Here is a 144,179-nt window from a genome sequence, read left to right as displayed (position 1 = left end):
GTAAAGGATTATCTTTCTTCTAGAAAAGGGAGTAGGATATTTGGGTGCAGATGGGAAATTTTGAGAGTGGGTCTGAATGGGTGTAGCGTTATCTTACTGGCAGAACAGGACATCAGAACTTGACCCTAAATTCTGTGCATGTAGAATAACAGAATGGTTGGGGTTGGAAAGGACCTTAAGATCACCTAGTTCCAATTCCCGTGCCATGGGCAGGAACACCTCACACTAGACCATGCTGTCCAAGGCTCTGTCCAGCCTGGCCTTAAACACTGCCAGGGACAGAGCACTCACCACTTACCTCCCTGGGCAACCCGTTCCAGTGCCTCACCACCCTTTCAGTAAAGAACTTCTTCCTTATATCTAATCTAAACTTCCCCTGTTTAAGTTTAAACCCATTACCCCTTTTCCTCCTGCTACAGTCCCTGATGAAGAGTCCTTCCCAGCATTCTTATAGGCCCCCTTCAGATACTGGAAGGCTGCTACGAGGTCTCCATGCAGCCTTCTCTTCTCCAGGCTGAACAGCCCCAACTTTCTCAGCCTGCAAGTACAAGTTCATGATCATGTCGTTTTCTGAAAGAGTTTAGAAATGTCCTTATGCAATGTTTGGAAGATATCACATTGGAAAACCTTTTTCTTTTAATGTAGATACATTTTTGTGTGTGTGTGTGGACTAAGAAATATTTTGCCTCTGGCTCTAACATGATATTGCATATCTTAATATTTTAACTAGTGTTAAAAAGGTGGGCCAGGTTCTCAGTTAGATCAAAGGCAACCTTACCAAAATCACTGGAACCACCTGATCTCCCAGAGCTAATGGTTCTATTTGAAAATTTGTCTGAGTTTAACTTGGTGAGTTGTTTCTTTTTCTGCTTTTGGGATTTCCATTTTTACCAGGATACGGTTTCTGTCTATTTTGTCTTCTAACTGATACAGAACCTTTGAAAAAAAATCCAACACTGTTTACATGAAAATATTTTTATTTTTTTTTTTACAAAGTGCTTTTCCAGGGTTATTTACTGTCCTTTACTTACGATGATAACACATATGTGGGAGAGGGGAAAACTGATTTAATTTGGTTGAACGTATCTGTTTGACATAGTGCTATTTGAAAGGTGGACACAAGTGCTCAACCAGCTAAAAAAAAAAAATTGCAGTTAATGTGTGTTGGAGCATGACCTCAATAAAAGTCCTGAGCAGAAAAGGTCTTTTGCTTTTACTGATGCTGGGAACTTAGACAGGAGAGGGCTGAACTGCAACATGATTCAGCAGAAGAAATGAGCTTTACTAGAGTGAATCAATATCTGAAAGCGTGCAACTTGTGTTGCCAGTTTTTCTAGCATGTATTTAGCATGTGCTCTGCTGTTGTCAGAAAATTCTTACTAGTACTTCATGTTTTAGAGATTTGATGAACGATCAATTTGTAATCCATTGGAAATGTGAGATCACCCTTCGTGAGAAATTTAAAGGCTATTGTTTTACTTGATGAACGGTCAAACACAAGGTATTACAAGATGTTTTATTTATATAACTAATATTTACACCACATAGATATATAATTTTGTTGATACAAGAATCGCGATCAAGAAATACGTACCATTGCTTATTTTATATGACATACACTTCCTATTCTAGATTGTCTACCTTCTGCATACAAACATAGACATATCTGTGTATGCTAAATATCTAGCCTGGAACAATTTTCATATGGGGCTGTGTAATTTTATTGACACATCTTTACTCTAATGTCATGTTGGATTTACAAAAAAATATGTATTACAATTGACAATGAGCTAATATGACAAAGAAATTTAATTAGGTAATTAGCAATGTAAATAGCGAAATGTAAGTAGTCAAAAAATTCAAAATAATGTTTACTTGCAGGAGCACTGGAAAGGTCCCTTGTTAAACAGTACACTGAAAATTTGTTTTGGAATAACAAGCCAGATGATTAATCCAGAATCAAATCTTCATAACCAACCTTTGGGGGTTTTCCCCCACCAATATGAAGTAGAATATGTGTGCCTCTGGGACACTTTTTGCATGGTCCTCAAGGACTCTCTTAATGCAATGAATTAGGCAACCTTTCAAAAATAGCCTATCCCCATTTTAAGAGTTTGAGCATGCAGCTGTTTCGGAGAAGTATCTCTAAACAGTCTTCATATAGACCTTCTTTTGTTTCCTAGGAGACTATGATCCAGAAAGTTTCATGGAAGTTGTATAAGCCAACATTATACCTGATACAATAAAGAATAAAGTAAAATAGAAGTAATTATAAGTTTAAAAATAATAGTAAGTAATAATGTTTTGGCCTCTTATAACTGAAAGTTTATTATTTGTCAATTACATTTTGTTGTATGTGCTTATGAATATGTATATGCATGTGTCTACCTCTATTTGTTTTGCACTCAGCGTTTGAATCAAGAACTAGTTGCAGACAGGATTCTTATAAGCCTTGTTCTACTCCCCGCTACAGAACCCTAACCTGCTTATGGCAGGCCAATGGTGATAAACAAAGTCTGCAGTTCTGCTGCTGTTTGTTTGCAGCTGAACCGTATATCCTGGAAGTCCTTGTGGTGACATACTCCTGTATTCCCAACATGTTACTTAGGATTGTTCCAAAGGGACCAAACAGGAACAGGAGGGTTAATCCATTATGCTAATACTGGTAAAGCATTTACCAGCATTTTTATTTCTGAAGCCAGCTTTGAAAAGGATATGTGCCTCACTTGTTTCCCTCAAAATGAGTGGAGTGGTCTTTGAGACAAGACTGGGCTTGAATCTTGTGACTGTGTGTCCAGACCAATACATGAAGCACACCAGTATCAAGATTTCCTTTTTCACCAAAAATGAAAAGTTTTGACAAGCTTTTGGTGAGTAAACAAAATAAGGTAGCTCTTCTGTAAAGTTGAGCTCAGATGTAGTTGTGGCAAAGACTAAGATTCTATCTCAGAATTTCTCCTTGTGTTTTTAATAGCCCTTCTTAAAAACGAACTACAGATATTTGCTACCTGTGAGGTGTATGTGAATGAGGGAAGGGATTTACACTTGGACCTCAAAAAGTGGGCTATTCCCTGCCCAACTGCAGTTCCTAGGCTTGTATTATAGACTACACTGTTCTGCAAATAAGTAGCTAAACTCTGACTGACAAGTAACACCATGTAGTTCTTAATATGTGCAGCTGCAAAGCAAACTAGATATTGAGCTGGGCAGCAGGTATTCCTGTAACAGTCCCTCTGCCTACCTTGTTTTGTGTGACCCTAGGCTAACCATTTTCTCTGTCACTGCATCCATGCTTAGAATGACAGTAATACTTACATACTTGATTTCTTAATATTGTTGCTTGGAGAAACAATTATCCAGAGTGTACATAGACTTCTGAAAATGTAAAATTCTGTATGAATCTACAGATGGCATTTGATTCCTAATCTAGAGAGACAGCTGTGCTTCTTAGCATGCTCCTTTGCTAATTGTTCTCAACGTTTCAACAACATGAGTAATATATTAGAAAATGTTTAGGTAACATCAAAGGGACTATTATAAGGAAAAAGGCAAAAATGACTGCTAGATCACTAGTTGGAAAAGACTTGATAACTTACTGCAAATAATACAAAAGGTTAATCTACAAATTACAAAATATGTCGTACTGACTATTGCTCAGGTTCACAACGTTTTTTAATTTTTCCTAATTTAGTGTCAGATTTTTGAGCCTGAGGTTTTAGACAACTACATCTATTGTTTTCACTTTTAAGAAACAGAACTGCTTCTCATGCAGTCAAGCTATAAAATTGTCCTTTTTGTAGCATAGGGTAAGCTGTTTCATGGGTTTGAGGGTTCCATCAACCTTATAAGCCAAGGTACTGATGAGTTAGTGTCCTTAAACGATTGTTTTAAAGTGTTCGCCTGTTGCTAGCTGTAGCTCTTCCATTGCACTGGGAATTAAAGATTAAGGAAGCTTGTTTGAAGAATGCTTCCTGCTGTCTTTTAGCACGGAGAGTACTAATTTGCCATTGTAAAAAGATATAAAACACAGAGATTCTTCAGCATCTTGGGGTCTACAGTGAAATTAACTCTTGTGAGAAGAGAAAGTGATTTGGGGACACTTCTGGAAGTGTAAAAGCATCAGATGGGTCATAAAGCAATCAACAGTGGCAGCTATGTATGAGACTTAATTGCCACTGTAAAAGTATATGAGAATAATCTGTTATTTTCACATGTAGGGTCAGCAGTTAATAATGAAATGGTGTCTTAATTCCTCAAAGATTCATCAGAGAAAGAAAATAGCTGGAGAAGAGGCCTGAGACATCTTGCTAGCTGTAGACCTAAGAACAATCTTTTTCTAAGGAAATCTGGGAGGGGCTTTGCAAGATAAATAATTTCAGGCAAAGGAGCAATGTAAGCCCTTGCATTAGTTTCTCTGGCCAGCTACAGCTTTTTTGCTGAGAGGCTACAGGGGGGCTCTTGTCAGCTTTTTGTCTAGACTTCTTTCCCCAGCCCTGCTCCTTGTCAGAAGTTCTCTACTCTCAGATTCTGCAGTTCTCATATACGATTTCAAGTGGTAGTTTAATGTTTTACATTACTCTTCCAAATAAGAGTAACTACTTCATCTATGCTTGTGACAAGTATAGTTTTCCAAGTTTAATCAAAGGCAGCAAGCAAGAAGCTTTAAGACCTTTAAGACCTTTGAGCCCAACCATTAACCTAGCACTGCCAAGTCCACCCTAAGCACCACATCCACACGTCTTAAACACCTGCAGGATGGTGACTCCACCACTTCCCTGGGCAGTCTGTCCCAGTGCTTGACAACCCTCTCTGTGAAGAAATTTTTCCTAATATCCAATCTAAACACCCCCTGTTGCAACTTGAAGTCACCTCCTCTTGTCCTATTGCTTGTTACCAGGGGGAAGAGACCAACCCCTACCTCTCAAAAGCCTCCTTTCAGATAGCTTGAGAAAGAGATATGGTCTTCCCTCAGCCTCCTTTTCTCCAGGCTAAACTACCCCAATTCCATCAGCCATTCCTCATAAGACTTGTGCTCTAGACCCTTTAACAGCTTTGTTGCCTTTGTTTGGACATGCTTAAGCACCTGTTTGGCCTTAAGACTTTGACTTTTCTATAAATGCAGGTTTCTTATTAGTGCTTTGGTCCTTATTCCCTTTGATCCTCAATTTACCTACAGCAAGGTTTGTTCAGAGCATTTATTTTATCCTTTTTGGAATGCTCCTGATTGAACACTTACATCCTAATTCCCTCAAAATCATCAGTCTATCCCATTAGCATTTTTGATATGGGACTACACAGAGCATATAGACTGACAAGCTATCATAACACGGGAGCTATTGTCCTCTATTGTCCTCATATTCCACATTTTGTCCATATGAATACATTTCTATTTGTCAGTAATCACACAGAATCCCAGAATATTAGGAATTGGAAGGGACCTCAAAAGATCATCTAGTCCAATCCCCCTGCCAGAGCAGGAACACCTAGATGAGGTTACACAGGAATGCGTCCAGGCGGGTTTTGAATGTCTCCAGGGAAGGAGACTCCACAACCCCCCTGGGCAGCCTGTGCCAGTGTTCCGTCACCCTCACTGAGAAGAAGTTTCGTCTCAAGTTTAAGTGGAACCTCTTGTGTTCCAGTTTGAGCCCACTACCCCTTGTCTTACCATTGGTTGTCACTGAGAAGAGCCTGGCTCCATCCTCGTGACACTCACCCTTTATATATTTATGAAACAGGACAAGACCATATCCTTTGATTGATGTATTTATTACTCAACTGCAATGATAAAAGTGGAGACCGGGTGACTGCAGATGGAATGATTTCTGTTGAAGTGGGTTTGTGTCATCCCAGTATCTAGGTTTTCATCTTGGCAAGGACAATGCCACATTTCTATATGCAGCAAGTATGTGTCTGTCCATCAGTGGAGTCAGTGGGGGCCTAGCAGTTCACAAATTAAGTGACACCTAAAGGACATGGTCTCTATCATAATTTAGTTTAGCTCTTGATTGATGAGATTTGGCCAGTTTGCCTTCCATTCCAAGATGAAAAGCTTTTAATGGCACCCCAAATAGAAGAAAGCTACTCACTTTGTTTCTGAGAGAAAACCCAGCAAGGTAGAATAAATTTTGAAGTGATAAGAACAAAACAGTGCACCACCTTTACGCATCCTAGTAGGATTAATTTTTTGCAGATCTATGCACTACACATCCAGAGGTTGAGTATCAGTTCTGATGGAAACCAGAAGCAGTGAGTAAGTCAGCTTCACTTCTTTCCAGCGTTAGCATCATTTGGGTTTAGAGCCCCTTCTCTAACTAAACCAGGAATGCCACATAAATCTAGAATTATGACATCTCTTCTACTAAAGCCAGGAAAAAATTATTTGCTTTTACAATGAAATATCATTTGCCACATGGGCTATGCTTTCTAGATGTGGCCTGAAACAATTTTCACAATGGTTAGAATCACCCGTATTTATTAAGTGTAAGGGAATTAGAGGCCAAATGCACTACATCTTTGCAGATGAATTCAATTTGTGATTTTAGAATGAAGACTAGATATTTATTAATAAACCTTGTAATGAGGTGAAGAACAGAAAAGATAAGGCCTTTTTGCCACTTATTTTTGGGTTTGAAATGTGAAGTCTGAACTTTTGCAAAGGTGCAAAACAGCACTTCAGGATTTCTTGAATAGCTTCTTCTTCTTAATAGGCTTTTAAAAATCCTGTTCTGAATGTTTTCCAAATTGTAGTTTATTTAGCTTTAATCTAGAATTCTACCGTTACTCCACACTAACTCATTGTGATAGTCAGAGACTGTCTGCATTATATATCTGTGTTTCAGGGGAAGGCAGACAGAATTTTTGTTTACCTTCTTTTTTTTTTTTTCTTAAGGCTTCACATCTTTTAGTAGAACCCAAGGAATTTACTTGCTTATTGATGTTCACATTGCTTATTGCTAAAACTAGTGTTCGCGTTTAATCCTCACTGCAGCCCTAGGAGCAGATTCTCATATGGGTTTATTTCTGTAGTTGCCAGAAATTTTGATGAAGTGCTGACCACTTTATGTCAACAGAGCATTGTCTCTGCTCAGATTTAACATTCCATCCATCTTCCTGGGAATTTTCTCATCTCTTCTTGAAGGAAAAATGGAGATACAGGGAAGAGACAATATCCCCCATAACTGTAAATCATTCTGGGATTGATTTTGGAGGAAGGGGGAGATGGGAAGACAGAGGTATAAGGGTTTATAAGATCTGAGATATTTGGCCATAATAGGCAGGCGAAATAGGAATTCATTGCAGTGCAATACCGTATATTCCTTCTTTCGGAAAGGTCTTTCTCACACAAAGGTGGCATCTATATGAGTTTGTAATGTGTCCAGGCCTCATCTACTGCAGTGGGTGAGGGAACTGTGGGGAGGAATTGCACTTAGCCCTACCTGCTGCCAGTATTCTGCCCACAAATTCGGCCCTGGGAGGACGGTGGAAGCTCAATGCACTACAAAAAAACAGCGAGCTAAATTAAAGTCAGGAAGGGCAATTTTCTCATCAAAGTGTGCTAGCTGAACAGAAGAGCAGCAGTATTCGGTAATACTGATAACAGGTTTAAAAGCTGTAGTATAACCACCACTGCCAGGAGGCAGCACAGGTGAATCATCTCTTTGCTGCTGTAGAATAGAAATTACACTGTCCTAAAAGGCTGTATTGAAATAGAACTTTGTATCTGTGCTTAGAGCTTCATAAAAAGTTGTGATACTTGGAGATTGCTGCACCAAAAGTTCTTTCTGTTTGTTGATTATTTTTTTGGTTTTGTTGGTTTTTTGAATTTCATACCTATCTGAGGAAGTGGGTGAAGTTTTAGTGTAGTGATATCTGCTAACAGTCGTTGAAGGTGTAACAACTTTAACAGTGTCAGGGAAGACTTTTAAACAGGCTCCAGGATACTCAATGGGCTCTGTTTTGAGGGATGCCCTTGATTTTACTGAAGTCAAAGAATAAAAAGAATGAAAGGAAGTATTTTCCCAGGAAAGGTATTTCTGAGTTAACCTTATGAATGTCTTAATCTCCAGTCTCTGCTGAATGAAGAGTGAGGGGATCAATACTGTCAGTTGTGACACATGCAGAAAAAAAATAACAGAATGTGAAAGAGAAAAAATTTTCTGTAGTTCAGTCAAGAATCATGAAAGTTACAGAATTATGTGAGGCATATAAGAACCTGCGTGCTTCATTGGAAGGAGAAGCATAGTCCAGAGGCCTGTTTCATTAGGTCTGATTTAACCTCTGACTGGCTTTTAAGAGTACAGCAGTCTGGCATTTGAAATCCACAGTCACCTCATGCTGTGCTACAGTGGAACGTCACTTTTGCACAGGTGATGTAGACTGAGGTGAGCATTGCTCATAGGCAAAAGTCAGTCTCAGCTATGAAATTTGGATCCTGAGATGGTGATTCATAAAGATTTAAAATGCCTGGGGGTTTTCTAGTTTTGCAAATAAACATGAGGCTGTAATTTAGCTTCACTGTTATTACAAAAATAAATCAGAACTTACTTAAAAGTAATGGAAAATAGAATAATTTGTCATTCTTCCCAAGATGCTAAAAATGTATAGAAATTTTCACTTTTAACTTCTATTAGAATTGAGGAGGAGAGGAAATTTTTTAGTTTTAGAGACTTTTATCCTTTTATTGTGAAGGTTTCCACATGCTCTGATGATGTTCAGAATCAGAACTTTACAGAAATGTAATCTTTCTATATATATTGGGTAAAGACCAGGTTGACTCTGAGTGAGGATAAGGAAGGTTGATCTAGTGAGTCAGTTATGTTCACAGCAAATAAAAGACAACTTGTAAATGAAAACTCTCTGGAGAATGGCATCAGTTCTTACATGGACTGGGAAAGCAATACAAACAGTTCTTATTTACATCTGCCTTTTTAGCTGCCTGTGTTATGCAATACCACATCAATTCATCAGCACTGACATTCTGTACAAATGTCACTGCCTATCAGTTATGCACTAAAACCCCTATTGTTCAAGACCACAGTGGTAGATAAAATGGACATATTCTATTTTACTCCTATCTAAAAGCCTGAGTTTCTGATGATAACTGCTGCTTTCTTGAAAGGGATTATGTTTCAGATATTGGAAAGCACAGAGAATCATCCTAAGTACCTCAAAGAGGCTCCACTGAAGAATGATCAATTCTTGTAATCAACAGGAAACAAATGTCTAATTTCCCTACAAGCTGCACATCCAACATTGATTTATTTCTCATGAAGTCCGTCTTCTTTCTCACTGCTGCTATTAGAATACCAGGCACTCTCACAGAAGAGTAGACCATTTTATTCCCCATCATGGTGTGTAGTAAATTCAGATAGGATGACATTAAAAAGCTTGGGATGAACTAAACACCTGAAACATCAAAAATCCAACCCTTGACAGAGCTGACCTTGGTCTGGGTGCAGGTATGGCATGCTAATGTCTGATTCAGAGCTTAGGACTGAATTAGAAATAATCATTGCAGGCAAAATTGCAAGGCAGAAACAGAGCAAACTGCGACATTCAAATAAAGGAAAAAAAAATTGTGCTATATAAGGATAAATTGAATGAGCAGCTTTTTTTTATTATTATTTTGTAATGAAAATTTGGTTTTGTTACTGACCTATTGCTCAAACTAGTGGCATTAAAGTGGAACTAGAATGTTAATAACCTAAGTATTTATTCCTGATGATTCTGGCTTAATGCACCTTTAATTAAATTTATTGGAACAAGTGCTTTCTTTTCTTGGAAAGGTGAAAAAAAATTTGATAATGTTCCATTGCTAATTTAGGGATTGTATTTTTGCAACAATCAATTCAATTAGCAAAGTTTGCTTAGATTCTTTGAAGCACAATGCAATGTTAGAGCTTTGAAATGTTTTCTGTAATCTTCATGTTTAACTCTTAGCAGACTGCTATAATAGAATAATGATAACAGTGAGGTGATTATTCTTTTTTGTTAAATTTTTGGTGCTTTCCCTACAGCAAGTACTGCCAGGAGTACTATTAAAAACAAAACAAAAACGAACAAGCAAACAAAAAAAAGCTGGGAAAAGAGAAACCCAAAGTATCTTTATTCTTTCCACTTTATTCTTTCTGCTGGGCATGTGAATGATATGTCACTAAATCTTACCTTGTATATACCAATAAAGGCAGAAATCCAAACAGTGAATTAGCAATGCTGTTGAATTTGATGGGAAAACTACCTTGACAGAGTAGAGGCCAGTGTGAACTTTGAATGAACACTAAAAGAACACTAGTTCAGTACTGGCAGTAGATACATGAAGCGTGGCCAGCTGGCTGGCTGATATACCTCAGCATTCACTAATGCCTCTTCACTTGCCCGTAACTTCCGGTCACAGCTGTGGTGGAAGGGTAGTGAACTTGAGTAGCTCCAGAGGAGCCATATTCTCCTCATTTGCTTTTTGTGTGGGGACAGTGGGGAAGGGAAAGCAGAAGAAAAAAGGGGAGAAAATGAAACCTACTTCTGAGTATTCTTTTTCTAAAGGGGAAGAAAGTATAGTGTTTAATGGGTGATGATAAGCTCCTTCTGGAGTCTAACAGAAGAGCCTATTTGTTTCTATTCAAGAATGTAACTGGGGAAGGTTTTCTACTGCTCCGATATCCATGGGAAAAGATAAAAAATTGCTAGGAATATCGTTAACACAAAGGAGCTTCTGTTCTCATTAAAGTCCCCCCCATGCTGGCATATAGCACAATTTGCTGCTATTCAGCGTTATTTCGATGCCTGGCATGATGCATCGACATGGAAAGAATCCTCCTAAACTGTAATCACTGGGCTATGGCAGTGGGTGGTGGTAATGACTACCCTGGGGCTGTGTTTGCAGACAGCAATAAGGTCTGCTGTGGTGTATCCAGTATTGCTTTGCTTAAGACATAAGAGTTTATACCAGGAAGATACCTTTAAAACAGAACAGCTGGTATCCAGTAAGATACCATTTGTAAGATACTTGTGTATTTCTAGATCAGTGTGGTGGGTTGGCCCTGGCTGGACACCAGGTGCCCACCAAAGCTGCTCTGTCACTCCCCTCTTCAGCTGGACAGGGGAGAGAAAATATAATAAAAGGCTTATCGGTTGAGATAAGGACAGGGAGAGATCACTCACCAATTACCACCATGGGCAAAACAGACTCAGCTTGGAAAACAGCTTTAATTTATTACCAATCAAATCAGAGTAGAGTAATGATAAATAAAACCAAATCTTGAAACACCTTCCCCTCACCCCTTCCTTGTTCTTGGGCTTGACTTCTGATTTTCTCTACCTCCTCCTCCAGCAGTAGGGGGATGTGGAATGGTGGTTGTGGTCAGTTCATCACACTTTGTTTCTGCTGCTCCTTCCTGCTGAGGGGGGAGGACTTCTCACACTCTTACCTCCTCCAGGATGGGGTCCCCTCCCACAGGAGACAGTCCTCCTGATCAGATAAGTATTTAAGAAGGCATTATTTCCAAACCTAGAGAGAAAAAAAATGTCTATGGCAGCATATATAGACTGAAATTTTGAACCCCAAAGCCCTTCCCAAAGTCCTTTTGCATTCAGATTTAACACCCTGTCCTCAAAGGCATATAACCAAACTAATTGATCAAAGCATAATCAATGAAACCCTAAATGAACACCCTGACAGAATTTTGTTCAGAGATAAGATGATATTTGCATGTATATCAGTACAGCAGAGGGTATCTGTCCTGGGTTCAGCAGTAGCAGTCATTTTTTCTACTGGTGCAGTGCTGTGTTTTGACTTTCGACCTTGGGAATAATACTGATAAAGCTGATGTTCTCAGTTGCTGGTCAGAATGTTTAGACTGACCAAGGACTTTGAGAGTCTCATGCTCTGCCAGGGAGGAGGAGAAGCCGGGAGGAAGCAGGGACAGGACGCCTGACCCAAACTAGCCAAAGAGGTATTCCATACCACAGCACGTCATGCCCAGGAGGTAGAACTGAGAGTGGTCCGGAAGGGCTGGAACATGGCAGGGTGGGGGTGAGGTACCGGTTGGTGAGCGGTTGTATTCTCTTCCTTGTTATTTCCTTTATCATTATTACTATTGGTGGTAGCAGTAGTGATTTGTGTCATACCTTAGTTATTAAACTGTTCTTATCTCAACCTGTGGGAGCTGCATTCTTTTGATTCTCCTCCCCGTTCCTCCAGGAGCGGAGGGAAGAAAGGTGGGGGGGGAAGTGGACTTCGTGGTTCTGATTTACAGCCTGGGCTTAAACCACGACAGCTCTTTTTGGCGCCCAACGTGGGGCAGGAAGGGTTGAGGTAACAACAGATCTGACCAAGGCACAATGCTGATTTATGGGCTCTCAAAGTTGTTCTTTTTGATACCACAGTTTCTGTATGTCGTAGCTTGCTTGGAGCCGGTATTTGCTGTGTTAGTGTTTATCAAGTGTGGGCCTTGGGCTAAGGTTCTTGTCTCATTGTACTTTATGGTAATGGCTTGCGATACGGGGGGGCTCCGGCAGCAGGGCGGGATGGACGTGGCCGTGGACTTGTACCTGGCCGTCCCGCTGCTCTTCACCGTTCTGGCCCTCGTCCTCGCCTTCGTCTTTGTGAGGCTGCTGGGAGCCGAGGGGGAGCGGCCCCGGGAGCCGGCGGCGGCCGAAGCGGCCCGGGAGAGCGGCCCCGGGGACCAAGCGGCGGCGGGAGCGGGGCCGGAGGGCGGGAAGGAGGCGGCTGCCGAGCAGCGGGAGGAGGCGGCGGAGGAGCCGAGCCCCACAGCCGAGCCCAGCCCCGCGGCGGCCGAGAGCATCCCCCAGCAGCCGTCTGCCGAGCCCCGCGAGCCTGAGCCCCAGGAGGATGCAGGAGACCACGCAGCATTTCCCAGCAAGGCAGAGGAGGAAGATCTGGACTCAGAAAAAGAGGAGCTGGTGGTGAGAGAGCCTTCAAGCACAACAGCTACACCAGCCTCAGTGACAAGTACAGCAGCAGCATTTGAGAGTTCTGAAGGTTTTGAATGGCCTTTGGGTACCCTTGGGACCTGCCTGCTGATTGTGATGGGGATCACCATGTTGGCACACACACAGAGTGTGTTCTACCCACGACCATTTTGTCTGATCCCGAGAGTCAAGCAGAGTCAGGTTTGGGTCTTGTCTGGGTTTAGACAATACAGGGGGACCGAGAGGTTTTCCCCAGGGCTGGACAGCCATGAGTGTCACGGTGTGTGGGATAGTATGGACGAGTATCTAATCCACTGGGCCCCTCCAGTCCTTTGGAAGCATCGGAGATGGAAGGCAGCTGTATGGAGTCCTCAACGACAAGTTGCAGAGACTGCTGCAGGGGAGGGTGAATTATTTTGAGCCTGATGGGCCCATGGCACTTCAGGCCATCAGGGCAGAGATGCAACATAGAGATGGTCTCATGATCGAGGGGTGGACTTTGCAATGGGCCTCTCCTGCTCTGAAAGACTGTTACAAGTGATGGTATATTGAAAATGTGGGATCTGAGCATGACGTGAATGGTATGGAATAAGGGGTGGATACTGTCCTGGGTTCAGCAGTAGCAGTCATTTTTTCTACTGGTGCAGTGCTGTGTTTTGACTTTCGACCTTGGGAATAATACTGATAAAGCTGATGTTCTCAGTTGCTGGTCAGAATGTTTAGACTGACCAAGGACTTTGAGAGTCTCATGCTCTGCCAGGGAGGAGGAGAAGCCGGGAGGAAGCAGGGACAGGACACCTGACCCAAACTAGCCAAAGAGGTATTCCATACCACAGCACGTCATGCCCAGGAGGTAGAACTGAGAGTGGTCCGGAAGGGCTGGAACATGGCAGGGTGGGGGTGAGGTACCGGTTGGTGAGCGGTTGTATTCTCTTCCTTGTTATTTCCTTTATCATTATTACTATTGGTGGTAGCAGTAGTGATTTGTGTCATACCTTAGTTATTAAACTGTTCTTATCTCAACCTGTGGGAGCTGCATTCTTTTGATTCTCCTCCCCGTTCCTCCAGGAGCGGAGGGAAGAAAGGTGGGGGGGGAAGTGGACTTCGTGGTTCTGATTTACAGCCTGGGCTTAAACCACGACAGTATCAGACTGATAATTCTGCATATTGATTTCTGAAGTATGGTAACAGTAAACCCAGCAATTTGTTTTTCTGACTTGTAAAAACAATATAAAGATACCTCCACCTATCTAATGAGTTATAGTCAATATATATATAGTGTTTATACAACCTTTTAAGTGGGATAGAATAAGTGAGGTTTTCCAGAGGCGAGTTGTTAAATTGTTGTAAGCTGAATGTGGCTATAGTTTGTCCATTGATGATGCTGCAAAAATTGTGGAAATAGTATCACTTTGTCAGTATGTCAGAAAAGTAACTATTTGAAAGGATGGGAATGAGGTAAATGTTATCAGTTTTTAAAAAAACAGTTATATCATTTACTCCAGTATTATAAAAATGTGGAAAAATACCAGAAATAGTTGTTCATTTTGCTGGGTGGAGGAAACGCAAAGAAGCTGTGACAATTAAAACCAAAGCATTTGATTTCCTCCTAAAGCATGGAGGAAAGGTGATTGGCAATATCAGAACAAACTCCACATTGTGGTAGGTTGACCTTGGCCAGCCCCCCACCCAGCCAGTTAATGTCATGGGCAAAACAGACTTGACTTGAGGAAAATTAATTTAATTTACTGCCAGTTAAAAATAGAATAGGATGGTGAGAATCAAAGACAAAACTAAAACACCTTTCCCTTGGCCACCTTTTTCCCTGCCTCAACTTCTCCATTTCTGACTCCTCTACTTCCTTGCACCATGAGTGATGAGTTTCCTCTCACTCTGTACAGTTGGGCAGTGTTTTCCCCTTCCTTATGCATGCTTTAGCTGTGGGGCTCAGCTGTGCCCTGTGGTGGATGTGTTGGACCTGGCTGGACCCAGTGTCCAGCACAGGACAGCCCTGATCACTCTCACAGAGGCTGCTCTGCAGCCCTTCACCAGCACCTGGGCAGCTGAAAGGGATGTTGGAAAGAACAAAACAAGAACTTTTAGCGTATGCTGCAGAAGAGCAGAGGATAACGCAGGGAGAAGGAAACTGTAGTATTCATTTATATGAATATCATGGCTTTGTTCTTAGTGTGGTTTCCACGGCAGACTACCGGAGTGCCTTCCTTGCTGCTTTTAATTTTTAAAATGCAAGCTTTGAATGCAAAATGCTGAGTTCAGTTTTGGCAAAGGTTCAGAAAGGCATTGTATAAAAAACCTAAGGACTTCAGTGTTTTAAATAATGTGCTGGAAACAAAGCAGGATTGAACCCGCGTTGGAAGAAGCATATGGCGTCGTGGAGCCCCTTACAAACTGGGGGCTCATGCCGCCTGCAGCTGTGAGCACTCTTGCCTGACTCCTGGAGATAAAGCAGAAAAAGGATGAGTAGAAATGCTACTCAAATGAGTGTTTATCTAAGGACTAATGTAATTCTAGGTGGGCGATCAGTTATAAAGGTTATGTCAGAGAACTCTGGCCTGTAATGACTTAATCTCTATAGCTTTAAATTGCAGGTATTCAGGTATTCATATATTACAGGTGCTACAGGCAAATTGAGTTTGAGGGAAATGGAAGCAACACAAATGAGGATCAGCGTCATGTGCACAAGCAGTATGGAAAAAGAGGTAAAGTTGAAAAAGTAATCATAGTAAAAGCAGGAAGAGTGTTATCGGTGGTGCTGGGTTGTGAAAAAAACAGGTCCTTAGAGTTTCCTTTGAAATCTTACACATGTAGTGGTAGTAGCTGGTATAAATTTCTTTTACTGACTTCTTCAGTGCACAGGCAGGAAAGCTGAGATTACACCCACGAGTTAGGTATTACATGGTACAGATTTAGGAATTACAGAAGAGCCAGGTGTAAATTTCAGAGTTTTAGTAAATCTAAAATGGTTGAATTAGGTTCGGAGATCTCCCTATCTGAAATCCCAGAGACTGCATTGTCTACAGGGTTACATCAGAGATCAGCAGTGATTTTTACAGTAACAAAAGTAGATTAACCAACAGATTTATAGGTAGTTGGGTCCCAGTTCTCTTGGTATTGTGAGAAATGGCCTGTCTTATAATGTCATCACAATCATAAACTATAAATCCCTTTCTCCTATTGGCATTAGACTGAGATGCAGAAGAGAGAAAAATTCCCTATCCCCATTTTTATTAATCTTGGTGGTTTGAGGGCTTGATTATTTGTTTGTTTTATTTTACTTCTCCTCTCTCCAATTAGCTTTTGTTGCTTACTGGGAAATTTGAGAAACCAGGATAATTTGTTTTTAATTCCTCTGTAATTTCTCTTTTGCAAACATCTTATCTATAGCAGGTTCTAAGAGTGGTGTTTTGCTTTCAGTCTGACAGACAGCAAGAAAAATGTTCTCTATCAAACTGGGCATGGGCTTAATCCCTACTTTTTTGTGGGTAAAGGGGATTAATTTATCTTTTTTTTCCTAGTCTGAAATCCTTCTTTTGATGAATGGCCTATGCTGCTTAAGAGCTTTTGTACCTTTCATCTCTAGACCAGGTGGAGTCTTGCGCTGCTGCATCTCGGAACACATTTTGTTTCGGTGTTCCCTATTCACAAAGAAATAAATCGCTCTTGCAGAGTCACAGCAAAGCAGAGCAGGAGAAGGGGATAATCACAATTTGAAAATAGTCAGAAGCAGTCTCCTGAATGAACGCTTTCTACTATATGTGGCTAATTAAAATCCAATACTGCTTTCTGCTTTGCAAAAAGCAGTTGAATAGATTATTGGTGGCTTGCGGATAAAGCCTGAAAAAGAACATGTTGAAAAGCAGTGAACTATTTGGATGTTAATGTATCAGTGACATATATCCGAGACTAAATGATCAAAATATTTTAAAGAAACTGAGCAATTTCTTAGGATGCACATCCATAATTGGCAGTGGAACACTTACTTAAAACACCAGTTTTAAAGCCTTAGATCCTTCTAAAGATGTGAAAAATATATGGCAATTTGAATGTCTATGCAAAGAACTGGATGCCAAGTATTAAGTGACCCAAACTTTGAAACAAGTATGTTTCTTGAAGCTAGTTTCCAGGATTTGTTATCTGTTGTAGTGCTGTTGGACTACCTTTACCTAAACAAATGTGTAGACCTGGGGCTTCCACATGATATTTTTAATTGGTTTTTGATTCAAAAGCCTGCAACTATTTTAGCACTTCCATGTAATAAGAAGTGTTTAGAGCTTGCAGTTTCTCAGTGAGATTGGAACTGGTTAGGCTGCCATGGAGATGTGCAAATATGTGCTAACACAAAGCTGATCCCTCTTGCCTGGAAGTTGTATGGGCATATGTGCATTCATGTCTCTGAAAGACTTCCCAACCTGGACTGGGCTGTGCCTTGTCAGCTAACAGCCAACTTGTCTAATGTTACAAGGTAAGTACTTTCTTGTTCACTCTTGATGAGGTTGTCAGCACTTCACATAGGTCAGGAAGGTGGAAAAGCTTGATCCCAGCTAAGGCAAGCAGGGTTTTTAAAATAGCTGCCATGGGTTTATGGAAAACTCTTCACTGTAAGATGTTTCAAAAGAGCTGCCTGAGGCCAATCTACTGGCAGTTCCAATAAAATGGTTTTATCAAGAAATTGGCAGCATTACACAGACACCATTCTACAGTTGTGTGAGAGCTCTGTTGATTTCATATACTCATTGGGGCTGATTTTTGTTGCAAGTGGCTGATACTTTCATATCCATTGGAACTGCAATTTTAAATTCAGATGGTCTCTGTTGTGCTCTGATTATTTTATGAAGGGCCTTGCTTTCCAAATCCATGCTGGCATGCTAATTTGATAGTTATTTCTTTTCTAATTTCTTAGTCTCAGACCTAATGTTTACACTCTCTCTAATTGTTTTTTATTATTGCATTTACTGTTTTAAATTCTGATTTCTCTCTGTACCTTAAGTAGCTTGTTGCCACTGCAGCATCTTTGCTACACCACTGTGCACACAGTGTTCACTGTCTGAATTTGCATAATGAGCTAATCTTTGTTGGCTGATTACTTTGTGGAAAGAACCGAACATTTAACTGATAATAATTGCAATCCATCAAACTGCACAGTCACCTCACAAATGACCACAGTATGCTTGCTAAAACCTCTGGTGAATTTGATGAACTCTCACTCTCCATATTGATACCTGGCTAGAAACTTTACCTGACATTGAACTCTGTCAGAAGAAAGCCTGGGAATTTATCAGATCAGTTGCTCTGGAATTAATAAAAGCAAGAGATTTCTCCAAAAATCCCTGTTCTTTGTTAAAGGTAATGATGTGTCTTAATATAGAACAGCTACGGGGGACATTACTGTGGGGATCTGTTACAGGCCACCCAATCAAGAGGAATCTGTGGATGAAGTGCTCTATAGACAGATAGGAACAGCCTCACGCTCGCAGGCCCTTGTCCTCATCAGGGACTTCAACCACCCTGATATCTGCTGGAGGGACAGTACGGTCCAGCACAAGCAATCCAAGAGGTTCCTCAATTGTGTGGAAGACAATTTCCTTCTGCAAGTAATAGAGGAACTGACAAGGAGAGGTGCCGTGCTTGACCTTGTGCTCACCAACAGGGAAGGGCTCATTGGAAATGTGACGCTCCAGGGCAGCCTTGGTTGCAGTGATCATGAGATGGTCAAGTTTGAGATCCTCAGGACAGTGAGAAGAGCGTTTAGCAAGCTCACTGCCCTGGACTTCAAGAGAGCAGACTTTGGCCTCTTCAGGAACCTGCTTAGTAAGGTTCCATGGGACACAGCCCTAGAGGGCTTTACTGCTCTGTAAAGTCAAGTCAAACTGTCTGCTTACAATCCAGACTATGCTATATCATGAAGTGTGTTAATGTATTTCTTCGAATCTTTCACATTCCTCCTTCAATAGTTGAAATTTATAGTAGGAATACGTTCAGGGAGAGGGTGAGAGGGGTAACCAAACTACTCTTACATTGGAGTTCTGACAGTTTCATCTTCTCTACTGTAACAAATAACAGTTTAACTGTGCAGGACACATATGAAGGAGGGTTTTTACCATGTGTGCACTATTACTCATGTTACAGGTTCAGCTCAGAACCCTGATGAGGCTCCTACTCCCCAACCAAGCATCTAGAAAACAGCTCCCATAAAATAAGATGTCCTTCTACTGTTTTAATGATATAAACCAGCTAGTGGAAGGATCTGGTAAAAATCAGAGTGGTACAAGAGGCAGTAATATTTAACATAGGAGCAGGGATTACTGCCAGTAGGGGGTGCTATTTGTATGGGAGACATTTAAGAGGGTTTCCCTCTAAAAAGAAACGCATATTTGATGAAATCTGTTGTCGAAATTTTGTTGTAGCAAACAATTCCATTATTATTCTCAATAGAGAATGAGCTAGTAGCTTGTGCTTGGAAGATCATACTGTTTTCCTCAGCATAGCATGTTACGATTGCATGATGATGCCAGTAGCTGTTTGAAACTCCAGCCTCACAGACAAAAAGCAGCTGGCATTAAGAATTGCCACAGTGGTAGTGTGCAGCAGCATTGCAGAATAAATCCAGAACAGTGGTTGCTAAGAGTTAGACTGAGATTTTCCTACTCCTGCAGTTCAGGAAGTTTTGGAAAGTTCAAGTCTACTGCATGTTTAAAGATGAAGGCAGTCATTCAGGATACAAAATTAGTTTCTCTAAGGGAGAAAGCTGTTTGGCTCCATGTGATTTGGCCGAAAATTCATTAAATTTAATTTTCATGCAAGTCTGAAAGGGTTGAGGTATCTAGAGGCCATGGTTCCCCCTCTCCTCCATGATCTGTGCAAAATGAATTTCCTATGAGTATCTGAATGACTCCAAAGTGATTTAGACAGATGGTCTAACTGGCTTCATGGGTCTATAATTTCCCTCAGAAGGAATTCCTTGCCAAAAATGTATTTGTTCCAAACTTCAGTTTCCTATTTTCTAGCAGCAGGCTTTTCTTTCTTGATTTAGAGCTGGAGAAAAATAACATTGTAATGAAACACCATCCTGAATTGAAATGGGAAATAATTTCTGTTGGACCTGAAAGCTTTACCTAGAAGGTCCATGACACGAATTGTGACAGTATACAGCATTGTTCACAACAGTGCATAAGACAAAACAAGAAAAGACTGATCTTGTAATTTGCCTTCTAAGTGAAAATTGTGCTGCAGGAGGTAGTCTTGATAACTCCAGGAAATGTACCATATTTACACATTCATAAACTTGGAGGAGAGGGAAATTCAAATAGATGAATGCAAATATGACAGAATAGACATCACTTTTATGCTCTGTTTGAAATGTCATCTTCTACTCTAGGGAAAACCTGACAAATCCATTTTGTTACTAGGCTACTTCCCCTTTCAATGTATGTTCATTTTGTCAAAATGGTGAGACCCTCAGTTTCCTGGTTTTGTTAGAACTATTGCCTTCTTTCAGCAGTGACCTCATCTGCAGCCATGGTGCAAAATAATGCTGCAGTGTAAATGGATTGTTGTGTTGGCTCATGAGTGTCTGTATTAATTTAAAGAAACGTTTTAAAAGCTAAGTCCTTTTTAAAAACAATTTATTCCCATATCATGGGGGAATGTTGATACCATGGCAGGCTTTGAGTTAGAACAGAGGAAATGCCAAGAGCAGATGAAATCTTTTGAGAGAGCAAATATTGATTTCTTTCCCCTGGAGTTCCCTTGGTTAATTTCACCTGGAGTTTTAATTTTTGTTATGTTTGTTTCTTTAAAAATCTACCACAAAAATAAAAAAAAAAGTATACCAAAGAAAAAAAAGAAAAGAATAAGCCTGCTTTCCCAATTCATCATTCTAAGGGAATTTCATGTATTCCCCTTGTCTCATTCTGTTTCTGAGCAGGAAACTGACCTGATGAAATATTAGTCAAGTGTCAGTTCCTGATTTAACCCCATCTAAACTAATTTTTCAGACCATGTTGTTACCTCCCTATGCACCACTGCATTTGTATGTTGAGCTTTAAGACCATTTCTTTGCTTGTGATGAAACAGAATCAAATAGCATTATGCTCTGGAGCTGTGGGGCTTTTTTAATTTAGTGGTGGTTTGGTATCAGAGGAACAGGGAAAGCATTTTTTCCCTTATCCTCTGCTGAGTATACAAAATTTTTTGAACCAGTTCTTGTTAGATGAAGTAATAAAACTAATACCTCATTCATGATCTGAAATTCATAGAATTGTAGAATCATAGAATAGTTAGGGTTGGAAAGGACCTTAAGATCATCTAGTTCCAACCCCCCTGCCATGGGCAGGGACACCCCACACTAAACCATGCCACCGAAGGCCTCATCCAACCTGGCCTTGAACACCGTCAAGGATGGAGCATTCACAACCTCCCTGGGCAACCCATTCCAGTGCCTCACCACCCTCACAGTAAAGAATTTCTTCCTTAGATCCAATATAAACTTCCCCTGTTTAAGTTTGAACCCATTACCCCTTGTCCTGTCACTACAGTCCCTGATGAAGAGTCCCTCCCCAGCATCCTTGTAGGACCCCTTCAGATACTGGAAGGCTGCTATGAGGTCTCCACACAGCCTTCTCTTCTCCAGGCTGAACAGCCCCAACTTCCTCAGCCTCTCTTCATGCGGGAGGTGCTCCAGTCCCCTGATCATCCTCGTGACCCTCCTCTGGACTTGTCCCAACAGTTCCATGTCCTTTTTATGTTGAGGACACCAGAACTGCACACAATACTCCAAGTGAGGTCTCACGAGAGCAGAGTAGAGGGGCAGGATCACCTCCTTCAACCTGCTGGTCACGCTCCTTTTGATGCAGCCCAGGATACGGTTGGCTTTCTGGGCTGTGAGCGCACACTGCCGGCTCATGTTCATTTTTTCATTGACCAACACCCCCAAGTCCTTCTCTGCAGGGCTGCTCTGAATCTCTTCTCTGCCCAGCCTGTTGCTGTGCCTGGGATTGCTCTGACCCAGGTGGAGGACCTTGCACTTGGCATGGTTAAACTTCATCAGGTTGGCATCAGCCCACCTCACAAGCATGTCGAGGTCCCTCTGGATGGCATCCCTTCCCTCCAGCGTATCAACCGAACCACACAGCTTGGTGTCATTGGCAAACTTGCTGAGGGTGCACTCAATCCCACTGTCCATGTCACCGACAAAGATGTTGAACAAGACCGATCCCAACACCGATCCCTGAGGGACACCACTCGTTACTGGTCTCCAGCTGGACATTGAGCCATTGACCACAACTCTTTGCATGCAGCAGGCCAGCCAGTTCTTTATCCACCAAGTGGTCCACCCATCAAATTGATGTCTCTCCAATTTAGAGACAAGGATGTGGTGTGGGACAGTGTCGAACGCTTTGCACAAGTCCAGGTAGATGACATCAACTGCTCTGCCCCTGTCCATCAGTTTCATAGCCCCATCATAGAAGGCCACCAAATTGGTCAGGCAGGATGTCCCCTTAGTGAAGCCATGCTGGCTGTCACCAATCCGCTCCTTGTTTTTCATGTGCCTTAGCATTTCTTCCAGAAGAATCTGCTCCAAGAATTTGCCAGGCACAGAGGTGAGACTGACTGGTCTGTAATTCCCCGGGTCATCCATTTTCCCCTTCTTGAAAATGGGGGTTATATTTCCCTTCTTCCAGTTGTTGGGAACTTCACCTGACTGCCATGATTTTTCAAATATGATGGCCAGTGGCTTAGCAACTTCATTCGCCAGCTCCTTCAGGACCCGCGGATGGATTTCATCAGGTCCCATGAACTTGTGTACATTTAGGTTTTTAAGATGGTCTCGAACCAGGTCCTCTCCTACAGTGGGCCTAGGGTCTTCATTCTCACAGTCCCTGCACCTGCCTTCCAAGACTTGGGTGGTGCAGTCAGAGCCTTTGCCAGTGAAGACTGAGGCAAAGAAGTCATTAAGAACCTCAGCCTTCTCCAAATCCTGGGTAGCCAGTTCTCCCGATATCTTCCGGAGGGGGCCTACGTTGTCACTAGTCTGTCTTTTATTCGCTACGTACCTATAGAACCCCTTCCTGTTATCCTTAACATCCCCAGCCAAGTTCAATTCTAACTGGGCCTTAGCTTTCCTCACCTGGTCCCTAGCTTCCCGGACAACATCCCTGTGTTCTTCCCAGACCGCCTGTCCCTTCTTCCACCTTCTATAAGCCTCTTTTTTCCTTTGAATTTTCCTCAGCAGCTCCTTATCCATCCAAGGAGGTCTCCTGGCCCTCCTGCTGCACTTCCTTCTGGTTGGGATGCAACACTCCTGAGCTTGTAGCAGGTGATCCTTGAATAACAACCAACAGTCTTGGGCCCCCCTGCCCTCTAGGGCTGTATCCCATGGAACCTTACTAAGCAGGTTCCTGAAGAGGCCAAAGTCTGCTCTCTTGAAGTCCAGGGCAGTGAGCTTGCTAAACGCTCTTCTCACTGTCCTGAGGATCTCGATTTCGACCATCTCGTGATCACTGCAACCAAGGCTGTCCTGGAGCGTCACATTTCCAACCAGCTCTTCCCTGTTGGTGAGCACAAGGTCAAGCATGGCACCTCTCCTTGTCGGCTCCTCTATTACTTGCGGAAGGAAGTTGTCTTCCACACAATCGAGGAACCTCCTGGATTGCTTGTGCCGGGCCGTACCTTCACTCCAACAGGTGTCAGGGTGGTTGAAGTCTCCCATGAGAACAAGGGCCTGTGAGCATGAGGCTGTTCCTATCTGCCTATAGAGCACTTCATCCACAGATTCCTCTTGATCAGGCGGTCTGTAACAGACCCCCACAGTAATGTCCCCCATCACTGTTCTCCCTTTAACCCTGACCCACAAACTCTCTGTTGACTGCTCACCCATCCCCAGACAGAGTTCCATACTCTCCAGCCTATCCCTAACATAAATAGCAACTCCCCCTCCCCATCTTCCAGGCCTGTCCTTTCTAAAGAGCCTGTAACCTTCCATTCCAAGCCTCCAGTTGTAGGAGCCATCCCACCATGTTTCTGTGATGCCTACTATATCATACTCCCGTAGTCGTGCACACATCTCTAATTCCTTTCGTTTGTTTCCCATGCTACAGGTGTTTGTATAGAGGCATCTGAGCCAAGCTCCAAATGAAGCCGGCTCATTGGCTGGAGCGGCTGGAATATCTCTGCATCGCTCTGAGCATTTATTGTAGGTGCTGGCAACTGACTGGGTGTGTTGGGATGAAACAATGCCCCCCTCCCCCAACACATCTAGTTTAAAGAAACCTTGACCAGCCTGGCAAGCCTCCTACCAAAACCACTCTTCTTCTTCTTTGCCACATCAGCTCCACCAGCCCCCAGTAGACCTGGCTACTAACCTGGGTCCGGTGTTCAAGACACCCAAACCCCTGACTATGACACCACCCTTTTAACCATTTATTAACCTGGCCAATCCTCCTAGCTTTTTCAAGGTCCTCCCCTGTATCCTGGAGAATTGATGAAAAGACAATCTGAGCTCCAGAGCCCCTAACCACCTCTCCCAGGGCTCTGTAGCCCTTCTTTATGTTCTCCAGGCTACTGCTATCAACGTCAGTAGCACCCACATGGATCACCAGAAGTGGGTAATAGTCCGTGGGACTCACTAGAGCAGGCAGCCTCTCTGCAACATCCCTGATCCGTGCCCCAGGTAGGCAACACACCTCCCTCGAGACCGGGTCAGGTCGACAGACGAGTGCCTCTGTCCCTTTCAAAGTAGAGTCCCCTACCACTATGACCCACCTCTTTTTCCTGGCAGCACCAGTAGTGATCTTCTTTACTGGTGCACCAGCCGGTTGTTTCTGGTGCAAGTGCCCTTCCTTCTTCGCCCCCTGCAGGACAGCAAAGCGGTTCTGGGTGGGGACAGCAGATTTAGGAGGAAGCCCCTTGTTTTTAATTGTCCTCTTCCTCTTTTTTTTGTTGTTACTGTTTCCCAGCTTCCTGGGTTGACAGCCTCCTCCACTGCTCCATGAGCTGCAGGGGACGCTTGAGGCCCCTGCACAGTTTGAGCCTGGAGCAAGCAGTCCTGCTTCCTCTCAGCTTCCCTGACATCTTGCAGCCTATTAACAGCATCCCGCAGCTCAGCCCCTGCTGCAGGAGGACCTCCACCACCAGGGAGCACCGAGTGCAGCCCTGCCCATTGGACACCGTTCCCTCACCAGACCAGCGCAGACACTCTCTACACTCCGAGCTCTGCACTGCAGCCTCCCCTCTCATCGGCTCTGTCTGGGTGCCTACACTGGCCACCGCCGGGGCAGCCAGAGCAGAGCTCCCAGACCAAGCCCTGGTCATACTGCGAGTACTCACCATCCCGCTCACCTGCCCGCGCGAACTGCCTCGACCCGCCCTGTTCGCCGCGCTCCTGGTCACTCGCGCTCCCAGGGGCAGGTTTTTACCCAGTCAGGGCTGGTGCCGCTCCTCGTGGCTCCGCCCCCTGTGAGTCAGCTGCTCACGTCAGCTGAGCTGCCGGCTCTTGGGCAAGTCTTGTCCAGGACCTGAGGCTCCCACGGTGGCTCTGACCGCTCTGAGTAGAGGCTCCTGGACGCTGATCTCCTCCCCGCTCCGGTGTTGAAGGCGTCCTCTCTCGAGCTACTCACCTCAGCAATTCAGTATTAAAGTATTTGTTCTGCTTTAGCTTAGATTTTGAACAAAAAATGAAATCTGAAAGGGCATGGTCTGAAAATACCTGGAAATAGTATTTTAAATTATGGGAAACTAAGTTGAATAAGCTAGCTCTGAAGAGCCATACATCTGTCCACTTACGTGTGATCAGTAAACAAACAGTGCCAGAAGAGGTGTCATGAATATACTTCAGAGATTTGAGAAATGGTACAAACAACATTGCAGCTCTTCAAATGCCTTCCTTAGAGGAAATAAATGCTAGTTACTTCTTCTGACACAAATATAACGTTATGTTTCAAACAAGTTAGATTTTCTATCTGCTCAAATCTTCACTTCTAGTCCAATGTGATCTATAGACATATAATTTGAAAGGGAAAATGTGTGCTGTCACTACTATCTATTCTTAAATTCTATATATACATTTTTTGCTGTTTGACCTGAGGTTTGTCCATCTCTAATTCCTTGTATTGATTTTGTTTGGTTTTGTTATGATTTGCCTAAAATGCATCAAAAAAACCTGGAAGATATCACAAACTATTGATATGATTTTTATTATTTTCTTAAAATATATTTTAGGGACAGAAAGGCCACATATAAGTTACTTCACTATAACTTGGTCTATGGAACTTGAAATAAATAATGTATTTTAGAATTGCATGCATTCAGCACAACATCTCAACAAAACAGATCAGGACTGATGATTTATTATCTCAAAAGTAACTTTGTTCTACTGGATAGTTATCTTCATTGCAGAATGGCAACCTCTTCCAGTCTATTTCCACAGCTCCTCACTGCTAGATCTCACAGATTCTTGATGGCAATGTGTTTTTCTTGTCTGTGGGGCTGGGTAGAGGGGAAGACATTTGGCTAGGTTAAAAAGATGTTATCAGAAATCTCTTCCCCATGCAGGCAATCACAGACAGTGAGCAAATAAACTTCCAAAAATCTAACCTAAGAGTCTTCTAGTAATGAACTAAATAGACTATATCTCATAGGTCCCTAACTGTATGAGTTATTTAGTATGACACTTGCTGTGGCTTTTTTCACAGCATTCTGATTTTTACACATGCTTCTTGAAGTGTCGGAATAGAATAAGATATTATTTCTTTAAATAGTCCCTGATGTTACGAATAGAGGAAAATAGTCTCTGTTACAAATTAGGATTTCTTTCTTAGCCACAACTCATAAATTTCTCTATTGTGATAGTATAGGATTCTTTCAGACAGCAAACTGACTGGTCTTTGTCACTGGCCTTTCACAGCAAAGTAAGTCCTTCATGCTGTAAACATGATGTTTGGCCCCTATTACTCATAACACATTATACTGAGATTCAGCCTATTTACGGGGATCTTTTACTGTTACTCAAACTTATGTCCTTTTGTAATCTATGGAATATTGCTATGGATTAGCTAGAAATTACTTTAAGACAACACAAAATGGTTTAGAAAAGCTGAGAGACCTATTGATTGTCTGAGTTGGACATCCTAAAACAGTGGAAAAAGGGTTCTAGGATGTAACTATTTAACTTTGTTCTATTTTTTTTTTCTACCAGATCTAAATGAATTTTTTTTTTAACTTCCTAGTTGCTTCCATTGCCAGTATTTACCTTGCTGCATGAACATTGCATGAACACATGGGAAAGTGTTTCCACCTGCAGAACTGTCATTTCTACAAAAGCAAGTAAGCATTATTAATTTAATTAGATATGTACTCAAAGTTTTCAGGAGTAAAATAACTTGGCAAAAGGCAACATGGCAGACATGAACAGATGAAAAATATATTTGTAGATTACTGATTTTATCCCAAAGGGCTGAGTCATGCTACAGAGGCTGCTGGAATCTGCATATCTTTTAAGGATAATATCTATTCAGAGTGGCATCCCAGATGATGGTTAGGGGGATGCGACAGGCAGAGTCAGCAGTGCTTACCTCTGTCCAGTGGAAGACTGGGTCAGGGCTGTTGATGGCTTACTTGGGGGGGTGGGGGTCATGTCTGGTTTGTCACAAATTGAGGAATTTCGACTAGATGTCATAGTTAATACGTTACTTTAGAGTTACTCAATCTGGCCAAAGAAAAAAGAAAATCTTTATGTATTCTGTTTGCAAAGAAACACCTAATTTCTCAATTTTTCCAAGTTGGGATTTTTAGTGTTTGTGTTGCGGTTTTTTATTTGTTTGGGGTTTTGTTTGTTTTTTACTGCAATGTTTATTTTAAATCATATTTAGTTACAAATTTTAGAGACAAGCGAGGGAACACTTATTAACCATTAGGGCTGGGACCCTCACTGCAGATTGTAAATAATGAAACATCTGAAAATAAGAGACAGAAGAAGCCTGAGAGAGGTAAATAAAATCATGGAAAGCAGGGAAAAAGCAGCTGGAAGAGGCAACCAGAAAAACACAAAGATTTAGAGACAGAAAATAATCTACATCTCAGTAGACTTTAGTTCCCTGAAAGAAAAGAGGGAGTGGAGTGGAGAAATTATATATAAGCCAGAAAAGCTGGATGAGGAAGGCTTCAAACCAGAGGCAACAGACGACGTGAACATGTCTTCAGATGTCTGTTGCTAAAATGGTATTTTTTTTTTAGACTGTTATTGATCCAAAGAAGATGCCATTGCTTTCCCTGACCACCACCACTTCAAGCTGCTTCAGTGTACCTGTAACATGTGCCAATGTCCTGCTTCTGTTGTAGGGCACAATGGAATTTCATATTATCTGGTATTAAGATTTAGCATTTACATAGAATTTTCATTAATTAAATGTTTTACAAATACTCTCCAATTAATCATCTCAGCACCTACATGGATTGTATGAAAATATAGCCGTTTTGCAGATGGGGAAACTGCAGCTGATGGAATTGCTGGAGGCAAGGCAAAAAGTGCTTTTGTCAATAGCAGCATATGGTACTTAGGCTGTTTGCTTTATATTTGTATATGACTCATCTTCCTGATTATTGTGTGCTGTACCTCTTTGCACTGATTTGGTGCAGTACTGGTAAAAGTCACTGATATTACAGTCAGCTCTGCAGTGCCTCTCTCTCTTGGGGGATGAGGAATAGAAAGTGGCACCTATTTAGATGGCAAGGCCCAAATACCTAGCATAAGAGCTGATTTTCCTGACAAATATCTGCTGCTGATTGATACAAAGAAATTTATGAATTCCTAAATGGCACCTTAATGGACTACAGTATCTTTAAAAATGTACAGAATTTCCAGAAAGACATATATATTAGTTCTCTAATATTATTCACATCTGGATTATTACATCATATTGGTTATTTTGAGACAGATGCCAAAAAGTTGTTATTTTAAAAACAGAGAGTGCTATAAAGGTTAAAAAAACCCCCCAGATTTTATGGGAGTCTTAACATTCTTTGACCCTAGTGTCAGGCAAATACTTGGTTCCATCAGCTGTAATCTTTTCTCATACTTGCCAGCCTCTTTTATTAATGTAAGAGAGCCAACACAGTTCACAGAAGTCAAAAAATATTTAAGACTTTTATTTTTTTATAGACAGGAAAAAAAGCTGAACCTATGAACTTATGAAATGCACAGTCAGGAAAACATAAATTAGTGGCAAAGCCTTTGTCAGTGTTCACTCTTAGGTTCGTTATATATAATTACAGAAACTCACTGCAGGTTCTAATGTATTTTATAATTTGAATTTGTGTATGTGCTCACACATTCATTTTATCTAGTGAAGTTGTTTTTCAAGAACTTTGCAGTAATGTTTAGTTTGTCTCCCAGGGATGTGGCAATAATACTGGATAAGTCTAAATTTCACACATGTGGATTTTGTTGGACTCCTAAAACATCTATTGTATCACAAATTCTCATCAAAATACTTTGAGATTCCAGACATTCTGTAAAGCAAGTGCTACTGCAGCTGTTCATAAAGCATAATATTTTCTCTACTTCTTTAATCAAATAAAGAACTACTTAACTTTCACTATGTAATATCATGTGGTAATGTTGCCTAGATAACTTGGATGCATTTGGGGAATTTATACTGCTTAGGTACGAAATTAGCTACAGCAGGGATTTGACCAATTATGCCAGCTCCTTAACACCTCACAGTGTAAAGACTTCTTGTAAGAACACAGCAAGTTGTTGCTAGAGAAGCTGGATCTTGTTTCATTTGATAAAGCATCAATGTCACTGGAAACATCAAAGTACTAAGGGTCTGATATTGCAAGGTACAGGGCAATTTACCAAACTTCTATGCAAAATAACAGACCAAGACCAAAAATCTCTTTGAATGTAATTGCAGGGATAGGGCATATCACTTTAAACTGAAGTAGTGCAAAACTGAAATCCTAAGAAAGGATAGATCTTCTTATAAAAAGATACATTCAGCATTTGCCTGAAGCTCTGGGTGGTTAAAGGATGAAGCATGAGTTTAAAGAAACTTCAGAATTATTGATGCAAATTTACTTAGGGAAAAAGAATATTTCAGGATGAGAACAGGTCTATTGTCCAAAAATAATCTTGTTTTCAAGAAGCTGTTTAGGAACTTGATACTGATGACACTAGAGAATCTCTTATACTCTCAAAGTAAGTAATCAGGTATTTGCTGTTTTCTGCAAAGCCTAGATGCCATCATTGAATGTGCCATTAGTGAGTGATACTATGTTCCAACACAGGATCTTAAGACCTTAAATGAAAGTTTTGTGGAAAGAAGCAGTAAATACAGGTGCTGGGTAAGTCTTGTTGAAGGCTGGGCTAGGTGAGAGGGCAGTTGGGTTAAGTCTGAGGTTTTCATTTTTATTTTCAAAGAACACAGTTTGAAACAATGCACTAATAAAGTGCATGGTGGGGGAGGAGAGGAGGGTGTCTACAGATGAAGTCTTCTAAGCAAAATCTCCACTAAAGCCATTTCTTTTTTCCAGTAAGTCAACTTTCACCTAAGTCTGAGTTTTTGAAACATTTTTTGTTTTGTTTTGGGTTTTGTTTTGGTTTTTTTCAAAGAATACGTTGTCATCTGAGTATTATTGACTCAACGTCATGCCCAGTGCTTTGAAATCTGGATTCAAAAAAGAACTATTAATTGGTGCACAACTGTATACTGAATTCTTAATATTTAACAATGACTGATATAATATGGAAAATAAAGCTACTAGAATGTTTCCTCAGCTGTCCACTGATCACTACTGGAAATCTATCCTTACAGTGAATGGGATGCAGCAGTCCCCAAGAAAACCATGTTTCTTTTGAAATTGGGAATGTCAATCAATCAACTTCAGTAATGTCAAAATTTTACCTACACTGCACTGGTGTTAGAAAATACCTAACAAACAGCTTTAATTCTTGCTTTTCATTTATAATGAAAGGCAAGCACAAATGAAGCTTCTTATTAGTTTTCCTGTCTGAATGAAACCAGAATATTTAAAAGTTATCATTTTCCAGAGGTAGGAAAAGCGAGCTGCTCAGGACTTCTCATTTACTTATGTGCCAAAGTGTGTACGTTACAGATAAATGTTTTATGATGTAAAATGATTTATTTTTTAGAATCACAGATTCTATGACTTTTTTTTTTTAAAAAGGCAGGAATATCAGTCTTCTTTTATTGCATGCATTTGAGCACCCCATTTTCTCAACCTTACCCACTAAGTCAGAACAGCTGTGTACAGGGAATTTGTTTTTCATTTGTTGACTTTTCATGCACATGAATACACACTAGCATTGTTTCTCAGAAAAATCACTTTGTCAGACCTTAGCAAAACATGAAGGTTTTAGGACTGTGGTACAAGCAGGTGACAATGCAGAAAGTTGAGAACAGGCCCAGGACTTGTTAAGGAAGACACTTCAGCATCCTACAGGTGGGTTTTGAAGATGCCTTCTGCTAACTGAAAATGAGGCTGCGCATACACTCTTTCTGGGAAAATGTGTTACTTAAGGTCCTTAAATGTAGATTAAGTCCTTTAGCAAAATCTATATTCTGAAACCCCTCTTTATTTTAAAGTATGTATATTCACACAGCCTGACTTATTTTAGGTGAAACCGATATATCAATCAATCAGCATCCCTTTAAAGGATGTAACCAAAACGGGAAAATTAAGCGCCTGTTTGTTTCATCTATGTATTCACTCTTATGTTCCTCATGTCTTCCAGCAGCATAGGTCTGTAGATTGCCTCCAAGCTTTCCATGTATTCTAAATAATCACTCACTCGAAATCCATGGAGTGGTTCTTCCTGCACAAATACACACAGAAAACACTTATAAGCTAGGAAAAAAGATGCACAACTCAAATTTAATGAATTCGAAGCTTCTAAAGATAGCTCATTTTGTTCTGCTTGGGTGTTTAAAATACATTTTATGACATTTCATTTAGAAACAAACAACTGCTAATATCTGCTTCCAGACAGTTCTTTTTAATTAAAGTCTTAGTATCAAATAGTTTTTTTGGATGCTGTTCATCTCATTTTTGGAGAACGTTACATACTGAAGATTTTCAAGATTAACAAAGTAAGCTTTAAGAAGGCAAAACTATGTACACAAATATACTTTTAAAAGATTTCTATACCAGCACATGGCATGCTGGAAGTTTGTTAATGTGGTTTTTATATCCAACTAGATTCTCAATAAAACTAGGACAGTAACAGTAGATACTTACTTTTAAAATCAATGATAAAGATTGTTATAAAGTGCTTAAAAACATAATAAAGACTTCTGCATCACTACAAATGATTAAATTTTCACTAATTCCAAGGCATGGAATAAAAAAGGGGACCCTCAGGAAAAAGAAAGAAACAGCCCATGTTCTTTCTATGGCTACTAGATTAGAGGGTGGGGGAGGGTGCACAGTAGAAAGTAGGACCTGAAGAACAGTTTAGATAAAATGGGTGAATTAGTTGCTGCTTTGAACTGGAAAAATTAGTTTGCCCAGCATCTACTAAGCAGTATTACCACCGTTGGCACCATATGCTGCAAAAAGCTGTCTGGAGCCAGACAGTCACTGTGGACACATCTACTAGTGTAATGATTGACTCTACATCTCTGTTACATAGAACTCTCCTGAGAACATCTACTCAGGCTTGGAAGGCTGCACTCTGGCATCTGAACAGGAATACAGAGGAAAAGAAAACGGACTTCAACAGAGCATTGTAGTAGGTATTTAACTCTTTTTTCTTTTCCTTTTTTTTAAGCAAATATTATATTGATTAAATGTGCACACATATTAAAACATTGGTTAATGATTTAGCTGTCAATAATATGGCCCATACTCACAGCAAATAAAGTGAATAGTAGCTAAGTTACTTCCAGAAGACAGACATACTAGCTCTGTATGTGCTATTACAAGTCACAAACCCTGTAGCCCCAGTTTCTCTATTTTATCCAAAATAAACCAATGAAATTAAGATAGTCAAGATGGGCTCACTGAGGTGGCAGCTTACACTGTTCTTGATTCACATGTAGAAATTACAAATCTATGCACCTTCACCCTTCCATGAAAGGATTAATAAAAGGCCAAGCAATAAATTTAAAATTCAGTTAATGCTGAAACTCCAAGATATCTCAAAGGGATCATAACTGTTAGCAATCCATCTCAGCCAACAGAAAGAACCAGAAAAAGGGACAAAATGTTCATGGACAATTCATTACTTAACTTTCCTCTTGGCACAGAGGAAAGGCAAATAGAAGAGTAATAGATAATCATCTCTTTCACAGGTGGTCATATTACCTCTAGAAGGCCATACTGGAAGAATGAATGTTTTAATAATTAATAATGTTTCAACTTTAAGTGCTAGGCATAATGTCATGTGAATTGACAGCAAAGTTGTCTCCAACTTTTTTTTTTTGTGTACAAATAAAAGTATGTTAATATTGAAGAAGAACATATTTGGGTTTAATTTTAACAGCTAGCTGGAACTACTTTTTAGATAATACCAACAAATGTGTATTGCTAGCAAATCATCATATTTCCATTACAGACATAAAGTATGGTAGAAGCTTAAAAATAGAACATGCTATTGGTTCTTGGAACAAAAACAGGCAGCAGGACTTGTCTGAATAGCAAATGACCATTGCTAGTATGAAGTCCAAGATGTGACATTTCATTGAAAAAAATACAACATGAATATTCAGAGATTGTAGGTGTCTTGGGGTTTTTCTTCACTTGGACTATGTTCTCAGAATAGTTTATACTTCCACTTTTAAAAGAATTACTCCACTACAGCAATCCAAATTCATGAATGTTGTGCTGAGAAATAGGCTAAAACTTGAAAATTAATTTGGTTATTTCTAAAAAAAGGGCAGCTAACGCCTTTGCAAGTACTAAACCCAAGTAATCTCACATAAAATTGAATGGATATAATAGCAGAGTATTTTTTTTGTTTAGATGAATTAAGAGCTATCAAAACCAAGATTACTATTTCAGTATGCCATTAACTCCCCTTTTTCTACAGTAGTCACTCAAGGAATTTTAAATACTCCAGTAGTGCTCTAATATACCGCATTTCTCATTAACAGTACCATGTCAAATCTTTGGCTTGTTTATACTGTAGGTGATGACAAGATATAAAGTCTCTTAAAATTTTCTCAAAGTTACATACCCTATCCAACTAAACCCATCAAGATGAAGTAGGTTTTAAGCCACATTGACCAAAACCAGGTCAAACAAAACAATCCAATCATCAGACCTTATCAAACATTTCAAGGAAAATGATCAGATTATTCATATTTAAGTATATGTAAGTTGGATGCAAATTAGTCAGAAAACTGTTGTTTTTAGGACAGACTAAGATGTAGATATCTAGCTCTCAGAAGAATCTTGACTGAAGAAAAAGACCAGTGAAAATAAACAAAGGTGTCTCTGGGAAGAAGAGTTATTACTGTATCTATAGCTAAGCAGTACCTTACACAAAGAATCCAATAAAGAAATGTAATTTACAATATGGCAAAGAGTACGAAATTTTGAGGCTGGCTAGATAGTAATTGGCATCTGTTCAAAATGACAGCTGAGCTTTGTGCCACACCTCATCTCTTCAAGCTTCAGGAAGAGACCACTTTATAAACCCATCTGTCTGAAGACCATCTAGTTTAACGAGACTGGGGTTACGTACAGAGAACTGAATGCCCTTATGATTATTATTAAATGATTAATATTAAATGCCCTTATAACTTAGTGTGGCTATTTACTTTGCTGACAAAGTGAACTGATCAGGACAAATGCAGGAAAGCTATTCTCTGGAAAATACCATCATTTTCTGCAAAAAAGTAAATAAATTTAAAGTATCATTTCACTCAAAATCACTGAGTGAAATTCAGTAAGAGCTTTCAGTATTAAGAGTTTTGCTTCCCTTCAGCAGTTCAAAAACTTTAAAAAGAAACTCTTACTTTAAGGAAAACCTGGAGATCTTGGGCTTCAGTGTGCTTCAGGATGTCTTGCTGTAGGTGTTTGAACACGGAGATACACATATATATTTGATAATCGGGACCAAGCAAGATACATGTAGCAATATAGTGACAGATCTCCCTCCAGTCCATGTAATTCCAGAAACATTGAGTTATCCATTGCAGAGAAATCTAGATGAGAACAAAATGATACATAATTAAATTGCTGTCGACATTCAGTCTTAATTGATCGGCTTTATCTCTTTTCTATACTATGGACCCCTTTTTCTATACCATTACCCTACTTACGAAAATAAAAGTGATAAAGTACGAAAGAAGCCAAGAATCACCACTTTTTTAATTGCAGCCTCCAAGTAGATTTCCAGTGGGTTCTGCTAAACATAACACCCCACATGTGTGCATCTCACTTATCTGAGTATGTTCTGGCAACTGAGGTTGAGACATAAAGCTCAAAGTCCAATGAAAGCAAAGGGTATTTTTTCAAGATTTTTTAAAAATGTGGCCTAAAGTGTAATGGGGATTATAAACGTATGTTTAACATGAATTTTCCTCTAAATAAAAGCAGTTCTTTGCTTATAAATTAATGTTAACCCCTGCCCTAAGACATGTTTTCATTTAATGAGTATGTATGGAACACGTTTAGTGACTCCTTTTTCCAGTTCTAAATCACAACATACTGAGAAGCATACAGCACTTTTCACTTCATTTAGTTCCAGACCATAGATCTTCTCCTAATCAGTCCTTAAAGTGTTTAAAAATATGCAGAAGCAGAAGTACCAAAGTTCTAATTAGATGACAGCAGCCATACTCTGGCATTGAATCTGTTTTCAGTTATTTATTGATGTGCATGCACCTAACTACATCAGAGTTGTTTTCACAGTTCAGAGTTCATTTGTTTTTAATCCTGCAGTAGAACTGCAGTAGCATACAGTGGCACCCACCAGGGGCATTTCAGTAATACATCACATAACAATAAAATCCCCAAACAAAAAACTTTGTCAGCAGTTTAGAACAATAACTAGTCTATTACTAATTGAGTGTAAAAAAATATAAAAGCAGCATAACAGTATACAGTATAACTTACACAAGACTAATTGAGGAAGGAGTGATAGTCCCTATGTGTTTCCCCACCCCAAAACAAGCACCTTATTATGAGCACCTCATTCCTATGCTGAGATAAAAGTCCCTCATCTGCTGATCTTCTCTCCTCAAAGACCAAATCCCAAGCTGACTTTTTAAAGTAATATCTGTACCACACTGGCATCTGCTCCCATTAAGAAGTCTCTTAAGCTGCAAAGGGATTTTGAAGGAATAAGATGAAAAATATTTCCCTTGGAACAGCACTAAGCTTTCTTATTGTGGTGAGAGATCCTTTGCATTTGCAATCTAATTTATTATTGCATGACACTGTTTACATTTCATCATGACTAGTCTTTACAAGTAATTCTTCACATATATTACAACTCCGTATCACCAAAGAATCATAGTAAGTACGTAAAATCATAGAATAGGCAGGGTTGGAAAGGACCTTAAGATCATCTAGTTCCAACATCTCAAGGTTTATGACAGTTTTATCAACTCTGACAACATACAATTTCCAAATTCTGTTTCTCTGACTTTAAGCACTTGTGGCAAAAATATTAAGCAGTTTCCTAACACTTGAAGACTAAGCCACGACTGCAATCTTCAGCCTAGACTAAAGCAAAACTCCTCTTCACCAGTCATGGTGTGCCTCAGAACTTCCTGCACAACCAGTGGAGTCCTTGGGTCCCTAACTAGGGACCCTGTAACAAGTTGCCACCTGTGCACACCCCATCCTCTTCGCTTGGGCCTGGCCCTCAAACATACTTCAAGTGGACAAACCCAGAACTAGTTTTAGCTTAAGCACAGGGTACATCTCCACTTGCATTAAATACATTTATTGCAAACATCTTTACACAAAAATAGGTTCTCTCTAGGCTATTCACATGCAACTTAAAAGGTAAGAAGCAAATGAAAGCTAACATTATGGATAAATACACTTCTTTAGCAATATCTCTTTAATATAGAAGGTTAGTGTGTTGCTTGATTGTAATAGTATGGGTAGTTCATATAAAATTAATTTTGCTATCATATTACCTGAACTGGTTCCTATTATACACCTATCCCAAATTACTCATTTCCTTCCTATGGAAAATTTAAAAAGTTATTTCAGGGAATAAGATATTCTACTTATTTTTAATGATAAATCTGAGGTTTTAGTAAAAAGTATTTTTATCAGGTTTTCTGCATGAACATGTAATAGAAGGTAATTAGCTGCAGTTCACTGTCATTATTCTACCAAAGTCAGTTTCTTTCTATTTTCAGATGCTCTAAGTTACTCACATTCAATACTATCTCTCACCTACACTTTCATAACCGCACACACATGCTGTATGAACATCCTTGATTTAGTGGATTTAAGTCCAAAAATTTGATAATACTTTGGTATGCTTTCATCAGTTACCTGGGATGGAGTAAAACCAGATCTTTGGAAGGCTGCAAAGACAAGTGGCAACTTAGCTTTCAGCAACATTTCAATGTAGTGAGTGCTGCAGAAATAGACTGGATGGATGCCAGATTCCACTGTGGTAGCAGGTAGGTGCATCTGATTAACAACAACAACAGCAGCAGCAAGAACAAAATTGAGGAAAAGGATTACAGAAAATATGTTACTTTAAAATACCTTTGTGGGAACAACATAAAAAAGTACACATCTTTACTTGTAGGATAAGTAATCCCAGTTATTTTAGAGATAGGAAACAGAATTTAAAAAAAAAAAAGTACTACCATTAGGAAAAACATGTAGTTATACTAAAGAAAATTAACAGTTAGAAACTGATATTAAATATATCCTGACTATTCCTTTGCAATAGCAACCTAGTTCTTTATTTCTTTTCATGTAAGCTTAAATTGTGAAAGCAGGGGTGGAGAAACTATTGTCATATTTTAAACAAAAGAACAGAAGGGAAAAAAAGACTATGTTGCAATTTTTTTTTTTTCCCATTTACTGGTGAATAGAGTGGAACTTGTATGTGAAGTTGTTCTGTGTGTGCACATTTCTTTGCAGTACATTTGGCTGGTGAAATCCTGTTCTGTGTAGCAAAAGTAACAGAGATTTTATCAGTATGGAAAGCTCTGGAAAATCAGGGTCTGGTTTCCAGGTAATCCTGGACAGTCAAGGTACATCCTTTGGCATTTTGCTCCTTCCTGAAGTAGGCAGCAACATAATCCAACAGCTGGATAACTTGTCATTCATATTTTGACATTTTATTTTAATTGACATTGCAGCAGTTACGCAAATAGGTTAATTACTTAACTTTCTCTTTGTGTCTTGAGGATATATTATGAAAAAGAAATAATTTAGGCATTGAGAATGAACATTAGCACTGCAGTAATCTGCCTGCACTGCTGGCTAGTTCTTGTAAAGACAACTGAAGTTCTCAGCAATGATGGTGTTCAGTACAATTATATTCACACAATGGACCAAAACTTCATTCTGCTGGAAAAACCTCACGGCTAGACTCAGTGCTGTGAGTGGACCAATACAGTCACTTCTGGTGACAAGAGGGACCAATTCATATTAATATGGAAGACTGCGTGCAGAAGAGGTAAGGAATCTAATCTGTGCTTCTTGTACCCTGGAGTTCTCTAGTGAAGACTAGAGTTGTTCTACAATTTCCATTCAAAACATTTAAGACAACATAACGTTCAAAGTAAAACTGAAGGGGTTTTACCTTAAGTAGATGGAATCACACCTAATGAAATATGGAAATGTTGTTTCCTATACTACAAACTTGATCCAAGATGCTAATAATTTCAAACTGTCAAACAATCAGTATTTGGGCAGTAATAAGTTTTTTTATTTACCAAATATATCCTAGTTTATTTAGTAAATTCTAAAACTGATTGATAGTTTTATTAGAAAAAAAAATTGAAAGGATGAACTTTCACTCTATAATTAAAAAAGAAGGTCATTCCACAGTACCACAGCCTTCACACAGAATTTAATAGCACTAACAGTTTATTTTACTACCAGCTTTAAAATTCAATAATGTTCCCTTTATTATCAGTCCACCTGTATTTTCACTACTTTTAAACAACCATTTGAGCAAATGTCAAATCTATATTTTTCTGAGAGACTTTTTCAGGGTCACTTATTCAGTTAGAAGTCTCTAATGAAAACTTAATGCATTAAAAAAAATCAACAACAACAAATAAACACACCAAAAAAAAACCAAACCCAAAACTAAGGAAATTAATAGTCTCCCTTAGAAACTTTCAAAGTTGCTTTTCAGAAAGAGACAGCTTTTGAGTTCTTACAGATATATGCAGTCTTGGTAGCCACAGAAACGCTGAAACAAGAAGACGTGAAAATTGTTTAAGAAACATCAGTGTCTTCTCCCCGTCCCCTGACATTATGAGGAAGATAGAAGATGCAAACCAGTCATAGCCAGGACAGTGCTCCTGCAAGCAGCCTGTGTGAGAAGGTTAAGGAACTTGGGCAGAAAACTCCTCACTATCCTTCGGGAACTGCAGCTTTCCTTTTCCCCAGGCCCATGCACAATAAAGGCAAGAGCTGGTTTGTTAGAGATGGGAAAAAGGGGATACAGCTGCGCAGAAGCCAGCTTCCTGAGGCACAGATGCCTCTCAAACTGAATTAAGAGAAACTTAAGCTACTTTCCCAATACACTACTTTTTTTTCCAGTCTGAAATCAAAACATTCCCGTTGATCAGTTTACAGACACATGGACAATATCATTAATACTGTCGGTATTGTGGGAGTACCACAAATACTCATTAATGCTCAGAGATGCATTGCTTCAGACTCTTATCACATACAGAATGATGCGATCCTACTCCAAGACAGTTTGACAAAAATGAGCAAGACTTACAATTTTAACAGAGTATGGGAACAAAAGGATGAAGAGTTTATGGAGTGCATGGGGTGTGCATTTTAACTTGCTTAACAAAATTTCAAAGTAAAAGTGCTGCTTTGGGGTGTGGTTTTTTTTCTGCTTTTCCACCCCATTTTTCACATATGTGGATGTGCATATTATACACTGACACTACACCGGAATCCCAAACTGAGAGTTCCAGTTCCAGTACTTTTAGACAACAGCGTTTCTGCCATCAAGAAAGGATACAAAGTGAGGATACCACAGTTCTTTGCTCTTGTTTCAGGAATTTTTTGCAGTTCATTAACACGAAGCACAACCCATTTTCAGCATGTTCTTTTAGCAAGTTTAGATATTTTCCATATCTAGCACAGAAAGATAAAAACCAAAACTGTTTAAATGTTGGAGGGGTTTTTTTATTCCTAAAAACCAAGAACTCATATTTAATAGACCTGTGAAAATTAAGCTGTCATAGTGTTGGTCATCACAAACACTATGCTGTAGATAAACACATAGTTTAATAAAACCTACTATGCTTTATCTAGGAAGCACACACCAAACATCTGTTACTCAGTGTTATAATTCCTCACCTAAATTCCTTTTAGTTGAGTTTTAAAGTCTACGGTGGGGAGGAGCATACATTTCTTCACATACATTATTTAGAATTCCATCTAAGTATACTTCATGTGTAATTATTAGCATTAATATTTGAATTATGATGCTAAAGATTACAATCTGTAGAAGTACAGACACATTAGCTTTTCCTTCATCAAGGCTCTGCAAATTACCAGTCAAGTAAAATGTTCAAATGGCATATAACTAAGCTTCACTAAACAGAACCATTTAGAGAAGTAATATAAGGAAAAAAAAAAAGGCATATAACTAAGGGTAATGTAATTTTATGGTAAATCTTACTAACAAGTTACAATTACCCTTTACAACACTAAAGGATAATAACCTATAATCTGTAAATATAATTTAATTATGTATTAATACCCTTTTCACTTTGAAAGTTAATTTTCTTTAAGATGATATTTAGATTTAAAATGATAGAAAGCATCAAGTTGATGGATTAAGTATCATTAAAGTCATTCCATGAAAATCAAACAAATCTTAGAAATACACTAGGGAAATATTTTAATACCATGTACCTGACTGTCATTTCAACACCAAGCTGCTGCACAGATGAAAGGCTTTCATTCTTCACATCTGAATCCATGGCTAAAACAAAAGAAAAGATATAATAAAGTATTACAATAAATATGATTTTAACTGAATACTAAAGTAAAGCTTCTATTATATATGAATACCAATTCTGGAGAACTGCTTCTTAATCAAAATGAGTTTAATAGTGTTTGCAAAGGATGCATCAGGAATCTGAATTCTTCATATATGTTGTTTTTTTATAATTATTATTTACTAAAATCATTTCAAATTCTTTAGAAGGAAATCTTCACTGTTAGTATGGTTATCATTAGCTTTACAGCACAATGTAAACAATCAACTTATTTTTCAGTCCCATTTCTTAGTAGAGCTTTATCCCTTCTGGCCAAGAAATTAGATAGAGCAGCATTTTCTGATCTATTTTCGTTCATTCCAGTGTCTTTAAGTCTCGTAGCTGTAAGACCAACTTTATTAACAAAAATTCTATTTTGATGTGAATCACAGGAAACTTGATCGATGGATTTAAGAATCCTGTCTCTCTTTGCCTTGTTTTTTCACACAGTAACATATAATCCATTTTCTGCATTTGTTCAAATTAAAAAAACAAGTTAGACTAATTAGTAAATCATGAATTAAAGCAACATCTGTTGTAATATTTTCTCAAAATTTTAAATTGCAAATGCAATTAAAAATAGGGCATTGCTTCTCTCATGTATATATATCACCTAATATAACTATAGACAGAAAAAAATGGTTTAATAATATTATGATTTAAAAAGCTGAGGGCTTAAACCTTTAATATACTTCTTTCAAAGTGCTACTTAAGTACAACAAATACAACAAATTAAACAAATTAAAAAAAAAAAAACCAACAACCCACAACTAACATAATTTGCTAAAAATGTAAATAACAGATACAGCAGCAGAAGTTAATTTCAAATTTAATTTTTAAATTCATGTAAGTGATAAATGTAAAAATCTGATTAAGCAGATCACACAGTAACCTGATATGTATTTTTTTATAAATCCTGCTCAGACAGAGGAATTAAACTGAAGGATTCTCTGGCTATCTATTCAGATAAACACTCTGTTCCTAGTAACAGGGAGTAAGGTATTACAGATGAAATATTTACAGGTTAAGGGAGGAAATGCCTATGGTTGGGAAGAAAGTTCAAGAAAAATAATGTAAGGAGCACCTACTCAGATGGGATGAAGTAGGTTGAAATTTCTTTGAAGAAAACAACATAGCAAAATTACCCTCGACAATGAAGCAATAAAATTCAGCAAAGGAAGTATGGTAAAAAAACATACTCTGTATTGTAACTTTAATACAGGAGAACGATCTAAGTGTTGGGGTCGTGAGAAATTAACCTTGTATTTTTGACAAATTATTGTCAATAACCTTGTATCATTGACAAATACATTTATATATAAGAAAAATCAACTGGTCTCTGAGTAGAATGAATTAATTTATTAATCTGATGGGACTGAAATACCAAAACCACATCAGAAAGGGGTTTTTTTACCCAAAGTGCAGAAGTTTAAATATTTTTTGTACAGCATACCAGCAACACAATATTTGGAAGAATACATATAAAAATCACAGATCATTTCAGTTAAAAACCCACAGACATGAGTGAAACAGCTCGTATCTGTTTACAGCTCCTGTTCCAAGTTACCTGTTCACCCAGGCTGCAATTACCATACTCAGTCAATTCATTTTCAGGCTCTTGTGTGCAATCAGGAAGGCAAGAGGCATTCTTATAACCTAAAAACTGGGGGAATCTGAATGAGTTTGCTATGCCTAATTAGCAATTATGACTAATTGCTAATTCAATCCTGACATGACCATATTTAATGACAGAAGAGGGCCAAGCAATATAACAACTTCTAAGCCACAAAGGAAGCCCTGCATCCACTAGGAGGGAGGATCATCCTGTGGGTGACAATGTAATTAGGATCAGCTGCATCACAACCCACAATCTTCGCCCAGTTTCCATGCTGTAAGTTTACAGCAAATACTGAATGCTTATTTCTCATTCACATTAAAAGAACACCACTGATTTAATTGATTCTTATTGCCTTTTTTTCTCTGTTGTAGCAATTTCTTAGTTACTGAAAAGGGTTTTTTCCCTATCAAATTTTCTTTTTGATATTTTCCCCTGGATTGTGAAAGAAGATAAAATTAACATAGAGTTTGGATTGAATAATAATTCTATATTACACACTACCTCACGAAGGCAAAAACTCTTGCTTTTGTACACCAGTGTATATGATATAATCATAGCTCCATACATTAGGTAGTAAAGTTGCTGCCAATCCACAGCTTGCAATACGAACACACAAATTGTGGTTCTTTGTCTGGGGTCAAAAGTTTTGATTTTCCATCTTGTTTACCAACTACAAACTGGGAAGATTAGGCTTCAGGAAACTACACAGTCATATAGAATATATAAAGGACCACTTCCCTCTCATTAAAAACTGGACCTAGAAACCTTAAATGCTCCATTAAGCTTAGAAAATTGTTATTAACAAGAAGCAGAATACTGAAATACTGCATATTGCAATCCACAGATAAAAGAGTTGTTGCCCAGTATGATTGCAGGAGTATGTTGTCACTGTACTACTGTAAAGATGCTCATACACCTGATTTAATATACTGAATTTAATTTTCTACAAAGCTCATTTGACAGATATTTATCAACATACCTGATTTAACTGTCTTGAAACACAATGGGTTTCATAACTTCTGTTATGCATCAACAGATCAATTTTCTGAATAAGAATGCCATTTATGCTCAAAGGACACACCACCTCTCTGAACTGTGAATTAGATAAAACATGATACAGCACTGCGGCTATACAAAATGGCATGAAGAATATGCTTTGGCAGCTTTTTATTTATCTAATAAAAAATAATGTTAAACAGGTATTTTATACTTTCTTTATAAATGTAAACCCTGTAAATAGAAATTAAGTCAAAATTAATCCAGTGATTTGAAGGATATCAGAATTCTCTAGGAGCAAGTTTACAATTAACAGAAAAAAATATAATAGAAAGTTGACTTTTTCTCTCATTCTAAAATGCATTAAAAAACCAACAGCAGCAAGTATGGACCATTTTTAAGTCTAAATGATTTTATTTTTTGCCTTTTTCAGCCAAGCAACTGCTCTTCATACTAGCATCCTACCATACACACTAATCATATTAAATATTGGTATGTCTGCTCTCAATTTTATTTTTTTTTTTTAATCCACTATTTAACACAATCTTGCTCATTCAAGAAAAGAAAATACTCCCTTTGAAATGCCAGGGACTGTAAACTATTAATTGTCAGTGGCTATTTAGGAACTTCATATCCCTAACGCATAATGCCTATTTTACTAATATTGCAAATTGCAGTTTCATACCATTCTATTGCCCATTACATCTAAATATCAATGATTTGGTTTTTGATGTTTGGTGTTTTTAATGAAGAAAAATAAAAATAAAAGCAAACTAAAAAGTATTAATTCTAGGAAAGGGAATAGATAGCGTTCATTTACATTTAATGTACATACAATAAGTATGTTATTTTACTTATCTGAATCCACATCATTGCTACTAGTATGAAGTAAACTTAAAGTAAGATTTGTGTTACTGTTTATAATTAGACACTGCAACTGCATAGTGGTTTATTAGACATTTTTTCCTTATCTCTTATCTTGAAAATGATAACAACCCAAACTAATTTGATTTTTCCCTATTTGCAAATTTTATAATAGACTCAAATCCTGAGGGATTCCACAGCAGATGGATGACTGTTATTCTAATTACAAGTACCTACAGGTTCAGAAAGCTGTCATTTTTTAAGAGAATCAATTTCTCATTGCAAGAAACATGATAAACACTGAATATCTATGCATCGCACTGAATCCATTTTCATGAAAATTGTGGCCTTTTTTCATTAAAAACTAAACAACTATTAGAAGCCATTTTTCAGTTCCTCAGACCCAAATTTATTCAAGACAGTGGTGGATGTACACAACTGCCAAGCACATGTTTGGCTTACTTTGATATGCAGCTAGAAAGATGCATCTAGAATATAGATTACCTTCTAACAACTCATAAGCTTTAGCTTAGATAGTGACTACACATGCATATACAGAAAAGATGCTGTGAAGTAACATAGTGTTCAAATAATTAATAGTTCTCCTTGGAGAAATTCCAACCCTTCATAGGCATTAGAAGAAAACCCTGGGAAATGTATAGAAATCTGATCAATTGTGAGTTTGATTGACTGATCAATCTGATCAGTGAGAAAACTAATTTTAAGTAAACAAGGCTTGATAAAAATTTCAGCATGTTTTCTTTGTTGCTTCTCTACAAACAGAAAGTGTAACACAAACTTGGGTTCTCAAAGTGCATTCCTATCTTCATAAGTATGCCACACGGTATATTTTATGATGTAAAAAAGAACCTGAAATTAATGTAAATTTATCTATACAACTAATTCTTACAATCAAGCCTTTTTACGGTTCCAGGGTGGAGTATTATCATAGCTTTTAGAGCCATAATTTTGTTTCACTTTCATGTCAATTACCATGAATTTACTGGTCTAAACTAGTGTCCCTGGACTCATTGCCACATCTGCCTGAAAAAGGTGCTATGAAATTTTAGTAACTATTATGCTATAAAAGTTAAAAGAAAGCCTTGATGAAACATATGCTGTTTGCCTGAGCAACACTCTTTTCTGGTCAGGAGAACTCTTCACAACAAAAATATGTGATAATGGTGCTGCTGACAGGGAAAGAAAGCTTTAAGACAACACCAGCCCTTTGCCTACATTTCACATCAGTTGCTTACCAGACTACTATCCTTGAGAAGGCTTCCCTGATTTCCAAGCTTGACTTTATTCAAGCACATGGAATATCAAAAGCATTTGCAAATGAAAATTGTTTATCAGCTGACCCGTTAAATTTTGGAGCTTTTTTGAACAGGCAAACTTACCCAGAATTCATGCCCAGTAGTGCCTGTATGAGACTGAATGAAAAAAAATATTCATAAAATAGAAACAGGAATTCCATACAGATTGGGTTTGCTCATTATGAAAAAAGATAAAATCTGTCAAGCTCAAGAAAATCAAGAACTGAGGCTTTTACTATGTTGGTATTGTTTCTGTACCTGTTCTTTGTGATCTTCCATTCTAAAAAGATAATTTAATGTATGCAATTGTCACAGGATTTTCCAACCTAGTGCTTCTTCAAAGCTAGCGTTAAATTTTAGATAAATAATGTAGTGTTGTTGCTATATCCACCTAATCAGTGGTTCATAGTGAAATCAATGAAGTAGAAGATCCAGGTGACATTCCTGAACATGTTTTAAATCCTAGCTTTCAACAAAGCATTGAGGAGAGTAAACTGAAACTAGGGTACTCAACATCTAAGTGAACAAAATATGGACCACTGCTTTCCTTCATTAGAGTTCTTCCATACTGGATGGAAGCACTTAGCTGTTATGATTAAGAAACAGCAGGATGCTGCCTTTGCTGGGAAACTGGAGGTTGCACAGCTAGATGTCTGTTCCTCCTCTCTAGTTTTTGCCTTATTCAAACCAAGCGAGTTTTCCTGGGTTTTTAACAGGGAACACTAAAATAACCTGTAAGTATCAAGTCTGATGAGTCCATGAAAAGACTTTTATTGCTCATTATGCCTCCTGAGAACTTAAAAAGTAAATGACTAACTAATAAAAGACAACAAAAAACTCTTTAAGCCTCTTTTAAGAAAAAGTAAAATAGTGATGCGAAGAAGTGTTAACTTCAGCACTTTCTTCATTAAGAGGAGAGAGATTCTCATATAAAAGTAAGGGTATTCTGTTAGCAATCTTTCAGAAGGTAAAGGCCATTACATAAGAGATCTTCTAAAGGGGTTTTGTGCTTTGAAACTTTAAACGCAAGTCTGAAGCCTTCAAGGACACCATATTTGCATCCTACAGATGTGAGAATTAAAATATCAGTAAAAATAACAGACTCTCCCCAAAGCAGGCTTGGTTATCCAAAGGTAGTGGCAGAATAAGTACACTAAGTGACTGAACTACAACTTAAGAGAAAAGCCCTGGACAGACAGTAAAGAATAAAAGTGCATTTTCCCGTGGATATTAACAATGCTTCTAAATCTTCTAATTTTTAAAATACCTCAAAATATTAAAACGTATTACTTTACACTCAGAATAAATTAACTTTATCATTCATTCTTTATTCTTGGCTACAAGCACAACATCTGTATAAAACTAACACACAGATTACTCTGCCAACAGTAGCAGTTCTTTAATACATATCCTTTAATGCAGTATTTTTTTTTATTTTGTGAATAAAAGACAGACTAGGGATAATGTGGGCCCTCTCTGGAAGCTATCAGGAGAACTGGCTACCCTGGATTTGGAGAAAGCGGAGGTTCTTAATGACTTCTTTGCCTCAGTCTTCACTGGCAAATGCTCTGAGCACACCACCCAAGTCTTGGAAGGTGAACGCAGGAACTGTGAGAATGGAGATCCTAGGCCCACTGTGGGAGAGGATCTGGTTCAAGACCATCTTAAGAACCTGAACATGCACAAATCCATGGGAGCTGATGAAATCCATTCGTGCATCCTGAAGGAGCTGGCAAATGAAGTTGCTAAGCCATTGTCCATCATATTTGAAAGGTCATGGCAGTCAGGTGAAGCTCCCGATGACTGCAAAAAGGGTAATATAACCCCCATTTTCAAGAAGGGGAAAATGGAAGACCCAGGGAACTACAGACCAGTCAGTCTCACCTCTGTGCCTGGCAAAATCTTAGAGCAGATTCTTCTGGAAGGCATGCTAAGGCACATGAAAAACAAGGTGGCTGGTGACAGCCAGCATGGCTTCACTAAGGGGAAATCCTGCCTGACCAATTTGGTGGCCTTCTATGATGGGGCTACGAAACTAATTGACAGGGGCAGAGCAGTTGATGTCACCTACCTGGACTTGTGCAAAGCATCTGACACTGTCCCACACGACATCCTTGTCTCTAAATTGGAGACACATCAATTTAACAGGTGGATCACTTGGTAGATAAAGAAATGGCTGGATGGCCGCATGCAAAGAGTTGTGGTCAATGGCTCAATGTCCAGCTGGAGACCAGTAACGAGTGGTGTCCCTCAGGGATCGGTGCTGGGACTGGTCTTGTTCAACATCTTTGTCGGTGACATGGACAGTGGGATTGAGTGCGCCCTCAGCAAGTTTGCTCATGACACCAAGCTGTGTGGTTCAGTTGATACGCCGGAGGGAAGGAATGCCATCCAGAGGGACCTTGACAGACTGATGAGGTGGGCTGATGCCAACCTTATGAAGTTTAACCATGCCAAGTGCAAGGTCTTACACCTGGGTCAGAGCAATCCCAGGCACAGCAACAGGCTGGGCAGAGAAGAGATTCAGAGCAGCCCTGCAGAGAAGGACTTGGAGGTGTTGGTCGATGATAAAATGAACATGAGCCGGCAGTGTGCGCTCACAGCCCAGAAAGCCAACCGTATCCTGGGCTGCATCAAAAGGAGCGTGACCAGGAGGTCAAAGGAGGTGATCCTGCCCCTCTACTCTGCAATTGTGAGACCTCACTTGGAGTATTGTGTACAATTCTGGTGTCCTCAACATAAAAAGGACATAGAACTGTTGGAATAAGTCCAGAGGAGGGCCATGAGGATGATCAAGGAACTGGAGCACCTCCCGTATGAAGATAAGCTGAGAAAGTTGGGGCTGTTCAGCCTGGAGAAGAGAAGGCTGCGTGGAGACCTCATAGCAGCCTTCCAGGATCTGAAGGGGGCCTACAAGGATGCTGGGGAGGGACTCTTCATCAGGGACTGTAGTGACAGGACAAGGTGTAATGGGTTCAAACTTAAACAGGGGAAGTTTAGACTGGATATAAGGAGGGAGTTCTTTACTGTGAGGGTGGTGAGGCACTGAAATGGGTTGCCCAGGAAGTTGTGAATACTCCACCCCTGGCAGTGTTCAATGCCAGGTTGGACAGAGCCTTGGGTGACATGGTTTAGTGTGAGGTGTCCCTGCATATGGTAGGGGGTTGGAACTAGATGACCTTAAGTTCCTTTCCAACCCTAACTATTCTATGATTCTAATATAAATTGCATACCTTTGGGTTGATTATATAATATGAGGCTTCCAAATGTGAGCCAGACTGCTTACACTATCTTAAATGTTTATGCCTCTAGGTTTGCGAGTCATTCTATAATAGGTGCCAGCAAATACTTTCATCATACTCTCACCTGCTCTGTATCTCCAGCTTTCCATTACACATTCAGAAATGTGAAAGCCCATCATTAATAATTATCTGTACTATTTACACATGCACATCATCTTTTGCACCAAAGGTATTTCCGACCTGTTAAGGAATTAATTTCTAAGCTGCTAAAGAACATTTTAAACAACCCCCAAAATGCTACAGATGCATTAAGAAGGAAAGTATTTTAAATAGAAACAGGCTTCTGGCAAAAAATTATTAGGAAACTGACCTTTATCATTTCCCGTGCTGAAATAACAATCCAATTGGCTTTCAGAAAGATGTGACACAAACTTCTCAATTAACTCAGCCAAAACTGCAGAAAGTAAAACCCATTAAAACATTAGAGGCAGGGAACAAAATGTGGAACTACATAACCTACCAAGTGACAATATGTGAGAAATTAAAGCTATTTGAATGCCTGCATGTTTATTTATACTTTATGGTGGAACAATTCAAAGCATGCATATTCCTTCTGCATTCCTAACAGTATTCCAAACTTAAATTTTAACAGCTTTACTGAAAATATATTGTGTGTAAATAAAGAGAGAATCACGTATCTTTATATCGTGCAGGAGTACTTCAGAATTCGTTACATGGTTTCAATATGAAATGAAAATTAACTATAATTAAACTACAATATCTTACCACGTCTGTGTATGTAAACAGGAAAGAAAAATAAACAAAAACACCACCACCCCCCAAAAAAAGCCAAACCAGAACCCCTAAAAAACCCCAACAACCTGCACACAACAAAAAACTCACACCACCCCGAAATGATGCTAACAAAGTAAGTGAAGCATTACGGATGTTTAAAAAAAAAAAAAAGTTATAAATCCACCATGCCATCACAAGATACAAATTATTCATTTAAAATTAAGATGCTGACATCTAGTCATTATGTAGGAAATCATATCTCCCACCTCACCAGGATGGTAGCCAGGAAGTTAGCAAGAAATCAAATAACAAATCATTAACAAAAATGCAGTCTTTAGTCCTGCAAGTTTGAGGCTACTGCAACTGAGCACGTGCTACCTTACAGGTTTAAAGAAAAGGACAAGGAAGCCTTTATGCATACTGCATGTGAATACTGCACGGAGGAAGCCCATAATGAGATAAACCATATTAAGAATTTTAAGATAGCAACAATGAACAATTTTTATAAGCAAATGCTATCCTAAAAGTGTTGTCATGATAAATAGGGTTTAAAGCACAGTGGTATAACCTTCTTTTCACAATAATGCAAAGCAAGGAAATGTATTTAGAGAGTAACAAGTGTTGCTACCCATGGGCTTTCCTGTTTTAAGACTGCATGTTACCATTTTACTGGCAGCATCTGAATGTAATACCACCAAAGATTCAGCACCTGTTCCCGCATTCCTGCATGTAACACCATGACCTCAAAGGTGTTTTTGCTGGTTTTAAACTGAATAATTCCACTACATTATTTTAGCAGGTAGGTGTGAATAATTGTGGTAGTGTGAATAGTTGTGATACGTGTGAACAGCAGCACAAGTAAGGCATAAAAATCTGTGGTGGAGGTGGCAGTGGAGAATGCTAGAAAACTCTTGAACTAGCCTTGACAGGAAAACTAACACAGGACACTGCAATGCAAGATCTTTTGTGTGTGAGGAGGAGAGGACAGAACCTCCAACCACAGTCTGATGTTTGTTATACCAGAAAAATAATGAATATATATCATAAAGACAATTAACTCGCCTTCCAATCATTTTAAGCCAACATACTGATGTTAAATCATGACTGTTTTTTTTAACTTTGCTTAGTTGTCTAAAACATGTACAAAAATTCATTGATACTGAATAAGTCCAGAAAAATGTTTTAAAAGGCTGAATTTTGGTAACACGACATTGATGGTAAGGGCAAAGGGGAAAAGAGTTTACACTACAACAGCTAAACATGGATTTACAGTTAGAGTAGCCAATGCCAACAGTAATGAAGTTAATTTTGCACTGCAAAGGACTACTAAATCAAAACAAAAAAAACCACCCCACATGCAATTTATATTCTTAAGCATTTTTATGGTGAGAAGAAACTGTTAATTAATTGCTATTTTTAATCGTAGTTAATAAACCAAATGCGGCTAGAAAAAAGCTATTTTATAGAAGAGTATATTCCAAGCTCAAGAGCTGAGCATCCCGACAGGTAGGAAGTCAAGGAAGAGGGCCAGGAGACCTGCGTGGCTAAATAAGGAACTGCTGGGTATGCTCAAGTGGAAGAGCAGAGTTTATAGGTCATGGAAGGAGGGGCTGGCCACTCGGGAGGAATATAAGGCTGCTGCTAGAGGATGTAGGAAGGCAGCTAGGATGGCTAAGGCCTCCTTAGAATTAAATCTGGCCAGAGGGGTCAAGGACAGCAGAAAGAGCTTTTTCAAATACATAGCTGATAAAACTAACACCAGAGGCAAGGTTGGCCCACTGGTGAATGGGGTGGGTGCCCTGGTGACAGAAGATACAGAGATGGCAGAGTTATTGAATGCCTTCTTTGTCTCAGTCTACTCTGCCGGAGGCAGTCCTGAAGAGCCCTGTACTCCTGAGACCTCAGATGAAGTCAGGTCAAGGGAGCAGTTTGCCTTAGTCCATGAGGAATGGGTTAGGGACCAGTTGAGCAATCTGGACATCCATAAATCCATGGGTCCAGATGGGATGCACCCGCGGGTGCTGAGGGAACTGGCGGAAGTCATTGCTAGACCACTCTCCATCATCTTTACCAAGTCTTGGGAAACGGGAGAGGTGCCTGAGGACTGGAGGAAAGCAAATGTCACTCCAGTCTTCAAAAAGGGCAAGAAGGAGGACCCGGGTAACTATAGACCGGTCAGCCTCACCTCCATCCCTGGAAAAGTGATGGAACACCTTATCCTTGATGCCATCTTAAGGCATGTCAAGGATAAGAGGGTTATGAGAGGCAGTCAACATGGCTTTACCAAGGGGAAGTCATGCTTGACCAACCTCCTAGCCTTTTATGAGGAAATAACATTGTGGATGGATGATGGCAGAGCGGTGGATGTCGTCTACCTTGACTTCAGCAAAGCATTTGACACAGTCTCCCACAGCATCCTCATAGCTAAATTGAGGAAGTGTGGCCTGGATGATCAGGTAGTGAGGTGGACTGCGAACTGGCTGAAGGACAGAAGCCAGAGAGTTGTAGTCTATGGGGCAGAGTCTAGTTGGAGGCCTGTATCTAGTGGAGTGCCTCAAGGGTCAGTATTGGGACCAGTATTATTTAATATATTCATCAATGATTTAGATGAGGGAATTGAGTGTACTGTCAGCAAGTTTGCTGATGATACTAAGCTGGGAGGAGTGGCTGACACGCCAGAAGGCTGTGCTGCCATCCAGCGAGACCTGGACAGGCTGGAGAGTTGGGCAGGGAGAAACTTGATGAAATATAACAAGGGAAAGTGTAGAGTCCTGCATCTGGGCAGGAACAACCCCATGTTCCAGTATAGGTTGGGGAACGACCTGTTAGAGAGTAGTGTAGGGGAGAGGGACCTGGGGGTCCTAGTGGACAGCAGGATGACCATGAGCCAGCACTGTGCCCTTGTGGCCAAGAAGGCCAATGGCATCCTGGGGTGTATTAGAAGGGGGGTGGTCAGTAGGTCGAGAGAGGTCCTCCTTCCCCTCTACTCTGCCCTGGTGAGACCGCCTCTGGAATATTGTGTCCAGTTCTGGGCCCCTCAGTTCAAGAAGGACAGGGACCTGCTGGAGAGAGTCCAGCACAGGGCGACAAAGATGATTAAGGGAGTGGAGCATCTCCCTTATGAGGAAAGGCTGAGGGAGCTGGGTCTCTATAGTTTGGAGAAGAGGAGACTGAGGGGTGACCTTATTAGTGTATATAAATATATAAAGGGGGAGTGTCATGAGGATGGAGCCAGGCTCTTCTCAATGGCAAACAATGATAAGACAAGGGGTAATGGGTATAAACTGGAACACAAGAGGTTCCACTTAAACTTGAGAAGAAACTTCTTCTCAGTGAGGGTGACGGAACACTGGAACAGGCTGCCCAGGGGGGTTGTGGAGTCTCCTTCTCTGGAGACATTCAAAACCCGCCTGGACACATTCCTGTGTAACCTTATCTAGGTGTTCCTGCTCTGGCAGGGGGATTGGACTAGATGATCTTTTGAGGTCCCTTCCAATCTCTAACATACTGTGATACTGTGATACTGTGATGTTGGATCAAAACAGTGAAATCACTTTTAGGATTATATCCCAACCTGACTGATTTTGCTGCACAAGTGGGTCAGAGTATTTCCAATTGCACTCACAGTTATCTGCTGCAGTTAACAGAGCCCAATGCTCCCATTGAGACCTCTGCCTATCTCCCACAATTCCCAAGGGACCATTGTCCAGCTAAAATGGGAATACAAAGACTGTTCATCAATGGCATCCTAGGGTGCATTAGAAAGGGTGTGGTCAGTAGGTCAAGAGAGGTCCTCCTCCCCCTCTACTCTGCCCTGGTGAGACCGCACCTGGAATATTGTGTCCAGTTCTGGGCCCCTCAGTTCAAGAAGGACAGGGACCTGCTGGAGAGAGTCCAGCGCAGGGCAACTAAGATGATTAAGGGAGTGGAGCATCTCCCTTATGAGGAAAGGCTGAGGGAGCTGGGTCTCTTTAGCTTGGAGGAGACTGAGGGGTGACCTCATCAATGTTTACAAATATGTAAAGGGTGAGTGTCAGGATGATGGAGCTAGGCTTTTCTCAGTGATGTCCAGTGATAGGACAAGGGGTAATGGGTGTAAACTGGAGCATCAGAGGTTCCATGTGAACATCAGGAAAAACTTCTTTACTGTGAGAGTGACAGAGCACTGGAACAGGTTGCCCAGGGGGGTTGTGGAGTCTTCTACGTTGGAGATATTCAAGGCCCGGCTGGACAAGTTCCTGTGTGATGTACTCTAGGTTACCCTGCTCTTGCAGGGGGGTTGGACTAGATGATCTTTTGAGGTCCCTTCCAACCCTTGGGATTCTGGGATTCTGTGAAGAGTAATAGTTTATTAATTTTGTGAGAATGAACACAATAAACAATCTCACTGATCTTCACTAATACACTTAGTGGAATTTGGTCCACAAATAATATAAAAAGTATTTGTGTAAAATGAGCAAAGTTGTCTATACTTGGCGTTGCAGATAGCAAAAAGCAGAAATTAAACTTGAAATTTGTAACTATCTAGATGATTACTGTATGTCTACTAGCACAGCGATTACAGAAATATGCCATACTACAATAACAAACAGGAAATATGTTAAAAAGACCAAAATACCACATAATTCAGAAAATTAAAACCTGAGTCAGAACACTGTACACTTTTTCCCTTTTGGCTGGAAGGCAACCATACGCTTGACCTAGCAGTCAAATATTTTAGTTCAGTGCTTGAGTTAATGGGAGAAGTGACAGCTCAACTGCTAAGGAATTTTTTGAAACTCAAGCACCAAATTGATTTCTACCATTTGAAAGTATTTATTTAAGTGCCTAACAGGATCTTTGAAAAGATTGTAATCAAGTTTGAGAGAGGAAAACACACAAGAACTGATCAAAACAAATGTGGTTGATACATAAAGGGTTTTCACAGGACACTCGAACATCCATGTGAAATGACAAGTAGTTATTTTAATTTTTGTCCCTTAATACTAAGTAATTTATCTGCCATTTGGACACTCCCTGATAACCGTTGTAAAGGTGGAAACTGGCTTAGTGATTTTTCATTTAACTGAAAAAGCAGACAAAAAAAAAATAAGAAAGTTCATTGTATATGTAGTACAGTTGGTATTGTAACAGCTCACATTCTTATGCTGAGGTTATGTTTAGAGATAGAGATCAGTGCTGTGGCCTACTAACTCAGTGAAAATGTTGATAAATTATGGTAGCTTGGCTGTATTAACATTGAAGTTATTAAGAAAATGCCAATTAACTCATGCAAATTTAATCATATATCCAAAATAAAGAGAATGTTAATTTAGAAATGTGTAATCATATACAAAATAAATGAAGGGGTTTTAAGATTCCCTAAACAATTGCAGTATGCAATCATAAACCACTTGAATTCCTGAAGGATGCGCTTTTTTTTTTTCGCTCTTGAAGAACTAATGTACAAAAGGAAGGAAATTAAAATAGCTTCTAAACGGCTTAAGAACACTGATTAAAAAATTCATGTGACTAAAATTTTTTTTAATAGGTAACCATGAGAGGTTATCTAATTCCTACTCTGAAAGGTTTATGCCAAAAATTTCCAAAATTGTGAAAAGCAACAGATTGTTTAGATCCTCTAATGTAACTAGTGTTACTAGATAATATCCTATATGGGATCTTATTCTATACCAACTCACAGATTCTTGAGAGTTTAAAAGAAGGAAAAAAATTTCTTAAGAGTTAACAGTAGCCCTGCTTGACTTGTGTTGGAGATCAAAAATACAAGAGTAAAAACCTTGGACAGCTAACAAATTCGTAAGAGTAGTGTCAGAAATTTTCAACTTCATCAAATTCAGTTTAATAAATCTATGACAAATGCAGCTGGCAGTTCCATTCTTAATGGCAACAATAAGAGTACTTTTTTAATTGCTAAGATAACAGGAGGGCCTTTCAGTTATTGTACATTGAAATAGCAAAGGAACAACTTGCATTTTCTTTGAACACAAGAAAACAATTTATAAAAATTCTTACAGTGCTTTCATCAGAGATGAAGGTTCCATATCTCATACCAATATACAAGTATCGTCTTTATTAGTGGTAAAGACAGCCTTTCAAATCCTAATCAAATGTTGTAATCTTTACATGCAGGCACATTCACATGCACTTACACTGCTTACAGGGTATTAGTTTGGAAATTACTCAAAACTGGTTTGGGGGCCAGAATAAAGAAGTTTTGATCTGCAATTGTTCTTCCTGTGTAACATGAAAGACTTAGTGTTCCACTCTAATTCTGAAACAAGGCTTCTTGAAAAACCAAGGACATAAAAAGGTAAATATCTTTTTTATTATTACTATTTTAAAGGCCTCTTTTGCAATGCAGTATTTTTAAACTGGTCACATTAAAAATGTGAGCAGAACACAGACAGAATCTAGATCTGAATGATCTTTGAGGCAGAAAATTTAGTCCACGTTTAAAAAGATCAAACTGAGCTTTGAGAGTATGTATTCCTACAGAGAAGGTTCCTTTGACGATCAATTCAGAATGAAAATCTAATGCAAAATGGAAATCTAATCTGTTTTTTTGAAATCACAGCCTTGAGAATTATCTCTCACATACTTAGCAAGAGCCTTTGGAAGACTACTATGCAAGATTAAAGACAGTCAAATCTTCTATAGCTGCACCTAATTAAGACTGACGACTTGTTAATACTAGTCTCCATTAGACAGGGTCCAGTACATGAAGTGTAAGTATGCATCTTTGTTATGTAATCCGTGGAGTTTGCTCCATCTGTAACTGAAGAGAAAGTTTTGATTGGAAGACTTCTTGGGATCTAGACTGAAGCCTCTCAGTCCTTGGAAATTTGGGAGAGCTTGGGAAAGCTGTCTGTCATAAAGTAGTTTCAATGAACATGATGCTGTCTCAAAGCACAGATATTTTGCTACATCTGAAATATCTTTATATTCACCTTAAATTACCAGTAGTTAAACTGAGTTTTTATTATCCTTTTGTAGGGTGTTTTTATTTATTTAGCACTTCATTATGCTATTCTCTATTTTCCTACTTCACTTTTTTGTGTGCTTTTTGAAAGCACTTGCAGAAGACTCTGTGAGACTTAAAAATTCCACAGATACTTTTTTGCTGACTTTTACTCCCAGTTCCATCTCGGCTGGAAACAGTTATCCAGAAGCAAAAATAATTTTTTGCTTTGGGTTAACAACTCTTCATGGCTGTCTAACTCCACATTCTAACTTCTGGTATCTCTACCGAAGCTGCAGAAAACAACCTACACAGGTTCTGAAGCTGCATAAAAGAAAGAGTTTTCTTTTCTTTGTAAGCCACCTATCGTCTGCTTTTTGAAAAAACATGTTTTTACAACAAATAATTCTTTTTAGATGCAGGAATACATACAAACAATTTTCAACAAAAATTTCATATAAACCAAGTCTAGAAAATATGCATTCAAATAAAACTGATTTTACAAGGATTAAATTATTTGTGTTTCACAATATATAACATCAAAAAACCCCTCACCAAACTTTTGGATCACAGTCATGGAAGAAAATAAACATACAATTTTGCTAGAAAAAAACTAGGCTTTTGTTAATTGCTACTCCTCAATTTATTTTTCTTATACTAACAGAAGCTCACATAAAATACATTTAGGTATTTCTTAGTATTTACAAATCTCTATTTGTTCACCTTTCACAAAGCTCTCTGAATATATGCATTTGTGGATGTGTACAATATAAAAATGCATAAATGCATTATTTACAAATACATATGTATTCTGTCTAAGCACACATTCTTCCAAATGAAAGGTGAAAGCTCAATTTACAGTCACATCAGACTATAGTCTCAAGCTTGTTTCTAACAAGCAGCAAGAACAGAAAACTCAGAGTTTAGAAACATTCAGTAATTATTGCCTTTAAGCATATTACACAAATCACAAACTTCTTATTAACTATTTTAATATTAAATCAGTTCCTGTATAAATGACTTCCTTAAGGCTTCTGAAACCACCCTGTAGCTTCCATATTGCTATATAATTTACATAAAATTCAGGTCTCTTATGTAAAACACAAATGCTGGGTTACTTTGATCCCATATAGAAGATACTTCTGTCTTCACTGTCAGTTGCATTAACTGCTTGCCTAAAGAATTTCAAGGGAAGCATTTGCGTCTGTAAAAAAAGCTAGACTATGTATTGACCATTTGATCATAATCAGAATTTTTACAGAAGTGGAAGACACTCTGAGGTACCTTCTGAGGTACAACTTCTGAAAAACTCCAACTTCTTTATTGCTACACAAGTTTATATGACATGGCAATTAGATTATTAAGTCTGTTTTCTGATGATCTAAGCCATATGGGTGATCACTGTTTTTGTTTTGCCTGGCATGATGTTTTAGCTAATCTATCAGAAGTGTACTCTTCACTAGAAAATACATATGAACATAAAGAAAAACCTGAATGAGTAGGTTCTTTGATGCTTAGTATGGCCTAATTCTGAAAAGTTTTACTGGATTGGCTATTAATATCATTTCCCAACACTTCTTAAAGTCATTCACCTTAATGTGCCCTCTTTCTGTGTCAAATTTCAGTAAAACCAGCCAACACAAAAGGATGATCGCCATAAAGAGAAAAAATTGGACATAAGGCATAAACCTTGTTTTCTCAGGAAAATGTCATTGAAACGGTTTCCATAATCAACACAAAATTATTGATTGCTTGTATAGGTAATGTAATCTTCAATGAACCTTTAAAGAATGGTTGTTTAGTAGTGGTCTTCTGTTTGCTTTCTCTGTTAAACTCATTAAGTCATACTCACTTGTTCCACTGATGATATCTGGTCTGGCTTTCATGGCTTTGTAGAACTGTTTTCTGCAAATTTCTGTCCACCTGCTTTGCTTCTCTGGACTTTTTAAGAGTGATAAGAGCTTGTCAAGATCTTTATCTGGATGAAAAAAAAAAAAAAAAGTGTTATTCTGTAATGATAATCTTTTTTTTTTTCCTTTTTGTTTCTTTTAAACTTACTATATAAAGCAATAAGAAGCTAATAGTTACAGAGTACCATAGAAATGAATAGATGCATTCAGAAACTAGAAACCATTTTAACAAAGAACAGGAAAGTCAGATGTAGTTTAGAGCCCTGTCACTGCCTGGTATTTTTGGCAGACCTCGTACCTTAGGAAGAAGAGACTAAATAAGTATCTGACAATTAAACTGGAGAAGCAGTCCTAAACCTGATGAAATTCTGCTTTATAAAAAAAACCCAGAAATATTCATTCTACTAAGTGATGGGTTTTAAACATTTAAGACATTACTGAGGCACATTTTATAACTCTTCTAAAGTTATTACTCTTCTGTTCTCAAATGATAAGAATTAGAAAGACATTTTAAAGAAAGTAGTTTGGTATTTCTATGTAATTTCACCACTCTTAAAATCAAAAATAGAAGAGAGGCAAAGATCCTCTACCAAGTAACACTGGTTTAATAATAAAATGGAGAGGTTGCAGTACTATTTTGTAGGGCATGAAATGAAGCATTATAAGACGGCTACGTAACAGTGTTTCACAGAAAATTTCTGCTTCTTTTTGTAAGCAGGTTCCCCTCACAGGCTTCTACTTTGGACAGATATTATGGCACATATGTGTATGCCTTCAGGTTCCTAGTTATACCTACTGAGTAAATTCTGCAAAATACATTGGGATGCCCACGGTGGAAGAATTCTTTTAAAAGCTTTGCTAATAATCTCCAGTGTTTCTCAACTTTAGCACAAGGACTTAAAATTGTGACAAAACGTTACATTAAAAGTATACTTCTGCTGTCACTGAAATGTTACCTAGCATGTTTTCCATAAATATTTAGAGAAAATTAGAATTTCAAGTTCTGAAAAACCTAGGTGTACCCAGCATGATTCAGCCCTGGGCCTCAGACTCTTTGTTGGTGCTGTCAGAGCCTGCAGCAATATAATTCAGGCACTTTCTAACTTCTGAATGCTTGACTTTTTACTTGAGCACTATTAAAACACAGTCTTTTGGTGCAACTGTTATATATGAGGCACAAATATACCAAATAACATTTTTTATTATATGCTCAGCTTGCTTATAAAACAATTTTGCAGAAAAGTTTCCAAAAAGATCTTTATGAAAGACTCCTTTTAAATGCAAAGAAAGAATTTCAGAGATTGCTCCTTACTGTTACTCTTACCTTCTTATTAAAGACACATTCTTGCTTTACAATAGGGAATTGTCTTAAAAATTAAAACTACCATTGATGCAGTGAAAAAAGGATAGTAAGTATGTTCTCTTCTCTTCTGGCTAAAAGTGTTTCCTTTCCCCCAGCCTCCCCTCTATTTTCCACTATGTTAGAGGAAATTGCATATACTTTACCAATTTCCTACAGTAAAATATCACAGGCTGAGGCAGTAAATTTCACAACTAGCTGAGTCTTAAAGAGATTTGAAAACAGAAGAACCATAGCAACAAATGTAAAACCAGCATGTGTAATCATACACGAAAATGTTAAGTTGGCTTTCAACTACTTAAAGCCTTGAGAACTTTTTTCTTTAAATCAAACATCTTCTGCAACCAAAATGTGTATCTTGGCATTCACAGTGAACAATGGAATATTAGCAAGCTATCATGATACCTGATAACACAGGACACTGAATAATAAATGCAAAGTAGAGACTAAAATAATGCATACATAGGCTTTGGCAAATCAAAGAGGAAATAATTTTTTCCCATATACAACATTTGTTTAAAAATTCAAATATATTGGGAAGGGCTGACCATTCAAATTCTTTTTCTCTTGAACGCAGAATAAATTTCAAGTTCAAATGACAAGTCCTTTCATAAAGTAATTTTACGTAAGATAAAACTGATCAAACTCAAGTTTTCTAGTAGAAAATACTGACTCCTACAAAATGGAAACAATCAGTTAAACTGCCTTGCCTTAGGCAGCTTTCCCAGACTACTTGATGCTACTATGAAATATTTTATGATCAACTTGACAGGAAAAATAAAGGTGGCATCTGTAACAAGGGAAATGCACAAACACTCCAGCTATGCACAATCTCTTTGCTGTAGGACCATGCAGTTCCCATCATTATGAAAGGATCATAGCCTACACCACTACTGAATATTTACTCAGGTGATAAAGGTTCTTCATAACTTGCAAGCTCTCCTTTATTCTTTTTCCACATTTTTGACACTAGAGAAATGAATCCTGTCATGAAAGGTGACTTCTGATTAAAGATTCTACAATTGTTTCAGCCAGTCTATGGCTATTTAGAATCTTTTGAATACTTGCTGTTACTTTTACTTAGTATTTCAAGCTTTCATTTTTCCAATAAAACTTAAAAGGTTTCCATGAACAAAATACTATTTTCAAATTATCTTCAAATAACCTAATTATTTTAAGATGATTAGTATATTTTCAACATAATTTCAATATTGCATATAACTTGTTTTAAGCTGACCTAAAACCTAAAGTATTTGCTATTAGTAAATTGTGTCCTGTCATTGGGGTTTATTATACAATACACAGTATTTCAAAAGAAGCTTATGATAGTAACTTATTATCATTAATAATTATTCCAATTTAATTAACCTGGAATTCCTTTGTTATCCACAAATAACTAAGTCCTCAGTTAATATCTTTCCAAATAAAATGTACATATGCTTAGATTACGCAAATATGAAAATTTAATGTGAAGAAGGATTTAGTCTTATAGTATTATCAGTAGGATTTCTATTTCTTTCTCTGCCTTTTACTGCTATTTTTATAAAGGTGAAGACTGAAGAAAATCTTAGAACTACAAAACAGTTATTTTACTTCCTGAAGTACTGCAGTAATTCAGTTTGGCAGACAAGGATCAGAGACTAACAAACTGAGATTTAATCAGTCAATTTACCAAACAGAGACTAGGGTGAAACTTTGATTCCTGTGAAGGCAATACTACCTCTAAAAAAAAAAAAAATAATATAAAAATCCCTCAAGAATCTCAAGAAAGCAGGATTTCAAGATTATGACCCTTCCATCTCTGCTGCCTCCTTCAATGCATTCAAAATTGTACTGTTTAAACATGTAACCTTTTAAAATGCTGATTTATGCTCCAACAATAGGGTAAGGAAATAAAGATTACAGTATTACACTATTTTCTGAAATTTTGCTAAAGAACATCGACCACTGTATCTGCCTTAAGGTTCCTCTGGGAAGATAGTATTTAATAAAAAAAAGAACTGCCCCTCTACTCTGCTCTCGTGAGACCTCACTTGGAGTATTGTGTGCAGTTCTGGTGTCCTCAACATAAAAAGGACATGGAACTGTTGGAACAAGTCCAGAGGAGGGCCACAAGGATGATCAGGGGACTGGAGCACCTCCCGCATGAAGAGAGGCTGAGGAAGTTGGGGCTGTTCAGCCTGGAGAAGAGAAGGCTGCGTGGAGACCTCATAGCAGCCTTCCAGGATCTGAAGGGGGCCTACAAGGATGCTGGGGAGGGACTCTTCATCAGGGACTGTAGTGACAGGACAAGGGGTAACGGGTTAAAACTTAAACAGGGGAAGTTTAGATTGGATATAAGGAAGAAATTCTTTACTGTGAGGGTGTTGAGGCACTGGAATGGGTTGCCCAGGGAGGTTGTGAATGCTCCATCCTTGGCGGTGTTCAAGGCCAGGTTGGATGAGGCCTTGGGTGGCATGGTTTAGTGTGAGGTGTTCCTGCCCATGGCAGGGGGGTTGGAACTAGATGATCTTAAGGTCCTTTCCAACCCTAACTATTCCATGAGTCTATGGTTCTATGCACCAAGCCCTTTCTCATCTGATTGGATGTTGTGATAAAAATGTTTTTCTGTGACTAAGATATGAAGATCTGCAAATCCATGTGTATCTTATTCAGATTCTAAACTTCAGATAATGAGTAACATGACTATATTATATTTGACTATTATATGAAAACAAATCCATATAAGGATATGTATTTTAGAAAGCTCAGGTACATTTCTGATGGACCTGTCCACTTACTTCTCATCAAGATTTCTTAAAGAGTGGAGGACAACAGGCTCATACATGAATACAGAGACAAATACAAAAAGGAGGTCAAATCAAATAAATGCAGATGATGAAACCATTTAAGTGAGATTTTAAGAGATAACAGGAAAGCCAATATAGCTGGCTCTTTGAAAGAGAAAGTGAAAAAAAAATAAACTGATAGACCGCTAGTTTCAGGCAGATATGAAAAAAAAAAACAAAACCAAACCAAACCAAACCAAAACCCAAAAAAACCAAACCAAAACACAACGACCCATGGCTGAAAAGAGATCTGATTTAAAAAAACAAGCCAAAAAAAACCCCAAAAAAACAAACAAAAAAACCCCCCAAACAAACAAACAAACAAACAAAAAAAAAAACCAACCACCAAAACTTAAAACCAACCAACCAAAACAAAACAGAAAAAAACAATTACGTGATGGACATAGGGCCAATTTTCAAAGGAGAAAGAGAAGATAAGCTTCTCTTCATGTGTCAGTGTCACCTAGGCAGTAGGAGAGGAGGTAACTAAGAAAGTAGAACAGACAGAATAAAACCTACAATTACAGCCTTTTCAGCCAAAGAAACTGTACATTCTTTACCTGCACTAAGGATCTAGTAGCCTTAATAATCCAAGTAATAAAAACACCCCAAGAAGAGGACAGGAATAATACCACACAGGTTACATAATGAAACACTGCAGCATGAAATCTGAACACAGACAGCTTCAGGGAACTGCAGAAACACTGCACTAGCCCTCAGCTCTTGATGACAGATGTAAGAAAGCAGTCATGCATTCCCAGCCATACAATGTACAAGCGTTTGCATGACTGCAGAATTCTTGCCATTCAGAAAAATTCTGTGTGAATCCTGTCCATCTCCTTGCACTGAAGCAGAATTAAAGTTTAACAAGTATTTGTCTAAATTTATTTTAAAACCTTTGAGCAAGCTGCATAACATACAACATGAACTCCAAATATTCACAACATCACAGAGGTTCTCTTAAAACCTCCAATGATGATTTCACTATTTCCAAATGTATCCAATTAGAAATTTTATTAATTTATAACAAATCTTCATTGCCAAGTAAGCAAACTATTCCTTTTTCTGCACATAGACATAGAAAACCATCAACCTGCTTTCCTTATAACTGCTTTTAAAATACTAAGACACTTGCATGACCTCTGTTTTTTCAGCATCAGCCAGTTATAATTACTTCAATCTATATTAGCATATCACATTTCAAAGTTGTGATATGTAGCAGTGCTCCAGAATCCCTCAAATGTATCTATTTTCCTTAGACTGCAAGTGCCCCTGCTAGAGGTACTCCACCTAAGAACTCACCACCTTCAGCTGATAATCATCATCTTCTGTCTTGTATAAATGTAACTCAGAGATCTTTCTCACAATCATAGTTTTAAGCTCTCTTGTAAAAGAGCATTCCTATCACTACCATATCATAGTGCTGAAGAATACAGTTCAGATATTCCCCATCTTCTTCTCATGCACTTGATTTCTTTTTTTACTAAGCACTGGAAACAGCAACTTATGAATTTCATTCTTTCATTTTTGATCTATTTATTTTGATACTTTCTTTCAATATAACTTACATCCTGAAAGCTTCAGTCTGGCAAATCAGATACTCAGTTTGCTGGAAGAATCAATTTTTTTTTTTCTTTTAATGAGAACTGAAATAGAACATTTTCAATGTCTTGTTTTCCCTTCCTTTTTCAAACAGAAAACACAAAATACTTTGACTATGAAAATAAATGTTCTGTTCATTTTTAGTCTTTTACTTCAGTTACCTTTAATATCAAAAATACTATTTAAAATTAAAATATTTCAATACTTCATCAAACATTTGCAAACTTTGAAACTTCATTTTAGCCAATTTGTTGTTAGTCAAAAAGTTTTACCCAAGCTTTTCTAGGTGGCTGTCACCTACAAAAGTGACAACTATAACATCTATTCCATTATCCCACTGGTTAATGATGAGCAATAGAACTGCTCTGAACAAGAGAGCAGAGAAGTTCTGTAGGATACAATAAAATATGCTTGTTTCCAATCCAAGAGCAATATTACCTGCCTCTTTAAAGACATATTTAAAACAACTGGGCACTCACTTTATGGTGATTTTGTTGCTGTCCTATGAAAATTGCCTTGGGAAGCTTGGAATGGTATTACTGATGTTAAGATACAGAAAAATCCCTTTATAACTACATGGCCTTTCCTTATTAGACAAGGGAATCACCTTTTTGTTTTTTTTTTTCTAGACATTCATAAACAGACTATTCTGTATTATAGAGTTAATGTAGAATTTCTATAATTTCTGAAAATCTGCATCTGCTAAGGAAATTCACAAATAATTTCTAATAAGTACATCTCAAGGATACAGTAAACATGAGCAAATACAACAAATTATTTATTTCCTATAAACCATTCATCAGGTTCTTTTGCATTTTCTATGCAAATTAAAACCTTAAAACGGTTTCTCTGTATGAATTAAACTGCTTTGCCTAGGTAGTTCTTGAAAGGATTCTCCAGTCTGCTCACATTCCAAATTGATGTTCAATATGGAAACCAACTATCCTAAACGCTGTCTATTTCACACACCACCAAGCTTTGTAAACACAGGGATCTGAATCATGAAAATAGTGTACAAAAAAATTGTAGCTTAACCATACTGTCTTGCTTCGGTTGCTGGAGAGATGATATAAATGTATCTCATGAGTCACTCACCTAAGGCGAGCCAAAAGGTTAATCCTGAAGTCTGCACACGAATTAGATTACTAAACAGAGCTTTGCAGATTGACAGTTGGACAAAGCCAGATAAGCAAATCCCAACCAACTTATTTAGCTACAAATGTAGTGAACAATAACAAAAATCCTTAAATACTTATGAGATTATAATTTGGGGGATGGAGGGAGGTGTGGAGGAAGGATAAAAAAATAGATGCAAAATCAACCCAGATGCTTGTTTGACATCTGCACTGTTTGCATGCTTCATATGTACCTTGTCTGAATTCAACTTTCCTAGGGATTTCTGCAAGATAGCACTTTGGCAAAGGGAGTGATGAAAACATTGGCCAAGGATATGAATTACTGCCCTAGAAACAAGACCAGAAAGAAATTAATTTAGGAGGAGAATTAATAGCATTTGCTTGATTAACACACAGGTGAAGCTCCCAGAATTACTGTCTATGCACCAAAATTACGCTTGATACTGTAATTTGCAATTAGATTTTCTGTAAATAACAGGAAAAAAAGAAAAAAAGTTAAAGGATATAAACATCTAAAAAGCATTTGATCCAGGTGTGGGTTTTTTTTGTATATCTCACAAAATAAATAAACATACACAAAAAAATCCCACAAAACTGTTATTTCCAATTTTATACATTGATCTGTCTTTGCTGTGCTGACAGCACAGCAATTTGCATTTCATCTTTATAAGACTGACTGCCAGTGAGAAGCAGAACACTTAAAGAGCTGCTTACAAAAACTGTATTGTTAGAACATTGATGAAAAGCTCCAGGTATTAGATGCTGCAGATGAAACCCAAACATGGAAAAAATATCAAATAAAAGGAACATAGAACAAATAGAAATATAAAAGTAAGTAAAAGATGAGTTGTATTCACTTTTATAGTAGGAAAAGTAACACTGACATGAAGCAATATAAACATTACATCTGAACATATGTACATTCCACCAGATAGTGGAAATAAAGTATTTTTTTTCAGTGCATCACTTCTTTAAAATTTTGGCACTTTCTAAAGCTAAAGATGGACTACTATTTCTTAAATAATGTTCAACATGTTGATTATCAGCAAAAGTGTTCAATTAACGAAGGCAGGAGTTATGGAAAGAGAAACTCTAAAACTTTAGTTTCTAACCTTATCTAGTACTCTCAAAGGCAAAATCCTTTCCCGTGGTCCTCCAATCAGATTTATCCTTACAAGAACATGATTTCTTTCCACTGATAGACCATCGATTATAAAATCTCTGGGAAAACAAACAAACAAAACCCCAAAACCTCAAAAAAACAGAACAACTTTGATTTACCAACAGTTTAATTTGGAAAACTTCAATAAACGCAAAAATACCTTGAGACACATGCTGGAGTTAAAACTCAATCTGGAAAACACAAAGGCATAAAGAAGCAAACAAAAACATAAAGTATTTTGAGATGCATGCAAGCATTATTGCAAATTTGTACTGACTGCTGATTGGAAACATCTGAGCAATTACTGTATGCAAAAGAGTAGAAAACTTTACAAGCTTTATTATGCCCAGATGCTCAGTAACTAGGGCACAGCTAATGGCAACAAAATTTGCTCCTTATTTGGCCTACCAGCAAAGGTCTGCTGTCACAAATAAGCAGTTACTGATAACTTGGCACGCAGCCAACTTGTTATCTGAAGTCACTCTGTGGCCCAAGCTACATAACTTTTTAAATGGAGTAAAAATCAGCTTTTATACACCAACTTTCTTACAATTTTTTACATAGTAAGGAAATAATAGGCTTCATCCTCAAATGGTAAATAACAATCATTTATATCTGCTGAGATCTCACCCATATTGTTTGGTTTAAACTCTGTACTGGTCCCATGTAGCAAGCAGAAAGAGGAAGATTCTTAAACTCAGCATGCTAACAGAAACGACAACATGTGTGTGACCAAATGACTATCCATTTCTGTCCCAAAAATAGAGTTTCCCTTTTGAAAGGATGCATTGTGCAATTTTATTTTAGAAGTCAGCAATGGCAAGTCACAAAAGTTGGAGAGTTGACTAAGGTATATGTAAATAAAAAACACAAAATAAACAAAAAACAGTATTGATGGTGCCGTTAATTTATAAACATTAAAACAATACCCTAATTTTATATTATATACAAAACATAAAGGGATACTATTAATAGGCATATTTACATCCATAAATTTTGCACTTTTTTGCTTAAGAAATAAGATAAACACAAATAAAAATGAGAAAAATATTTGCTTTTTTTTTCCTTACACTTTTAACGTGGATGTGGGACTAAAACCAAGACTATTGTATCTTGTCATAATTTAAGACTGATGACAAACTTGCATGTAAGTAAACTTACATATTATAAGCCAGCTTCAGTGAGAGCTCTTACACGTTTAAAGCCACTAAGGCATTCATGTATTTTTTCTCAGGAGGAAAGGTTTACAGTTAAAATAACATTTACATCAGTCACTTCTTACCTTGGTCCTTCTGAAGTTTCTATGACATTTTCCTCCTGAGCTGTTAGTAAAACTTGTGACACTTTATACTGACTCTCCAAAAGTAAAAGGGTATTGAGCTCACAGCACAGCACGTTTAACAACCTGCAGAAGAACACATGAAATGATAGCACATAAGTCAGGAATCTAGTCATGCGGAGTAAGACAGAGGCAAACATGTTTATGAGATCTCAGAATGGAAAAAGAGCCAAACAAAAAACTTGAGAGGTACGAAACATTAAAAAATACCCAGACAGAATTGGGTCAGGAAAACTCTTTTATATCCTTTTTAGCCACTTAGGCACAGCCTTGAGCAAACAGTGAAAGTTTCCCAACAGATTTTTTGTATGCACTGATCAACCAGTAAAAATATTTACTGGTCAGCCCCATCTGGTTTTGAGCTTAAATCACAGAATAACACAGACTTAATAACACATTCCATGTGAAATAAGAGGAAATTATGCAATAATAGGCTGATAAGGCAACTCAGAATCAGTTTTTCTAAGTAAGGGGGAAGAGGGAGATAGAAATACATCTTTCCTTTAGAAAACAGGCCTTTAAGCACTTCCGTATAATCATATTTAACACAGTTCAAAAGCAATAAAGGATTTAAAATGTAAATAAAACCCAAAACAACCAAGTCTACTGTTTTGGGGTTGGGTTTTTTTTTTTGAGAGAAACACAAAACAATGGTAACTGAAATTAATAATCACGAGCACATGACAGCAGATTACATATAATTTTCTTTTATAACTTCAGGACAGTGAAAATACTCCAATATATTTCATGTAAATCTGATGTAGGCCAATTCAAAGCCTATTACTTTTTTTTTTTTTTTTTACTGATCTATTAACTCTAACTCAGCAACAGAAAAATTTCATTCAAGGCTTCCCATTCCTGGAAAATAATACGACTAAACATTCTTATTGATAATTTTACTTCCTGTTTTATCACAGTCATACGACACCACATAAATTAGACTGATCAGCATTATATTTTGCATTCACATAACACTTAATATGAACTAGACAATACATAGTTTGAAATTTGAGATCTGTTAGTTAACGCTTGTTCTCTTCCATGTAATTCCCAATATGCTTCTACTGACAATAGCAAAAAAGCCTTTCTCCAGATAATGTAACATCTGCGAATTCACACAGTTGTGGCCAAGGACTCAGTAGTCAAGATGGTAATACATGGGGGCTTGGTGTTTGGTTTTTTGGTTTTGTTTTGTTTTAGGTTTTGGGGTTTTTTCTTGCTTTTCTTAAATATAACTCAATCTGTTCAGTTTCAGCCCTCTTCAGGCTTTATTTATTTTATGTTAACTATTTCCTGACATTGATTTGCATCAGTACTTTTCCAAATCACAGAAAAAGAAATTACAATTCCACTGTATTTTTTTTATATAAGAAAATCTACAAAAAGTGTACTGAAATCATTATGAAGATGGACCATTTCTTCTGTTAAGCATGATGACTTTAGATGGCATAGAACTGGTTTCCAGCAGTTAAAAACTCCTTGGTGTCCTGGTTTAGCAGTAGCAGTCATTTTTTCTACTGGTGCAGAGCTGTGTTTTGACTTTTGGCCTGGGAATAATACTGATAAAGCTGATGTTTTCAGTTGCTGGTAAGAATGTTTACCCTGACCAAGGACTTTGTGAGTCTCATGCTCTGCCAGGGAGGAGGAGAAGCCGGGAGGAAGCAGGGACAGGACACCTGACCCAAACTAGCCAAAGAGGTATTCCATACCACAGCACGTCATGCCCAGGATGTAACGGAGAGTTCCCGGAAGGGCGAGAACACTGCAGGGTGGGGTTGAGGTACCGGTCGGTGAGCAGTTGTATTCTCTTCCCTTGTTATTTCCTTTATCATTATTACTATTAGTGGTAGCAGTAGTGATTTGTGTTATACCTTAGTTATTAAACTGTTCTTATCTCAACCTGTGGGAGTTGCATTCTTTCGATTCTCCTCCCCGTCCCTCCAGGAGCGGAGGGAAGAAAGGTGTGTGTGTGGGGGAAGTAGACTGCGTGGTTCTGATTTACGGCCTGGGCTTAAACCATGACACTTGGGAAAAGACTGATGGCTGAGACTGCTTATAACATCTCGCCTGGTACACAAGGCAGAGAAAGGAGAGGTGGGGGAATAAAAAAGAAACAAAGCATAAGCAAATAAAATTAGGTAGAAGGGATAGTGGTAGGATAAATGACAAAATATATGAAATCTAATATTAGGAGCCTCTACCGAAGCATTCAAATGAAATTTACATCTACATGGAAAAATCTATTTTAAAATGCCATCACTAAACTGCAGATATTTGGTGGAAGGCAATGCTCTATTGCTTTATCTTCCAAAGTCATAAATGTATAGACTAAAGTTTGAAACTTACAAAAAAACCCAAACAAAACTCCCACATTTTATACTGTGTATATTTGTGATCATGTTTGAATATAGCTATGAAATTTTTCATTTTTCTTTAATTGCATTGGGAACATAATAACTGATCAGACGATTCAGCTCAATATCCCATCTATAAGGAGTGTAGGCATATAAAAAAGTATAAAACTTTGACAGATACAATAAAAATGAAAGCATATATTTTTTGAGATGTATTTTAAGTTTTGGGGTTTTTTAAAGCAGAAGATAAAATTCCCGACCTAAATGTTTCCGAAAATTGGAAGATGGGTTTTGACACAAGGTCTTGTACCGGGAAAGGATGTTTCTACCTGGTCAGTCCCCACACAACAGGACAGACTGGTGGACTGACAAGGTAGAAAGCAACTCTTCAGGTAAGGATCCTGGTGCTCAATAGGTTGAACGTGAGACAGCAACATGCCCTTGAAGGCCAACAGCATCCTACACTGTGTAAGGAAGAGTGCTGCTAGAACATTATGCGAGGGAGGTGACCCTTCCCCTCTATTAACACTGGTAAGTTCATACCCAGAGTGCTGGGTCCACTTCTGGACTCCTCAGTAAAAGCATGAAATGGGGTGGGTCCAGCAAAAGTCCATGAAGATGATTAAGGGCTTGGGCCATTTGACACAGGGAAGGAGGACGAGAGCTCAGCTTGGAGAAGAGAAGGCCCAGGAGAGAGCTTGTCAATGTGTATAAATACCTCACAGTAGGGTTTGAAGATGGAACCAGACCCTTCTCACCAGTGAAGAACAAGTGAAAGAACAAGAGGCAGTGGGCACAAGTTGAAACATGAAATTCCACTGTAATATACTGCGACGGTGGTCTAATAGTGGAACAAGTTGCCCAGATACGCTGCAGGATCACCAGCCTTGGAGATATTCCAAACTGGACATAGCCCTGAATAATGAATGATTTCTAGTCAAACCCACTTTGCATAGTCCAACTGCTCTGCTCAATCTTCAATCTCCCTATCAATTCTGAATCTATAATTCCATGAAAACTACTAATAATATACTATATTCCCAGAAACAAACTGCAATACACAAAAAATAACTTTAAAATTTATTTAAAAGAAATTTTAAAGAAATTAAGAAAAGTCAAAATATGAATCATAGTTGTGAAAATACAGTACTAATAAGCAATTTTGTTTCCTAATTCTCCATTTCCTGTCCTATGTCATCCCTGACTTTCTTGGACAGTCCTCTGTGGACTCTCCCCCTTGAACTATAATTTCACAACTAATACTTCAATGTAGAACTCTCCAGTCTGAAAGAAGACATTCTAAATAGTACTTGTGTACCTACGTAAACTGGTATCTCCTTGGTTTTGGTAGGTGAAATGATAATGAATTCTTTAATTATGGCAGAACAGAAGGTCCTCTATGGGACATAAACCAACTAGTAAATAATTCCAGCTGCTAACAAAAATTAAAATGTTAATTTTCATGTTGCCTCTCTAAATTTTTTCAGCTGAACATAGTATAATTAAACCACCTATGAATTTCTCCAAGTTGCTAAAAACACACATTATGAGGATAGCTTATGATCATATTTCTATTTTTTCTGAGTTCCTTTAAAGAACATAAAATAATGATGTTCCTTCTACTCTCATTTTCTGTTGTCTCCCTTCCCCCAACTTCAAATCACACCTCTCTCAAACACTATCTTTACTACGATAAACCCAATTCTAGTTTTCAGCAGTTCCCACTATACTCCCATAGTCTCTTCTTCCTTATTTTCATAACAATCTGATGCTCTGTCCTCACTTCAGAGATGCCTGCAAATGCTGAGATGGCAAGGAAAGATGCAAGATACTGTTCATGAACACAGTACTAGTCTGTGGTGGGTTGACAACAGACAGCAACTAAGCACTCATCCAGCTGCTGTAATCTCAGTCATAATATGAATCCAGGCACTGTGTAATGGCTAACCAAACCTGAAATGCTTGCACCTATGCTGCCTATAAAGATGTGACCCCAAAATGAAGGACTAAACTGGGCTTTAGTATAAGGTTTTCTTTTGGCTTGGAGTTACTGCCTGCTATAGATACAGGCACAGCTGCCCCAGGCCAGTGTAAAATAACTGTCTACAAATGTTATGCTGTATATGGGACACAGTAAAGTCTTTCTTTTCCAGGAATCAATATTAAAAACATAAGTGGAAAAAAGCAAGGAGTGGAAGCTCTTTGCAGTAGCAGGACCTCCTTTTTGCTAAATGAACATATGTACCAACACGTATACCAACAGAGAAACTCAAAGCAAAATTTTTATTAAATAATTCCAGTGTCAGCATCATGGGGGATGGCCTCAAAACAAACATCATAGCCTACACAAACATTTTGATTTTTTACTATGCTTTGAGTAATGGTCAGGAGAAGGGGGCGGGGCAGAAAGCAAGCCAAAAGTTACCTTGCTAGAACTATGCACTTGCTAGAACTAGCACTTGCTAGAAATGCTAGAACACGAAGGGCATGTGGAAGCTTCAGCCACGCAAAGCTTTGCACGCAGCCTTTGCAGGCTGCAGGAAGAGCATTAGTAATGAGCAGAGAGAACACGCCTCTGCATGTGGTCTTGCTAAAGAATCAAGGCTTTTAGTTGTTCCAGTGAAGGCAATGCTCATAGTGGTCTTGAAAAACATCAGATCTTGTGGATACAGAGTACCCTGAGTTACACCTCTAACGCCTGGGGCACTGGAAGCTACTACCTCAGGGCAATCATGTCTCTCCCAGTAAGAAAACTCAGGTACTGATGTATATTCCTTATAATGTTTTCCACATGAAAAGATTTTCAAAAGAGCACCTACAGCTACACAATGTACTTACAAACCACATGTAATGTGATTACTAATGATAAAAGAGTTTCCCTAGCTAAACAAAAACGCTTTTCATGAGCATCACTTGCCAGCCTAGAGGACTCAGAATTGAAGCGGATTTTAAATTGCACAAGTGAAGCATTTTAATATCCCTCAGTGAAGAAAAAATAAAAAACATCAACAAGTGACACAATCCTATGACAGAATCTATTGTTCCTATTTTATTAATTATAAATTGTTTTAAATTAATAAATATAACAAACGTCTATTAACATTTAGACTAACAAAAAAATTAACTCTATATGGAAGCATGCCAACTTAATCCTGTGGGTAATCCCCATCACTACTAATGTTTAATGATCCAAAGGTGACAAGAGTCTACAAGGTTCAAGGATTTACAGGATACATGCACTATCCAGTGATCACTACTACAGAAGCTTTTTCCCTCACACATCAGTATGCACACTTGGAAGATGCTTGTTTCCAAAAAACTGTATATCACTTACTAAACAAAAAACATACTTAAAATAATAGAAAATAGCTCACTAATTATTAACTCGATTTTCCTTATTTAATTGAAAAAATTTGGTAGAAAATAACTGGAGGACTACATAGTCTTTCATACCTCCAACATAAGGTAACTCAAATCTGGCAAATTCAGAGGAAGAAAGAAATACTGCTACAGGCTCAGTTCCTCCCTTCTTACCATACTCCTTCCTCCGAGAAGAGGAACTCCATGAATATGGCTTTTTTCCATACACAAAGGCATAAGGATGCTGAACGCTCCAGGATGTGGCATGAATACACCCAGCCAACAGCACCACAAATCTTGTTGCAACAGTAAATGTACCAGCCAATCATTAGAATGTTAGTGAGCAAAAAGATTCATCAGTGACATCAGACAACGCCGCTCATGGGCTGTGACAGAATATTTAAAAAAAAGATACATGAAAAGCAAAACGTATGGAATTGTTTCTGGCTTTGCAGTGAGGATGGGAAAGAATACAAGAAACTAGTAAAAAAAAAATGCCAGGTTTTCTAAAGGGGAAACTGAATTTGTTTAAAACCAGTTTTAAATAAAAAGTCCCGCTTCAATTTTTAATGAATAACACTTTAAAGAATTGTATAGGAAGGCTTTTGTTATTCATGATGCTTTTTAATACAGAAAAAGAGCGGACAAATCTGAATAGCAGATTGACCTGAAGAATAATGATCAGGATTCAAATCTTCTACCTTAAGAAAGCAAGGTAATTAATGCTCCTTCCACTGTGTTGCAATCATTAAAATCACACATTTACTTAATTAACAATACACATAATGTACGTACAATTAAGCGAACAAATTATTTTATATGCTGAATCTACCTCATTAAAATGCATTTATATGGAAACGGTGTGTTTAAAATGCAGATGAAAAAACAATGGAAAAGAATGCAGGAGTGTTTATTATCTGCATTTCCTAAACCCACAAATTTATCTCTTGCCCATCATGGTTGTTCATCTTCCAGCTCCTGTAGGATTTAACTCATTCATTTGTATTTCACTGGAGTGCACTAGATGAAATTTTCATTAATACATACTGTTTTGAGGCAAATTTCAAGATGCTGATTGATTTTGATGTCAGTGTCGTATAAGCCATTTAAATTCTGTCTCCTAAATTTTTCTCCTAGTAGTTCTGTAGGCCAACAAAATGCATTTTGATCATCTCCTGCACCCGTTCAAGCAAGAAAATGAGTAACATAAGAAAAAACATATTCACAATGATAACTTATATGACAAAAAAGTGACTTAATGTCAAAATATTTATTTATACAAATCTAATAATTACAAGCCAGTATTTTTTTTTCTATCTGCAGAAGGCTCTGCAGCTCTACAATCCTGGGGCTGATATTAATGAACATGTCACTTAAACTAATATTTACAATATTCTATAATTCCACAGAAACATAAATGTATTTATATGATTCACACAGAGCATTATAATTGTAAATATTTCTTTTTCAGCCTTACCTTATACAGGCCTAAAATAAATCTGTTTTTCATTGCAGATCAACTTGTGACTCTACAAAACAGGTAATCTTCAGGTATCTCTAATGCCAAGCAAGCAGATTGTGTCTCTAAAATTAAACAGTCTAATTTATGTATATGAAGGGAAAAGATTTAATCTCAGTTTCCCAGGTGTTTCCCTCAGAAAGCCAAACTCTTGAACACAGTGCTGTCCTTGGTGCTTGATGCTCATTAGCAGGAGGTGTTTCAGTGAACAAGTGTGAGGCTAACAATGATTCGTCTAATTCAGAATGTACATACGAAAGACCTTTTGACCTCACAATATTTACAGTTTTACCGACTTATAGCCCAAAAAAATTATATCAAGAGTGGCATACATATATAATATAGCCAAAGGAACAAATGAGGGGAATTTTTGCAAAGCTTCCTTAACACCAACTCTGATCCCCTTCCACTGCCTGCAGTCTGTGTCTATTCCCAGCAGTGTTTCTCCTTCTGTTTTTTATGCAAGCCAACACTGACGGAGTATCTTTAGATTTATTTTGGAGTACTGATACTTATTAGGGATTGGGGGTTGGTTATTAAAGGTAAAAATTTAGTACTTTGCTCCATTTTAATCCAGATAACAGCACAGTGTCACCAACGTTCACAGAAAACTCATGTTTCTGAATTGAGAGAACAGCAATATGTAAATACATGAATAATGCTTTACGCAGAGGCTTTGAAAATATATAATTATGCATATGTTGTATTTAAATACTAGATAAGTTGCCTTGATATAATTTACCAGTCTGAAAAAGTATGTTACTGCTGTTTACTTAATTCATTTGTTAATATAAGTGACAGAGATTCAAAGAGCTTTGCCTTGAAAGGGAGGTGGTTAAGATCTCTAATGTCACACCTTTACAAGAATTTTCTCTCATATTCAATAACTTCTAAAATAAGATCAATGTGTACAAGTTTGCAAAAATAAAGTTGATCATTAAGAGAATTTTCCATGTTAAAATTTATTACTGTAATTACTGCTTTGAATTTCCTTTCTCTAGCATTTGTTCTCTGACAGCAATTTAACTTCAGAATCTTCAGACTACTGAGAATTTCTGCATCAGTTCCTACACATTCAGATTTCTCATCCACAAAGGAGTAGCTGAGACAGCCTTCAGTGTTCTTTTATCAACCAATACTGGCTGTTTGAGAGACTTCCTGACTCTAAATAAGTACAAATCTGCACTGAAATTGAGAGTTGAACTGACAGCTTGAAAAACCTTTCAATACACAAAGTAGGAACTATCTATATACTTTCACTTTTCTATTCTTATCTCCAACTTCTTGCCTGAAGTTTTTCCTAAATAATTATAGATATTATTTTAAAAAAATAGTTTAAAAGGACCTTCAAGAGAATAAATTTCATCCTAGAAGCATGCAATAACTGCAATTAAAGGAATGCCAGATAAGTTTCTGTGAAAGTACTGAAGAAAAATCCTAGGCCAAGATACTTCCAAGCTAAGAATTGAGGAAAAAAAAAAAAAAAAAAAAATGTATTTGCACTAGGCTATAGCTTGCTGTGGAACACAGTATTCTACCTTGATCACACAGAACCTAGTCTGTATGAACACGCTCTTTATATTCTTTATAGAATATATTCTATATAGAGCATTCTTTATAGACTGAGAGATATTGATTATGCAAAACCACATCTAGCTTCCCCATGTTTCCCCTTTGATTTCTACCGCATGCACATAACTTTTCAGAGTGGGCAAGCCTGAAAAGAAAAGTTGACCTCAGAGCCTCTGCAAGACTGCCAGGCTCCATCAAAAGGCCTGTGTGTCCAGCAGGTCGAGGGAGGTTATTATGCCCCTCTACTCCGCTCTCAAGAGACCCCAGCTGGAGTACTGCATTCAGCCCTGGAGCCTCCAACACAAGAGGAACACGAAACTACTGAAGCAATTCCAGAGGAGGGCTACAATGATCAGAGGGCTGAAGCACCTCTCCTGTGAAGACAGGCTGAGAGAGCTGGCCTTGTTGATCCTGGAGAAGAGAAGACTCAGGGGAGACCTTAGAGAAGCTTCCAGTGCCTAAAGGGAGCCTACAAAAGAGCTGGAGAGGGACTTTTTATGAAGGCATGCAGTGACAGCACAAGGGGTAATAGCCTTAAGCTGAATTAGGGTAGATTTAGATTAGATACTAGGAAAAAAATCTTCACTATGAGGGCAGTAAGACACTGGAACAGGTTGCCCAGAGAAGCTGTGGCTGCCCCATCCATCTCCATCAGTGTTCAGGGCAAGGTTGGGTGGGGCTTTGAGCAACCAGGTCCAGTGTGAGGCATCCCTGCCCACAGCAGGGGGTTGCAACGATATGATCATTAGGCTCCCTTCCAACTCAAACCATTATACAATTCTATGACCAGAAAATGCAATATTAACATTAAAAGCATAACAGATATGCTTGTGTGCTTTGGATTAAACAGACTGTGCAAATACCTATATACTTTAAGTCTTACACAGCTAGTAACCAAAATAATTTTAAGTCATTGAAGCACAGTATATACATGAACAAAAATGTAGCTCTAAATTGCAGAGTTGCTCAATGTTCAAGTAAGCAAATTTGTCACTCTTTTGAACAATAAAAGTGGGTTACGAACACAAGAGGTTCCACTTAAACTTGAGAAGAAACTTCTCAGTGAGGATGACAGAACACTGGAACAGGCTGCCCAGGGGGGCTGTGGAGTCTCCTTCTCTGGAGACATTCAAGGCCCGCCTGGACACATTCCTGTGTAACCTCATCTAGGTGTTCCTGCTCCGGCAGGGCAGATTGGCCTAGATGATCTTTTGAGGTCCCTTCCAATCTCTAGCATACTCTGTGTGTGTGTGTGTGTGTGTGTGTGTGTGTGTGTGTGTGTGTGTTACAGGACTTCAGAGTATAACTTACAAGTTAAGTGGATCTGAATTTCAGCACTCAGCTCTGGGTGAGCCACATATACAAATAAAGTATATAGCTATGCAGATATGTGAATGATTAAAAGAATGTGGGTTTGGCTGTATCACTGGTATTAAGTCTAGCAGAAAGAAATGTTTCTAGACAAATGTTTGACAAAACTGTTCACTTTTTCAATAATGTAGTTACCATAAACATTTAAATATTTTATTTCTACGTAACAACAAAGAGTTTTGCTCTTTCTAATTAACTTTCTAAATTTTCAGATCTGTTAAGCATTTGATATTATTGGATCTAACTGCTGCTGAAATTGGTATTCTGATGGAATTTGGTCAAGGAGCAAACCAACTACACAAGGCAAGGTTCACATTACAGAACAAGATGTCTGCAATCAGGAGCACTCACAGAAATGTTCATGGAACTTGTTTTCAAAAGGTATTTAAAATAAACTGTAATACCTCTCATATTCAGATAATATAGCCTAGGGTTTCTTTTAAGCCTTAACACTTTAAACAATATAGCAAGCATGATGAATTCCAGAATCATCCAGAATTCTGGTATCAATTTTAATAGGGAACTTCGAATAACTGTAAGAATAAAAATTCTCACTGTGCAGGCAGTAGAATTAGTCATAATAAAAGGCTTGTATGTGCCAATTCTCTATTATTTGGAAAAAACATTAGTACAGCAAGCCCCAAATGCTCCTGAGAAGCCATGTGATCAGTATGTAAACACACTCTTACGTTGTTTGTGGTATAAAGAGGCTCATATTAAAATCCCTAGAATTTTATCTTCCTTTCTTTTACAGCAAAGGTAAAGAAAGCTGCAGGGCAGGAAACATGGCTTTTCAAGAATTAAAGTTAAAAAAAAAAAAAATAAAAATAAAAAGTATCACTGAGATTCCAAAAATCTCTGCAGAAGACAAAGCTTCCACTGAAAATGTTTAACTGTTTCAAAAATCTTTCGTTTACCTGATTACTACTTAATTATTACGGTATCTACCACTTTTATGAGTAGGTTTCCACACTGAAAATACTACTAAAACTTTCAAAATCTGGAAGTTTGGCTGGATTTTCAGCTGTTTTTTGACTTTGTCAGTGTGCAGCAGTAAACATCATTACCACAGTGAACTCTAAAGCTCATCTTCTTATCCGTGTAACAGTATTTTTTTTACATGATTACAGATGAGTTTGTTACATTGCTCGTATGTGTACTTACAAATAGTTCTGTTGCTTCACAGGGTGTAGGTCTCCTTAAAAAAATATTGTAAGCATTCACCACAACTTCAACATATGTTCCATGTATTTGTGTACCATCAGCCTCTGTATTACAGCATGGATGTCAACCACATACACAATCAGATTGAATAATTCAGTTTTGCCTATACCTTGTAAGTATTCCTAGCATCACTGTGGGATAAATCTGTTCTTTTCCCTTACAAAAATAGAATACAATCTAAAGTAAACTATAATTTTAAAGCCGTAAAACATCTCACTTTCCCTTATCCTAATTCAATCAATGAGAGTTCTGTCAAGCTTTTTATGAAGTCAGTATAATCCTTAATGAAAAATAATATCATATTTTTCAAATCTCATCTTGGGACTTCTCATTCCTATCCAACTAGTAATTTCCTCCAAAGCAGCATTTAAAACTTCTGATTTGTATGACAAAATCATCTATCTTTCAATTCCAAATTCTGCCACTGTTCATCTCCTCCATGCTCATCCTTATCAGCAAATTATACTGTATCTTATGGTTATTCATACATAGGTATGAAATAATTTTACTGTGATATCAAAGTAAAAATACAGCTGCAGAAAGCTAACATCACAGTACTTAATCAATTGGGCTATATCTTGTCAAGCAAGGTTACGAAATTTTTCCATACTATGAAGTACAATCCAGCAGATCTTCTACTTCAATTGCATAAAATGTTAGTAACAAAAATGTGAATTCAAGGATTTATATATTCAAATTCGAAAAGAATCAGTAACCAATTTCTATGTTAAAATATTATAAAGCACTTAATATTACAAAACATAAGCATGACATAACAGTGGGAGCATAAGTGTTCCTTTATGTTCTACAAATAGTTGGGATTAAATGGTACTTTCCTTCTCAAAACAGTTTTTGGTGAATTGGGAATAATTAAACTAATACTTAAAAAAATAATTTTAAGTACAGGGAAACTAGATAAACCAAATTCCAATATAAGCATGGTAAAAAATACTTTATTTTAGTACTGTGGAAGGTTTTTTTGTTTATGCGCTACAATGGCTGTGCTGCATGTTCTTTACAATCAACTAGGTGAAATAACAACATGCAACTTCTGTTACTGCATATCATATTACAATATATCCATTTACAAGTAATAAGATTAGATTCATCACCATTTCCATTTTGTAGGCCATTTTTCATTTAATCTTCTTACGTTAAAAAAAGAGGGAATTTCACGTTCATGCATAATAGAAACCGAACATTGTTATCTTACCAGAAGCAAAACATCCAAGCATGCTGTATCCTATTTAGTTAATGTGACCAAAGAACAAAAACTGAGCATCTTACCTCAGCCCAAAGATATGTGATTGCTCGTAACTGAATAAAGAATGAATTTTAGCTTCTGAGTTCAAAATTATAAGCCTGTCAATGATATCCTGCCAAAAGACAAATATTAAAAACCTGATGTATGATTTCATATTTTATGCATGTAACAGTTTCATAGGGATATTTTCTATAAAATGAAACCTACTATTGAACACACAGTGGAATTATTTCTGTCCACCATAAATGTCAATGGCAAAAAAAAAAACCCATACAGAAGGTTAGGGGTGATAAAAGATCCTAGCATGTCAAATATCCTTGTTCTCATTTACCATTAATCCACAACAAAAATGTTAAACTGTTTTTCCTATGTTTGAAATGTGCATACATCTGTTTTACTGAAAAGAACAGCAAATCCTTTAGTATAATACCCTTTCTAACACTAGTTAGTACTACATGCTTCAAAACACAGCTATTTATTCTCAGTGTAGCAAGGCCTGGCTTGGATGTTAAGGCTTACATCTTATCCTACAGCATCTCATGTAATAGACAATGATCTGTGGCTGCTTCCCACTTCTTCCACAAATCCAACCTAATTATTTTCCACTTTGGTTCACTGCATATTGAAACTGCTTCTGAAGAAATAATTTCATTAAAAGACTGAGAAATGCATAAACGCATTCACTGATGTTATCATCTCAGACACAGACTGCTATGTTATGGTCAGAAGAAACAAGCTACAAAGTTCTTGTGGGTTTTATATAATCTGGATTAAATCCAAACTTTCATTTTCTCCGCATATGAGAAGTATAGTTTCAAAGACTTCTGAGGGAGTAGCTATTCAACTAGTTAGATCAGCGAGTCATATCAATATAATATGAGAGAAAAGTAAGGATCTGTTGTTTCATGAAATCAACCACAGCTCTGGTTTTTAACAGAGAGAAAAGTAAACTCTGTAAATCAAACTTCCAGGAAGAGAAAAAAAATAATCTAGTACTTGTCAAAGTACTTGTCTTCAAAAAATGCATTCTTATTTAGAATACAGTGAAACCATATCAGATTTCCTGGGTGGCAGCTGTGAAAACTGCACTTTTTCCACATAGTGTGTTCACAATAAAATTTACAATAAAACAATTCAACTCAGACCTCAGGGCTATTGATAAAATTGCTAATAAAAGCAATTGATTTGTTTGGGGCTTTTTAGGCATTTGAACATACAAAAAGTTAAATGCCAAGGGCTATTTCTCTGGTGACAACCTCCTCCTCTCATCTATATATCAAAGCTTGGAGCTTGCAAAAGATATGAGACTACTGAGAAAGCAGACCAAGCTCCGATCTGGGAGATCAGGAAGGAAGATAACAAACAGGGTCCAACAAAAGGCCCAGTAAGAAAAATGTGCAGATAGATCTGCACTGCCCAACTGCAGAGCGCAGCTTAAATATTACAGGTAAGGTGTCATCTACTTTGACTACCTAAGAAACACCATCTAAAAATAAGATTCTCCATAATCATGGGGAAGGCAAGGAGGGGGAAATTTCACCCACTTTGGCATGCCTTTCAAAGCTACAGATCTGGAGGGTACCTTCCAAGCTAGATTCCTGTGTACTGTAGAACCTCTCAAAGGAAGAGTGGTGGAAGGTAGAGGGATTTATCTGCTGATACCTGATTTATCTGCTCCATTTTCTAAAACATGGCAAGCAGAGCTTAAAAAAAAAAAAAAAAAAAAAGGAGAAAAAACGACAACCCAGCCACAAAAAAATAATCAACAAAAAACCACAAACCCCAACCAAACCAAAACCAAACCAAAACAATGACAACGAAAGCCGCCCCGAACAACTCAAGGCGGTATATATTTAGAAAAAAATTCCTAAGGGCACAAAATAAAAATCTCATAAACCTGATCAGTCAACAGTTGAAAGTAGTAAAAGCTCAACTGATGATCTGTTTAGTCAATGATGCAAGTAATGCAAGTAGTTAGCCAAAAATATAAAGGAGGAAGAAAGGTTTAAATCCTGTGCATTTAAGAAATAAAGGGCATACAAAGATGATGAAGATCTGTGTGCTATCAAATAAAGCTCAGCATAAATATTAAAACTCAAGATTCTGTGGTAATGTGACATGATTCACAAATATAGAAAAATTAAGCACACAGAGCAATTAAGTCTTCCAACCAAATCTTCTAGTGGCACTGAGATGGCCTTTACTTTGCTTTTTAACCATAGTTACACCTGGTCAAATCTTTTCTCTTTAGCTTTCTGCAATCATTGCCCAAAAATACAGTTATAAGATATCTATACATCTGCTTAACCCCAGAAGTTTTCTGAGTATTTAGACTTAGCCATTAGATGCTAAATTAACATCAGAGGAACTATTTCCCTTCTGTTAGTTACATAATCTTGGATGCCCAGGTTAGGGTTACAAAACCCACTGTTGCACAGAAGTTAGTGAGACAACCCCCACCCAAAAAATCTATAACTGTTCACAGAACTTTTAATTGTATCATACATAATTGTATCAGTATTGCTATTTCTAGAAACTGACAGAATTCCATCAAAATATTGAAATGCCTCAAAAGCCAAAACAACATCAGCTTTCAACCGTCACAAAAATTATTACTTAAAATCTACCCCAATCTGAAAGCTCCCAAATATGTATCACTTTCAACATAGATCTATATCCCTTGCCCCCAGTGCCTCAAAAAACTTGATGACTGACGAGAACTATCCACTGGCAGACACACCCACATTGAATCATAGAATCATAGAATAGTTAGGGTTGGAAAGGACATTAAGATCATATAGTTCCAACCCCCCTGCCATGGGCAGGGACACCCCACACTAAACCATGCCACCCAAGGCCTCATCCAACCTGGCCTTGAACACCGCCAAGGATGGAGCATCCATCACTATATTTGTTTCTATTAAAGGTGACAGATTTGTAAGGTCATAAGTCATTAACAGCAGTGTCTTTAATCAAACAATAACACAAGTCGTTTATTTAAACTCAAAATTTGCAGATAATTGTTGTTCTTAATGTTCTTTGGCATGCAGCATCTTTGGCACTGATATACCAAGTACAATGCTACTTATCCCTTAAATCAAAAAGTGCATAGAAAGATGCCAAAAAAATGTTAATATAGCTACAGTCCACATACATACCAAGTTCACATTTTTACAACATATAAATAATGTCCAAAAGAATAGAATTTACCATACAATTTCCTCCTGAAATCATCAAAACAGTATTATATAAAAGAACTACAAAATCCCTTCCAAACATACACTATCATGGTATACTCTGTCTAAACAACTTCAACTAACGTAAATCCAGATCTTGTGCTAAACAAACACTTAAACACAGCTGCAATTCAAAGTGCTAGCTTATTAGAAAAAGAACAAACAAACATGATTTTAACTGCCACTCAAGGTCACAGATTAAATTTTATATTATCTTTAGGATTTCAAAATGAAAATTTAGGTTAACATGAAGAGATATGTGCATATACTGCCCTCATGCTGTATATAATATAAAATGCAGATAATTTTAAAAACTTCAGTAAGGAGAAAAAGCATATTCTATTATTACAGTAACATTTTCTCAGGAAAAGTATCTTTAGAGAAGTATTTATTTTTCTCTCAAAATAAAAATTGTACTTACAATAATATCTGTAGGTACTTCACGGAATGAATACACTGGCTTATTTGGTAGATCTTGTTTACTCAGGAGCTCAAAAACTGCAGGATATGTAAGCAAGTTTATCAGAGACAAAAAAGACTAGAAAAAGAAAAAAAGGGGGGCAGGAAACATTAATCCATTAAGTCTAAACAAGTAAATATTAACAATTATTTGCCATTGACTTTAAGTTTGTTCTTATTCTTCTTTATAGGCTGAACTTGACATAAATAGAGCTGCCTAAAAAAAGACTGCAAAACCAGGCAGGTGTCTATATAATCTAAAAGGGCAGTAATGTTTGTGAAATATGTACTATTTACCAAATTGTACAAGCAATTTTTAAAATTATAGTATTTTCATAACCATGTAATTCTAAAATCTAGAGACACAGCATAATCTAAAACATGTCACTCTCTCTGATCAAACTACAGTAATCATAGACATGAACTGATGGCCAGTATTTTAAGAATTTCGCTTTTGTCAAGATTATTTATTATTTTATGTTTACTTTAATGGATCCTTGGCATTGGAACTTGCCATGAAACAAAAGAATCCTTTCAATCAGTCATCCTTTGACTAGTGTATTATACTAATTTTGTCCCATGTGTCAAGAAGCTGGTATAGTTGCAATAAAAATTTACAGAAAGGTATGTATATCCTACTTGACATACATCACTGATTTTTCCATGCCAGTACAGAAGATTAAGTAATTTCTCACCTTCTGACAGCTTTGGTCAATAGGGTCAATGGGAGTAGATTTGGGTTGGGTTATCCTTAAATCATCTTTTCCACACTCCAGAAGAGCCCATAATTCAGTTACAAGTGCCTTTATAAAGCCTAAACAAATTTTTTTTCTAATCATGAAAATGACAAGAATACCAGAAAAACAATTTTCATAATAAAAACATTTTACACCACAATTCTAACTCAGATTCTCAAGTATTCTTTACATTGTAGACTAAAATTTCACAAGACTGTCTGAGGGGTACTTTCTCTGCCACTCTCAATCCTTTGTCAAGCTACCTCCTTATATTAAATCTAAGCTATACAGCAACAGTTTGCAAAGACTCTTATACTAGAGTAGGATGATATTTATATATCTGCCACATAAAGGAGCTACTGACCTTCTTTAACAAGTTAACTGCTACAGATCAAGGCTTAGCTATCATTGTCTCTATGGCTTTAAAAAATACAGATTTAGTATAACTTGTTAATAAATGAAAATATACCACAATGAAAAGTTAAGGACTGAAATAAATCCTTTTAACAGAAGCACTACTAGCTGACTTTATAATGTTACGTTTTAAAATACAAGAGAAAGGTTTGGAGATTTCAGAGTCAGATGACTATCCTAAGTTATGTGCTTAATACAAACTTCACGTCCATTACACAACCTCCTTCCAGGGTTGAAACACAATGCTTATTATTTGTCTTTGATGCCAAGGGCTATACAAAGCAACTTGGCTGAGAACCATAAACAAGATGGTTACTCCTCAAGTAGATCTGCTCCCTGTTTTCCGTAAGACCCCAGACGCGTAAATAACCAACAAGCATTCAGTTTCCTTGAATTCCTGGCAGAATTTGCCTACATTTCTGAGTCTTTCCGTCAAGTCATTTTAATTACACATCAGACACTTCTAGACACTCAAAAGCTACTTGGAAACTTTTGTACCTCATGGACTTCCTTAGCAACTTAAGTAGCTCTACTTTATTGGTAAGATTCTAATCTTAATAACTACCTAGATCACTGAGTGGTATGGCAACAGTTGAGGTATCTGGAAATGAATCTGAACGGACTTTGCAGTATGGGCTGACATACGAGAAGAACTGTCAATTCAGGCAATCTGAATTCCATCTCACTATTGTATAAGAGCACCAATGACATTCAGGCCTCTGCAGTTTCTCACTCTTTGAGCACTCAGTAACCATGGAAAAGTACATATAAATGACAGAAATCAACAGTTATCAGTTCTTATCTGTAGATCAATAAGAAGCACTTGCAAATTGAAAGCAACTTTTTTTTTTTTTTTTTTTTTTTAAACAGACGTAAATGTCTTCATGCACATACAGGAAATTTCTGGAAATCCAAACCAATGGAGTAAAGATTTTGATTAATTTATGGAAATAAAAAAAGACAATCCAAACCAAAACAAATACAACCCTGCATCAAGATAAGTAGATGACTTAAAAGTTGGAAAGAATAAAGTTCCATCAAGAAGAAATCAATGAACATTTAGGCATTCTTTGCTAATAAAGTATAATTATTCCCTGCAGTTGATCTTTTTTCACATCATTCTCACTGTCTTTTTCCAATATGCAAGACTACAGCAGGTAAGTATTCATAATAATACCATTCTTCAATTTACCTGAACTTTGCAGAGCTACTGCACCTGATGGTGTTGTTGCCATTTGTGTAATAATCACTTTATTATCAAACTCTTCATATTCATTTGCCTGTTAGTAATAAATATAAAGCTCAGTGTTAGTTACTCAGAGGGCATGAAACTATCCAATGATCTCTTAAATACTGATCTTTCCTACAACTGTTTACAGAATTTAATCCACTATATGGTTAGACTTGAACAGTTCAGAGAAACTAGCCTCTAAAGACTTATCAGGGTCAGATTCCAAACCAAACATCTTTTTCAAGTATCTTCTAAAAATTTAAATACAAAATACTATGGCTGAGACATGCAACATCAGCAACGAATAAAAACACTGGTATCATGATTTTTGCACACATTCACTAAGATGCCTGTAACATCATCTTTCTTCTCCTGATATGTGCATTTCAAGTACTGTCTAGCATATCTCGATATAACACCGAACAAGGTGGTCAAAAAAAATCTGCACTTAAAAAAAAAAAAAGATTCCTAGCATTTCAAACTTCACAGTAAAAAGTCCAAAAAATAAATATATGCCTCTATATCTGAAGATGAGTAACATCTAATAAACTTAAATTAATGTAGTACAAATATCAAAGATGAGCTGCATTTAAATTCATTTTCGGGGAGAAAAAAATAAAAGAAAGTGATAAAGTGGCTTCTGGATATTATTTTTTTGGTACTATTTTCTTCCTTTTTTATTTTATTATAATCATTAAAAGAAAGGAAAATTGTACAGACAGACTCTGTAATGATTACCTGGAGTTTCTTTGATAAACTGCTGAATATAAAGTTCACACAATCATTCATGGCACCTGTACTATGAAGCAGAAATAGTCCTTTGGGTGTGGCAGAGAAATTTAGCAAGGCATCTAACAAAGTCTCTTCCCATAACAAACTGCAAGAGTAGCAAAATAATAATTTTAAAAGATATGCAAAAAAGCAAGGGGAAAAAATTAAGACTACAATTTTTAACTTTGAAAAACACCACCACTTCATTTCCTGGACTCTTATGTTTACTCTATGTTTACAACGTTTATGTTGGTTTAAAAAAAAACATTTGGCAAACTGATGTACTAGACTGTATTTTGTACAAACATTCAAACTCATCCTGGCAAAACTAAGGTTAAATAGGAACCCATAACAGAAAGATGACGTAATGGGGAACCCAAAAGACCTACGCTATCTTTAAATACACTTATGACTTACTATCTGACTCTAGACAAGTCTTGAGATTTTAATGTGGCAGTTACAAACTAGCAAAACAGGCACAGAGTTTCTCACCAACATAAGAAGACTATAAGGAACTAAAAAACTCACATGAAAGGAGATAAAGCGCCTTCTAAAAATGAGTACAGAATTATGAAACTAAAATGCTATATATAAAGAAAATACATTCATGTACTAACAACAGTAAATGGAACCTATTTTCTACAGGCATGGCAGGACGGACAGCAATTGAAAGAATGAAGTATGGTGATATCCTCTGCCCTACAAAATATTCTACCCCGCATAAAGAAAAGTGAAGCAATTGCATCACCTTTGACTAGGCACTATCCCTGCAGATACCATTAGACTCTTGTGATTCTGCTTCTCTAAAAGCACTTGCTAAGTGGATTCTCATCTTGAGTTCTGTTCTCATTCCCCATTTTTGACTCCTCTCACCAGTAAGCAGCACACAGCTTTCCTCATAGCAGTCATCCATTACCCCAAGCTTTAATCACTTCTGCAGAATCCCTGCCAGGTCATGTTCAAAAGCAAAAATTTCACCCAGAAAAGACCCATCTGTCTTGTTCCACAGCTAAATGAAAAATCTAGATACTAGGAGAAAATTTTATGTCTCTGGTAATGATTAGTAACAGCCTTCGCAGTCAGAGCTCTGCACCCTAGATTTCTTTTTGTCACTAAATTTGAGTTGCTATAACCAGTTCACATGCCACCATTACAGACTACAGCTGTTGAGGTACCTTTGCAAATTATACATGAACTCTATAGGAAATATAAAAAATAACCTAGTTAATTAACTAGGTTCTGCACTAACACCAATGTCACCCTGAATTTTCAGGCTTACAAATACCTGTTACTTCTCATCCAAATGCACACAAACTTCTATAAAAGGACATTAAGTTTTTGTATAAAAGGAAGGATGACTTTCACTTAATATGCATAAGGCATTTTTTGCTACATAATATTGTGAAGGTGTATGATACCATTCAGCACAACAGCATTTTAGACTAACACCACATTAAACCCAAAGATAAACTCTGACAGGCACTTTGTTTTATGCTTTCTAATGCACATTTTCATCCAAGCCAATTTCTGTAGTCAGAATCAACCATAAGTCAATTTTGCATAAATTAGACACAATTCTGTAAGCCAAGAAAGTTGTGAAAGGTCAACAACAATTTTGTAACTCTACTAAGACCTATGCCAGGACGATTTCACTCTACCAACCACTATGCTTTTGGAAAAAAAAAAAAAAACAAAACACAAAACCACAGGCCTCAGTTGTGGATAAAGAGTCAGTGTGTGCTCAACACTTATGCATGGGTATAAATTAAGTATCAACTTACTTGTTTTTTGACTCTAGACTTACTGATGAAATTGAGTCCACACCAGTTACAGGAGTCGGTACTCTTTCTGAAAGCAAACTCATCTGTGAAATAAAATCAAAAATAAATAAATACCTTCTTACTGTTTATTTACACCATTTTTAAACTCCGGATATTCTTGTTATATGTTTAAGAAAAACAAAAAACCAAACAAACAAAAAAACACCAACAAAAAAACAAATAAACAAAAAGAACCAATCAAACAAAAAAAAAAAAGAACCAAACCAAACAGTGAACAGGTTGTAGTCTAGCTTTTGGCAAAGAATACCCTATTTCACTACATTTTTTATTACAGAAAAAGTTGGAGTTTTTTTCTTCCTTGAGTATAAACCATTTTAAAGCTATTACATTTTTATTACAATTCTTAAAACTCTTCTTACTTTTTAACTTTAATATTGTTAAAAAACAATAAATAAAGCAACTCTTCACTTCGGTCACAGGTAATGGAAATAACAACCTCTGGAGTCAACAAATTAAGTAATTCTGACAATTTGTATTTATAAATTATATAAATTTATTTATATTTGTGTGGAGATAATTATATATTGATCTATGTAGCTCTATACATGGTTTTATATTTGACGAGGTTTCTTATTTAAATGATATTTGAAAATAATTGGTGTGAAAAACACTGCATATTTCGGATGACTGATTTAAGTGGCTTTATGTTTCCAGAGATAAAAGCAAACTGCACCACTCAAATGAAAGTCATTAGTCATTAATTTACTCTTTTGTAAATGTGATTTAATAAATATACAAAAGATTCTTCTATTAAAATAGTCATTTGCCCTGGATCTGTTGAGTTCCCCTTTTATTACCATCTGTACAAATTCTGTTCCAGAATTCCATCAGAAACTGCTAAAAAAAAAAAAAGTTGTTTCTCCATCAGTCTTAAAACTCCAGCAGATGTGTAAAACAGAAGGAAACAAATTAGCAGCCTATCCATTAAAAAAATTGTCACTGCTGCTTGGATAGACTCCAAAATCCACCATTTTTGCTACACTATAAATGGCACAATACTTTATAAACTGCAGATGTTTTAAAAACAAACAATGACACAAAATAATTTAAAAAAATAATCAAGATGGCGAAGTTGAAAATGTGACTTTCCTGTAATAACTTGTTGATTCTTGAAGTCCTGAATATGTAGATTCCATTTCAGTCTCAATTTGACCTCCAAAGTGAGTGAAGAAATGGCCTTTTGTCAGTTAAGTGTTTCATTTGTTTTTAATTCAGCACATTCAACCTACTTATCTTGTATATGTCAAAACAATTTGTCTAGACAATGTTCTACACCATAAAAGATTTTCATGTGCAAAGTCTTTTGTACACGTGTAAATGCTGTTGTGCTTACTAGCAAATAACTGGAAATGCCCATCAAAAGCATCTAATGGTTTGCCTGTGATAAACATTAAACAGACTAACAGGTTAGTTCAAGGAAGACTGACTAGCCACACAACAGACAGACTGTTGAGTTATGTAAATTACAGTATGATTCAAGTGAACCAAACTCCGTAATTCAACAAGATCCTAAAGTTCTCTATGCAAAGAAGAAAGTAAGTTCCAAAACCAATGATCTCTGACGAGAAACAAGAGCTTACTGTGATGGAATTACGACTGTAAGTAAGTAAAATGTATGCATTCATGATAATATTAATATATAATAACAGTGAGAAATACCCACAAGCTGGTGATTTAAGACTGTCTTCTATTCATGTTTCATCTTTCTAATGTTTTCTGCCTCAGTGTAAATTGTAACTGTATTTCTTAAAATTTCTAATTGTAGTAAAAGCATACAACATTTGACAGGAAGAACAGCTGATTCATTTTCTCTCCCTTGCATTTAATCTCTCTCCCACTTCCTCGCATGAAAAAAATAAAACCCCTTTAGCCAGCTTTTTCTTCCCCCTTGGTCTGATCCTTCTCTAAGAAAATATTTTACGATTGATGGGGGTGGGGGGGAAGGAAAAAAAAGAAGGTGGTTCCATTTTTGAATATAAAGTGAAATAAACTAGCTTTTTTTGCTTTCCACTACAAGTTCTAATACCTATAGTTTAAATATGCCAAAGTTGAAGCTTTGTGTGCTACCTTTCCCCAAATGCTGTCAATGTCACTTTAAGGATTCAAACATTTGTTTGCATTTTACTTCACTGTCAACTTTTTGAAAACTAATCTTGCAGCATCTGCTATCATTTTTCCATCTTAACTAAATTTTTATAACAGATAAGAATTTTCACACTTCACATGGCTATCAGAACAATGAAAATAGAATAGTGAATAAAGCAGAGATCTATATACCTTTTTCAGTAAACTTCTAACAGAAAGCAGATTACCCAGAACTGTTGGATCCAAGCTCTTAGGGACTAGCAATCAAACTGAAGTTGAAGTACAGTACAGAGTTTACACTTCATAAGATGTCTAAGTACATAGGTAAGAACTCTTACCCAGCACTTCTCCTTATGGTTTTTTCAGAGCATTTCAATGCCATCTAAGTCAAATATTTGGAATCTCCCCTTTTTTTTTCCCTCCGTATCTCCCACCAACAAGAACTAGTTTAACCTAAAAATTACTAAGACTCCATCACAGGAGTTTTTCCTTTCAATATTTCCCAAATCAAGAGTGAAGACAAGATCTGTGGTGGACACTGGCCATCATGATAGCAAGTGACCTCTAGAATCAAGAACAATGGTCTTTCCACCTTGAGAGTTCCTGGTTTAATCCTACGGCATCAAGTCTCAAACAAAGCTTCTGCTAGGTTCACATAGAGACTGTAAATGTGAAAAGTAGAACTTCGTTTTTAGAACAAACCCAAGCATTACTTCACTACTTAAATATAAGTAACCTGAAGCAAAGTACAACTATTGCATAAGCTGAATCTCTCAAGACTTTTTTTTCAAGTTTTCCCAGTCCAAAACAAGATTTACCTTTTTCCAGGCCTCTCCCATAGATTCATGCAAGCCATAAGGAATTAGCACCTGCAGGCCTTCACACGTTCTGTACATCTGACGGCATACAAAAATGAAAGCTCCTTTAACAACTGGCAAAAGCTCGGATCCAGATAAAAGAGTAATGTCGTCATGAAGAAGTTTCTTTGTAAACTGAACAATTACATGAACAGCTGTAGGACTAGAAATAAAATAACACTTTTAAAATGTTGTTCTGTAGTCACCAATAAATCTTGAAGCACAACCTCTGACCAAACTTACTCAATTTTTTCTAGGGGGAAAAAAATTATGATTCACTATGTCATAACTTGTGGCACCAGTCAGAAGGAAAGAAATGTACAGGAAGTGATTCTACTTTGGCTACAGGTCTACTTAAAAATGTATCCATTGTCTTCCATCCATCCCACATGGCCATGAACTACACAGACTGTGTGTTTTATAAGAGTCCAGTTGGGAAGAGTAACAAGACAATCATTTTAGCTTCTGCTTAATCAGTGTTAAGTATATCACTGCAAGTCAATATTTGTCCTTTTTCCTCCTTTTTCCTATCTGAGATGTCATTTTGAAGTCTTCTAGGTTTGCAATACAAGGGACAACTCTTTCTCAAAAGACTTTCTTTTACTTCCAACCCCCTTAAAAAACATGCAACTTCCGAGATTCATCAACTTAGCAGAGCAGATATATTCAAAACGTTTTCATCACCTGCAGCTTAGCTATTTTTAAAGGCTAGTCTCAATTTTACTGTCCTGTTTTTAAGTTTCAGCATCAGCTAACAATATACTGTCCACAGTATCACACAGGTCTTAAGTTAGGTGCAGTGTTACAAATGTCAGCTTCTGACAGAAGATCTGTCTTTATTAGATGTATTGAAAAGTGAATGCTATATTAAATCTATTCTTTAAATAAACTGATTTTTAATATTTATTCTAAAAAGAAACAAAAAAACAGAAGAAAAGCCTTTGGCCTGAGTAATAGCACTACAAATACAACGGAAATATATTCAGAGAAAGGAAAGCTCTCGCATGAATAAGAAAAACAAGAACTGTTGAAATTTCCCTTAATAAAAGTATTTCTTTAAATTGTCATTTCACCTGGTTATACACGTCTCCCTAATACATCACTTACTATTTTACTTGATAATCAGGTATTTTACTCCAAACAAAACACATCACGTTATAGATAAATGAGAAAAGAGAAAATAAGTCTCATAAGATTAATTTAATGCATTAAAGTACTCACTAATGCCATTCATTAAAGTACTCTTACCTATCTTCTTCAGCAGTTTTTTCATTTTCTCCATGAAGAAGAAAAGAAAGACCATCATCTATAGCAGCAATCCTTGCCAAAATATCAGCTACATCAATTAAAGTGGTTTCAAGACAATTCAAATACACCTATATGGAAGAAAAAAAGAAAAAAGAGAAAGTTTTAAATTAAATGCTTTTGTGAAAGCTATTTATTCAAGTCTGGCTTATGTATGCAGAACCTGAAGGCCATCTCTCCTACGACTGCTTAATCACTTAAACGAAATAAGTAAACAGCCTATCACTATCATATAGAAATCTTCATCACAAAAGGCAGTAATCATCACTTTTAATATTATGGCAGAAGTCCAAAGATTGCACAGATACAGAAAACAAATGTTTCTGAACTCCTTTTTTTCTTTTCCCACATGACTGTGAAAAGGCTCTTGATATGCCATCTAGGGGTTTAAGAACAACACCTGAATCAAGGTGAGAAACATTCTTACTCATTTGTTTCTGCATAAGCATTGACAACTTTTTGGCTAGAAATGGAATTCAAGTTTCCAAGATCATCTGCATTCACCTCACCTGCAGGCTGCAGTAGGCTGAATCAGCCATTTGGCTTTGGAATCATGAGGAGATTCTGCCCCACTACAGCAAAGCAAAAGTTTTCTACCAATTTCTTATTCACTTCAGAGTACTGTATAGCCATAACTAGACTGTAATCAAGCAACCTGAACATTTAACACTGAGATTCAGACTGTTCGGTATGGAATCATGACAAATGAAATCAAGGTTAAATCCAAATCAAGGTTAAATTGGCCACTGCTTTTTAGTAAGCGAAGTCAGTATGTCCCATGGTAGACAAGCAGAACATGGATGTTCCATGAAGAACCTGTCAGGGAGCAGCAAGGGCAGAATACTCTACAAGGAACAAGAAGCCAGAAGCTGAGCATGATAATGATGCAGGCAGAGGCAATGGCTTGCCATCGGATGGGCAGGCAGTCCCACCATACCCAAACAAGGTGAGCAGACAAAGTCCAGTCATAGTAACCAGCCCAACAGCCTAGATTCCCTCCAGAGTGATGAGGAAGGTCCAAGGTTAAGCCAGGAAACCAAGTCAGTGAGTTAGGGTCAGCTCCAGACAGAGCAACCAGAGTCAGACAAAGCACAGCGCTTACCATGCAACTGGATTTTCAGTGACAAGGCAGGTCTGAGGTAAAACAATCTAAGAAATCATGGTCTGTGGGTCAAGGTTCAGATTAATGGGACAGGACGTTTCCTTGCTGCTCCAGCCTAGTACAGGCAGGGAATGAGAAGAATGTCATCTTAAAAGCCACTCCTGAGATGAGTCCACACTGAACCTTATTAACAGAGTCATCACTGGGGAGATCTCTGCTGAGGCTTCCTAGCAGAGCTTTTTAAAACAGTTATCTTGAAGGCTGCACACCCACAGCATTACCTATGCTGGCTCTGAGCCTAGGCTTCCAAGCCCACGAGAGGGGAAATTAGGGGGAAGATGTGCCAAGGCCTGACAGCAGACAAGTAGCTGTAATTCTGCAGGACCTACAGTTTCCTAAAGGTGCTCACCAAAACTCTGTTACTGTCCATGTGCCTCAACTGTATAGTCATGACATAGCCAGAGTGTACCTTCTCACCCAGGGACTGAGAAACACTCCAAATTCCTAGGATTTATGCATAAACATACTTAAAAGGAGAAGGATGGTTTTCAAAGTGAGAAGTCCTCTTTGGTAGTTTCCCCATGTCCACACCCAGAACTACAGAGTGGAGTCAACAGCAAAATGACTTTGTGGCAACGATGAGCTAGGGAGGATAATTGCTCCCAGTAATCCTTGTTAAGTACCTAGTATGTCAGAATAGGGAATTAAATACCACTCTCCTGAAGTCCGCTGCTTAAAGCTTTTCTACTCTTCTATTATTCACAAAGCTGGACTCACAAGACAAATTATTTTTTAAATGCTCCTGCCTCTTCTCTTACAGGTAGCTCTACATTTTATATAGTGCAGAGGAAAAACAGTCTTCCTACTTTAAAATTTAAATTTATTATTAATGCCAGTAGCCAAAATAACCCAAGAGAAAAAACAAAATTTTGATTTTGTTTTATAGTTAAAATTTTCAGTGATAGAGGGCTAAAAATCTCCCCGACCTCTTTTTTTTTCCGGTTACTGGGTATCATCATTCAGGATTCTACGAAAGGACATACTGTGCTGTCAGTTTCTTTAAGACTGTTAATTTGCTTTCTTTGTGCAAAACCAAAAGAAAACCCAAAACACAGTACTTTGTTTATTTAAAATGTGAATGCAATGTTCTTCACCAGCTACACCTCAGCAGCAACTCCGAGGCTACAAGAGCTCAAAAGGTCAATATTGCTGCCCAGAAACTGATCCTTCTGACAACTTCTGCTCTCAGATGAGCTTCTTCCCCTAACCCCTACAAATACACAATATTACTCTGCTTAAAAACCAAGTAAGGCTTGCACTTATCTGAGTGAATTCAAAGCTCAAATGTAAAATCACAGCATTGCACTTACTCATTAGGCTCATACGCAGTTCTAGTGCTACCCACTCCCCAGTCCCAGCTGAAGAAAGATGCATGTATGGCCATATCCTTCCTTTTGAGACACACATGGTCCACTACTAGAATGCAGCATTAGGATTTCTGGGTGTCTAAGAAGTGACAGTGGCTTGATTGGGCAGCAAAACCAGTTAAAATTCTTGTAAAAGAGAAAGATCACTCTGACTTGGTCTACCTTACTAACTATTGGTTTGACAGGTGCAATATAAAATATCTGCACCTTTGTTAGAACAGATATAACATATTCCAGTTTCATAACACATAACCAATCTAGTACAGCTACTGTGCATTAAGTACACATTCCTACACATGACCTATTTTTTTAAACAGACCAGTTATTAAGTCACAGGAGGGCTTATGATTTGTTGAGTTCATCTACCTACAAGAGACAGCTGAGCATGGCAGAAACAAAAAAAATGAAAATGAGAAACTGTTAAATATTAAAATGTTTTCTTTTTTAATTACTAACGTATAATAAAGGCTACAGTTGCATATTCTTTAGCATACCATATGACCACAGAGACTTCATCACAGCAAATCAATGAAGTATTGCCTTTGTACGGTTTTTTGACTGTATCCAAAGTATTCACAGGCTCAGCCTACTTGAAAAAATCTGCACTAAATTTTTGCAAAGTATGGGAAAAACAAGACAACTTAAAGTATTAATCTTGCAAAAGGATCCATAGATAAGCTTATAATGAAATGTATAAGTAATGCTACTGTATTCAGTACAGATACCCACACAAGAGCTAAATTATTTACATGATCGAGTTTTTGCAGGACTATGGTTTTAAGCTTCACAGAATCAAAGAATAGTTTGGGTTGGAAGGCACCTCAAAGCTCATCTAGTTCCTGCCACAGGAAGGGCCACCTTCCAATAGACCAGGTTGCTCAAAGTCCCATCCAACCTGGCCTTGAACACTCCCAAGGAGGTGGCAACCACAGCTTCTCTGGGCAACCTGTTCTGGCGGCTAACTGTCCTCACACTAAGGAATTTTTTTCACAATAAAGAACTCTAGAAGCCATTCTCCCTTGTCCTATCCCTACATTCCCTTGTAAATACATACTTTAAAATATTTACTTGGAAATTCATTGTTTACACTTTTGAAACAGCACTGGAATATTTCTCTATAGATAAAAACGCTTTAATATGAAGAATCTTTTCTGAAAAACAAACTGCTCTGAAAATACAATTAGAAGGATTCTGACAAAATTCAACTTCAAGAACCTAGCTGAAGTATTTAAGTTGGGGACTCAGACTCTTTGCAAGCATGAGTCTCAGGAAATAAATTCAGAAATTCTCAGCATTCATTTCTCTCAAGGTCTCTCCATGTGAGACAGGTCAGGCTCCTCCACAGTCATGTCAGAACTTTTTCTTGAGACTTACAGTTACCTAGCTCAATTGAATCATCTCAGTTAAAAAAAAAAGAAAAATAATAGTACAATCTGAAACTATAACTTGACTTTTAAACACCTAGAGTTAATGTTTCCCAATATTTTTACAATTCTTACAGAAATGTTTTAGAAAAAGGCAACAACAACAACAAAAATAATCTTGCTTTTACCAGTTCAGAAAAAGGCAACAACAACAAAATAACCTTGCTTTTACCAATTCAGAAAGTAGTATTTTTCCATGAAGAATTACATATTTTATATATATTATTATTAAGAAGACTTTGCTTCAAGCTGCTATCTGAATTTAAAAGAAATAAATGTATGATGCCTTTTAAATAGCAGATAGAGTAAATAAGCACCTAAGAAATATCCAAAAGACATTAGAAGGGAAAAAAAAAATAAAAATAAGCTATAAGTTTTTCCTGAGGGAACAGTCTCACCATAGCAGATTTTTTGCTACTATTCAGATGATTTCAAGAAAGCTAGGTTTGTCAGACCAATCATAATGACAGCCTTTGGTATTTAAGGCATACTATAACAGCAAATGCAGAAAATACTACAGAAGTTACGATTTGACTAAATGGATCTTATACATTGAAAACACAGAAAAATGTAATATTCTATAGATTTAAAAATTATTTGTAAGATTTCTACAAACCTCTGTGCCACTCAGTACACTTTGAACAGGATGAAGCAGGGCATCTATCACTGCATCTGTATATAAACATTCAGCAGCACATCCTGTCTGATCACAAAAAACTTGCAGAATCTCCATAACAAGACTTGCTGGAGAATAATTGTCTGGTGAACACAAGAAGTATTTATTTATATTTTAGCTTAGACAGGCATATCTATATGGCTTATATACATGCTTCTGAATTATAATTTTGCTAAGTACTGATTTAACACAGAGCAGAAAGAAGGTAAGGCAGAAAGGGAAAAGAAAAATCTTCACAAATAACACACCCAAATTAAAAACTGCACAAGAAGTTACCAGGTGCCTCATTATAATCAGCAGATATTAAAAGCCAAGCATTTACCTGTATGCCCTGCCAAAGCTGTCTTCGGGTAACTTGGAGAGTAATAAATAAGCTGAGTAAACAACACCAACAGATCAGTTATGGATACACGATCTATTAAAAAAAAAAAAAAAAAGGAAGTACTCTGCAAATTAATGTGCAACTTTAATTTCACAAATAAAATGGATTTTGTAAATATACATTGTAAACAATTTCTTGCTATATTGAGGAAATCAACATATGTACAACTGGTAAAGGACATGCACATCCCTGGGATTCTACCAAAGTATTTCATGATCAGTTTAGAAGCCTTCATCTTGCTCCCAATTTAGCCAATTGCAATTTTACCAAGTCTTCCATCCAAACAAAAAAAAAAAAAAAAAGGCAGCAAACATCTGAGAATACTGAATATACACAGCTGTAGGACAAAGCGCTACCTTGCTATTGGATTAAGTGAAGCAACTGGAAAAGAGACAAGCTGTCAGACAACTCTTCCTCAGGTCTGAAACAAAAACGTGTAGCTAAATGTAGGTTGGGAACTATTGCTCCAAGCTTAATGTAATTATGCTAATAAACTGGACAACTTGTGAGGGAAGCATTGTTATCTACGAGGCTGAGAAGGACACTTAAGACTGAGACTGTTACTTTTGTAGTGGAAAGGAAAAAAAAAAAACATCACCAATGGATTACTGCTTGAATAGTCTTGCACAGGGAAATGACAAAAGCCTTCTATTAGATGTTTCTTCCTCACAACTGCTCTGTTGGATCTATTAAGTCCTGATCCTCAAAACAGAGGGAAAAAATACCTTCAAAAGTCTCAGAATTAGTATACAGTAATGTTTTGAATTCTACACTGAATTAATAGAGACATTAATGTAATGGAACACTACAACCCTCTCACACTTGTATTTGCCAACCCTGCACAATGCAAATTTCGCTGGGTGTCCAACAGCTTTTCCATCTCTTACCTTCTGTCCTTATTAACACATCTGTTCCACAGGTACCACCTTTTCCTCTACCATTGTTTTTATTAATAGGTTAAGCTCAGAGCAATCATTTTCAATGCACAATTAGCTTGAAATACTGGGTTTCACACCTGAAAAGCAGTTCTGGTCCCTGGATATGTCTCTATTCCAATCAATTATATTGATAGTTCAACAGAAGTTATTATTCATACCTAGAAAGACTGAATCCCATAGTAATCAAACTCCTTCAACATGAAATTCACATATTAAACATAAGGACAAAAAGCAATCTATTCAACCACATCCATCAAAGAAACTGTGTTGATGCTCAAAGTTACCCATACCATCTTTTAAGAAAGGTTTCCAGGCACAGAATTATTGAACAGAGTACTGTCCTATAATGTCCACGATGTTGCAGTGGAAGCATATCAAGCATGGATAAAGTGTTTCCCAACAGGTCCCATTTTCCTCAGCCCTCCCCTTACCTTTTTTATTTTTCAGCTGTACCGGAAAGAGATTTTGGCCTTGCTTATAGATCAACAATCTTCCTAAAAGGCACAGTGAATGAACAAAATAGACATACTGCAATTCTTGTCCAGTGTAAGAAAAGTTCTGCTCATCACCTTTAGCAATAAAAAAAAAAAAAAAATTAGAACTTGACTCTTTTAGTTTACTTCACTAGTTTACTTCACAATACCTAGCTATTACCTGCAACATAATATGGATCATTTTGTATATAAAGACAGACAGCTTAAGTAACTGCTGTTACTTTATCACTGTTATTAGTTCTCTCTCAAAAGACACACATACAATATTTTGGGAAGAAAAAGAACAGATAGAATGTCTTCCTCCTGAGGCAGCATACTGAAAGACCTAGAGAACGTGGATGTACGTGCATACAATGCAAGCCATGCAAAGATACTCACTACAATATTGATGGGAGAAGTCACTCACACTGGAATTTTTATTAACTCGTGCCTTGCAAGATTCAAAATAATCAAGACATTGCTGGACAGCTGCATTAATCTGTGAAGAAAAGCACAAAATAATAAAATACCTGATATTTTACAATAACATCATTCTCTCTTGTATCCAAGTACTGTCCTTTAACACAAGAACCTGAACAGCCACTTCACAGCAAATACCTCATGTTTCAGTGCTTTGGATGAGTTAACCAACAGGACGCAAAATTTTACAGGATTAAAACACAATTATTATTACATAGAATCATAGAATAGTTAGGGTTGGAAAGGACCTTAAGATCATCTAGTTCCCACCCCCCTGCCATGGGAAGGTACACCTCACACTAATTATCACACTACCAGCTCTATAAGCATTAAGACAGTCTACAAAAAAAGAGCACAGAAAATAATGAAAGTTTTTTGCGAAGTTGATGGCAATCTGTGATTGCCATATTGTTGTTACTGTGGAACCTCTTTATTGTCAACACATGAAAAACTTTGCCTTGAACACATTTACTAAACTGTAGGTTTAGTTGTTGGGTGCTCCCAGTACTATTACTGTTCTTTACAGGAGTGTTGTATTATTATCATAGCATTGTCACCTAATCAATGCAGATAAAAGTGTAAAAATTATCAGCATGGATTTAGAAAAGAATCATAAATATATTAAAAAAAAAGTACATTTTTGATTTATTACAGTTTGGAGCTGCTAAGATTTACTCACAAGTGTAAATAAAATATACAGTCATACCTAATAAAAAAAAATAATTGGATGTTTACTCTATGCTTGCAAATTAAGCTACCCTGCTCATGGACTTCCTATTATAAACTTTTTGTTGCATGGAACACACTTTATTCTATGCTCTGCTCTATGCATACAAAGACAAACAGCTATTATAGTTGTCTGTATCCTTGTCTCCCATCTTAAGATTTTATCAGTCACATATATCTTACATTATATTTCATCTGTACTACAAGATTTTACAAAACATAGCCAAAGTCCTGTCTATATGAATAGATCTCACATCTGTATTGGTCTTACTGACACGAATGACAGTTCCATCCCACTGAACAGATTTGTCCATACAGAATATGTGACAAGATTTAACACCTCCATTACTAAAGATGTTTTCTCAGTTCGATTTATCTTTGAATACTTAATGCTTTGTATCACAACTTTAAGAACACAATGGTGGTTTTTTAGTTTACTTCCATCAAAAAACCCAAATTCAGAATAGAGGTTTCATGATTTTTCATGCACTGTTTGCTATTTTATACATTGTCAGAAATAATTCTTACTATGAAGTAACATCAGGAATTAAGAAATAATAATCCTAATTAAACACCTGCTATAAAACATCAAAAAATTTCCTCTTACTCAGAGCCGGTCACATACCCTTCTTTGCATTTAACAGTAAGTAATTTAAGGAAAAAGAATTTAAAAATAAATTTTGAAAATCCAAAAGGCTTACCCAGCTAAACAACATGGAATAGGTATGACAAAACGGAAAAAAGGAACACACATGTTCAAACCACAAGCTGCAAAGCAGGAACAAGTTCCAGATAAATTTACCTTGGGAAATACTTACCAAAGATTTGTATTTCTTTTCCAAAAGCCTAAGTACCACTGCTCTGCTGTAATACGCATGCTAAAATGACAAAGACAACCTGATGTCAACTTCAAACATGTAAATTTTATTTTTTAATTAAAAAGTAAAATTATCTCCAATTCTGTTCTCTTAGAGATCCCATGCACAGTACATATTCAATGTATTGAACTCCAGATTGTGAAAACTAAATTATACTCAACCGAGTCTTTTGTTTGCAGTACATTTAGGATGACAAAAAAAAAGTCATTAGAAAAACATGTAGCAGAACACACAGTAAACAATAACCACATTGAAACGTTACATTACATGCTTTGGCATAGCCATGTAAATCCTAAACTATAATTTTACATATGGTAGGCTGGAAAAAGCTCTAATGTCCTCTGGAGTTTAGCAAGTTGTGTGGGGCGTATCATTTATGTAACTGTACTTTCATGCTCCTCATTTCTTCCAGAAAAATACTTATATCTTTTGATGGCTGTCAGTCAGTCATGACAAAAGGGACTGAAGTCACAAAGCGCAGTAAATTCTCAGAAATCTTATGAAAACTATTAACTGAATAGAAATGGAGGGAGATAGTAGCATTAAAGGGCAAAGGACATACATGCCTAAAAAAACCACCAGACTTCCTTAATTACAGTGTTCATTATAGGTTGTTATCAGGAACAATGGGTCTGTGATAATAACAGTCATAAATCAAACTTTTCAAAATACATGTCAGACATGAACAAGTCATGGGTTGTTGGGTTGGAGATTTTTTGCTTACCGTCCACTTTTTAAACCATACTGCTTTGATATCTAGCAAGGCCAAGAAGTAGACTGGACTCAAAAAATCTGGACAGGCAGGATGATTAGGCTCGTGGTTTACTGTCAAAAGTGAGAAGGTACTATCTACTACTTCCTCCATGTACCTTATGATACAAATAGAAAAAAAATAACAGAAATCAAAAACTACATAAATCTTTCCAGCAGTAATACCCAGGGAAAAAAATTCTTGTAAAACCCTGTTGTTCAGATAAATCATAAATATCAACATCATCTTTAACTTGATCTTGTAAGAATATTCATTCTCTGTATTAGCATGAATAAAACTAATATTAACATACTCATGTATTCTCCTAAATTATTTCATGTTTTGTAAGTACCAAGTACTACACTTGTTACTTCTTAAAGCATCCAAATTATTTTTGTTAAGAAACACTTGGAACGCTTCAAAAGCTAAATAAGCAGCTTAATATGATCAACGACTACTCCTATACAACTTCCCTATTACACCACTGACTAGTCATTACGTATCTTGTAATTAACCCTTTGCTAAGCAATTACATGCATCTAATTATACATCAGAAGTCATTAAATTAAGAAACAGTGATAGGTTTTTGCATGTAACATACTTTTCTGGATGCCGAATCCAGGAAGACGGAGCTTCCTTTTGGTACTCATTTAAAAGGCGGACCTGAAACATAATTATTAAAATTTAAAAAGGAATAATGCATGGTGGTTTAGTAATGATAAAAAAGGTACAGAGAGTTTATTTATACCTTTCTAAGTAAACGATCTATATCTGGGTTAGATACATCCAGACCAGCTGAAATACAGAGAGAAAATTCTCCAGAAAGAAAGTACAACTCCAAGTGTCTTGCTAAAAAACAAGAGAAACAAAAAAAAATCTCCATGAAACTGTGGCAAAACAGACTATATTGCACATGAATCATGAAGTCTTAAATATAACTAAATGTACATACCTAAACTTGTATACAGATCTCTTGTCATATTAAAAGGAGAAGAAGAAAAGGCTTTTGCATAGAACCTAAGAATTTTCTCCTAAGGGAGAAAAAGCAAGCAATGTATTAAATAGTCATGTAACTGTGTATTATTATTGCACAATAATCAAGATGTAGTGGCATTATTCTTAACATATATTGCTCTGATATCCACAGATGTTAAGCATAGTTCATAAAAACATACAGTTTCGGACCACAGAAACCTCCAGCCTAAAGGAAATTTTATTCAAATACTTTAACTAACAGCACCAAAGTGTCACTGAGATACAAATAACTAGATCGGGGTATACTGCTGTAGTTTTCCATTAGCATTAATGTTTTCATGTTATTAAACATACAAGTGACTTGTAACTAGCACTGTTTTAAAAGAAATTGTATACTTTCTACGATGACAGAGAAGTACATGACAGCAGCTGAGGCAACTTTCCTATTAATTTGGTAATCACTTTAAAATTCAAGGAAATAAGAAAAAAAAAAGACTTAATTGGCATAATAAATAATCTAAAAGCAGTTTAAGTAGCTGCTATGTTTTTCCTCATCAGGGCCTGTGTAATATTACTATCTATCATTTTCACCATGGAGCACATACCTGACTTAAATAGGAAATATTAACATGATATGTTTTACAGAAGACTTTTGCCAACTTTTATTTTCACATGTCTGCTAAAAGATATTCAAACTTCTTCATTCCCATTAAAAGATACGTGAGTACTCCAGTCTCTAAATATTCTGAAATTTGAAATATTGAAATCCTGTTGTAATCCTTTAAATTAAGACCTACTGAAATCATACAGTTCTTTTACTTCAAAAACAGTTTGTGATACATAAATAACAAAATGTCTTGTGACACTGCTAGACTACTCATAACATATATTTAACTTCTGAGACCTCTTCAGTACTCTTTACTATGGCTATACATCTGATAACTAAATACAGAACGTTAGCTTACACTGAATGCAGCATCAGGATCTGACAGAGACATCGTTAGATGCTTACGCAGATTTGGCCAAGTCTCAGAGTTCAGTATATCAGAGGGAGGGGCAAAGCACAGTGTCTGCAATGCTTCTTGGCGAATCTGAAGTGGTCAGAAAGATAAACACCACAAATCCATTAACAGCAACCTCTCAAATATTTAATTTACAATATAATTTGGAGGAAGGAAGGAACAGGACCCAACTGTACAACAGATAAGGAATTCCAGAATAGTTACCTTCTGCTATATTTTTATGGCAATTTAGACAAAACACTATATCACTGAGATCAGGTTAAAAAAAAAAAAAAAAGGAAAAAAAGCACATATTTGAAGAAGTAACAAAACCGCTTCATGTAAGTTTTCAATGCTGGGTGCAAAGATAATGTTCTACTTTCTGCTTGTACTCAGACACGTTTTTATCAGGGCATATAGGAAACTATCACCAAATAATATAAATGTGCCCAGCAGCTCTCCAAAATGTCAATAAATAGGAAACAGAGTTATTAGACACTGTTTTACTGCTGAATTTCATCAGCATTATAATCTACATAATTTCAAATAACTTTTTTTCAGTTTGAAGACAACTGTAATCTCTAGTAATTCATTTCATATTACTGAAACAAACTGGAAATTTTAACAATATTTAATAGCATCAGACTTTCTACATGGTTTTCTAACAAAACTTAATCAAAATGTTTATACCAATCCCAACCTAACATGCATTTTTCAACTGGCAGACAATCCCAACCAAATGTTACTGAGACAGCATTCTCAAAATGATGCCTTTAAAAGCTTCAAAAATATCAGCAGCTGGTACCAATTGATGGTTAGAGACCCAAATTAGTACTGCCGCTGACAGGAAGGCAAACCTAACTTGGACTTTATATTTTCCCTCTGGCAGTAGCTTGTTAGCAAACCAGCAGGAGGTAACACAAAGGACAACACGAAAGTTACCAAGGACAAGGGACACATATACAGGAAAATAAGCTTCAATAATTTTATCTGACAGAACAACCTTTTCCAAACTATAAATGCCCATCTATAGGCACCTAAACTCCCAACAAAACAGATACTTGCTACAACACTAGTTTTTGAAGCACATGGTTATGAGCAATGAAATACTGAACTGCAGAGCAGTTGCCATTGCACTGAAGCCAAGAGATACAAACCAACAAAGACAAAGACAAGATTCCACTTAGGTACATATGAACTCTTACGTACGCAGTCTGTTTTCTAATGTGCCATAAATATTCATCATTAACATTTTATTTCTGCTTTTAAACTTACTTCCATAGGCTGAATAGGGTCAAGCCTTTCTACAAGCAGCTGCAATTGTTCTTGACTCAAGAACGTGTAACTCTGTAATACGTATTATAGAATGATCATTAGTATATTTTATTAAACTGAACAGCAGAAGATTAAAATCATCACTCTTTCTGATATCTAATTTACTTTTAATAATTAGGACTTCAACATTTATATTAACATTAAAATCAACATTTTATATTCTGCTGCCATTTGCCCAAAGTTAAATTTACAGCAACAAAATTACTGTTACATACTTGACTTTGCTTTAAAGTTTCCTATATCTTCGTAAAATCCCTTGTAATAATTCTTTCAGTAAGCAATATAGCATAGCGCAGTACTCTGGAAATGAATTGCAGAAGTAAAATCACAAAAATTTAGATGATGTATTGCTTTTACCACTATTTTATCTTTTTATCTACAGTACTTGCACAGGTACTTTAGAGCATATGACCAACATATTAATCTCATCTAGCATATGCTATCTAAAGGTTAGATAGCTAGCATACGCTTAGTACTTCAGTGCGAGAGAAAAGTAATTAATCAGTCTTGGGATATATCAAAGACAAGGAGGATGAATCATCTTCTACAGCTGCTCTCAGTCTCCACAGACAAACTGAACAATTTTGCAGTATCATGCTTATTTCGTAACAGAGAGAGAGAAAACACATTGTACTTGGTTGAATGAGGAGTCACTGTCGGAACAGTTGTCTGTGTAATAGCCACTCCGACGTTCTTTCTTTGTTTTACTATCCAGCTCCTTATTATGCATCCGATCTTCTTCAAACTTGTTAATCAAAGATTCTACCACAACCATCATGACATTCTTCAAGGCATGCATCATTTCTCTGTATCTTCAAAGTAAAAATTATTTTAATATTAAAGAGCATAAGAATCCCCAATTAAGAAAAAAAATCTCTAAATCATGAATAACTGAATATGCCATAATGTTACTTAGACCCAAACTCAGTGAATTTACAGAAATGAATGAAAAGCAAATGCAAATCCAAAATGAGCAACAAAAGATATATGTACCTTAAATGTTTAAAATAACTATATTTTTGAGGCTTTATGTATTTCCTAGAAATAACAGCTGTATATACGAAAATCCATCTCATAAGCACTACAGACCACTGTTTGAAAGAATCACAGCAATTATCTGCCTATGCAAATCTGAAATACAAAGCATAAAGATTCAGTAAGATTGCTACCAGCCTCTGTATTCCAAGGAACAGTTATTTTAATATCCATGGGAATGTGAATAAAGTTAGGAGGGAAGAGATGATTGAGAAAAGAATTAAATTGGTACTCACAGAGCTTTTTTTTCTATTTATAACTTCTTTACTAAATACAGTGTTCAAAGGCAATTAATCTGGACTATAGACCCCTGTGGTAATACGTTCTTTTGCACATCTACTTATTTCTGACCATCTGAAAGCCTGAGCCAAAAAATCTTGGATAATTATAGACAGTTGGTCTGCATACCAGTTCTACATTACATGGACAGCACTGCAGAAGCATCTTCGGCTCATAATAAATTCAACAAGTTTAGGTCATAGCTCATAATCTCAATTCCAGAGTGAGATGAAGCATGACAAATTGCAGGGTAGAGTGGGAATATCTAAATTGCTTATCACTGGTTTGTGAAAGCAAAGAATCACTTTTGTTACCCACTGCTTCAGAATTTATTTTTTCAAAACAAGTTCTGGCAAAGAAAATGGAAGACAAAGGCCAAGAAGAAGCAAAAAAGTGAATTATATGTATATACACTCACTCTTTTGATTCACGGGTCCTCTTAGTAACATGTTGGACAAGCATGTTATAGCCAGATGCTTCACCCTGACTTTGAGCAGAAATACATTTTTCTGTTTCTTCTTCAATCACAGATCCCACAGCGCTATTTAGACATTTCCTAAGGTATTTCACAAACTCATAGCTGCAACAAATATACAATAATAAAATGTTATTTCCTTAAGCTCACCATCAAACATTTTCAACATTACATGTGCTATCTTCTATCCCAGCAGACCTGTTACTTTAAGGTGAGGTTTTATGACTTTATCGGTGTAAAAAAAACACAACAAAGTTTGATTTTCTTCAATATGGTCATTATCAGAAACAACCATACAATGGTTTGGGTTGGAAGGGACCTTAAAGAACATTTAGTTCCAAACTCCCTGCCATGATCTAATAGATCAGGTTTCCCAAAGCCCCATCCAACCTGGTCTTGAACACTCCCAGGGATGGGGCAGCCACAGCTTCTCTGGACTACCTCTTCCAGTGTCTCACCACCTTCACAGAAGAATTTCTTCCTAATATGCAATTTAAATCTACAATATGAAATAGCTCCTAATTTCCTTTTGCACTTCTTTTAAATGAAAAAGTCTACTCAGACAAAAGGTTAAGGTTCTGTAGACAAAAATCATAGAATATCAAAAAATCTCAAATTTAAAATTCCACAAGAACCTTACTTGGGGCATCCTGAATATAACACTGTCTTATGGTATATCCTGGTATTACTATTTATGCCATTGTATATGAAAGGTAACACAGAAAATACAATTTATAAATTCTAGCATACAAGCATGCTAGAAGGTTTTCTGAAAGTTTATGAAAGTGAGGGAGGAACATCTCCCTTATGAGGAAAGGCTGAGGGAGCTGGGTCTCTTTAGCTTGGAGGAGACTGAGGGGTGACCTCATCAATGTTTACAAATATGTAAAGGGTGAGTGTCAGGATGATGGAGTTAGGCTTTTCTCAGTGATGTCCAGTGATAGGACAAGGGGTAATGGGTGTAAACTGGAGCATCAGAGGTTCCATGTGAACATCAGGAAAAACTTCTTTACTGTGAGAGTGACAGAGCACTGAACAGGTTGCCCAGGGGGGTTGTGGAGTCTCCTATGTTGGAGATATTCAAGGCCCGCCTGGACAAGTTCCTGTGTGATGTACTCTAGGTTACCCTGCTCTTGCAGGGGGGTTGGACTAGATGATCTTTTGAGGTCCCTTCCAACCCTTGGGATTCTGTGATTCTGTGAAAGTCAGAATGTCCTGACAGCACACAGAAGATTGCACTCTGTCTGTGACTACATGCGTGTCTCAAACTTAAAGAAATTGGCACTTAACGCTTTTATTAGATAATAGCAGAAACTAGTTTAAACAAAAAGATAAGCAGATAGGGGTTTCAAAAGAGAGACTGCCACTGGATTCCCTGTATTAGCTGCAGAAATTGCTAAAAAATATTGCTCAGAATGGGTAAACTTTCTTTTTTTTTTGTTAGTCTTTCAATTTGGGCAAAGGACAAGACAAGCAGAAACACACATAAAAAAGTAAACATACATAAACAGTAGATGCATCATTGTATTTTCTATGCATCATTGTATTTTCATTACGTCAAACGCAGATGTGCAACCACTTTGTGTTAATTTGGCTAAACACAGAATGAGAAAGTTCAAATAAAAAAGTCAGTTCACCATGTAGGTACAGAGTCCAAAGCTGTAAAATGCAAATATAAGCAAAACCAGGCAGCAGCTTTTGCCTTTCTTGTGTGTATATACATAAACAGACTACATTCAAGATATATATAAAAAATAAGCATCAAATACTGTCTTGCATCAAGATACATAACTTCCTCACTGGATTGCCTACCTCAAGTTCCATCAGGTACACCAGTCCCATCTCCCCCTTATTTCCATTCCTACATCACTTTTCATTCTCAATGAAAGTAACAGAAATACACCTCAAGAAAGATGCAAACGTTTAATTTCATTTGTCTTTGAGGCTGTCTTTTTACTTCTGCAACAATGAAACTGCATGACTCTCCACTGAACAAAAGCTTTCATAAAACTTTCTCCCAATTGTTTTATGACAGTAACATTTTCAGGGTATACATTTTTTGCACTGACTGCTTCATCCTGAAATACATAGCAATCACATCCTATTCGTGCCCCTAAGCTTGTGTCTCCTTGATGTCATAGCCTTGATCTTCTGCATCATTCTTCCACTTTAAAAATGTTTTGTAACAAGTAAGTGTTTCAGCAATTACAGAACTAATTCTTCACATGTAGAATCAAAAAGGAAGCACGAAGGAAACAGGAGGAAAAACAAACAAAAAAACCCCAAACAACAAACCCAAAACTAGCTGTAGGACTTTAATGAAAAAATACAACAGAAAACATGCTACTTATGTAGTTAAAAATCCTGATTTCTATCACTGCACATAAATTTTTAATTTTATTCTATTTTCCTTTTTATTAGCTTTCTGAGGATCTCATGCTTCTGTCTTTTCTACATCATAGTGGGAACAAGGGATAAAGGCAGGTCTCAGAATGTGATGAAATTTCTGAGGTAAAATAACCATGAAGCAAAAAGAGTACTCATCAAAATATTGAGCTGAACTAGCATACTGGACAATCCTAAAGCACACACTACTAATAAAGGCATTTACAGCCTAGATGGATGGGCTAAGGGTCAAACAGAAAGTTTCTTAATGGTCTTACTAATAAACCACCACATGATCTCTTTGACCTTCCACAAACACCAGCCTATACTGCCATGGGTCATGAACAAGACTAGAATACCTCCAGAAAGATATTCCAACAGCAGAGAGTAATGCTCACATCCTACATGTTAAGCATCACTCGGTTTTCCATTAAATGAAAGTTAAAAGCTTTTCTCATGAAAACAAAGAATCCTGAGGATGACTCAAGTTTTTAACATACCAGAAAGAGTAATGGATGTCATGGTTTCACAGTTCTGAAGTGGAAAGCTACATATGCACTGTTTCCAACAGTTGTGGGCTTTACTTCCTCATTCTGGGTATTCTTCTAGAAAGTCCTCAGAAGAAACTCTGACAGAAGTAATTTCACAGGGGTTTTTTGTTGCTCATACTTTTTTACTGTATATATCATCCTTTAAATTGTTGTAGTCTCTTTTTTTTTTCTTTCCAAATTACATGTAATTTTCAACTTGATGTGTTTATAATCAACTTTGTTTGCTTTGATGCTTGTCACCTGGTAACCTGGTGCTTAAAATTTGCAAGACTGCCAACAAAGTGTTACCTGATTCAATTCGTAATACAAATTAAAATTGAGCTAAAATGCATTTTAAAGCATTTAGCATCTTCAGAAGATACAAGACCACAAAAGTTTTAAAATTATAGTGAAATTTTAGATAAATGAGCTCTATTTCACTTATTTTCACCTAACTTCTGTCACTGACAAAGTAATGCTAAAAACTAGACAAATTTAAGAGAACATAGTACCACTTTCAGAAAACAACAACAACAACAACAAACCCACAACAAGCAAAACTGCAAGGGAACCAGCTTTCTCAGGAATCAGTTCACAGAACTCTGGACTTCACTAAAATGTCTCCAAAGCCATTCTAGCTTGATATTCTCTGGACTTGTCATAAATGCATGCTAAAAATCTCCCATGTGTAAAAAAATAAAAAGTCAGAATACCATGGAAAGGGAAGAGGAGTGTGGGCTCCAGAAATCTACACTGCATGTAAGTGAGGTCACACTGTCACGTCTGATTTAACAGGAGTGTGATGGGGATACATTTCTGCTTTATTCAAGACATAAATTAAAGAACAACTACCTGTAAGATACACAAGGGTTTCGTAATATAAGCCAGACACGTTAAATATGGAAAAAGCCTACTGAAAATTTTACTTTATTTTGGGAGGGGAAAAAAAAATAAAATAAAAAAAAAATTGTCTAGCAGATGTCAAAAATACTGCCTGGCAGCCTTAAGTGAGGATTTCTTCTAGCTTTTGTTCACGTGTGCATTTAGTACATTACATGTGGACATATACAGAGTGGGCTAATAAGTAAGGCAGTTTTGCAAGTTCCTCTCACAAACAGCTGATCAATTACTATTACATTAAAAATATATTACCAAGAGTGAAAAAGAAAAAAAAAAAAAAAAACCACACACACACACAAAAAAAAAATCTGACAAAATTAATTTCATTCTTTAATTTAGCATCTTTTGAGAGCTAGTTAGTGACAGGAATGCCTATATATAAAAATATATACACATTCACACTGCAATATAAATTGTAAACATTTCCTAGGAATTCAACATGTTTGACATTCCTTCAAAATATTAAAAATAGCAAAAATAGTTTTACTTGTGAAAATTCTCATCTGTTTCCTCCAAGTGCAACAGAATCTCTTCTGCACACTCTACTGACGGGGCTCCAGTGATTTTCTCCTTCACACTCTGTAGCAACTGTCTAAGCATAGACTGCAACTGAGCTTCATCTTCGCTTGTAAAGCGAGACATCTGTATAAAGCAAACAGAAGAAAAACAAGCTTTCAGAGCTTCCTCCCCTCAAGATTCTAAGAAAAACATAAATCCTTAAATTGCCACTTTTTTCCTGTTATAAATAACAAAAGATACTCTGTAAAAAGACACAATTACAGGCAGAAAATATTTGATAAGAGCTTATCTTCAGACTAACTGGAAGCAAAATAACCAAATCAGTTTTCATAAACCTATCTTAGTACAACATTCTTAAATGAGATACTGCATTAAGAAAAACCTGATTATTCCCTTTTGTAGTTGTTTAAGGACCTGCCTATCAAACAGGAACAAGATTACACCATAATTAAAAAAAAAAGGGATATTTACAGATGTAATGATGATGAGAAACCTCTACATGTCTCTCAGCTGCTTCTCATCTATTGTTACTATCCAGTTCTGACTTTTGGATCCTTCTCCTCAGAGCTGCAGCCCATGACTGAAGGTGCTGGCAGCTTTTGCAAGGGCCAGGTGGAATAATGAGAACTGTTTAATTTCCCTGCAGTAATCAATTAAAATGACCCAGCAAGAGTCCTGTCAATTTAACTCTACAGCTACTGGGAAACACTGGGAGAAGCAGCAGTGAGAATCTGGAGACATCTGCAAGTTCAGAAAACTGTCCATCAGCTTAATTTTCAAAGGCTGGGAAAAGAAAAAAAAAAAAAAAAAAAAAAAACAAAAACCACACCACCCAAACCCAAACATCCACTTCTTCCACTTCTGTCCTGGATTAATTAACCTAAATTCGTGGCTTAAACTTCTTTATATGCCAAAGAATACTTTCAACCCTCATGGGCAGTTCCAGCTTATGTATTTCTAGTCTATTTGAGGAAGACTGATTTAGAGATTTTTATTTTAAAAAGTCAATCAAAGACTCTCTTTGAATAAACAACATGCACACTTGAAAGAAACAATATAATAAATCAGTCCTTCAGACTTAAAGACTGTTAACTAACAAAACAATCAAGGCCATATAGCACCAGCTGGAAGAATTATCTCTTTATGAAAGGTAACTTCTCCATGAGAAGTAGCACAGTTGCTGAACATTTTACTTTGATCACAGTTCAGCATTAACTCAATCATCTTACCAGAAATTGCACTGAAATAAATTAAAAAAAAAAACTCCACACATAAATCCCTTGTAATCTTAACTCCTTGATTTGCAGCCCTCTTTCTTTTAGAGTTTCAAGCTATTTAATCAAAGTCAATGCATTTTTAGGTCTATATAAACCAGTCTCGTAAGACTTCTATTTTGACCTTAGCAGTGGGTAATATCCTAATCCCCTGCAAAAACTTCACTTAGTATTTTGGTATAACTAGGCATTTTTAAAAGCACAGGTATCTGGATACTAGCTGGCAATCAGTGCAAAGCCCCACTCAAACTGTTCAGAAAGATAAACCATGAGAATATCGCCATTTCACCTCTAGGGTTTTTTTTTAAAGATTTGACTTCTGTAATCATCAACAGAGATAATTATCTTAAAATTAATTTGTAAAGGTTTGTGATCTGTTGAGTTCAAGGGGTTTTGGCCGTGTTTTTTCCCTTCAGACATATCCCCCATTCAGTTTCCAAGCAAAATTCAAATTACTGTTTTCTCCGTAAAAAAAACTTGCCCCAAGCCCAGTTTGTGCTGTCTTTCCAAGTTCAAATTCATTTTCCCAGCACTGTCCCACACGTGAAAATCCTGCCCCAAAACCCATGGGATGATTCAGAAGCAGCAGGTTGTGGGCAACGTTTATCTCTGCACGAGCTTTTGCTTGAACAGGGCTTTGAACAAAAGAAAGTGGTAATTTTAGCAACAAACATACGATAGCAGTTAATAGACATAAAAGTAATGTGAGAATTCCCACCCCCTCTTGACTTTAATCATCATTCAACTGCGCATCAGTTTCCGGCAGCAACCAGATTTCTAACAACTCGCGTACGAGAGCAGCTTGTCTTTTCAAGTATTAGGAGAAGCTAAGCCTGACCAGGTCCTTCTCTCACGCTGCCTCTAAAATCACAGGGGAGCTACGCCACGGCATCTTGGACGCACTCAGCCCCAAGCGCCGGATTAGCACCGCGGCTGTCGTCAGGAGGTCTCCGAGGCGAGGCGCGCCCCGCCCGACCCGGTCCAATCCGGCCCCAGGGCCCCGCACGCCCAGGTCCGCCCAGCCCCTGGCTCCGGGGGCCGAACTGGGCCTCGCGGGTTGCAGAAAGGAGCGTCACTGTGCACGGCCCCGCCGTCTCTCTGTCCCTGCCCCATCCCGAGCGCCCAGGCCGGAGGGAATCACCTTGTGGCGGCGGCTGCCCTCCCCGTCCCGGCGGCCGCGCGTCTCCCCGAGCGGCGGCCCTTAGCAACCGTCGGCGCCAGCTGCCGACTCTCGCAGGGCCCTTAGCAACATCGCGAGAGTCCGGAGGGACGTCGGACGGCCGTGGGAGGGTCAGGCCAATACAGCCTGGCGTCAGTTTCCCTCCTGCTTGGGGTGGAAAGTCGGATCGCAGCGCTAGCTCAACCTAAGGCGGAGGCGGTGGCCCTCGCCGGCTTCAAACCCCGCTTGTGCTCTCGGTCGCCGCAGGGTTTCGCGGCCACAGAGGCGGGAAGAGCAGTAGCCCCAGAGGTCCTGCGGCAGCCGTGTCGAGCATGAAGCTTCCTCGTTTGCTGTATAGCGATCGTTTGGCCTTCTCGCTCCTTCATAGCCTGCCTTGGTGGTCTGTGTTGGCCAAATAGCGCAAAACGAAGATGCCGAGGTATAGCACTAACCTGGGAAAGACTGATCTGTGGTTTGCCCTCTTAGTGCTGTGATGGCATATTCTGAAGACAAAATTACTAAATTCTTACCAGTTATTTTAAGTGGATAAATTGTAATTATTTCTTAAAAAGGAAAAAAAAAAAAAAAACAAACATATATTTGGGAGCCTGTCCAATTAAAAATAAAGTTTCAGAAATGGTCTGAATTACGGAATTCGCATGTCATTAAGAAAAACCACATGTAGGATGGGATTGAGTAACCTTCATGCATGTTGTCGAGTTATGTTAAGGGTGGTTACAAAGAAGACAAGACTGCCCTTTTTACAAAGAGGCACATGGAAAAGATGAGTAATGGGCACAGGTTACTCCTGGGGAGATACTGACTGGACACAAGGAATATTTTTCACAATGAGATCAATCAGCCATTGGAAGTGCTGGCCATCAGCAATGGACAGTTTTAAGATGGACAGGGTGCTGGGACATCTAGTCTAGGTCATGCTTTGCCTAGAAAGGTCAGACCAGGTGATCCTTGAGGTTTCTTCCTACCTGGTAGTCTACAATTCTATGATTTATATCCTGAAGTAGCCTGCACCCGGGTAATGACAAGGGAAAAGCCATGGCGTAGGTAACTGGAACACATTTATCAATAATGGCACACACACCCCCACACCCCCCTGCAAAACTCTAAACATTCATCTGCAGATAATTTGGCTTTCCCTGTCTTCAAACTGGAGTGTCAGGGCTCCCCTCTGCCCAGCCCTGGTGGCCCATAGCTGCCTGTGTGGCATAGGTTTTCCAGAGAATTCAAAGGAAAACACTCATGCTGTTTCTTCCAGTTTACATCAGCAGAGGAGCAGATTGTCTCAACAGATAGAAACATGAATGGCAAGGTATTTTCCAGTGCTCTTCAACTCTCCATCCCCTGCTGAGGTGAAGGACATACTACAAAAACAACAAATCGTATTTTAACTATTTGACAAGTAAATGCATAACACGAAACAGCAAAAGCATTTTTACTTGAAATCATTTTCAATTAGGATAGCTATAGCAAGCCAGGAACAAGTTCCCGTAAACACTGGTAATGATGTTTGACAGTGCTTCAATGCAATGTGACACACCTTTTTTACCCTTTACTCCCACTTTTTTCTAATGATTTTGATAATGTCAGTAATGTTAATCTTCCATGAGGACATGTTCCTTTAAGTGTATTTGTACCCCATTCAGTTAATAGAGCTCTACCTAAGTGAGAGGATCCAGTCTGTCACAGAACTGCTAGGACACTGGGGTCAAGCATGTAAAATGCAGTATTTCTACTGGAAAATGATGATTCAAGAACTGAAACATAAACCTGGTAGCTCCTCAGAAACAAGACTTTGATCAGTTGGAATGGAGTCTCTGGGGCACCTTTAATGCTGTTGCCTCCAGCACTTTGAAGTGGTCAGTGCCCTCAGGTTCCTACAAAACAAAACCTGAAATAATTGTCTGCTGGCTGCTGCATGCAAAGGATCTTCAGTGAATTCACCAGAGTCCTGTTAGCTCAGCTGTGTACTCTCCATGTCTTCCAAGTGTGCTGTTCAGAATGGGCTACAAGTGACAACAGCTTATTCTTCATCCATGCCAGGCTGTTATTTCACAGGCAGCTGAGCAGCTTACTCCTTATCTGTCCCCATACCTGCTTAGAGGTGGTGTGGTCCAACAATTCTAATTGCTCTGTTGCTTCACAAGCACTGATTCAGGTGACAGCACCTCAATTTCATGGTTGGTATGGAATAAAGGAACTCAATATACATAACATTCAGCATTCCTAGTCTTTACTGAAAGAGCCTCCATCTTAGCATGCCATTCCTATCTTATGAAGCACCTTATAAGACAAATTTCTGTTGTAGTGGTATCACAGAAAGAAGTTGTCATGGTACCTATAGTGATTCTGAAATGCTTTCATTTCTTTCTGTTCTCTCCCACTTTCTGGATCTCCTCCAGCTTCTCTTGCCCTATGTTTTGCAGCAATTGGAACCCAGAGCCCTTTCTCCTGAGCTGAACTGGCAGATCTCAGATGCCATTTGTCATGGTCATTAGTGTGCATCCAGGCAAATACCTTCTGAGGTTGATACGCCAGAGTGAGCAACACTATTCCAATGATTATTATGTTTACATGGATGCATGTCAGTCACATGAGAGAGATGTTGCAATCACCGTGAAATTACTCATGCCAGTTTCATGCTGTTCAGATTCCACAGTCTCTTAGACCAAGGCATCCTTCTCATTGGCAAAAATAGTCCAGTTATTCTCTCCTGGTTGTACAACCAGGAAGACCCCTGACTGCCCATGGCAGGGGGGTTGGAACTAGATGATCTTAAGGTCCTTTCCAGCCCTAACTATTCTATGATTCTATGATTCTATAATCTTAGAAACAGAGGAAACAGCAGGTACACCAGTACTTGGAGTGTGTAGCACATAAGTTTTAAACTGTGAAACATTATAGAGATGTGAGTCAGGCATTATAGAGAAGTTTAATTTCCATACCTTATGACTAATAAGAAGATTCTCTCTCCATACCTTGAACATGTACCAAAATTTGAATTACTAATTTACTCTTAAGTTTCTGTAAATTTAAAATGTACCTGCAGTTTCTCCAATGTGGCAGTTCAGGGCGGGGGAAAGTGGGCAACAAAGAAATCTTTACAGCTAAACGGTAGTAGTGGGAACAGCTAGTCTTAATGCTGATGTCCTTACACCAGGGACAGAATTTTTCATCATTCTCTTTTCTTGCACTGTAACTGTCCAAAAGACCACCCTTTTGTGGATGGCACAAGAGATGGAGAGATTTTGATTTTATGTAGTTTATGCACAGCTATTAGTGTCTCCAAGAATGTTAACTAAGACTTTCAGCAACTCAGTAGTAGAGACTTCCTACATTTTATTATTTTTTTTTTAGCAAAAACCAAAGAGTTTTTTTTGCTTGTGTCGTGGTTTAAGCCCAGGCCGTAAATTAGAACCACGCAGTCTACTTCCCCCACACACACACCTTTCTTCCCTCCGCTCCTGGAGGGACGGGGAGGAGAATCGAAAGAATGCAACTCCCACAGGTTGAGATAAGAACAGTCCAGTAACTAAGGTATAACACAAGTCACTACTGCTACCACCGATAATAATAATGATAAAGGAAATAACAAGAGAAGAGAATACAACCGCTCACCAACCGGTACCTCACCCCCCACCCCACAGTGATCCAGCCCTTCCGGGGACTTTCAGTTCCATCCTGGGCATGACGTGCTTTGGTATGGAATACCTCTGGCTAGTTTGGGTCAGGTGTCCTGTCCCTGCTTCCTCCCGGCTTCCCCTCCTCCCTGGCAGAGCATGAGACTCACAAAGTCCTTGGTCAGGGTAAACATTCTGACCAGCAACTGAAAACATCGGTTTTATCAGTATTATTCCCAGGCCGAAAGTCAAAACCATAGCGCTGCACCAGCTACTAAGAAGGAGAAAAAGTGACTGCTACTGCTAAACCAGGACAGTTTGTTTGTTTGGTTGTGGTTTTTTTTTTTTTTTTTAGCAAACTGAAGAGATTATTTTTTAGTATCTGATAGAATAACTTACCATAACCAGTTTGTATTGAAATCCCATGTCATGCTTTTCATTGGCTGATACAGTTTTCAAAGGCGTATATATCAAAGAAGAACTAAAGAGAAAAGCAAACTATACTTGATCAAACCAAACCAAACCAAACTTTCTGTGCTCTAGTCCACACCTAAATCACGACCAGGAGAATCCAGGATATCCCCAATTTAGACAGGGGATAGGACTAAGATAAGTGTCAGGAAAGGAGAAGTACGTGTGAAATCTGGCTCTGGAGGTAATACAAGAATCCTACCACACTTTTCTGAATACTCTGACATCCCTTAAGCAGTTCTTGAGCCCCCAAGTAAATATGAAGACCCTTTTATGGGTCAACCCTTTTATGACCACTGTGGCATTTGTTGCCCTCTCCCATCATTATTCATGGGAGTTTCCCAAATTTGGAGGAACAATGAACATGTTTTGAAACTTGATTAGATCATAATCTTACCATAAATATCAAAAAGGAAACTGCTTAAAATATTACTGCTGATGGGAAAGTCTTTTTAAATAATCTCCAAAGGAAATTTTCTGTTTTGGAGACCATCTGTCCTTTCCTCCCTGTGCACTCTGGGGACATACTAGAAATACTAGCACATTACTAGATGTTTCCGTTAAAATAAACAATAAGGAATTGGTGGGTAAATGGGCATGAGGGTTGCATGCTGGATCACTTCATACTATCAGCTCTGCTTTGAAGGCTTGTGTTAAAACATATCCATACAGAATTCACATCAGTTCCATAACAAAATAAGTATCATGACTTTTGTCTAAAGTTATATCAGCTGAGTTTGTAGCCTACTACTGAGAGCTAAGCCAATATGAGATGCATGCAATCTCTTACAGGAATCAAAAATTAAAATTGGGTTAGTTTACTTATTTGGTAATTAAACTTCAGTTATGCTGACATTTCATAAAGACTGAAGACCTTACATTGCTATTTCTGATTTCTCTTGTCTGAGAAAAAGAAGTGAGAAACTAGCAGGAAATCGGTAAGACTCTCTTATAATATTGTAAGGCACCAACTCAGAACCATTCTGCCCAATAGCAATCAGGAATGTTACTGATTAAAATTTTAACTTAGTGAATATATAGACACTGATTTTTTTCATCTGTATTTTATGGTCCATCTTTAAGTTTCTGCGTGTGGTTGTAAAAATAACTACTGGAACTGAGTTTCAGTGCGGGTGATAAAATTTACACTGCAATGCTAAGTAACTGCCTCAATGAATTAAAGACAAAATAAGCTTCAATGACAATATAAATATCCAAATGCCAATAAAATTATTTTCTGATCCACAAATCTTTCTTGGTGAAACTTCAAGAAGTGAAGAACATCCATGTCACTGGCTCCCATTGGCCTTAGGCAAGTCTCTTAACATTGGACTTATATCTTTATTGGAAATTGAGGATAATAAAATTATCTTTACATACCATTATAAAAATTAATGTCACAGAAATACCATATAACCAAGTGGCATCATAAATCTCTGATTTATTTTCCATTTCTTTTCTAATTAGTATTTGGTCCTTTTTTTTTTTATCATATGTTCCCTGAAGGTGGCAGCAATATTCTGGAGTTGCATGGCTGTCTGACATTTGATTCTATTGACCTGTAATACGCATTTCTTTCAATGTAAGTGTATACGTACTTAGGTGTATTTATAATGTGCTAAAATCGAACTTTGATGCCATAGATATTGCAGTTGTGGACATATGATGTACAATATCACCACAGAATATGAAGAAAATATGTTGATCTGGCATGATGGGATTGCATATTCTTTTCTCTGGAAAAATTCAGAAGCTAAAAGAATATTCCAAAAGTATTTAAATTAACATTTTACTGTTGCTTGTAGTGAAAGTTATCCATTTCATGAGTGTCAGTGAAGTCTGGATCATGTACATTTTCTGAAGTGAACTGTTAGCTTGCTTGTGGGCACTGTGTTAGCACTTCAGAACACTCCAAATATTATCTGTCATCACTGAAGGAAGATCATAGACTGACTGTGGGGTTCCCTGCAGTTCCATTCCTCCATCTGATCTTAATAATTTATCACTGCTAGAGTCACTCAGGTGAACTGTATCTCACACCAGCATCACAGGGGTTTAATTCAGAATCTCTAGCACTTCTTTTGCCTTAGACTCAATACACTTTGCATTATTGTGAAATGTTTTTGCTATGATGCAAGGCGATTATGTCAAGACTAGAAATAGGAAACAATTTAGAGATCTTTCTTCTCCTTTCATTTTGCTAGCAGTTACCTGGTCAGGGGCTTGCAGATCCCAGTTGCATTCTGAATGGAAAATCATAGAAGCCAGCAAAGACATCTCTGCAGCAGGGCTCTCCCCTCCTTCACCTTCCACCGCAGGACTGCATAATGTTAGGTGGCTCTCATGCCTGTTACTCTGTCATCTCCAAGTCTGCTTTCACAATGCATCCAGGACAGGGGCCCAAATTCTGGTACTGCTGTCTGAGAAGAATGATATTTGAGAACGGGAATTTAATAGCTGCCGATGGCTGTGCTGCCAAATGAGGTGCAAAATGGAGGCAGAGGCTTCCCTGTGAGGCTTCACTGGTTCAGATGGACTTCCCAAATCCTCTCACACTTTCAGAGCTGAATGTGTCATCCTGAGAGAAATGCAGGAAGAAACTGCATTTGTTTTAAACGTAATCTCCCCATGTGTGCATGGAACACAAAACCTACAATTTTACTTGTGCTAACAGATTTTATTACGTTGCACTTCCTAAGGAGCCTGCTCAGCCAACCTGATAACCTCTTTTTGTAGTTATACATGAATATTCCTGTGCCATAGAATTGCCTGACTTTCTTTTTGTCCTCCGCAATTACTTTCTGTGCTACCTTGCAAACCAGTGCTTTGATATGCTGAACTTGAATATTTTACAGTTGCTTGATTTTATGCTCATCTTTTGTGTAGTATCACTCCTGATTTCCTCCCAAGATTAAAGTTAATTTCTGCACCTGTCATGCTGACATTTCAGAATTCATTCATTAGCTCTTCTGAGCTGCAGATGTGGTATTCTGTTGCAGATACTGACTGCTGTTCCTTTTTGGCTTGCTTTCTGTCCTAAAATGCGTCATTGCTATAACTTTATTATACCATCCAAACTATCGAGCTACATAAGTGGTTTTCTGTTGATCTACCACACCTTCTTTGTCTGTCTTCTGAAAATTGAATCTGTCCAGATAAACTACAGCTCTCCTTATCCAGTGAGCTGTCCTGCAGTATTTTTGAATCCCACTATTCAAACAATTTCTTTCCTGCACCATCACACTAAGTGCTTTCTGTAATGTTAATGTTTGCAGGGAGGGGGTCAATTACTTGAAGCATTTGTTATGTAAACTGTTGATTTATATTTTGTTAATACAAGTTATAGTCTTGTTTTATGAGTTTCTTCTAAAAGTACAGATGAATGTGACATATAGAAAACTTTGTTCTCTTCATTTTTTGAATGCTGTAAAATGCTTGAAAAGTAAGCAATTTGTGCTCTTTGCTGCTCATTTTAAACTACCCTTTTGTAAGACTAGCCCAGGAGAACAGAACTTGGCCTGTGCTTTGCCATCCATTTGTGTACTTTTCATCAACATGAGCTGTACACTTTGTACTTTGCTTTTCAAATATTTTGTGTACTAGCAAACTGTGACCGCCTCAAACATCAAAGTGATGTTTTAAAGAAATAGCAAAAACATTGCTTGGTAACAACACTGTTTATTTAAATTCCAGAAAGCACTTTTTTTTTTACTTTCTCCTTTATTTCACTTAAATGATGTCTGGGATCCTAACATAATTTTACATCTAAGAAGAGTTTTTGGAGCTCCTCTGAACGAATACCATGTCTGCAGTAAAGAAAGATGGATGAAGGAAAATAAATACCAGTCCTGAATGCCTTCACACACACACCAAAAAAAAAATGGTTTTGCAGTATTTGAGTTGATATGCCACCCTCATCTCTGGTATAATTCCAGTGAATTTTAGTGTTAAGGATGAATTAGGTTCTGTAACTCTGCAGATACATTTCCCTGACATGAGTAATAATCTCTAAGTAACAAATAGAATGCTTAATATTTTCACTGGTATTTATTTTAGTGCTCTCATGGCATGAGTAAAATTCCAATGGAGACATGGTTTTATGAGTCAGATTCATTTCAGCAAGGAATAAGACAAATACTTCTACATCTTGGTACACCTCCTCAGTAACTGTCACAAATTTTGTAATGCATATTTTGTCCCAGACTGAATCACTGTCCTCAGAAGATACTGGCAAGTAAATAAAATATTAGACATATATTACTCTATTTTAGTATTTTGAGAAAAAAAAAAAAGAATAAATTTTGTGAAAGCCATATGGGTTGCATCAAAATGAAGAAATCCATCCGCAGAGCAGGCATAACAGAAATACCTAGGTCTCTCTGCCTGTGCTTTAGGACGCAAAAGTGCAAAGCTACAATCAGTTTGACAGATCTTGCATCCCACCGATTGAGACTTCAAATATTACAGCCTGTTTGACATGACATGTGCTGATTTTTTTAATCTCTCCCTGCAAACAATAAAATTCAAAAGCCTGCAAAAAATATATCATCTCTCTCCCCCACCACCACAACTCCCCATCATTCCACAAAACTCATCCCTTCACTTTTTTTTAAGGGAAGCACCTCCTCCATCCACACCATTCTGCTTATGCATACCTGTTTGGGGCAACTACTGGAAAAAACATATGGAGAGTCCCTGTTCTCCTGAGTCAGAAGCTTATTTAAATTCACAAGTTGGGACTCAGGTCCCTTGATTCAGGAGATACCTTTTTTCCAAACTCGTGAATGGTCTTTACCATACCAGACCTGCAGTGTACAGGTCAGTGCTGCTGAGGGGGAAAGAGCTGTGATTCTAGGGTGGGAGAAGCCAGCTAATGATGGGGGTCAGAACTTGATAACTTGGGTTTATAGGCAAAGAAGATGTGAGCATATCCTGTTTCAGTAAGACTGAATGTAATTTTCAGTCCTTTCACATAATGAGTATCTCATCTGTCAAATAGGGTTTGTGAACTTGTAATGACTTGATTGAAGACTGAATACTGGGCTTGGAATCCTTGGAGCATAATGCAAAGTATGCAAATAATTTGGTAATTATTATTTTAAAATCTTTTTCCCTTTTAGTGCACTCTTTTAACTCAGGTTCCTGGGCTTGCACTGGAGAATAATGCAATAGCTGAAGGGAAGAACTGTTGCGGATGTAGACTCTAGGCTGAAGTATGTTGATTAACTTGATTTATGCTGATGGAGCTATCTTAAATTACACCAGTGGAGAATTCAACCCCGGTTTTAAGGAGGATATGCTCACAGCTGAGTAGTTCTTGGCAACGTTTTCAAAAAACTGTAAAAATACATTCCTGATTAGTTTTCAGGATAATTTTGCTAGCTGCTCTGATACTTTATAGTGTTTATAGCACTAAATAACTGTAATGCCATCGTGTTTCATACTCTTTATTTTACTGCTTATGCACCATATGGTATTGATGTGCATTATATTGCATATAACTCAATACAATAAACATAGCATTACAAAACAGAGCTGCTGCATTTTTTTTTATTACAAGTAGGTTACCTACTGTGATGAAAATAGTATAAAAATATAGGGAAATTATTATTGCTTTTCTTCCTAATTTCAATTCACGAAATAACCTATGCTAAATTAGGTGCAATTTTCATGAAATTTTATACACACATAGATCTTGGTGTAAAACAGTAAATACACTCTGCTTAGAATTTTATGGGGATTACACCTGATTTTTAAAATTAGCTTGTGTTTGTAATGCTTTGCCTCAGAGGTTGTTGGAAGATCAGTCCTCAGGGTTATTGTACATTCTTAGTTGTTTCTGAACATGGCAAGAATCTCATTTTGCAGAACTGATCCATTTATTCTTTCTATTATTTAACCATATATAGAATTTTTTGCATTTTAACCAGGACACTCCAATTCCTGTCCATTAGAAATGGAAATAACTTGGCTAACTTACTGAGATGAACTGTCCTCTGCAGATGACTAATTACTTACAGAAATATACTGCATGGCTCTCATTTCGTGGACTTGATGCCATAGTGGGACCTGGTAGCCAAAAAAGACCATAGAAATAGCATTTTTTTAGGCAATACATTGGAAGGTTCAGTGGCCCAAGGCCCCTCAGCTCATTCTTACTAGTTTTTTGTTTTGCCTTCCCCCAACATCTTGAAAAAGAAAGATGCAGGTAGAAAATACAAAATGAGGAACTGTCCCTCAAATCCTGCTCTGGAGTTTAGTTGCCTTATGGAGGGCTACAGGCACATGCCTCTACTTTTGGTATCCAGAATCCGTATTCTCTGCTGAGAGTAAGCACCCATCAAGACTGCTTGAACAGCTACACAAAGCTCCTGGTGTAATGTGCGTAATGTGAGCACCACAGGGAGGGGAAGGAAGTTTCCCAAAGCAATGCTAAATTCCTGTAGCTGGAAAATGCATGCAGGGATGAAGCTTGACTGTAGCGTTGTTAAGTACTGATGTGAGAGTGTTTGTACTTCTATTACTCTTAAGTCTAGTAACTGTTTAATATAAAATACATGATCAGTCCTGACAGTAGAGACAGTTGCACATGTTACTCCTACACAAGTGAGAGCAGAGCCAAGCTCCCCCTCGTTGGCTTTCCTTTCCTCTTTGGCAGATCCTGACCTCTTTCACAAATCCTCAGCAGTAGAAGGAAGTCCTGCTTAGATTAGTGTACTCCTCACTAACTATAAAACTCTCCTAGAAGCAGGTTTGTGTTGAATTCCCAGTTTCTAGGGCTGAGTTAGATAGCATCAGTGAGCACTGTGAGACTTTGAAGCAGAAAGAGGTGTGCAGGCATTTGGGATCTTCAGAGCCAAACAGGAGGTTACATCCTAATTTTCAGTTTGGGGTATAAAGTTTACCAAAATCTGTTTATAGGAGAGTTCCTTCTGAATGTGGTTCTAAAAGTTTTCCATTTTCACATGTGCATCTTTACTCAGTTCTCTCTAGGTCAGTGACAGTTCTCATACCAATTTCTGGTGCCTAGAATAAGATAATAAGCATAGAATGTAGAAGATGTGTCATATTTTTATATAAGCATAAATCTCAAATTGTAACTTATTTTGTGTAAGTGAAAGGCTTTTTATCAGACAGATGTTAGAGCAAATTACAATCTACATGGGGCACAGAAGGGAGTGGAAGGCAATCTAGATCAAATGTACAAGGAACTGCTTATATTTTCTGTATTTTAGAAGTTTTATCAGAAAGAGAGGCAGCATGTAGGAAAAATTCAGCCAACCTTTCACATCATCTGTCAAAGAACATTTTTTAATAAGTTACCAGAACCTGTCATCTTTCAACACTAGAGGTTGCTTGTGTCAGAGCACCAAAGCTTTGGTTCATAATACATTATGAACATAATACACCAATACAGACTAATTTTTCCTGGATAATTTTTCCAATGTCAGTAACACTGGCTTTGTCTTAACACTCTTATGATTTTACAGCAACACAAGACCAATGGAGCTACTTCACCTGAATCGTCCTTCTCTTCAGTTTTGTGCTAGTGTAACTCAATAATCAGAAAGAAATCACATCTATCCTAGTGTTAGTGACCTAGTCATGCGTGGTAGTATAAAAGCATGTCATGCAGGTCCTATGGAAGGAGAGACAGAGCCAAACTCAAGCTCTCTGCAGTCATTACTATTCAACCTGATGCAACTGTGACCCTCCTGGAATTTTAAACAGAGACACTGCAGCAGCTCATTGGGAACAAGTGAAGCTGTTCAACTGCTGATTATTCCAACAGAGCCTGAGCAAATTAATTAATAATTAGGTGTGAAATTAATGTACACCTTCTGTTTTCCCTGGTACTTTTCCTATGCTGCTAATTTGCTTCTGCACCACCAAGGGACAAAGTAGATTTAAAGAATACGTGTGAGCTAAAAGTCTCCTCAGATAAACCTTGTTACACTTGCTAGCTTTTTTAGTATTGTATAGAGCTTTGTCTTAACTCTTTCAGTGTCTGACTCCTGAAATCCTAAATATTTTTAGTGCCTGTTAAGGCTTATTTTGCTGATGAGAAAGAGAAAATAGTGTTTTAACTTTCTGTTCTATTATACTATGTAGATATATAGTACATCATTTCTGTCTTATCCTGTATGTTTGCATTTCAAATGCATAGTTTGAGAGTGTTTATATAGAATGTACTAGCTAAAAATGGTGTGAGTTGATGTCTGGGCCACAGGATTTTGTTTAATGTAGCAATGTGTTGTTGGAAGGATTTTATATGTTTTTGTATATTAAGCAGGTTTTACTCTGAGGGAGTGAAGTTGAGTGTACCTAACAGCCTCCATATGAGCACTTAATTATACACAGAACCAAAATGCAATGTGAATATTTACAGACATTTCAATGAAACGATAGCTTGGATGCCATCTGCAATATAAGGTTTGGGAAGATCTCTTGGAAATCTGAGGTAACACAAGTTTAAATCTCTGTTCCTCCTAAAAGGTGAGGTTAGGGACTTTTTGGTCTAACTGGGTCTTCTCTGGGCCCTTTACCATGTATAAGGCTATAGCTATGGCCGATCTTTTTCATAGCCTCATTCTGTTAATTAGACTGTGACTTCTGTTTTCAGAAGTCTTGCTAACTTGACCATTCCAGGCTAATGGACAGGGATAAGGATACCTGTAGTGCAAGGGAAATTATTTACATGTGGAAACTTCCATGAGAGTAGTTAGAAGCAAGTTGCTTAACAAGTTTAAGAAGTGTTCATTACTATAGGAGCAACACATGGCACACAAGAGTATGAAAGATTCTTTCCCTTTTCAGAGAACAGAAGAGAATAGGAAATCCTTTTGTAGGCAGAAGGATATCACAGTCCCCAGTTTTACCTCTTTCTGAATGTACTTGACCTGGTAGGGAAACTTAGCAGGTCTTTACAAGATTGCTTTCTGCTTGTTTTGAATTTGGTGCTATTCACAAATCTCACTTCAGTTCCAGGTAAGTGTATGATTTTAGTCAACTAATTTCAAAGGTGAAATTACTTTTGACACACTCTAGAAGTCTTTGAAGTAGCTCATTTATAATGCAGATGATTTCCCAAACTGCTCTTATTGCATACACTAAGAAAATAATCTGGACAGATTTGAGCTAACCCATTTTATTCAGATTAACCTTCTTGCCAGCATGTTAGGAGAGGGACTTTTGTGGTCCCAAAGTCTGTTTATTTTAGGGATGCACTAAAAAGTAGCACTTTCCTTTCTTTGGATGCTATTTACTATCAAAAGTTCTAGGGATAATCTAAAAGGTAAATAGTTAGACCACTTGTAAACTGTGGTAGGAATATATGCCAACAGTTAGTTTTACAAAGGGTAGTATTTGCATATAAATCCAAAGAACAGTTTACGTAAAGATTTTTAAAAGGCTGATTCATCAAAAATCAGTTACAAAAATACATTAGGATTAAACACAATCTAAACGTTATGGCTGGACTTTAATGGCATTATTATACATTTAAATGTTTGGCACTGTGTTTCCATAGTCCTAATAAACTGAATTACTGTTTCTTCGAAAAACTGTTTCTGCTGTTTATCCCATTTGAAGAAATGTTTGTGCTTGGACTGGCTGGCAAGGGCAGGGAGGGAAAACCCTTCCACTGCAGTCGTTGCTGGTGAAAGCACTGAGCAGCACCTGCCATCTGGACCATGGCACGTGTCTATGTGAGGGACTGTCCCCTCAGCAGTAGTTACAGAGTTGGTTTGTGACTGCCGAGGCTCAGCATCTTCCAGTAAGTCAAATTTTAAGGCGCTGTCTGTGCAATCTTAGGTTTAAATGCTGTTAATGCAAGCTTATTATTAATATGGATGTCACCAATTTTCTGATATAGATGTTCTGTTTCTTTCCATCTCTCCTCATAATCTCTTTCTAAGGCCACCCATTCTGCTTCATCCATGCATGTTGGAATCTCTTAAGTAAAATGGGGCCATTTCTTCCATGCCCATTTTTAATCATAATTTCTGATTATGGATCCGTTGTTTTAATCAGAAAGGTTTTCCTGAGATAAAACTTTCTCTTCAGTATTAACTTATCAATATATACAGGTGTACTATGGCAGTGCAGAATAATTATTCATAATTATAACAATATTTCATTATTTCATCAAAATAAAATCAGCATTCATTAATAACTTGGGTCACTTCTTGCTTTTCACTTTGTGTTTGATTTATTTGCTTAGTTTAAGAATGGAAACTGCCTTCTTTTTAGCTTTGTCTCTTAGGTAGTTTAATAGGTAGGTAGATAAATGCATCTGGGAAAAAGAAATTTAACTTAAGCTTCTGTATCCCATTGAAGAGGAAGAACAAATTCTGCTGAACAAATTGGAAATGCTTGTAGTGTGTGGTTGCTCTGTGCCTTCAATAATCACATGATCTTTTCAGTGGCAGAATCAGCTGTAGGCTTTTATCTCCACCTCTGTGAGGCACAAGTACCATAAAAGGGAATTATATTAAAATCACTAAAGCTGAATAGAAGGACAGAATGTGTGACATGCACCAACTTTTCATTTCCACTACTTGAAGTCGGTGGCATGTGTTGGGGGCAAACAAAGCACCTCCTGGGTGGTTGGTTGTGTGCTGCTGAGTGCGTGATAGTGACAAAGGGAAGGAGGGGACTGCCCAATGGGCACACACCGCTTGCCACCACACTGTTTCTCTTTCTCTTTTTGTGATTCAGTATTATGTTCAATGTTCTGATTCAGTATTACATCTGATTACACCAGATTCAGGAATACATCTCTCTCTGACACCTAGTGGCTACTGCTTTCAGTGCTTGAATGGGAAAAGAACTGCATGTCTTTATCTACCGAAAAAGATCAAACATGAAAACATCTCTTTCTTCCCCTCATTTGTTGCATCATATGCATTTCCCAGTCTTTCCAATCTTTATGTAGCTCAGAGAAGCTTTGGGTTCCTAACAGCCTTGAAGTTCACTGTATTCTAATATATGCAGCTATAGTAGCAAAATACAAGACACTGCATTTTATATGTCTTGTTTTGCATTAGTTTTTTTCCTCATAATTGGCAATGGCCTTCCACTTGCCACAAAGCAAAGCCTTTTTTTTTTTTTTTTTGCTTTCATTTTTGCTTGTATTTGTAACAGAAATAGGAAAGTGGGAGAGATTCATCAGGTACTTGAAGGATCTTAAATCCCTGCAGCTCTTACCAGAGCTCTGTGGAATGGCCACCAACTGCTTTCTTCATTGTCCTCTGCTGTGCCAGGCTGTCTTTCCTCCTTCTTGCTTGACCCAGCTTTCTACAATCCCTATTCCCTTCACTATCAGTTTGGATCAGGGCCCTAGCATGTATCATTACTTCATATATGCCTCAGGGGAGAAAGTCCCAAAGTTGCTATTATTCTTTACAAGGTCTTCCTGGCCTCCTCCCTTACTATTTTTTTCCCTCCCTTCTTAGGCATAGAAAGATCAGGATCTTGTCCTCTGAGTTTTCCTGAACTTTGGTGGTAGCCATAAGTTCATTTCACTAGAAGAGAACGTCAGAGTCTATTTAAGTCAGTGGAAAGGCTCCTGGTGATTTTGGAGAGGTTTGAATAACGGCCATGAGACCACAGAATGCGTTATGTTTGTCAGAATTGCTTTCTGCAGCAACCCCATCCAGCAAGTCAGAAGAATTGCCATAGCTCACGCTAATTCCCTGCAACACTTGCTTGCTGTTATAGTCCGTGGTAGCTACTGTAACAGTGATGAGCTCTTTCTTGATTTGTCATGAGCTATTTGAAATGTAATTACTTTTTCAGTGATGGTATTATTAAGAATTTTCAGTTTCTCTTCACCAAAAGAAAAAAACAAACCCACAACTTTTTTTTTTTTTTTTTTTTTTTTTTTTTTTTTTTTATGTACAGGCAGTAGCCAACCAATTCATACAATCCATCTGCACTTTTACAATGATGCCTCATGTACAAAACAGTCTCAGGCTATGCAACTTCCTTTATTTTTTCACCAAGAAAACCAGAAAACACTTATTCTCACTTTTTACTGATGTTTAACCACATTTTTCCACTATTCCTTTATCCATATAATATTGAAGTTAACATTTTTTTTTAAATATGTGACTAGTTACATTATGCCTCAGTCAACCCTTTGCTAAGTTTGATGCATTTAGCACTTTTAATTGTAGCTTATAATTAGTCCCATCCTTCTGACCATTTCTGTTACTCTTCACTGAACCTCTTCTTTATTTAGTAGTGGTTTCCTGCTTATGAAATCAACTTTAAAATTCTCAACCTGTTAGACACATTGTCCCATTCAAATTTCAACATCTGACTGGTAAATGAGTGGAAAAGGGTGGGCATCTTACATTAATGTTTTAACGAACCCCTGAAGAAATTACTTTGCAAAGCTTGGAGTTCCTGATTTTCTTCTTGGCATGTATCTCTTAATTGTGCATACTCAAGTATTCGTGAGTTCTTGGCTCAACTTTCACAACAAGATCTTTCCTCTGTAAATGTTTTTTTCCAGTTACTTCTGACGTCAGGATGTAACTTTGCAATTTTTCCAACTTTTGAGATTAAATCACATTATCCTTTGCTGTGTTTTATTCCTTCCTAATAACTAGAATCTCATATGTTTTTGAGTCCTTGTGTGTCATCTACTGGCACTGTGCTTTAAAGTTACATCAAATGAAAATAGTACAAAATCTATGCAAGTTGATCCACAAATTATGATATTTATAACCATTTCTTCTCATTATGATTTCTCAACTATGGAATTTTTCTTCCATATATATGGTCAAAGTAATTTAGAATAGAAAACATCAGCATGATCTTTCATAAGGCTAAAAAGGGGTGGTTGCAACAATGATAATTTTGCTGGTTTAGTCACACAGTCACAGAATGGTAAGATGCAGCAGATAAGCCATTTGTTCTGCACTGGCTATGAATTGGAGTCAGCACGGAAGAGATAATCATTCACATCAAAACAAAGTCTTTAATTTATCAGATCTGGTTTAGCGTCCAAGACAGTCGTAAAGAGGAAGAGACAAAGGACATAATCAAAGATTTTTGAGACATCTCTGATGGTATCTCATTCAGTCAAGTAAATGGTGAATTGTCCCACTTGCTTTTCAAGTTCAGGCTGTGATGGTATTCCTTCAGGTCTTGCATATGAAAAACAAACAAATAAACAAACAACAACAGTACCACCACTGTCTTCTTTTAAGACATTCTCAGACCTATATCATTGGAAGTTGAGAAATGAGACCGTACAACCTCTGCCATTGTTGCCTTACACTGAGAAAGTGACACTGGCACCTAATAGAAAGGAGAACATTTGGCCCACCTTTTGCACACAGGTTTCTTCTCTTTTCCTGTTCTCATGAGGATAAGCTGCTAATGTGATGCTCTCTGGACAGTGCTGTGTATTAGTAACATGTGGACCCTCAATAAAAAATGGATGTCCATGTGTTGCAAAAACCTTAGTGTAGCTTGGATCACTACTGAATTTAAATATAATGCTATAAACTGGCATCTTTTGCAATTTAGCTCATTTTTTCTGCTGCAGGACCCCCCAAAATCCATGTATTTCACTGCAGTATGAGGGAGGCAGGGAAAGGAAAATCTGAGTTCTTGTTAACTGTCACCCAGAGCTGTATATGGGTAGTCCAGATAATTACAGTCCTCATTTCGTCATATGAAACTATATGGGTATGGAGAAAGGAGGGAAGAAAAGAAAGTTACTGCAAAATCAGTTTGGGCAGTGTCACAAAATCTACAAGTGTCTCAGAACTGAGCAGGTAGATATATCTGTTAACATGTTGCTCCCTTTCACTACTGGGAGCCTCAGTCATTCACCAGGGCTACATTTTCCCAGATGATGTCTAAACTTGGAATAGAAAGACAGTCCTTGACACAGTTTACAATCACAGTATAAGAATAACAGGAACAAGCAAAAAAAAAAAAAAAATGCTAAAAAAGAAAAAAAAAATCCCACAAAGTTTTTGTGAGTTGAAATTTGGAAATGTTAAGTGAACTTTTCCTGCAAAACCAACTTTCAGACATCGCAGTAGGCATTCATGGGTACTAGAATTGAGCATATACTCCAAATACAGGTTTAATACAGAAAGCAATGTTAAAGGTAGCATTTCCAAACTTTTTCATGTTTAATATTTCAAATCATAACTCGATGTCTTTAACATAGGCAGTTAAAATTATGTAAGCATTTATATATGTACAATTCTAATAAATTCAACTAACGGCATTGTTTTGATAATGAATTCAAATGAGTGAATTGTGGTCACTTGTCTTCTGGAAAAAAAATAGTTTCCCTCAGCTATCTTTACAGATTTCAGCAGCTTTAGTGGGATTTTATAGCCCAAGCCTTCAATTTTACTGTCAAGCAATAGACAAAAGATCTCATGAAAGAAGTGGAAGTTAATGAATGGTATTCCTGAAGATACCAACTTAAAATGAAGTTGAGTAATTAACCGAATGTTGTATCCACTCTGAAGATTTCAAATCCATCTAGTAGCATAGAAGGAAATACAACACAATTTATTTACATGGAAGTTGGAATGTTGTTTCTTTTCCAATAGAGCAATCTCCAGAACACTGATCCCTGGCAAAAACTCACAGCAAGTCCTCTCAAAAGATGCTTCTGGGCACATGAAGGTGAAGGAAGTGATTGGCAAATGCAAGCATGGATTTTCTAGGCAATAATCATGCCTGACCTGCCTGATGGACTTTGATGTTGAAATGGCTGGCTTTGTGGATGGCATTTACCTTGACTTTAGCAAGGCTTCCAACTGTCTTCTACAATATTCTTGTAACTAATTTGGGACATTACAGTGTGGATGAGCAGGCAGGTAGTTGGTTAAAAGGCAGTTGGGTTGTTGGGCTCAAAGGACAGTGATTAATGGATTGTGTTTGCCTGGAAGCTGGTGACAGTGAAGTGCCACAGGGGTCCCACTATGCCTTGCATAATGTCACAGGAGCAGCCTGGTCTGACCTCAGTGCTGAGCCTGCTGCACTGGGAATGGACCAGGGACCTCCAGAGCATTTATATGGCATAGCCTTTGTACAGCTGTCAGTCTGCATTGTGGAAAGGATTTGTTTAGAAATGGTGCTAAGTTTTTGCTTTTGAAAGCCTGTTATTATCACGTAAGTAACATTTAAACTACTTATAGGAGGCACCAGGCATCACTGGTGCAGATGTATTAAGGCTGAACAGTATGTTACTTACACTTGAAAATCTAGTGTGAACTCCAAACAGTTCTTAGAAATGAGGTTTTGATTTTTAATTTCAGGAAAAAAGAAAATAATCAAAATGAAGTAGGAATGAATCTACTTACTAATAAAAAACCTGCTAAGTGGCAAGTCTACTTACTAAAAATTGAATTTATTTGCCAGAATGGGCGCAGAGTCAGAAAAAGTTATTGTGAAAACAGTTGAACACAAAAAGCCAAATTCAGCACTCAAATGTATTCACATAGCTATCTTTGACTGGGAACAGGGTTGGCTCAGAGCATGGAAATTAATAAGCCTTTTCCAAGCAAAGAAAAACTGAGCCAAATTTCAGAAACCACATCACAGAAACATTTCCCCACTGTGCCTGTGGTTGTGGTCTAGTGGTCTGCTGAAGTGAGGGAGAAAAGAGAAGCGTGAAATCAGACAGACAGATGTGTCTGCAGGCACCAAGCAGCAAGAGCGTTGCAGCACAGTGGCAAGGTGCCTCACTGAATGTAACTCTTTCTTAAAAAGATGAAATTGCACTGAAAAAGAAAAAAGCTTATTAATATTTTAATCATTTTGAGAGTGATGGATGGGTGTGTTTCATAAAAGTTATATCCTCCTGCTTGTTGAATCACAGGTATGCTTTTCCTGAACAGACTTCACTGCATTGTTTTTCGCTCTCCACGTGTGACAATAGGTAACTTATGTTACCAGAAGAGTCATTCTATAAACCTGCTTTCACTAGGTTACTGAAGGATGCTTTAAATGGCTTTATTAACAGTAAGGAAAATGAAACTAATTTTACATGAAAAAAAAAAAAAACCAACATAGCCTATATTTTCTAGACTTCAGGACAAAACAGTAAATCTAACCCAGTTATTTAGCTAATGAATATTTGACTAAGATTTTGCAGCGATAGAGGAGGAGTATCCCAAGAGGAATTCTTATTCATAAAAAGTACTCAGTGATTACTAGACCAGATGGACTTAATTTCATTCATATTCCTACAATTTTTTCTAGGCTGCAAAATCTTTTTCAGTTATTTTCAGAGGGACCAGATAGTAATAAAAGATTTGACTCTCAGTGCTCCTGAGCAGACCTGCAGATAGCACTTAGCAAGTCTAATGGGCCTGGGGAGATGGTGCTGCAGTGATAGCTGAGCTGCGTTTCAGTACAGTCAGCAGCTTTGAGTGCAGCGGCTTCCTTTCCTTGCTGTACTTTTTTTTTACACTGTGGGGAAAAAACCCAAGGAGTCGGCAGTATGAGTCTGTCTTAAGCTGCTAAATTTTATTGTTTACCCAAAGGATAGAGAAGGTTATTCATAGAAATAAAGCCAGTCACAGTCTATTGAGACCAAGTATGCAAGCTAGCCATAAAGTTCCCACTTTTATGACCAAGGATGACCGTGCTTGGCCAGTGCTGCATACTGCTGTGTGTAAAACACTGGCTGACCACCTTGCTATGTTGCTGTGTCTGTGTAGTGGGTTTAGTAAAAATTCACAGCATCCTCTCCTCTGTCTGCTGAGGATGCTTTTCTGTCCCATAGTGCAACTTGCATTATAATGATATAAAAAAATGGGAAGCATGAAAAATTGATGAGGCTGTGTGTTAGTTTTTTAAAACCACTAGTGTATTAGAGATACGGTATGTGTAATAAAATGAAATATGAGGAAATATCTTTTCTTTGGTAATTAAAAAACAAAAAAGGTAATTAAAAACTGTAGTTATGGGTGGTTTTCTCCAACACATTATTGATGGTCTTTTCTACACTTACCTCATTTCTGAATGTCGCCTGTAGCTAAGTTTCCTCTTAATTCTGAGGTTTTGGCATTGTTTAGTGCAGTGCTAACCCTTAGGGAACAGCCAGCCCCCATTGTGCCCCGAGAATGTCTTTGGAGGGCAGGGAGAACAAAAAATGAATTGTGCCTACACAGTGATTTCTCAATACATTTTAATGGCGAGGCTGGATACAAAGAAAGCAGAATCAGTGGCCTGAGTGACAGGACATCAGTGGTTGCATTGTGGACAGAGGAAAGGCAGGAAGGCTGGGCTTGTGCTTGAATGTCTAGGTCATTTCTGCCACGTGGATTTTGTAGTGCTTGCTGAGTGGTTGCTCAAGCTGGGGGGCTTGAGATAAAACACCGCCTGAAACTGGTTATTTAAAGTGATAGCGGTGACTTCTTTAATACAGGACACACTGGCTCTCCTTTTCATTTTGATCATCTCTTAAGTGACTTGACTGACTTCTGTTAGGCTGTGTATAGGAGAAGTTTCCACTGGCAGCACAAAGGGGACACAGAGTAAGAGCAATAAAAAGTTAAGACCATGATTTTCCAACAAGACAGCTGATTTTTGAGGTACTTAAGTATTTTTGCTTCTTAGGAAGTGCTATGTATCCGTGCCCTGCGGCTCCCTGCCCGTCTACTTTGCACGCATCGCTGCCACCTACTGCTGAAAAATGGAGGCTACCTGCTTGCATCAATTCTAGGCGATGAGGGAAAACTAATTAAAAGGGCCATTGCAGCATCACATGAAAAAGCATGCTTTGTGGATAAAACGCTCCAACTTCTGTTTGTACACCCTTCCTTTCCAATTAATGGCATCTGTTCTGTGAGTGTGCCTGTATATCCTGTGGCGCTTGTCCGTAACAGCAGGAAATTGAAAGTTGAAATTTCTACTTAAGGAAGCTGAATAAAGAGTCTGCATTCTTCCAGTTTAACCATTTTTGAAAATAAAGCCAGTTGAAGGATGCAAGAAGGCACAGTAAAACCTGCAGCCTCTTGCAGACTCAGAACAGACACTTTTGGCTGGAGGGGAGCGGCAGAAAGAAATGCCAGCATGAAAGACCAGGAGAAAAAGAGGACAAGGTTTGGGAAAGCTGCAAAGAAAGAGGTAGATTGAAGACAGAGCCGCAAGAAAATTAAAGTTGGCATTATAAATAAATCATGGCATAATTTCCTGGAAGTGCAAAACTGTGAGCCTGCCGATGGAATAACCTCGTTGCTAAGTGCAATCTGCACTTGCTGATGAAAACTGTCCTGCTGGATGCAGAGCGCAAAACATTCCTGAATATGTTAATGCTACAAACTGTTCATATATTAGCGTATTCTTTCCCAGGAGCACTTGAAACAGAGAAGGAAATGACCTGTCATACCAACTACACAAGAGTCCTTAACAGCCTCTCACAGAGCTGCTGCATGCAAGAAAGTGACTGACCCAGCAGTGATCTGAGAACACTGCAAATCTTATCTGCAAGCATAGGTCCTGTTTGTGCCTCCAGGCAGCCTACTCAATTACAGCCAAAGCTGAAAGCCCTTTGAAAGTTGGCCCTTAAGGTCATATCCTCTGTCCTCGAGTCTGTCAAGTATTTTTCCTTACAAGGTATTCCAGGAAGTTTTTGTAGTGGATGCTTGTCTTGTTTTGTTTTATTTTTGATGTGGCAGAAACAACCTTTGGGAGAGTTCTGATAATCCAATTTACATTTTGTTTAGCCAATCTCACTGCTACTATCTTGAAAATAACTCCCAATATATTTTTATACTCCATTATCATCATATCTGATCATCTTTCATGCTAAGCAATAACAGCAAAGAAGTTCCTAAAGGAATTTGAACAGTCCCTGACATTTTCTTTTCTTTGGCATTTTTCTTTTTCAGTGTAGGTCTTTGCTTGAGCTGTGCGATTTTTAATTTTTAAGAGTCTAATAATTCTGTTTACTGGCCTTTTTTCTTCATATTCCTGCAATTCAGGTTGGGGGGGAGGGATATTAATGTTTCTCAGTACAAAGCAGCATGGTTCTTAGAGCAGAGAGTCTCTTCTGTTTAAGGTTTTGCTGTATTTTCTAAAGAAAGTCAGAATATAATATTTCCCTTTTTTTTTTTTTTCCTTCATTTACTATAACTGGTTCCGTTCTGTGAGGATGCTTTGTCCCCATACTCTCACAAGCTTTGTCCTGTGTTTTTTAGCTTGGCAATGCTGTAAAAAAAGCTGTCTCCATAATGGATATTTTACCCTTTAAATGCTTGCATACGCTTGGGAGCTCTTTTCAAAAGTGTCACACCACCAGTATTGAGCTTTTTCAGTTTAATATTTTGCTGTGACTTTCTCAACCTTCAAGGTTCTTTAGTTTACCCTGTTTAACTCTGTAAACTCACTGATTTGCATCCTTTTTGTATTACTACTAGGTATCCTGCTGGGTAAATGTGAAGGCATTTAGAACAGTAAATCTCAAACCTGATAAAGGCTTGTATATCAGGTAACAAACGCTCAATTTGTTTAAAGTATATATATTAATGGAAACTGCTCAGTGGAAGTGGAGTATAAACCAGCAAGTTTATAAAATGTTGAATTCTGTTCTTTTAGAATAACAAAAAGCGGAATTACATTCTTTAGTTGAGAAGCTGTTAACTAGAAGAATAAGCAAAACAAAAAATCAGAAGGGATTTAGGGCACACTGGTAAATGGATAAGAGTCATGTAGGCAATCTAAAATTATTTTATTTCTTTCTTTGTTTTTTCTTACTTTACACTGGTGAGTTAGTCCGCTAGAAGTCATCCTTCATTTATAATATTGTAAGTGATAGGAGAATCTTGCTGAAATAAACTTTCAAAATCTCCTGAATAGGAATCACATAACCAGGAGCCAAAGAAAACACAAACTGAATTACGTACGGTGTGGTCCATGTTAAGAAATGGACTTCATGTTAAATAGCTGCTCTGCTAGACCTCTTTTGGTATGTAACTGCATAGCCCTTTCCCGCCACAGACTGTCTGCAACAGAAGTGCACAAGTGCTCAGAGGCTCTCACAGCAACCACAAGCCTTTCTTCCATCTCTGTCTACATCTGGGGCATTAATTTCCACATCACCAGTGCTGAGAATGAAAGTACAGTTAACAATTAATGAAAATAGAATGTTTTGTGAACTCAAAGGAATCTCACAAAATTGTTTCCAGCCCTACCTGGGCTCTTAGTGGTGGCGTATGGGCAAGTGTTGACCTGTTGGCTATGTGAAACACACTGCCATGCAGAACTGGGCAATGCAAAACCCTCTTGCAAGCTGTCATTGGCAATGAGGACTGTAAAGTACCCTGCAGATGTGCTGGACATGCTTTGGAACAATGCTAAGATAATAATGGGAAAATAATCCATCTGTTACCAAAATCCAGTTTTTATTCTGGAGCAATTCACATGAAAATTCTTTGGTTAAATACAGCCTTCTTTAGGTATATTACAATATATTATTGTGGCTAATGGTTTCCAAAGTTTGGGGGGGCACAAGCAGCAAATTCAGTTGTCTAAAACAGCACAGTGTCATTTGAGATGTCTTCAGGCACATTGTGTGGTACCCAGCTGCTCCAGAACAGCATAAGGCATCCTGTTTGTCCTGTGTCACATCTACCAGACAAATGAGCGCATCTCGAATTTGAGATGCATCTCAAATGGCATTAGATGCCTGATTTAGTCCACTGACCAAGCCTTCTGTGTTTATTTCAGGTAAGTTTAAATTGAAGGTGGGTTTAAGAGGAATTAACGTCAGGTGAACTTAAAGACAAGTCTTGCCAGAGAGATGAGCATCTCCAATATTTCTATGATTTTCTCCAAGTCCCATGGATATCCTGAGTGTACCAAATGGCCCTAGCCACCTGTAAATATAGGCAGTTTCACCACGTGTAATTCATGCAACTAGACTTCATCCTTAACATCTACTTAATTCCTGTTTAGGCTCCTACATTCTGTGTATGAAACACAGGACCTGTCATTTAAATCTAACATGTTAGTTCAGTCTGTTTGCTTTTCACTAAATATGCTAGCCACCCCTTAACTTTGAGGCACTTCATCCAGAAATGAATCTTAGCATGGGATCAAAGCTATGAAATTAAAGACAATCAACTCCTTTTCTTTATGTTTTAAATAAAATACAAGGGCTATGATTTCTAATGGGGGATCAATCTAGCCTTAGCAGTGTCTTATTTAATGTGCTTTCTAGCACAGAAAAAAATCCCTGCCGTCACAGTTTTTCCTCCAACTTACATCTTTATTGGAGTCTCTTGCTGTTAACACTTTTGAATTTTCCCAGGTAAAGTGACAATTCATCATTTTGCAGTGATGTTATCACTCAAATCAGAACCCACGTTTTTTGTTTTCCAGGGAAGCAAGAAAAAAAAGTTTTCTATATCAAGAAAATACTCCTTCATAGATGACAGGAAAAAGAGGCATAGGTGTTTGGCATATTAGAATCTGACTGTAGTTATATTTCAAAGAATGAATGCACAGGTAGAAATGTAATACTTGTCAGATTCCTAATACAGAAACATATTTCAAAGCTGCAGAGTTCAGCTCACCTTGAAGAACTCTTTATACAGCTCTTGGAAGAGAGCTCTGGTTCAATACACATCAGAATAGTGGGAGTTCCATAGTGGAAACACAGACCTTAGTTCAGTCCTCTCAAGGACAAACCTGGGCAAGAGCTTTAGGCTGTGTCAATGGAAACAATTTTATAATAGTCTAGCAACAAATGAGGAACTAATTTTGTTCCATGTTGTACTTACATAAATTTGACTGTTACTATAGACCAGTGAGTGACTGGTTCTTGAAAATCAGGCACCATACTGCTTCTTCTTATGTCCCTGAGCTGTGTCAAGAGTAGGCCACAAGAGTCATTCCATAAGAATAAACCCATGCCCTGCAGCTGTCACCCCAGAAAAAGCAGGGTCAGCAGGGAGAGCCAGTGGTGGCTTGCTGGATCAGCCAAGGACACTGATGTCTCCGATATGAAATCATAGTGCTCAAGTGGCAAACTGCTTCAATGTAGCTCCCCCTTACTAAAATCCCTGGTACCCAGACAGAAATTAAAACTCCCAATGATGGCAATTATTAAAAAAAAAAAAAAAAAGAAAAAGACAAGGAACTATTATTTGTAAAGATTATCTTATCCCTTAGTTTTTCTCAGCTTTTTGCTCCTGATTCATTTTCTGTACCAAAGTTTGCCTACCTTTCTCTAGCAGAGCAGTCTCTCGTCCTGGTAGTCATCCCATTGAAACTCTGTAAGAGTTCCTGGGCAGAAAGACGCTATTCATTTCTCTAAAATTATCTAGAAGATGAAAGCTACTTGTGGAGCAGGCTATGTCTCCACAACTGTCATTGAGACAGCACCATATGGAGCAATTTGACTGAGACATTAAAAAAAATGCACCCTATGCACTCAGGCAGGTGACATTGTTAGACCAATATTGCCCAGCTTCTGATAATTTTCCAGCTTGTGCAGCTGTTGGGAACATATGGGCCTTAACATTTCCGTAGTTAGTAATTCTTCCTCTTGCTTTTTCTTACATGTACACATCCCACAGCCTGACTCTACTGAGCAGACTGAGCATTAAAATAACAGATTTGCTTTCAGAACAGGATAGGAATGGATTCAGCTCACCTTAATCACTGAACATCTTCACTGCCTTGGAACAAATCTGAATCTATTGCCAGGTCTGTCATCTGCTTCTTTGATACTGGTAAAGATTTTATTTGTAAGTAAGTGCCTTCAGCTAGGTATGTAGGGGAATCTGAAAACTGTGCCAAGGCACAACTTGCTTCTTCCTGATTATCATGAACATTTTACAGGTACAGATACATTGCATTTTAGCTGGCTACAGTAATTTAGGTGGAAAGGTAGGTGCTGCAAATTTCAGTGGTAATTAAACAGACTTTTAACAACAGGAAAAAGTGATATGCCCTGGGTTTCCAAATCTGGGTTCAGTCCAATCTGTCTTTTTAATTGATCTGCAAGAGATTATCAAATTATTCAAATAAATAATGGGAGTAAACTTAAACTAAAATCCTGCTGAAGGGGAACCTGCCTCTTACTAAAAATGGTATCATATTATTTTGTTCAGCATTCTGACAAATGCACAGCCATCAATATTCTTCCCTCAGTATGACAGAAATTGTTCAGATTAATAGCTGGCTACTATTTCTAGAAATTGTTCAGATTAATAGCTTGGGTCTCGATACAAATATCCATTAAAAATGTTGAAAAAATTGCCATCACATTTTTCAATGGGCAGACCATGAACAACTGCATTACCCTACAGCATTATTGAATAATTCAGCAATTTCAAATATATAGCGATCTGAGAATTTTAGTCATTAAACTCCTAAGTGAAGCACGTGTAAGCCAGTTGTTTTCATATGCCCCAATTCAAGGTAGAAAGAAAATTCAACAGTCTTACCTTTGGGCAAACTATGCTTTGGAAGGAGGAATACTAACGAACAGAAATTGAAGCTTAATCCTTCAATAGCTGAGTTATTTTGAAAACCATCTGAGAAGAATTCATATGCCTTTATTTGTGCTTAGAATAGGAGAAAAAGTTGGGAGTAAGGCAAACAGTTCCTAGAATCACATAAAGAATCACTGCTGGGAAAATACCTGTCTCCATGAAAATTGCTCTCAGAAAGTGAAAAAGTTTTAAACTATTGGTACTAAAATACAGGAATAAGATACAAACCTGTTGATCATTTGGCAAATCACATCAGTGCATTCACCTGTACAAAAGCACAGCCTTGGAAGCAATTATCGAGGAACAATCTGGAATGTGGAAAGGGCTAATCTACAGGAAAAATAGATCAGGGGATAAATGGAAGACTCGTGGACTTTCAGGTTTGGAGAAGGCATTGGGACTCACAGCATCCCTACAGGCTTGACTATCTCTGTCCTGTTTGGTTATCGCATTCCCCAAATTATTTTTTTTTCCTCCTTTTACCTCCATGTAAAAGTTTGTACCTGCTTACAAGGTACTAATTCTTCTGATTTTTTTAGTTGTGAATTTTAAAGCAGACTTTCTGTCCCAGATACAGCAGACACAATTGTTACTTTGTAAAAGAAAGTTTATGTTGAAAAAAGTTAAGTCTGTAATTTAATCTATCCACTTGCATAGCTAGATCTTCCTTCCATACGTTGCCAGAGGTGGTACATGTAGAATATAACCCTACTTGACAATAAAAGAATAGTTTCCAAAAGCTAGAGGGCAACTAAATGAGCAAGAGCAAGATCTACCCAAATCATTAATTGCATGGCACTGCATATGCATACTCCAAGACTTTCATAAATTTCATAATGGAGCTATGTTTCTTACTGATTATATCTAACCACTAAATCTTACATTAACAAGGTAATTTTACAAATTATCTTTCAAATGCAGTCCTTATAGTTCAGATAATCCTATTTCCTACATTTATCCATTATTTGCTCCACCCTGAGCCGTGATTCAAAGTCCAAGTTGTTTGGATACTCAATCTGATTTTGAGAACTACATTAATCCAGAAAAGTTCTTAATACTGAGCAGGGAACACTGCTCATTATGAAACCAAATAGCAAACGAAGTAGAAAGACAAATAAATAAAAAACCCCCTAAGAACAAACAAAAAAAGCAAACAAAAAACAGGCAAACTGAAAATCTAACTCACTATGATAACAATTAAAGAAATAGCTCAATCTGGCTGTTTCAAAAACAAATCAGATCACACAGTAACTCATATTGAAACATTAATTATATCACTGTCTGGTTTGTATCATTAATATTTCATATACACCTACGTCCATTTTTCTTCCATGAAAATCCCTCACAGTCCTGTAGACTGCACCACTATTACATGCAATTCTGTGTTGATGGGTCTTTCCAGCTACTGGAAATTCTAAATATCACCGCATCTTTTCTAAAGAGAAATAGCCATGGCAAAGTGTTCTTTGAATAAGTTTGTGCACATCCATCATACACTGCATAGCTTTCAATAAGAGGTTTTCATCTTTGTGTGATGCCTTTCTTTTTCAGATTGTTTCATCTTATTTGATTTGATGTTTAAAAATC

At 37.6% G+C, this 144,179-nt stretch overlaps 1 protein-coding gene across 1 annotated transcript; it reads right to left on the bottom strand.

Annotated features, from left to right (window-relative positions):
* Positions 1-31,663: 31,663 nt before the first annotated feature.
* Positions 31,664-113,981, bottom strand: TBC1D32 (TBC1 domain family member 32; the record flags this gene model as incomplete). Its single annotated transcript, XM_080614891.1, has 33 exons — positions 112,524-113,981; positions 108,165-108,326; positions 107,067-107,244; positions 106,373-106,444; positions 105,062-105,187; positions 104,074-104,152; positions 103,870-103,970; positions 103,723-103,784; positions 103,095-103,239; positions 102,311-102,370; positions 100,686-100,785; positions 100,245-100,382; positions 98,816-98,908; positions 98,434-98,576; positions 93,808-93,935; positions 92,521-92,722; positions 89,558-89,640; positions 87,744-87,882; positions 86,967-87,054; positions 85,319-85,437; positions 84,586-84,702; positions 80,952-81,040; positions 68,208-68,330; positions 66,876-66,984; positions 65,997-66,090; positions 58,780-58,905; positions 49,542-49,625; positions 41,011-41,080; positions 40,109-40,224; positions 39,285-39,439; positions 37,429-37,569; positions 34,926-35,114; positions 31,664-31,780 (listed from the first exon to the last, which is right to left on the bottom strand). Exons 1-33 carry the CDS (start codon positions 112,676-112,678, stop codon positions 31,664-31,666), a joined length of 3,903 nt encoding a protein of 1,300 aa, XP_080471017.1. The 5' UTR covers positions 112,679-113,981.
* Between the last annotated feature and the right edge of the window lie 30,198 nt (positions 113,982-144,179).

Source organism: Psittacula echo (genome assembly GCF_963264785.1).
Source record: "Psittacula echo genome assembly, chromosome: 4".
Lineage (NCBI taxonomy): Eukaryota > Metazoa > Chordata > Aves > Psittaciformes > Psittacidae > Psittacula > Psittacula echo.
The sequence above is the reverse complement of the archived record's forward strand: the minus strand, read 5'-3'. Positions and strand labels throughout refer to the sequence as shown.